This window comes from Pseudonaja textilis, chromosome 12, assembly GCF_049901715.1.
Source record: "Pseudonaja textilis isolate UNSWEBS1 chromosome 12, rPseTex1.2, whole genome shotgun sequence".
NCBI classification, from domain to species: domain Eukaryota; kingdom Metazoa; phylum Chordata; class Lepidosauria; order Squamata; family Elapidae; genus Pseudonaja; species Pseudonaja textilis.
Window position 1 is genome coordinate 20,253,444 of NC_142001.1, and position 141,478 is coordinate 20,394,921.

The 141,478-nt window shown below is 48.1% G+C and overlaps 2 protein-coding genes across 2 annotated transcripts in view; both read left to right on the plus strand.

The window, feature by feature from the left end:
- The first annotated feature begins 11,353 nt into the window (after window positions 1–11,353).
- On the plus strand, window positions 11,354–90,125 carry GPC3 (glypican 3). The gene is made up of 8 exons (XM_026716561.2): window positions 11,354–11,519; window positions 21,209–21,370; window positions 51,969–52,663; window positions 61,686–61,819; window positions 66,478–66,603; window positions 68,112–68,232; window positions 75,655–75,817; window positions 89,828–90,125. Exons 1-8 carry the CDS (start codon window positions 11,354–11,356, stop codon window positions 89,992–89,994), a joined length of 1,734 nt encoding a protein of 577 aa, XP_026572346.1. The 3' UTR covers window positions 89,995–90,125.
- A 12,873-nt stretch (window positions 90,126–102,998) lies between these two features.
- Window positions 102,999–141,478, plus strand: part of GPC4 (glypican 4) — a 41,382-nt gene continuing 2,902 nt past the window's right edge. The window contains exons 1-7 of the mRNA XM_026716600.2: window positions 102,999–103,394; window positions 124,721–124,879; window positions 132,164–132,555; window positions 136,453–136,618; window positions 138,801–138,931; window positions 139,385–139,531; window positions 140,990–141,126. Coding sequence (XP_026572385.2) covers window positions 103,193–103,394; window positions 124,721–124,879; window positions 132,164–132,555; window positions 136,453–136,618; window positions 138,801–138,931; window positions 139,385–139,531; window positions 140,990–141,126 — 1,334 coding nt within the window. The 5' untranslated portion in view covers window positions 102,999–103,192. The remainder of the gene's footprint in view (window positions 103,395–124,720; window positions 124,880–132,163; window positions 132,556–136,452; window positions 136,619–138,800; window positions 138,932–139,384; window positions 139,532–140,989; window positions 141,127–141,478) is intronic.

Here is a 141,478-nt window from a genome sequence, read left to right on the forward strand (position 1 = left end):
AGGGAAAGGCAGGGTCGCTTCGCTTTCCTCGCAGCAACTCGGGATAGGAAGCGCTTTTCGCCCAGGCGCAATTCGGAAGAGCAGCGCAAGTCAGGGACGGGATCCTGGGGACGGGGGGGAGCGCGTCCCTTTCCTGAGCGGGGCTGCTTAGGATCGGGGAGGGGGAGGGAGCTGGACCTGCGGGGAATTGGGGGTCCCTTCGGCGTCCTCCCACCCGGGCGCGCTGGGGGAGGCTGGAGTCCTAACCCCCACCATCATCATCATCATCATCATCCCCAGCCCGAGCGCTGCCCGCCCCCTCCAGGCATTTAAAGCGCCGGCCCAGAAGGCGCAGCCGGGGGCGGCAGCCGGGGGGGGGGGCGGAGAAACGCACGCGGCTCCTCCCGCCCTGCCATTGGCTGAGCCGGGCGGGGCCGGGGCGGCAGGAGACAATTAATTATGCTAATGAGCGAGGGGGAGCGGATGCGCCCCTCCCCTCGCGGGGGCCGCCCCCGCCCGGTCACGTGACCGGCTCTTCGCGCCACTTTCGTAAATCTGCCTTTTCCCCCGCTCGAGCCCAGCCAGCCTTTCGCTCCGGAGCTCCGAGGTAACGTCCGGCCCTCGCGGAGCGCCTCTGCCCTCGACGGCCCGGAGAACGGCGCCGCGCTGCCCCCGGGGGAACCGCCGCCGCCGCCGCCGGGCGTGAGGTGGGGGGCGAAGCACCTGTAGGAGGGCGCTTCACCCCGCGGCAGCCTTTCCGCGCCCCCGACGGCGCCGGGGAGACTGAGGCAGCGGAGCCCCCAGCCCGAGAGCCCTCCTGGGCCCGGGGGAGGCTCCCGGGGCATCCGCCGCCCGTCCAGGAAAAGTTTTGCAGCGCTACGGGCGGAAGGCGGCGGCGGCGGCGGCGGGGGTGGGTGGGAAGCGCGCTTGCACCCCTTTAGCGCGGAGGGAGGGGGGCGTTGCTGGCGGGGGGTCGGGCGCGTGCACGAGGCGTGCGGGCGGCGGCGGCGGCGGCGGTGCGGGGCCCGGGCCACGTCTCCATTGTTGCGCCCTGCATGCACATGGCGGGGCGGGGCGGGGAGCGGCGTTGCCTCGGCCCGTCTTGGCTCGCCCGGCGAAGGGCGCGCGGGAGGGAAGGAGGGGAGGAGGGGGCCGCGGGCGGGGCCAGTGCGCATGAGCGCGCCCGCGAGGCACGCCGGGGCTGGTAGTTCCCACGCGGGCACCACGCGCAGGAGGAGGAGGCGGAGGGGGCAGGAAGAGGCGCTGCTGGTGCCGCCGCCGCCCCGGGACCCCTCGGGCGCCGTCCGGCCCAGCCCACCCCTTGCTCAGCCCCGAAGCCGCTCAGGGACGCCGCGGCTCCGCCCGGGACCTCCTTCCAAGCGCCTCGGCAAACTTTTCGCGGGGGCCGCGTCGCCGGGCTGGGGGTCCCTCGTGGCGGCCAAGGGACAAAGGGCCCCTCGGAGGGGGAGGCCGGGGAGGGGCGCGCCCAGGACCCAGCCGCCTCCGCCGCGCCGGGCAGCGGAACGAGGGTGAGCGGGCGGGGTGGGAGCGGGGGCGCTTCCCGAGGGGGGGCGGCGGCGGCGGCGGCGCTGCCCGGCGGGCTTGGCGCGTTTTCGGCTCTTTGAATGGAGGACTCGCTTTCCCAGAATGCTCCGGCCGCCCCTTTCTCTTTAATCGCGGGCGGGAGCGCGCCTCCGCTCTGCGCGCCCCCGGGGGAGGCTCCCCTGCACGTGGTGCGCCGTGCAAAGAAGCGGGGCGCGGGGGGCGGGGAGAAGCGGGGGGTCCGCGCGGAAAAGTTGCCGCTTCCTCGCGGAGGCGCCCGCGGTCGCCCTGTTGCAAAGCCTCGCCTGCAAGCAACCCCCCCCCCCCCAATTCCTTGCCCAGCTGCCCTTTTGCAGCCCCGCGTGGAAGTTTCCGTTGCAAAAAGTTGCTGAGTTTTTCCGTCCTCCGGACGGGAGAGCGCAAAGTCGCCTTTTTCCCCTCCACTTTCAGCCCGAAAGTCGCCTTTGTGGTTCGGATCCCTTTTGCCCGAAGGTGGAGGGGGGCTGAGGTGGAGGGTCCTTCTGGGGAGGAGGGGGCTCTGGACCCTTTCCCCACGTGCCTTCAGCAGCAGCAGGTAGAAGGGGCTCTAAGAGTGTTGGTGGGGCTGGGGGTCCCAGAAGGTATTTGGGGTCCCAGACCCACCTTAATCTTTCCTGGTGTCTTCCTTCCCACCCACAGAGATGTCTGGGTCCTTGAACAGTCAGAGGAACGCCCAGCCTGTTCTCCAGAAGACCGAGGAGAAGGACGGAGCCTGGTTTCCACCACAAGAACCTGATGAGGTAGGTTGGCTGAGGTAGGAGATTGACCGCCCCGCAAAGCTTCCATGGGACGTGAAGATGGTCCTAACCCTGATCAGTTAGCTTGGTCCTGTTGTGCAGAAGAAGTGAAGGATCCCGTGATGTTCTCCATCCATCCATGTTCTCCTCTTTGAACTTCAATTGGCCCGGTAGAACCTCAAGCCCAGCTCCAGCGAAATCTTTTAAAAAACCGTTTCCAGACTGAATTCATATGGCACAAGGAGTATCTGGGGATGAGCTGGGGGTGGCCCTCTTCCATAAATAATGTTGCATTTGTCGTGCTTTTCCAAGAATGGGGGGCGGGCTTATCAACACATGGCTAATAAAGTCCCTTGTGTATTCCATACTCCTTGTTGATAGTTGCATCCTGGACGTGTTTTGCAGGGTGGAATTGAAAAGCTCTCACATTTTCCCCTAAGTTAAGAGGAGACCGAATTAACGCGTGCAACTTAATGGTTCGTTAATGACCATCTTAGTTGAAGTCCACTTTCTTGGAGCTTCTTGGTTCTCCTGATCTTCTTGAATGGGAATGGCTGCCTATCAGTTTATAGGGAACTTGGTGAATTACAGCAATTAGCAGCTAGAAACTCCCAAGATCCCATGGTTTCTCTCGAGGAGAACCATCTCAACCGTTTTGCGTTCTGTATGTTGACGTTGTGACTGGACTGAGCCCTCTGGAAGCTGAGTTAGGAATGAGCGAGGAACCTCAATAGAAATCGGTTGAATTCAACGAGCTGTCAATCGTGCAACCATTGAGGTGGCCAGGGTGGGTCCGTGTTCATTAACGTGTCGCATTTCTCTTTCTTCCTGTCCCCTTTTTGTGTCCCACAGCTACTTTTGTGACCCAGCTCCTCTCCTCAGAGGGGGGACCCCCCCTCCTTCGTTGGCTAAAGGAAGGTGGCCAAGAGCCTCTGGAAACAAGCCACTGGTGGTGCAAAAGTGCTTATAGTGCAAGTAGTCAAGCGGTCTCTACTGCAGTGTTAGCACTTCAGTGACACAATGGCACAGTGTGCAGGACGGTGGAGCTCCAGCAGTCGTGGTTGAGCTCCGGTCATATTCTCCACCCCAACCAGGAGGTCCATAGGTTCCTTGTGCTAAGGTGCATCTAGTGCAGTTAGTGGACTAGCTTATAATCTACTGCCCTGAGTGCTCCTTCTGGCACACGGAGCTGGCGCCTGGCCGGGCTTGGTTTGACGTTGCCCTCAGCGGGTAAAGAGAACGCCTGAGACTGACCCCCACAAGCTTCCGTGGGTGAAGGAAGATGTGACGATGGGACTCCCCTCCCTGGTCTAAACCCTGATCGGTTGGGTTGGTCCGTGTTGGACGGAAGAAGGGTCCCGTGATGTCGTCCTCCCAAGAGGACTTCTTCGAACTTCTCCCCCTCTCGGCTCCATGTTCTTCTGAAAAGCCTTGTGCTTTTCAGGAAATGGGCAGTAGGTGTGGCTGGAAGGAAGTTAGGGTGCCCCTTACGTCAGGTTGAGTTCCTGGTCCAGTTAAATCTGGCCATGTCCAGCTCGGCAACGTTTCCTGCAAAGTCTTGGCTTGGATCCTCCCAGCTCCTACAAAGCTGCTACAGTGGAAGCACAGGTGTCCAAACTGGGCCGCTTGTGGACTTCAACTCCCAGAATTCCCCAGTCCTGGGAGTTGAAATCCAGAAGTCTTAAGTGGAGTGGGCCAGGCTGGGCGATCCTGCTTTAAAAGATGCCTCCATTCAGGTGGGTTTGGACCAGAACAACCAACTTCTCCTTGTCTTATTGGGTGTTTTGGAGGTAGGGGATATTGCACGGGGTTGAGGGGGGAGGATGAAGCTCTCCCTTCACAGCACCTGTTTCTACCTGTCTTGTTGAGAACATGGGGGATGTTCTAGATCAGGGGTCTTCAAACTTGACTGCCTGAAGACTTGTGGACTTCAACTCCCAGAATTCCTCTCCCAGTCATGTTAGCTCAGGAATTCTGGGAGTTGAAGTCCACAAACCTTTAAGCTTGCCAAATTTGAAGACCCTTGTTCTAGATTAACCCAAGGGTTCAACATGGAAGAAGGGTAGCTCTCCATTTTATTGATAAACATTGACCTGCTATAATTGGTCGTAATATATAATCAAGCTATAATTGATGGGCCATATTCATATGCCCTGCACAAACAATATTGGCTGGGTAATTGAAGTCCACATGTCTTAACTACATGCTACTTGGGAAGTTTTTGGAGTTGAAGTCCATGCAGGGGACAATTTTGGGGGTGGGGTGGGGGAAGGAACCCGCTGCTTTATGGAAGAAGTTGAGCACTTTTGAGAGAGGCAAGTTCATCCCAGCAGGGCCAAAGTGCTCATAGTGCAGGTAGTTGTGGAGCCAAATTCTACTGTAATGTGGGCACTTCCAGTCCTGCTGGATGCTGAGCTCCTTGGTGCCCGTCCTCTGCTACCCCAACCCGAACTCCCGGGCTGCTGACCTACGGTGGGTTTTGCTGGTTTGCATCTCAGCTTGGCTTCCGTTGCTGTGCAAATCCATGCAAAACTGACCGTGGGGCAGGTTGTGTGCAGGGAAGGGGGCGGGGCGGGCTGTGTCTCTTCCACCCTCCCTTGCAGCGGCCGAAGCAGCAGCTCTTCCTCCCTGGGTTGGGATCAGTTGTATTACTCGGACGTTTCTGAACAGTATTGCACTTGTCCCGGCCTGTGGAGGGCGAGGGGAGGACCGGGCCCTGCGGAGGTGGCAGCTGGCACCAGCCAAGGGAGGGTGGGCGAGCGAGCGAGCTGGTTGCCCTGGCGGGAAGCTGTGTGTTGCTGTTGTCGGGTGGATCACGATGCAATTTTGATTAGATTAGCAGGAAGGAAATTGCACGGTATCCATCTGTAAACCGCAGGACTTTCCTGGCTCTGGCGAGTCCTTTTTTTGGGGGGGGGGCGCATAAGGGGAAAACCTGGGCCCTGGAGGAAGGGGTTCTCTCTGCAAAATAAACTGCCTTGGATACCCCAAAAAGCTGCTTCCTTGCTCTGTTCCCTGCTTCCGTCCAGAGAGTTCGATCTAGGAGCCTCCCCAAAGGAAAATGGAAATATAGATAATGTGACGGTTCACTTTCGTGATCCGTTTAGAGGTACGGCCATTCAGGTACAAAATTCTGGCTACCACCTGTGACCTGTGGTCACATGACTACATTTTGGGTGATGTGTGGAGGTGCCGGTTGGCCAAAGGGGCCAGCTTCGTGCTAGGTGTGTGGTCACCCTCCGCTCTTGATCCAGGATAGGGTGGGTCTCGGATGCCAGAGCTACTTTGCAGCTGAAAAGGAGCAAACACACTTTAAGGGGAACGATCCCAACTAAATCTAGGGCTTAAAGCAGACTTGGCGACTTTTAAGACTTCAACTCCCAGAATTCCTCAGCCGGCTGTGTGTGTCTTACCCACCAAAGTGGAGAGATTGCAGAGGAAGGGATCACAAGAGAGTGAGCTCTGCTGGCTGGAGAATTCTGGGAGTTGAAGTCCACAAGTCTTAAAGTTGCCAAGTTTGGGGACCCCTGGCTTAAGGCAGGAAGAGCGTTGGAGCCTGCACACTAATTGGGGTCTGCTGGCTTCATGGGAGCCTGGATGGAGAGGTCTGGGGTGGCTTTGAATTGGAGGCCAAAGCATCATTGTTAATGTTGGTTTTGAGCAACTCTTCCCATCTCGTTCTGGAATGGAAGAAAAGGGAATTTCGATCAGATTTAGGTTTGGGATTTGTAAAGGAAGTAGCTGCCATTTGGGGGGTGGTGGTGGTGGTGCCCCATAAATGCGTTGGGATGTGCTGGAATTGAGACCCGTTGAAAAATACAATATTTGAGTATGAATGAAGGTTTAAGGGGGCACCTGAGGGTTTAGCTCAAACACGTTAAACTATAGCTAATGCAATTTGGACAGCTCCATAAAGTGATAGGCTTGGAATAACTTCGTTGTCAGTTTGAGTGTACACTAATCGGCACACATTAAAATGAAATTTCATTGCATGCAGCTCTCAAAGGTTTTCCACTTCCAATATACGCTACATAAACACAACATGGAGTAACTAGTTCATCTTACATTCTGAGCAGTTACAACGGTACTCACTGTTAATTGGTTCTGTGAGGCAGGATGAGTACCAAACACATTTTTCGTATAAGGAATAAGTCACAAGGCAGCCAACACAAATTCTAGTTTGTGCGTTGACTACCAAACAATACCTGGACAAAATTTTCCCATCAAAAGTACTGAGTTTTAAAGCACTTGAGTATCGAGATACCAATGTAGTCTGGATTTAATTTGGATGATCCTTTTATGGGATATATTTTATATGTTAAATATAACACACACCCCGGTCGGGCTGTCCTGGGCTAAAATGGGTGTCGGCATGTTGTGTGAACTCTGCCAGTCCCCAGCCAGCCCCTTCTTCAGCCTGGCAGGTGTGAACTGGCCAATTAATCAACCAATGACATTTTGGAGGCCTTTGTGGGAGTCGGCTGAGTTAACATAAAAATCTGTTCTCCTGACCATAATAATGAATATCTCTTCCTGTAACAGATGTTCGATGTTTCACTTGGGGGTCCAGAAATAAATGTCACATCATTTCTGTTTCAATTGCAACGTTTACTGTTTGCAAATAGACTTCATCTGCAAATGCAGGGTTTTTCCTTTCCTTTTTAGCCTCCCCGACTGGCCAGGATCATGCCGAGAGAAAAGAGTGGGATTCAGTCCGGTCTTTGTGTTCAGCTAATTATAATTCAGTGTGGTTAAACTAGCTAGCTTTGTTTTAGCAACTATGTTGTATAAACCATTTGTGTGCTTCTTAGGCTGTGAAAACGGGGTTAAACTGAACAAAGTGGCTCTGTTAACTATGGCTAACCATGTGGGAACCCAGCACTGAGGGTCTATTCAAGAATTTACAGAAGTATCCCAACTATTCATTTCACATAGTTCCATTTCCAAGATATAGTTGTGATGTGCAAACTCAACCAGTGTGCTCTTTGCAGAGATGCCAGCAGATCAGCCTTGTGCCAAAACAGCGAGGACACAAGACGAGGGTTTAGCAACTTGCGAATAAACAAACCATGGTTTGTGATTTTTCAAGACAGTGAGCCGGCTGAACATTGCACTTCCAGAAATGCAAGTTAGGATCATCGTGGTGGAAAAGAGATGTGTGTTTTTCTAGTGAGACAGGTCTGTCAGGGCAAGTAGCCCGGGTTTGAATCCCAGAAGGGCATGACTAGCTGGCTGATGAGAGCTAAATAGCTTGAAATAGATCTATACTAAGTCTCCCTTTATTTCTTGGTTGATAAATATAAATTCAGGGACATGGTGGCTAAGACGCTGAGCTTGTCAATCAGAAAGGTCAGCAGTTTGGCAGTTCGAATCCCTAGGAGTGAGCTCCGTTATTCGTCCCAGCTTCTGCCAACCTAGCAGTTCAAAAGCACGTAAAAATGCAAGTAGAAAAATAGGGACCACAGCGTTCTGTGCACCTTCGGCGTTTAGCCGGCCACTTGACCACGGAGACGTCTTCGGACAGCGCTGGCTCTTCAGCTTTGTAACGGAGGTGAGCACCGCCCCCTAGAGCCGGAATCTAGCATGTATGTGCCAGGGGAACCTTTACTTTTAAATATAAATTCAGCACATTTCTCTGCATAGTACCCTCTGCCCCATGGAAAGGCCTCCCTTGGAAAGTATTTAAAATTGTAGTAAATGGAGGGAAGGAAGGAGAAAAGGAAATACGAAGACGTGTAGAGAATGGGTGGAAGGAAATAGAATGGAGAGAAGGAAGGAAGGAAGAGAGAATCAAAGATGGGAAGGATGGAACATCAAATCAAGATCAAGAGGAATCCTAGATAGCTTAAGCACCAGGCAATGGGCGTTCAATAATAGTTTCACCTCCACAGCAAACTTCTTTTAAAGACCATGCAACCGCTTCTAAGATCTGGCAGCGTTAAGAGGCTTCCAAGTCTCAAACCCACACCTCTTAAAACGTTGCCATGCTTTAACTGCCCAGGAGGAAGGCCAGATGACCTCTGGCCCTCCCATCCCCTGCTAGCTCCGTTGCCTTATCTTTGTTTCTGTGGAGTCGATTCCAAAGGGTCATTCCTGTGTGAAAAAGCTTCCGATAAACTTCTAACCTTTTGACAGCAGTTCCTCCATCGGCGCGAAGCTACAAACCTGGCTTGCAAAATGACCACAAGATGGCAGTGTTGGCATGAGCCTTCTTTTCCCCTACTGGGTCGAATGAATTAACGTTGCAATTCAACAGTATGTAAACCCCAATAATTGGCTTCACTTCAGTTAACCGCGATTCAGTTAGCTTTCAGAAAGCTGGTGCAAACCAGTGAATGCAGGAAACCCAGGTTTGCTGCTGCATTGTATTTTTATTTTATTTTTTTGCACACTTTTGCGGAGTCGCAAAAGGGAGTCAACCCCCAAGTGCTTCCCTTCTCCGACCCAAAGTAGACACCTTGCCATTTTGCCCACGGCCACCTGTCAGCTGACGTTCCTGTAGTCTACATCCTTGCAAATTCCTTTTAATTGAGCAGCCCTTATTAACACGAAGACGGACATCTTCCTGGCTTTAAAATGTCAACGACAAAACCAGTTCGTTTCATCTTCATTGCATGCCTGGCAGCTTGAATGAATTATTGTTGGAAGGTAATACCTAGAAAATTGAAATATCCTGAGAAATATTAAAAAGGCAGAATATTTCCCCTAAAAAGAGTAGAAACTCAGAAGCAGAAACTCAGCCCCCCCAACCTTTGCTAATGGACCATTACTCTGACCTAGGCCAGCCTATTTTACATAACAAAGATCTCCAGGTAGAGCTATAAAAGGAATTGCCCAAAGCCCTTACATTACATCATCATCCAGCAAGGCTTAACCAAGCCTGGGACTCGGGACAGCCTACAGCCGTGATGGCAAACCTATGGCACACGTGCCACAGGTGGCATGCAGAGTTATTTGTGCCGGCACACATGCTGCAGGCAAACTTACCTCACTGCGCATGTGCGCACCTCACAACTGATTTTCTGCTGGTTTGAGGCCTTTTTCGGCCTCCCAAAGGCTTGAGGGAGGCTTCTGCAAGCTTTGCAGGTCGAAAACTAGCCCCGTTTCATCACTTCCGGTATTTCCGGAAATACCGGAAGTGACAAAACAGGGCTAGTTTTCGGCTTGCAGAAACCTTCCTCAAGCCTCTGGGAGGCCGAAAAAGGCCTCAAATCGGCTGAAAATCAGCTGTGAGGCACAGTGCTGGTAAGGGGGCAGCAGGGGTGGGTGGGTAGGATTGCGTGCACATGCATTGGGGGCGTGGGGGGCACGCATTGCCTTCTGGGTGCTGGCATGCAAGCATGAGCATGCAAGCAGGTGTACAATTTTTGCCCAAGAAGGTTAGCCACCACTGGCCTACAGAGTTGCCCCTGCAGGGCCGCATGGGAGTCTGACAACCAATCAGAATACAAGCTCAAATTCAAATCCCAAGAAAGGTTATAAAACCCAGGCGCTCTTCGCATCTCACCCCTTTTTCTCAAGCCATGCGGTCCTGTCCACCATTAAACCGTCTTCCCAAGCAGCCTCCATGTTTCCGGTGTCTTTCTTCCCCACTTGGTACCGAACCCAGGAGGAGAATTCTTCCAACACCGCCATGCGCTGCGCAGACAGACAAGCCAAAGAGAGATAGACGACATTGGGGAAATAGCAGGAAGATGCTAAAATCCCGGGGATTTGCAGCTAGAAAGAAAAGGGCAGGTTTGTTGAGCGGAATGAAGAAACAGCGTGCCGTTGCTATCGCTGACGGATGAACCGACAGTTCTCCTTTGAGCTGGATTCCCCCAGCAGCGCAAGACTGCGAGATGCTTCTGAGATGCCTCGCCTCGCAATCCACGGGCGCTGTTGTGCGAAGAGATTTAACTCCAGGGCTGCGAGCCGTGCGCTACGGCGGGGCGTTAATGCTGTCTGCGGGTGTGAAATCAGTTTATAAGTGAGGCTGCACGGATCATTTTCAAAAGGCCCTGGGAGCCAGGCTTGGCGAAGGAGGGAAGGCCCCAGGCAGGAGCCTTTGAGAGAGGATCCATCCGTCATCTTAAGCACTTTCGAAGTCGCTCAAGTCCCCTGTCCTCTAAACCATGGCTTTCCAACCTTGGCAACTTTAATCCTGGAGGACTGATGTGTTGGTCCTACTGGTTCCATGCTCCACAACAGTCCCAGTTTCTCACATGGCCCCTTGGGAAAAGAAGCTGCCCATCCTGACATACAGGGTTTCTCACTGCATCTACTCAACCAAGTCGTCGTGTTTGTTTTTTCTTATCCTCACAATGAAAGCTAGTCAGGGGACTGTTTGCTAGCTTGGCCAGAGAGGCTCCAATCAAGATTTAAAGCACCAAAATTCCTACCCAGAAGTGCGTTAATGGAGATTCTCGGCCACCCAAGCAAAGGTGTCCGAAGATTGAATTATGGAAACTGGACTAATGTTTTGTTTTTCTTCTCTTTAGTTTGCCAAGATTGGAGACCCCTACTCTAAATCACCCTTTTCTTCAACCTTGGCGATGTTGGAAGAAATAAATACCCTTCTGGGTTCAGTTCCAAGTAGGGAAGAAAGACTCTGGGAACATGGTGACTGCTTGGAAAGACGGTTTAATGCTGGACAGGATCACAAGCCTTGGAGCTCCTGGGTGAAAAAAGGGCAGATGTGCTGACTAGATGACCTCCAAGGTCCCTTCCAGCTCCAGTCTACTCTGAACTCGGAAACTACGAGGGTGGAGCGGGTAGGGGAGAGGCTCTTTTCGGAATGGGGAGCCGGCCAGGTGGAGCCGCCCGCCCCAGGGGCAGTCTACCGCAGAGGGAGCGGCGCGGGCAGAGACCCCCCCCTTCGCCCCGCGGAGCCAATGAAGAGCGAGGAAAGTTTGCGGGGAGCCAGTCAGGGCTGGGCGGGGGGCGGCCCGGGCCAATCCCGGCTCGGCTCGGCTCGGCTGCTCCGGCGGGGCCAGTCTTGCTGGCGGCTCCGGCGGCAGCGGCGGCGTCTCCTCCGCTCGGGCTCCCGCTTTGCGCCGCTCGGCTCGGGATGCGCGATGACCGACCGCGGAACCGCCGCGGCCCCCGCCTGGCGCCTCTGCGCCCTCCTGGCCGCCGCCCTCCTGCTCGGCGCCCGGGCGGAGCCCACCTGCACGCGCGTCCGCGCCGCCTTCCAGGCGCTGCAGCCCGGCGCCCGCGGGGTGCTCGAGAGCCCCGGCCCAGGTGAGCCCGCGCAGCCCCGGACGGCTCTGGCGGGGAGGAGGCGGCGGGGGGCGGGGGGGGGAGCAGCCCCGCTCGCCTGGCCGGAGAAAGCGGCGCAGCGGAGGATACGGCGCCGGGGATGCGCTCTCCCTCCCTCCCTCCCTCCCTATCTTCCTTCTTTCCTTTCCCTCTCCCTTCCTTCCCTCCCTCTCTCCCTCCTTCCTTCCTTCTCTCCATCTCTCCCTCCTTCCTTCCTCCCTCTCTCCCTCCTTCCTTCCATCCCTCCCTTTCTCCCACCCTCCTTCCTTCCTTCTCTCCTTCCTCCTCCCTCCTTCCTTCCTTCCTCCCTCCCCCTCTCTCCCTCCCTCCTTCCTTCCTTCTCTCCATCTCTCTCTCTCTCCTTCCCTCCCTCCCTCCTTCCCTCCCTCGGACTAGCGCCTTTATTCTTCAGCGCGCAGAGCGGGCGGGAGCTCGGGGATGGAGATGCGCCCGGGCTGACCGTAGTGGGACTGGCCGCTTTTCCCCTCCTCGGCCCGGCCGCTTAACCGAGCCGCCGGTTCTCCCTACGTGGCGGGGACGCTCGGCTTGCCGGCCGTTCCTTCTTCCCGGGCCTTCCTCGCGCGCGCGGCTGGGATCGAGCGGGGCAGGGACGGATGGAGGAGCCCCTCTCCCTCCTCCCCGGGAAAGGGCTGGGCAGCCTCTCGAGCTAGAAGGAGCCGCGGGTTAGTCGCGCGTCCCGGGTCGTGTGAACGCAGCCCAGGAGCCGCCGGAGTCCCTCTGCGGGCGCGGGCGCTCCTACCAGCGTCTGGGTTTGCAGGTAGGTTGCCCTGGGATGTGGAAGCGCTCCTTCAGGACCCTGGCAAAGGGAGATTTGGGAAGGGATTTACTTTTGCCTCCGGTTTAGGTTCCTGCTCCAATCCTGCACCGAAGTGTCCAGTGGGGGCTGGCCAAGCAGGCTTAACCCTGCGCTGGTAGACTCTGCCTAAAACTGGGGTCTCCAACCTGGGTAACTTTAAATCTTCAATTCCCAGAATTCCCCAGCCAGCCAGCCAGCCACAAACCTCCGTTTTGCCCAGGCTGCACCTGATGCAGGAACCGCCTGGCCTATGCCCCGAGGTGGCTCATTCCGGGGCTGCCAAAGTCTTATTTCTCCTATGTTCTGCTTATGTAGCTGGGAGCTTTCCTTGGAACGTAAAAGGCGAAGTGCTAAATTAGAAGTACATTTTTATTTCAAAGTTAAACAAAGGGTGAAGCTTGCGTAAATCCTCCACGAGGAAGGAAGGAAGGCTTTTGTAAAAGGGAAAGAAAAGAAAAAAATAAAGAGGATAAGTCATGAGTTATTCTTGCAAAAAAAAAAAACCCAAAACCCAGTATTTTCATTTTTTTTAATGGAAAAGCCTGCATGCCGCAGATAATCCAGTTGGGACATAAGAATCGGTTTGCCAGAGTTGAAGGTCCTTTTGAAGTCGGCTTAAGCAGACTCATTTTGAGAATTACAAAGTGTTCAAAGAGAACGAAAAACAGCAAAAGATGAGGAAAAAATTTGAGATGCCGGCTTGTCTCTTGCTACGTAGGGCCTTTGCATCTGCCTAACAACTTCACCGTAGCTAAACGCTAACATCTGAATCTCTCCAGGATAGGTTGGGGCTATCTTTCCCAAGATTGCCAGCTGAGAAGGAGAATGATAGCCTATCTATCCCATCTTGGGTGGGGTACCAATTTGGAGGGCCTGGGTTTGGAGACAGAGGTTGAAACCTGTCATTAAGGGGTGTTTACAAAGCTAGGATGTGATTTGGCATCTTAGCTAGACCAGGGGGCTCCAACCTTGTCAACTTAAGTAAGCCTGGAGGATTTCAACTCCCAGAAATTCCTAGCCAGCTTTCTGAGTCATTTAACCAACTATCTGAATTTTGATCACGTGACCTGCAATGGGGCCATTTGCTACAAAACTACAGAAACTATGTGGTCGGGCTTAGTTTTGGGGGAGGGAAATCTGCCTCTGCCTACCAGCATCCATCAGTATTCATCTGGTTAGCGTCCTGTCAGTATGTGAGAGAGTTGAGGGCTGTTTGAAAACTGAAAGAGTATTTGCTGTGTGAGCAAGAAGGAGACAGCAAGGAGCCTGGGCATGGCTTAGCTCAACTGTTCTGTACTAAAGCTGGTTTCTGCTCTGAAACTGAAACTCCTCTGCTTGTGTTTTGCCTTTGGAAGAGATTTCTTTTCAGATGAGGAGGGGGACTAGAACTCCTTAGCATCAGAGCATGTTAATAATAATAATACAGGAAATACTAATGATCTGATGGTCATTTGGAAAAATCCTTTCTTAGGGAGCCCCTAGAAGCCAAGAGGAACCTAGGTGCCAAATTTCAAGTTCGTAGACTTTACAGTTCTGGAGATTTTGTGATGATGCCTGAGTGGTATTTCACATTTTTATATAGAATAGAATAGAATTCTTTATTGGCCAAGTGTGATTGGATACACAAGGAATTTGTCTTGGTGCAAAGGCTCTCAGTGTACATAAAAGAAAAGATACATTCATCAAGAGTCAAGAATCATCCGGCACAACACTTAAGGATAGTCATCATATTAGGAAACAGTCAATATAAATCATTAGGATACAAGCAACAAGGTTACAGTCCTACAGTCATAAGTGGGAGGAGATGGGTGATAGGAACGATGAGAAGATTAATAGTAATAGCAATGCAGACTTACTAAATAGTTGGACAGTGTGGAGGGAATTATTTGTTTAGCAGAGTGATGGCATGTCTAGTTGTTCTGGTGTGCAGTGCTCCATAGTGTTGTTTTGAGGGAAGGAGTTGAAACAGTTTATGTCCAGGATGTGAGGGGTGTGTAGATATTTTCACAGCCCTCTTTTTGACTCGTGCAGGTCATCCATGGAAGGCAGGTTGGTAGCAATTTGAATTATCTGCAGTCGAAATTGTCCTCTGAAGTCTGTGTATACACACACACACACACACACAGCCCAAATCAGAAGAATGGCTGTATTTCTCTCTTCCAACTGCTCATTTCTGGAGATCTCAGTAGAGTAATTACACTTTGATGATCGTCTCCTTTCCAGAACGGGCTCCATAAATCCTCCCGTAATCAGGGCAGTGTCATGGTGACAGGGTGGCTTCCTGTTTATTGCTCTCTCGGTCTTCGCTGCTGCCACCCTGGCTCTGCCTGTCACCTCCAATTTTTTTCTCCGTCCCCCTCTTCCCTCGCTGGCCACTGACCTCAACTCAACTCGTAGGGAAGAGAAGGACCAAGGGAGGCAGGAGAGCAGCCTTCCAATACTTGAGGGGCTGCCACAGAGAGGAGGAAGGGGGGTCAAGCTATTCTCCAAGGCACCCGAGGGTAGGACAAGAAACAACTGATGGAAAGCAAACAAGGAGAGATTCCACCTGGAAATAGGGAGGAATTTCCTGACTGTGAGAACTACCAACCGATGGAACAGAAGTTGCCTTTGGAAGTTGTGGGAGCTTCATCAATGGAGGCTTTCAAGAAGAGATTGGACTCCCACCTGTCAGAAATGGTGTAGGGTCTCCTGCTTGGGCTAGACTAGATGACCTACAAGGTCCCTTCCAACTCTGTTTACCTCAGAGAGAGAGAGAGAGAGAGAGAGAAAGAAAGAAAGAAAGAAAGAAAGAAAGAAAGAAAGAAAGAAAGAAAGAAAGAAAGAAAGAAAGAAAGAAAAAGAAAGAAAGTAAGTTGTGGGAGTTTCATCCCTGGAGGCTTTCAAGACTGCCATTGGTCAGAAATGGTGTAGGGTCTCCTGCTTGGGCTAGACTAGATGACCTACAAGGTCCCTTCCAACTCTGTTTACCTAGAGAGAGAGAGAGAGAGAGAAAGAAAGAAAGAAAAAGAAAGAAAGAAAGAAAGAAAGAAAGAAAGAAAGAAAGAAAGAAAGAAAGAAAGAAAGAAAGAAAGAAAAAGAAAGAAAGTAAGTTGTGGGAGTTTCATCCCTGGAGGCTTTCAAGACTGCCATTGGTCAGAAATGGTGTAGGGTCTCCTGCTTGGGCAGGTGGGGGTTGGACTAGATGACCTACAAGGTCCCTTCCAACTCTGTTAATCTAATCTAATAGGCCCCACCCTTGCTCTCCAGAAACATCCTGCCTGTCCAGTTTTCTAGTGGAGATGAGACCTTCAGGATTTGTGCCTCTACAAGACAGTCGCCGGCTAACAAACTTTCATTTAAGGACAGTTCAAAAGTTACAATGGCCTTGGGGAAAAAATGATTTGCAGCCTGTGCTCAAAGTTATGACCATCACCCACCACCTCGGGGCCTCTTGGCTTGCATTCACAACCAGTTGTGGCACCCTACGGTTGCGTAATGGTGTTTGGCAACCTTTCCGGGAGGTTCGGCTGGTTGCAACGAGGGTATTCATCCAAGTGTGGCTTTCCAATCTCACTCAAAATTCCTCATTTCCCTCCCTTATTATGGAAGGATTTTTAGTGGCTTTTAACCGGGGTCATTTCTGCAGAGAGAATGTTTTTAATTTAGTGATGGCAGCAGAGTCGGACAGTGGGGAGGAACGTGGGCCAGTCCAGGCGTCTGGGGAGGACTCGCACGATGGTCCTGCGTCCAACACAGAGACGGGGCCAAGGACATCTGGGAGTTATGTGCTGATTCCGGAGCCTCTAGAATCTGACAGCAGCGAGGCAGAGGAACAAGGGGAGCCTGTTCCCAGTGTGTGCATGCACAGAGCTGCCAGAAGGCAAGAACAGTTAAGACAAAAGGAGCGACTTGGGAGTAAGGCTGGGAGGTGATTGGCCCCTCCCATAAGACATAAAGGAGGAGCAAAGGGACAGGAGCCTTTGCGGGAAGCAAGGTTGTTCGTTGTGGTCGGTTTGAAACCTGAAAACTCCGTGGTGCATTTGTGCTCTGTTTGGTTTTGAAAGAGTAATTGGTACTTTAGTCGTTGGCAGCACTTCAAGTCAGATAAAGGTGCCTGCTTATCAGACTTCTCCCGAAGGACTTTGGCAGGCTTCCATGGGACTATTTATAACTGGTTGAGACTCATTATGGGCTGTGAATGACGATCATTCACAGCTCTTGAGCTAAAAATATGTTTGTTGTTGTCTCAGGAAGCCTTGGCCAGAACAGAAAGCTCAAAAGCACCACTCTCTCTACGCATGCAATATTGGGAAAGGAAAGGTGGGGGAAAGGATCCAAAGACCACTTTCTGATTGTTTTCCAGCCCCCAAGAATATTGGAAGAAATTATTTAACCTTGGCTTCTGATGATTAGACTTGTTTATGATGCTAGAAGGACAGTTTAGGTTTATTGATGGTTTAATTGAAGCTCAAAGGGCCACTGATTTTTAGCTTTTTATCTGTATCGAAGAAAGTTCAGAATTTACTTTTTTTTGTCAGCTTTTGTCTTCTTTTGGTCTGTGCTGTCCAGTTTGACTTTGTCTGAGCCCCTCTTTCTTTAAATTCCTTTTCTTTTTTGGTATTCTAAACCTTTTTGAAACTTTGAAATAAAGTTTTGAAAAACAAAGGATATGGGAAGAAATTCTGCCTCCCACCCGGCTGTGGGACCCGGTGCAAAAAGCTGCTGAAAGGACCGGAAGACATGGCAGAAAACCACCTCCTTCTCCTCCTCCTTCTCCTTCTTCTTCTCCTTTTCCTCCTTTTCATTATTCTTCCACTCCTCCTCCTCCTCCTCCTCCTCCTTCTCATTATTCTTCCACTCCTCCTCCTCCTCCTTTTCCTCCTCCTTTCCTCCTCCTCCTCCTCTCCTTCTCCTTCTTCTCCTTCTCATTATTCTTCCACTCCTTCTCCTCCTCTTCCTTCTCCTCCTCCTCCTCCTTCTCATTCTTCTCTTTCTCTTTCTCCTTCTCTCCTTCTCCTTCTTTTTCCATATCTGTTATCAGATGTTGGCGATCATGTTGGTGATCCTATTTTTAAAAATCAACTTTATAAATCTTCTTGCCTTGTTGGATTTTGCTCTGGGTCATGAGACACAAAACGAGGCCACAACGCAGATGTTCGTGGGTGACTTTAATTTTTTTTAATGGAGGAACCACCAACAAGCAAAACAAGTGGTTTTAAAAAACTTCTCTTCTTATGGAGAGAGCACATCAAAAAACCCTTCACCCTGAAAGGTTTACCGTATTTCGTGACCATCTCCAAGCTGCCACGCCAAAGCTTTAATCTCTTCATATTGGGGGATTATGCAGGAGGACGGCCTTATCAATTTTGTGCCACAGGAGCCTAATGATTGCTCACTACCGGTTTCCAGCTTCCCAGATAATTTAATTAAAGTAGGCAAGATGGATGCCGCCGTAGTATTCTCTTCATTGTATTGATAAGACGATTAAATAAATGTCTTACAAGATTACCGTAAAGCCGTTTCATTTCCAATGGCCTGTCTCGCTTCTCTGCATAGCTGTAGTTAATTTGCTGGCGCAGTTTGTCCCAGGTGGCCTGGTTATCCTTACGGTGTGCGCTTCTTAAATAATATTTCTTTCTGGAGATTTGAGCTAACATTCCCCCCCCTACCCATAAATTCCAAAAATCTGTTTGGATCTGGTAGGATTCAGGCTGGGTTGAAAGCTGATGGCCATTGGATTTGTAACTCGGGGTGTCTCATCCTTGCCCACTTGAAGAGGGGCGGATTTCAGCTGCCCCAAATCCCCCCAACCATATTTCATTTCATTAAAAGTCAGTAAACGGAAAGACCTTGGCCAGTATAGTTTCCCTCTCGGCCCTTGGAAGGAAGCGATTCAGAGCAAACCATTTGAAACGTCTCACCAACTTACTGTATATGCAGCGCCTCATCCAGACGGTTCTCTGGAGTCAGCCCTGATGTCAGGTTTCCAAGTGGTGAATTCGGGCTTGACGCCTGACTTCAAGACGTATTCAATTTTAATCCTGGTTGTATCTACAGGTAGTTCTCGACCTACAATGTTTAGTGATTGTTTGAAGTCGCAGTGGTACAGAATAGAATAGAATAGAATAGAATAGAATAGAATAGAATAGAATAAGAAGTAGAATAGAATAAAAAATAGAACAGAATAAGAAATAGAATAGAACAGAATAGAATAGAATAAGAAATAGAGTAAGAAATAGAATAGAATAAGAAATAGAATCAGAAATAGAATAGAATCAGAAATAGAATAGAATAGAATCAGAAATAGAATAGAATAAAATAGGATAGAATCAGAAATAGAATAAAATAGAATAGAATCAGAAATAGAATAGAATAGAATCAGAAATAGAATAGAATAAAATAGAATAGAATAAGAAATAGAATAAAATAGAATAGAATCAGAAATAGAATAGAATAGAATCAGAAATAGAATAGAATAGAATCAGAAATAGAATAGGAATAGGAATAGAATAGAAGTAGAGTAGATAGGGACATGGTGGCTCAGTGGCTAAGATGCTGAGCTTGTCGATGAGAAAGGTCAGCAGTTCGGTGGTTCAAATCCCGAGCGCCGTGTCACGGAGTGAACTCCCGTTATTCGTCGCAGCTTCTGCCAACCTAGCAGTTCGAAAGCATGTAAAAAATGCAAGTAGAAAAATAGGGACCCCTTTGGTGGGAAGGGAACAGCGTTCCATGCACCTCCGGCGTTCAGTCATGACCACGGAGACGTCTTCGGATGGCACTGGCTCTTCGGTTTTGTAACAGAGATGAGCAGCGCCCACTAGAGCTGGAAACGACCGGCACAGATGTGCAAGGAGGGAACCTTAAAGAGTAGAGTAGAGTAGAATAGGAGGTGGAAGGGATCTTGAAGGTCTTCTAGTCCAACCCGGTGCTCAGGCAGGAAACGCTACCATTTCGGTGCCATGAAGTAAGGAATCCGAGGGCTCCGCGGGAAGCGTACGGAGGGCCTCTTCACACCAGATGCTCCTTCCGAAGTTAGCGCAAGCGGCGCTTTCTCCTCCTCCTGCTCAGCAGTTTCTGGGTCTTCTGCTTTGCTGGGTAATTGAGTTTGCGGCTTGCAATTATTTCAGGACCATAAGTTGCTCTCTTGATAGCAAAATAAATAAATAAAACGAAACGCCGCCCCGGCACTCTCCAAGCGGTAGGAACCTGCTCCAGGCAATTGCTTTCCTCTCGGTGACCCTTTGCGGTTCCTTTTCTCGGCCAAGGGATTAATTTGAACAACATTCCGAAAGTGCCATTTCTGCCATTTCCTTCTTCCCTCGCCCCCCTCGCCCCCTTTCCCTCCTTTGCTTTTCTCCTCGTGGCTTCAGGAAGTCTGTTTATGTATTTATGCACGTAATTAAAATAGAATGGGAGCTGTAGACCCTGGCAAATTAGAAAGCGCTCTGCTTTTACGGATGGATATTGGTAGGCGCTGCCTTGGCCGACTGCTTGGCCTCCTTTGCATATCTAGAGCAGTCAGAGAAACCCCCTCGCCCTCTGGATCATCCTGGGGAGGATCCAGCAGAAGATCCCTGCGGGGGGGTTGGGATCTGTCCAAAGGCAGTTGGCTCTCCTGGAGTTGGTTCTCCACTATTCTGCCCGAAGCAGGAATGGCGAGTCTGGAAGGTTTCTTTCTCTCTTTCTCAGCTTTAACATCATTCGGCTCAACAACTGTCGGTGCTTCACTTCACAATCACTATTAAAACCTTCCTTCCTTCCTTCCTTCCTTCCTTCCTTCCTTCCTTCCTTCCTTCCTTCCTTCCTTCCTTCCTTCCTTCCTTCCCACTTCCTTCCTTCCTTCCTTCCTTCCTTCCTTCCTTCTTCCTTCCTTCCTTCCTTCCTTCCTTCCATTGATCCATCCATTGATCTATTCTTTTTCTCTATTCTCCCTCCTATTTCCTTCCTTCCTTCCTCTCATCCATCCTTTTCTCTTCTCCCTCCTGTTTCCTCCCTCTCTCCCATCCATCCATCCATCCATCCATCTTTTTCTCTATTCTGCCTCCAATTTCTTTCTTTCTTTCCTTCTTTCTTTCCTTCCTTCCCTCCTTCCTTCCATCCATCCATCCATCTCTTTCTCTAACCTTCCTTCCTTCTCATCTTCTTTGCTCCTTCCTTCCTTCTTTCCTCCCTCCTTCTCTCCCCATCCATCTATCCATCCACTCATCTTTTTCTCTATTCTGCCTCCATTTCCTTCCTTCCTTCCTTCCTTCCTTCCTTCCTTCCTTCCTTCCTTCCTTCCTTCCCTTCTTCTTTGCTCCTTCTCCCTCCCTGCCTCCCTCCCTCTCGCTGTTTCATGTCCCCGAGGTATCTCAGAAGGCCCTACTTGATGAATGAGTCCCGGGCTTCGTGGCCACGTGCCGCAGCCCCCGCTCCCTTCTCCCCGATGGGACCGGAAAGGCAGAGCAATTTTAAGAAGGACCATTAAACAAAGGAATTACCTTGGCGGTTGAGACAAGGAAAATAGTTCTCTCCGGAGACTTTCTGAGTTAGATAAAACGCTGAAGAGGGAAAAGTATGTGGGTTTTGGCTGGCTTCCTGGCGCCCCCAGCCTCTTTCCTTCTCTTGGCCCCGCGCTGGCAGTGTACTACCCTGCATGTAGCACGATTTGCAAGCAGGACCAACGTCCTTGCTCGGCCCTGGGACTTCAGAAGGGAGCTTGTCTGAAGCTGCAGGGCAGGGGGGAGATCCAAGCTGACCCGGAGCAAGAACTTTACCCTTGCTAGAAGTTTCCATTCTCTCGCTCTCCCACAAAAGGTGACCCAACAGAGCTAGCCCCTCCCTACCCCAAAGCTACAGGCTAACCCCTCTCCCCCCATGTCTGTCTTGACAGGGTCAGATTTGCAAATATGCATCCCCAAAGCTCTCACCTGTTGCTCCCGCAAGATGGAGGAGAGATACCAAGGCCTGGCTCGGTCCAACATGGAGCAGATCCTCCAGACGGCCAGCATGGATTTGAAATTCCTCATCATGCAGAACGTGGCCATTTTCCAAGGTAGGTGTGGGCAGGGGCTTGGTGCCCTCTGGGGTGGGTGGGGAATAGAAATAGAATCCTTTATTGGCCAAGTGTGATTGGACACACGAGGAATTTGTCTTGGTGCAAATGCTCTCAGTATATATAAAATAAAAGACACATTCATCAAGAGTCAAGATTCATAAGGTACAACACTTAATGAACATCATCGGGTACAATAAGCAATCAAATCATACTAGGAAACAGTCAATCTAAATCGTAAGGATACAAGTGACAAAGTTATAGTCATACAGTCACAAGTGGGAGGGGGGGTGATAAGGAGGGATGAGAAGGTTAATAGTAAAAGTAGTACAGACTTAGTAAATAATTGGACAGTGTTGAGGGAATTATTTGTTGAGCAGAGGGATGGCGTTTGGGAAAAAACTCTCCTTGTGTTGTCTAGTTGTTCTGGTGTGCAGGGCTCTATAGCGTCGTTTTGAGGGAAGGAGGTGAAACAGTTTATGTCCAGGATGTGAGGGATGTTAGCTATAATACGAGGCAGAAATGGACATTTGGCTTTTACGGTTGACAATCCGTCCAGAAGCTGGTTTGGGGAACGTTTCCCCTGGGCCTTTAAATATGGGTGGTGGGTTCAGAATTGATCTGAATACTCCTGAAATAAAGGCATGTTTTCCAATATGAATATATGAGGTGGGGGGAATCCTTGGTGGTAGACGGAGAACCAAACCCAGCTCTTATTTTTGCGGCATTTTCCTGCTGCAATCATGGAAATGCCACAGGGCCTGGAAATAAAAATATCTAATAATCTAATAAAGTTTGCTAAGTGAACACGGTAATTGACACGCCTGGACGGCATCTCACCAAATGCCAAGCGTCTCTCCCCAATCTTCCATCAGCAGAAAGTCTGCTGCAGCTTCAGCAGGAGGGGAATTCAATTTAGCGCAAGGGGAGCATCGGCTGGAGTTGGCCCTGTCACTCAAGCAGCCCCTGCGCGGGGCTGATGGAAACGTCCCGAAATGAGTTGCGAAGGGCTGGCGCCGCGTGCGTGCGCGTCTTGCGAATGGATTGGCTGACATTTCCATACATGGCATCAAACGAAGGAGATGTGTGTCTGTGTGTGTCGTGGGGGAGAGGTGGCCAGGCGGCAAGGACTGTTTTTCAGCAGGTGAGTGGAGACCTTTCCAATTTCCCGGTGCGGATAAAACAGCTGCCAGTTGAGATGACGCAGAAGTGGGGAGGACTGGGCCGTGGTTCCCCCCAGTGGTGGTATTCTACCGGTTCGGCTGAGCTGGTAGCGGCTATGAGCAGCGGAGACCCAACACACCCTGGTTTCCCCACCCTCCCAGGAAGGATTCGTGGAAGATCTTGCTCTTCTATCTGTTTTGTCTCCAAGATGACAGGTTGGGAGCTTCTCCTGTTAAGCCGGGTTCTCAACCTTGGCAGTTGGAAGATGAACAGACCTCAACTTCCAGAATTCCCCGTCTATCTTCAAGTTGGGCCGGGTGAACTCTGGAGCTGGCCTGACTGAGGCCATCTTGGGGGCTTCACTGGAGATGAGGGTTAGGAAGGGGGGAATGGAGAGAGCTGGGGTTTTGTAGCCAAAACAAAACACTTTCTCCTGGGAACCAAGGACATTCCAACACAGGTGGCTGAAGAGAGGAGGAATGATGTTACCAAGCAACCAGAGAGCATCTTGATTGGACCATCTGACTGTTTAGGAAAGGGGGAAAAAAACTTTTACTTTTAATTAGGTGAAAAGCACGGGTACCTCTAGAGTAATCGGTTTTCACCAGTCTGTGCCAATATGATATACCCAATAAACTTGTTCTTTGAGGAATCTACCTGCCTAGGAGTTCCGTTCGCTATGGGTAGATTTCTTGGAATCCTGACAGTGGACTTGTTTGAAATGCTTCCAGGATGGTGGTAGATCTCCATATCATGTGTCGTCATCACCCTCTTCCTAGGGACATTTCGTTCCTTAACAGGAATGTTTCTCAAGTTTGGCTAGGTGGGTGGACTTTAACCACCTGTCAGTTAAATGTAGCCAATGGTGACCCTGCACACTTTTAATGATGTTATCTTGAATCTCTTTGGTGGCCCTTAAAGCCAGACCTTAAAGTCTCTGCATTTGGTAAAAGCCGGGCTGGATTATTTATTTTGTTATAACAAAAACCCATATGAATTTGTATTGGCTTTTTTTTTGTGTGTGTGTGGAGCAGGCTTAAAATTTGCACGCTAACGAAAGGGTCAGCCTTCCTATCTCAGACTTGTCCTTTTAGAGGCAGCGGAGGGGAAGGCATTTCCGTTTTTCAATCCAGGCCACTGCCAAAAGAATGTTCACATCAAGGGGGAAATGCCTAAATTCCAAAAAAAAAGGAAAGGAAATAAAAAAGAAATAGCAAGATCTTCTCTGTTGATATCTTGCTTTGTGCCTTAATCTGCTTAAACTCTTTTCATCTATAAATTGGAATTGATCGGGTTTGTATGATACGCTGTGTCAGCATGCATAAACCCATAGTGGTTTCTGGGGCTAGTTAATTCCTCTTCCTCCTCCTCCTCCTTCCTCCTCCACCCTTCCTCCCTCCCTCCCGCTCCTCCTCCTCTTCCTCCCTGCTAGCTAATTCTTTTTTTCCCCACAGGGTCTTTTCAGTGGAATGGTGGTTTAGCTGCTCTCCCACACTCAGTTTTCTGTGTACGGTGAGACATCCAACAAACAAACAGAACTGGGGAGCAGAGAGGCCAAAACTATATCTTTCTTTTCCTTGTTCTGTGTAACACAAGGGTGGAAGGGTTTCTTACCCCCAAGAGGAACCATATTTTGAGGTTAGATGCGAATGGAAAGTTGTCGTTGTTTTGCTCTCTCTCCTTGGTTGGCTGGAAAAAAAAATGGCTCTGTTGTGTTTCCAAGTGAAAAAAGAGAACGGAAGCAGAGATGACTTCAGGTGAGCTGCAGACTGGTTTGGAAAGATTAGGGTGAAGAAACGGCGGCGCGGCTGAAGTGCCATCTGTTGGTTTGAGGAGAGCTTAACGCGAGTTGGGCAATTCCCATCCAGTCAAATTGCATCTTCCTGCAATGTATTTACTACTCCGGCAGCAACCTCCTGTTTTCTGTAATTACTTCTCTAGGCAAGAATGATCTTCTGCAGTTTAAGTCTGAATACATTCCAAGGGCTCTGGAAACGCTATAAAAAAAAAAACACGCCATCAAGCGATTCTTCAGGATTTCGCTCCGCAGCTGCAAACCTCGCCGCAACCTCCCGAAGCCGAGCCGATGTGGCCGTCCTTTTTTTGTGGCTGCTCCGCTTGTCTTCTTTCCTTCCCTGCCACCCCCCTTGCCCCCAAACGTTTCCCCCTGCAAATGTGTTTGCTGTCTGGGCTGAAAGGGGATTAAATGAGGAAATAAATTCTCTTTTGTCTGTGCCGGAGTATTTAAAATGCAGAGAAGAAACAGTTGGTAAACACGGGGAAAAGCACAGCAAACAGACCAAGGCAAGGACAAGACGGGGTTGATATAAAACAAACATTTTTTCCCCCTCCTCTTGGGCTGTTGCGATGGGCTTGGTTTTCAAAGCCCCCCTGAGATAAAACCATAAAGCAGCCAAGGCTGGGGGGGGGGGGCAGGGGGGGGCTAGGGAGAAAGAGAAAGAGAGAGACAGATGAGCTTTTCCTGAGCCCATTAAGCTGTCAATACACTGGTTTCCTGACAAAACCCCGAGGCCGTTCTTCACCCTATTGACACTTGCCAATGATGCAAGCTCCATCCAGCCATCTATAGTGGTGCCAGGTCCTCTGGATGAGTTACATTAATCCGTGCTCAGAAGAAAAGGGTGAGGGAGCCAAGGATCTGCTGCATCCTGGCCACGTGCAAGTTGAACATTGGCTTCGGCCCCAAGGGCCGGATTCCCATCGAGCTGGTAAAATGGGCTTTGCGTGCCTTGGCTGATGGCTGAAGACAGAGCTTTGATGTGCTCTCCGGTGTGTAAAATCCAGCACTCCTGTTCATGCCTGATGCTCAAAAGCCTCCCTGGGTGGAAATATGGGGGTTTCTCCTTTCTTCCTGCTTCTCTTTTGCTGAAGGATGCCACAGACTAAGGAGAAACTTCCTGTCTTGCCCCCCGTTGGAGTCTGACTCCGAGGGAGAGGAGGAACAGCCGACAGGGAGTGAGAGTGTGGCTCCAGAGATTGTGGAGGAAACTGGGGAAGGGCAGAGGCCAGCTGGGCATTCAGAGGAAGACCCAGGCCCATCCCCTCTTCATCCTAGGGCAACATAAGGAGGAACGGAGAAGGGAGCAATGTGAATGGCGTGGCCAACGGGGGAGGAAGGGGCCCTGATCCCCTTCATGGGCTGCAGCTGTGAGGACTGTTTAAAAAGGACAAACTGCGCATGGCCCAGTGCTGGAAGCAAAGCATGAAATAATGCTAGTCTTTCAGTTCTTATCTGAGTTCTGGCGTCCTTCCCAGTGTGTATATTTCGATATCTGTGGACGTCTTCGAGCCCTGATCCTGTCTTGTCTCATGAATTGCTTCAGTGCGGTTTGTGTTCTTTTTTTTTTCTATTTATAATTTCTATGAGTCTGAACGGAATTTCTTCCTTTTCACAACCGTTTGTGGGGGAGTTTTTTCTCCAGTCAACGATAATTGGACCTTTGAAGCCAAGTTGAAGGAATTAAAGGGACTTCACCTGTTTTTTGCGACTTTGTGGCTTTTGTATCCCACCCTGGGTCATCATACTTCCTAACAGCCAGGACAGTTTTTTGGGGGGCGGGGGGGAGGGAAGGGAGATTTCGCAGTAACTTTCTCCCGGGAGTTGGAGGGGGAATGGAGATTTCGCAGTATATCCTTCCCCTGCAACGCCCACCAAGCCAAGCCGTGCCCATAGAACCAGTAGTAAACTTTTTCGAACCCCACCACTGCCCCCGGCCCACCCCCCAGGGACGAGTCAGCCCGAGGCCCCGCCATTTCTGCAAAGCTCTGGAGAGTCTTGGGACCAGCCTCTGCCTTCCACAACCCCCCCTGTGTGAAAACACACAGGCCCTCAGGCTGGGCAGGGTGTACGTGTGTATGTCTGTCTCTTTCTCTCTGTCTCTCTGCGTGTGCATGTTTATCTAAGGTGGAGCCTGGAAGAGATGTGCGGAGGTCAGAGGTCAGCCGAGCTGATGACCGGCCGCTGATCTTCCGTCTGGCTCTCTAAGCAAATCTCTTGAGGGATTCCTGAAGTGCCGGAAAGGAGAGCATGGATCGTTTGGGGGGCGGGCTGGATAATCTCAGCCTGCCGGAGAGGAGGGGGAACGGATGGGAAGGCCGGGGGGGGGGGGAAGCCACCTTCCTCTGCCAGGGTTATGAGCTCAACAAGCCACTCATTTCTGCCGTTATATCGCATTATTTCCCCACCCGCCCCTCTTGACGTGCCAGAACCATTTCTGCTCTTTGCACTTTTAGTGTGCGGCTCATCCCGGCGGATTTCCGGGGGGGGCTCTTTGGTTAGGGGGCTGTTCATCCCCTTTTCCCTCCTCCATCAAGCAGCCCCCCCCCTGGATAAGCGGCTCCCGGAGGGGAAATGGACTCTGTTGCTCTTGGAGAACATTTGCCACCGTGGGTGGTTCTTCAAGAAGGCAGATGCCGCTGCAAACCGGATCCTAAACTCCTCAGCGACAGACTTGGGGGTGGCCCACTAGAAGTGGCGGTAACACAGTGGTGGGATTCATTTTGGTTTTTACTACCGGCTTGGTGGGCGTGGCAGGGGGAAGGTTACCGCAAAATCCCCCTTCCCTCCCTCCCTCCCTCCCCACCCCACTAACCTGCTTTCCAGCTCCGTTCTCCTGTGCAGGGCAACCAAAGGAGACCCAGCTGATCAGCTCTGGACTCGATGGGAGGCAGAGAAGAGATGGGGTTGGCGGGGCCAGTCAGAGGTGGGATTGGCTGGTTGTCCGAACGACTCAACATTTCCACTACCGGTTCTTTAGAACTGGTTTGAACCGGATGAATCCCACCTGTGGGGTAACAGTGGCAGGTGAGACAGAGGGTGTTCCCAGATAGGTGCTACCACTAGATGGCAATCAAGAGCCAATCTTTTTTTATTTTTATTTTATTTTATTGGCCTCAGTTTAAAAATATGAACCTTCCCAAAACCATTTGCACTTAGATTTAAACCTGGGATGCTAAATTCTACCCATTTCCCTTTTTGGAAAAGGCAGTGAAATGGGCCAGAATGGCTGCCTCCTTCCTCATTTTCTGTAAAAACGCACCAACATCCAGCATAGCCCTCCTGAAAGATGCTTCCAGAATAAATTCGCAAAAAGGTTGGAGGGAAGAGACCAGAAACGCAACAAGATGCATTCAATCCTTAACCTGGTTTTCTAAACTGATGTGTCAAATGTGCTGAATCTGCAGGTTTCTGGTTGAGATTGGGATCCGGATACATTATTTGGGGGTGCCCCGTTTGACTTACGGCCCCTCCCATCTGGCCGTAGACTTCTTCGCCTGTGATGGTTTTTTTGAATTAAATTCCAAGTTCCTTGACCGCTGCTCCATTTCTAAACGAAGGGTGGGGTTTTTTTAAATTGCTTTCTTCAGACTAGCTTTTCTTCCTTTGTCGGAAATCACTCATTAAGTTTTATTCAGCATCAAACTGAAACCGAGGAGAGGGGGGGAAACTGGTTGTAAGATTAGAGCAAATCCCCACTTTTAAAGTATATTTTCTAAAGCCTGGATTATGATAAACGGTTTTCCTCCTATGGCTGTAGTGGCTCAATTTATTGCAGCAATTTTGTTACCCGTATGCAGTCAGATCTGCAAGAGAGGAATGTGGAAAATACGAGCTTTCCTCCCCGTCTTTTTCCAATTCTGTTCTTTTTTCTGTTTTGAAGTTGCTTGCAAAAATTTTGGCTTAGCAGCTCCCTGAGAGCAGGCAGCCCTTGGCCTCCAAATCTAGGGATCAACTTTTCCATCTCTGGCTGAAAAGGTTCCAGTTTAAATAAAATAATCCAGAAGGAAGGAAGGAAGGAAGGAAGGAAGGAAGGAAGGAAGGAAGGAAGGAAGGAAGGAAGGAAGGAAGGAAGGAAATAGGAAGGAGAATAAAGAAAAGGATGGGATGGATGGGAGGGAGGGAGGGAGGAAAGGAAGGGAGGAAGGAAGGGCTGTGGTGGCACAATGGTTAGAGTGCAGTATTGCCAGCTAATTCTGCCCACTGCCATCAGTTCGATCCTGACCGGCTCAAGGTTGACTCAGCCTTCCCTCCTTCCGAGGTCGAAAAAAATGAGGACCAAGATTGTCGGGGAGGCAAGAGGCTGATTCTGTAAGCCGCTGGCACTGTGAAACAGCGTGCAAGTCTAAACGCTGGTGCTTTTTGCGAACGCATTTTAATGGCAGCGGCTCCATTAAAGGTCCCAGGGTTCTGCTGCTTTGCCACAGGGTCCATTTTTTGGTGTGATAACGTGGCATTTCCTTTGTCTTCAACGCCAAACCGCTTTTCCCGAGAGCCTTTGACGAGAGAGAAGAATATTATTAGTTACTGTTAAGCACACGAAATATGTACCTAATCGACACACGATTGAAATGGAGTGGATTTATTGTATGTTAAAAATAAAGAAAAAATTAATTAAAGAAGAAGAGGAGGAGGAGGAGGAGGAGGAAGACGATCTGTGGCTCTTTAGAGGTCGTCCTCAGAGGTCAAGAGGTGCTTTGATCGGAGAGCTGTGGGCAGAAACATTTCAGCCCTTATCACCCCCTCCTTTAATCCAGCAGCCACGTGGTCCTTCTCTTCTCAGGAGCTGATAGTGGGCTGCCAATAATCTCCCACCCCTCCCTGGGAAGTCCCCCCCTCCTTTGCAAGGGCCACTCAAGGCTTCAAGGCTAGGAATTGCGATCTGCGGCTTAAAAATTCCAATATAAATTCCTGCACACTGATTTTCTTCCTTTTGGGGCTGAGGGTTTGCAAAGAGGATCTTCCTGTTAGCCAGGCCCAAGTTCACCAGGGATGGGCGCCCAGCCGTGGGGTTGCTTCCCCCAAACTGTGGTTAAAATGAAACCACGGCTTAAGGCAGAGTCTTTAACCCTTCGCTCTTTTTGGAGAGCAGGTTCTGTAGCCATTAGTTACGGCTTTCATTTAGGGACGGGTGTTTGGCATTTGAATTTCTGTATTGCTTGTTTTTGTTTTTTTAACACATTAGCAGCCTCGATTTGAGAGGAAAGGAAGCATGTAAATGGAGGGAATACATTTGAATAAATGCATATCAATATGCAAGCTTTGGCTGTTTGGCAATTTGTGGCAGTCCCAGTTCTGTTGGTTCAAAAGCTTTGCTCTCCGGGTTGGACTTTTAGAGATGATGTGTTTGGGACTATCCCTCCCGGTAGAGAGCTCTCCTGTCCCTGCTGGCTTTTGAAATAGTGCTAAAAATTGGGGTTTTTTTCCCCTTGGCCCAGAGAGTTTTCAGGTAATAATATCTGCAGGTACTCATCTGACAGCCAGATGAGTATTATGCAAAGTTTTCACAGTTTCCAGGCGGTCCTTGATCCACTTAATGTCCGTTCAAAGTTGACAAGCGCTGTCCTGACCTAAGGTTCCTTAGAAAGAATAAGACACAATCTCAGTCCTGGCAAAACCTCTTTTATTTCCATGGCTGTGAATTATGTTCATTCACAGCCTGCAAGGCTTGGCAAACAGTCTTTCAGGGGAATGTTTATAAACACCCACCCTTATCGCACTTGGAATGCGGCCAGAGAATGAATTGACAAACGCAGGGCAAGGCCGAACTCGACACAGAGTCAAACAGGACTTTTCAGCGCTTGAACCGACCAGACAAACTTATTGCTTCCTGCAAAGGCTCACGTCCCGTTTGCTCCTCTTTTGTGGCCTATCTCTCACACACTGACAGGACACTAGCCAGATGAATACCGATGGATGCTGGTAGGCAGAGGCAGAATTTATTTCCCCCTTATATTCCTCTCCAAAAGCTAAGGCCAACCACATAGTTTTGTAGTAGCGAAGCACGGGTATAGAGCTAGTAATAAAATATTAGCCTGCGTGATTTTTGTTCCTTACTTTGTAAACAGGAGAAGGAAAGAAGGAAGGAAGAAAAGAAGGAAGGCTGAGCCCTGCTAGGTTTTAAGTTCTACCATGAACAAAGCAGCAAATAACATAACTTGGAACCCCCCCTACTCAAGGGTCTGCACGCCCACAACTAATAGCCAGCTCTTTTCTGAGCACGCCTTTCCGAATTCCTTGTTTTATCATCAGAAATGTCTGTAGGAGCCATGTCCCTAAAAAAAGTCAAGATGGCAGCAACCATCAAAGCCCCACCCCCTTTTCCATTGCAGACAAAAAGGGGTGGGGCTTTGGTTGCATAACTGTGGTGGCCATCTTGACTTATTTGACCACCTTCCCTATAGACATCGTACCTTCTCGACAAAAATACAGGTTTTTTTCCCCCTCCCATCATGCGGGAGATGGGAACGGGCCGACTCCTGGGCCTTTTTTGTCTTTACGGCTACTAATGGAGTCGCCTCCAGTCACCCTCCCATCTGCGCCTGCCGCTTCCCTGCAATTCCTCCGGTTTCTTCTTCTTCTTGCTCAGCTCCATTTTTTTAATCCCACTGAGAAGGCCGTCCATTTCGTATTTCCTCAGCTCCCGCTGTAAATCTATTATACCTGGCTACTTGTTAAACTGTCATTAACTGATGAAAAAGACAACAACCGCTTGCTTTCCGGGCACCGGATCAAAGATGTAGTAAATTGCTTTTTCAAATTATTGAGCCCTGGGAATCGTATTATACACACCCCACTTTGACTCATTCTCTCCCAGCCTCTCATTAGCTTGGGGTCAGCGAGACTTTCTACAATGCCCGACACATATTTTGTTTAGACATCGCATCCGTGGTGGGGTGGGAAAATAAACAAGGATGCAGCTTGTTACCTTCTCCGACGTGGCCTGGGTGTCAAGATACACCGTCCTTGGGTATGGATGCTCTACTACTTAGCGCAAACGCTTTCAAGCCAGAAGGGGAGAAAATAAACCCCTGTTCGGTGTGATTAAAGAAAAGATGAATCTAGGGTACAAATGAAACTCTGAAAGTTTTTTTTTTTAAAAAAAGAGAGAGAGAGAGAGAGAGGCTTGCAAGAATAATTGAAAAAGATGCATTCTTTTTTAGCGAGCAGAAATGAATTCGTTTTTCTTTGGACTGCCAGGCAGATAATCAATCCCTAATTAGTTCCTGTTATCCCAATGCAAACCTCGTTAAAGCTCCTGTCACCTATTCTTCTTTTTCGCCCTTTTTTTTTCCTCAAAAGGAGCTTGTCCTGGAATCAAAGGCAGGAATGGTGGTGGTGGGGGAAATCACAATGGGGAAAGAGAAGGTGCCAACATAATTGATTTTTCTCCCTCCCCCCCCAGCAAAAGCCAAGTTTCTGTTTTTCTTTCGAAATATCACTCACTTCGGGAAATGTCAGAAGGCAGAAGTGGAGGAAACTCAGAGACCCTCCTGTCTCCCTATTAATGCCGGCGTGACCCTTTTGGATTGCTTCTCCTTCAGAGGGAATAAAAAAAAGAAAGAAAAAAAGAAATATTTCAGAGAGCAGAATCTCGGTTGCAAAGAGAAAAAGTCGGTCTCAAAACACGGCCAAAATCAGCCCCGCCCCCCGTGGATCCCCCCCCCCCCAATGGGTGGGGTCAGTGACCCACCAAGGTTGCTCTGCAAAGGGTACCAGGGAGGAGAAATAGGAGCCGAGTCAACGGGGTGAACCCCTATTAGACTTGCTTAAGAAGAGATTGGGCAACCTGGAATGGTCTGGAATGGTGCAAGGTTTCCTGTTTGTTGTGCTTAGCCGGCAGCAGGTCCGGACGGCTGAGGAGAGCGAGAACTCAGGTGAGGGGCCAGGACCCTCAGGGAGTGGGCTGCTGCCTTCAGAGATTGTGAGGTGGGGGGGCTGGCAGCAGCGATGAGGAGGTTCCCGAGGAGCCTGTGCCAAGTGCGTGCGCACGCAGGATTGCTCGTAGGAAAGAGCAGCTGGAACAGCATGGGCGACTCGGGAGTAAGGCTGCAAAGTAGTGGCCCCTCCTTCAAGAAGATAAAAGCCAGCTGTGAAACGAACGTTCTTTGCAGGAAGCAAAGACGTTTTGAAACTCCAGCCTCGTGGACATTCCAGTATCCTGAGTTTGTCTTTGAAGATTCTTGTATTGCAAATTATTTCTCGCCTGTTATTTTGTTTTGGGGGGGCAAGTTTGCCAAGTCTTGTGCTTATCACAGCTCATTATTTTGCAGAAGCATTAAACAGGTTTCTGTTCCCTTTGGATTGTGTTTGATTTGTTGGAAAAGGGTTCGGGTCAGAACACTGCTTGAGCAGGGGGTTTGGACTAGAAGACCTCCAAAGTCCACCCAAAGACTCTGCGGTTCTGTTATTCTGTGCGAAACAGGTCGACGGGCGTCTCCTGCTGAACTGCCTTCAAATTTCACTACACCACGATTAAAGGAAACATGGTTTAAGGTCCTGTTCTTTATAAACAGTGCTGGCTCAGCTTTCTTTAGAGGCCTTAGGAATTTCAATGGATTTTGCTTGCATAAATTCTTTTTTTTTTTTTTTTGGCATGTCAATAACATTCTTTCAAAATGGCCCCCAAACCTCAAATCCCTGGGGTACCAGTGCATTTCCAAGACGCGAGCGTGGTGTGTGTGTGTGTGTGTGTGTGTGTGTGTGTGTGTGAGTGTGGTTGCAGCTACTTTCATCTGTAGCTGGATTCATGGGGGGGCAGAATATATTTTGTCCCCCCTTGCCCCAGTCTTGTCATTGGGGGGTGGGGGGTGTCTCCCCAGCCCAGAGGGTGACAGAAACGAAACCATTAGCCCGGTGTTGAAATGGTGTTAAATGCCGAAGGGCCTCAGTTTCCTTAATGACCCCTTTGGCGCTGATGGGGGGCACAGTGGTGGTGGGGAGGGATGTTGAGTGCTTTGCAAAGGGAATCCCAGCTCTTGATAACATCTTTCTTGGCCTGTTTGGTCTCCAGGCTGATCAAGTCTCCCCTGGAATTAAAATGTTAAAAGCCAGGCTGAGATTTCTATCTTGCTGGGAGAAGGGAAGGAGGGAGAGGGAGGGGGGAGGAGGGGGGGGGGCTTGTCTGGGGGTCTTTAACTCTTGGAGCCTTGCAAAGTATTTAATAGGCATTGGCTGAGTGCTCCTCATCCAGAGGTCTCTGCTGATATGCCTTCAGGGGTCGCGGGGTGTTTGGAGTGTGAAGGGAGCCTGGGTAGTGTTGGGCCCAAAATGGAGGGTGTGTGTGTGTGTGTAAAGTTACCCAAACACAACGTTGGCATGCTTTTCTCCTGGGAAAAGGGGCCCTTTGAAGTCATCTCTGGGACCATTGGGGATTTCGGACTGGAGAAGGAGGCCGGCTGGAGGACTGACGAGAGCATTTGGAGCTCAGGGTTGAAGCTGAGGGGTTTTCTTGCAGGCATTTCATGACCCAGCTAGGGGACATCATCAGTGCTAGAAGGGGAGTGGGGGTTTTGGAGAGGAGGAGGAGGACTGTGGAGTCCTTGGTGCTCTCTGAGCTTGGTTGCTTTCTTGCAGACGTTGCATCGCCCAGCTAGGCAACATCATCAGCTCTCAAGAGAGCAAATCCCACTCCCTTCTAGCATTGATAAGGTTACCTAGTTGGGTAATTGGAAGTCTGCAAGAAAACAACCAAGCTCAGAGAGCACCAGGGACCTCAGTGTTTCAGAATTTGCAAAGGGAACAAACCTTTGCTGGAGAGGTTGGGGTGTGTGTGTTAATCCTGCCCCTTTGGGGTACGGAGGAAAGCCTTTTAGGGTGCTTTCTCTCTTAGCATCTCTGCAACATCTCAAATATAAGCTGGAAAGGGTGGAATATCTAGGCTGGTATTTCTGAATTCGGTGACTTGTAGTCCTATAGACTCCTATCCCCAGAATAGGAAAGTGTTGTGCGGACCTATCCTGTTACTGCTTATTTGGTAAACCACGACTGAGTTAAACCAGGTCAATCCTATTCAGAGGTGGTGAATTCAGCCGGTTCTGACCGGTTCTGGAGAACCGGTAGCAGAAATTTTGAGCAGTTCGGAAAATCAGCCAATACCACCTCTGACTGGCCCCACCAACCCCGTCTCTTCTCTGCCTCCCATTGAGTCCCAGCTGATCGGCTGGGTCTCCTTTGGTTGCCCTGCACAGGAGAACGGAGCTGGAAAGCAGGTTAGTGGGGTGGGGGAGGGAATGGGGATTTTGCAGGATCCTTCCCCTGCCACGCCCACCAAGCCACACCCCCCAAAGAACCAGTAGTAAAAAAATTTTGATTCCCACCACTGATCCTGTTGTATGTACCGTATAAGGCAATATAATGTTGAACAATAGCGCTTTAATTTGTTGGAAGCAACTTTAGTTCTTCTAAGAGAAAAAAAGAAGAAAAAAAAAGACATATATTTTGGGATGTTCTGAGGCCTGCCTCATAAACTCTCTCCAGAGCTTTTCATTCTGTCCGTGTGTGTGTCTGTGTGTGTGTGTGTGTGTGTGTGTGTGTGTGTTAAATGGACCGGATTTTAAGTGTTTTCTCCCTCCCGGCCTCTTTGCAATTGGAACGTGATGGGAGGCCCGTCCCTAAATAATGAGAAGCCGGCGTTTCCTTCCGTGCGGCTTTCCATTAAATTGGGCAGAGAGAGGATGAGCCGCTGTGAACTCCCTGACGGAGTTTCCATCTGGGCCCAGGGCTGAAACGACACTTCGAACAGAAACGTTCGTTTTTCAGAGCGTTCCTTCGGTCTGGTCTCCCCCGGAGAGGAGAAGTAAAGTAAACCTTGGCAGGAGAAAGAGGCGACGTTGCAAACCCATCGTGGTCCGATCTTGGCTTCTTCTCAGAACCAAGATCGGGCCCAAAGTCAGGGGTCTCTCCAACCTTGGCAACTTTTAAGACTTGTGGACGTCCAGAATTCCCCAGCTGGGAAATTATGGGAGTTGAAGTCCGCAGGCCTTAAAATTGCCACGGTTGGAGAAACCAAATTGCTGTCAACCTTCCGCCTGTCAACTCGTGAAATATTTCTATGGTCTTTTTAGAGTTGCCACAGAAAAGGAGAGGGGGGAAAAGAGCAGTGCAGCAGCTTGCAAACTGAAACTGCATTCCACAAATGTTTTCAAAGATAGGAACTAAGTGACTGAAGTTTCTGCCGTGCAAAATTCTAACTGGAGAGCATGATTGATGACTCTGGGCTATGGCTGTGTCCCATTGGAGAATATGAATTTGGATACACCCAGGGGGTGGGGGAAAACCAGAGTCAAGGGTAACAATGAATGATGTGTCTCAGAGTCGGTTACATCCAGGCAGTGCTGGATAGTTTAACTCCCAATAAATCCTCTTTAAGTTTTGGAAGTTTGGCTCAAGACTCCTAACTGTGAGGTGTAAAAGAATCCTAACACTACCATTGAGCTAAGCTAGGATTTATATTAACTGTGATTTGTTGAATGGCTGGGGCTCTTTACGGCCTGTTTTCGAGGCTTCCATTCTCAAGCTGTTTGTGGAAGGGCTTTTAATGAGCAGGTGGATGTCTTAATGGACTGTGTGAATCCGCTCCCCATGCAGGTAGTCCTCCACTTATGACCATAATGGAGCCTGAAAATTGTAGTCACAAGATGAGGACTCCTTGTACTCTGCCTGGGCATTCCATAACCAGATGATAGATACCTTAACCCTTTTAATATTTGGGCAGATTTCCTGCTGGTACACAACTATTGCTTTTAGTGTGGCTATCACAGTCTCTTAAGTCGGAATTTCTCAACTTTGGCCGTTTGAAGACACGTGGCCTTCAGCTCCCAGAATTCCCCTGCCAGCTTAGCTGTCTGAGGAATTCTGGGAGTTGAAGTCCACACCTTTTCAAGTGGCCAAGATGGAGAAACCGTGAGGTGTAAAAGAGAGAATTGTGTAAAAATCTCCCATCTCAGCCCCTTAGAAATCCAGCATTCCAGAGAGAAGCTGAGTTCTAATGGCCCCTGGATTTTTGAGGCAATTACCTCTCAGAGCCATTAGTGATGACAGCTCTTCCCAGAGAACCGTTTCTTGTAAATGCAGGTTCCGGCAAAGCAATTTATTAAGCCCACCCCTTCCATTAACCAGGGCACCTGCCCAAAGGGCCAGGGGAGGTCTCCTCCCCAGGCGGCTTTTCCATAAAATATTTGTCCTTGAAGGAACTTGGAAGGCAGAGAAGACGCCCAGCGCTTGAGCCAAGCTCAGCATTTCAACTAAGAATGGATCTAAAGCCACCCTGGTGCAATTCATCAGGGATTTCCCCCTTGGTGCACTAGTCTAGGGAAGAGAAGGACCAGGGGAGACAGGAGAGCAGCCTTCCAATATTTGAGGGGCTGCCCCAGAGAGGAGGAGGAGGGGGTCAAGCTATTCTCCAAACCCCCGAAGGCCAGACGAGAAACAATGGATGGAAACTGAACAAGGAGAGATTCAACATGGAAATAAGGAGAAACTTTCTAGATGATAGGAACGATGAGAATATTAATAGTAATAGTAGTGCAGACCTTGCAAATAGTTGGACAATGTGGAGGGAATTATTTGTTGAGCAGAGGGATGGCGTTGGGGAAAAAAACTTTCCTTGTGTTGTCTGGTTGTTCTGGTGTGCAAAATGCTCCATAAAGTCATTTTGAGGGTAGGAGTTGAAACAGTTTGTGTCCGGGATTTGAGGGGTGTGTAGATATTTTCACAGCCCTCTTTTTGACTCCTGCAGTATCCAGGTCCTCCGTGGAAGGCAGGTTGGTAGCCATTGTTTTTTTTTCTGCAGTCCTAATTATCCTCTGAAGTCTGTGTCTGTCTTGTCGGGTTGCAGAACCAAATGCTTGGATTCACGAATTCCAGACATGTAAGACCACCGTTCCCATCATCCCCTGCCTGCCCCCCTTGGAGCATTGCATTCCAACGCACGTCTGCAGAAGCGCTGCCCTAATTGTTCCCCGTGCTGTGTAGCAATGCCCACAGGCAGCTTCCCAATTTTTTTTGTGGCGCTGATGAAATTTGCAATTACTTTAACTTCATCAATTTGCTTTTGCGATGCCCCTGGACGTTTGATGCAGCCGCATTCCCCCCCCGCCCCCCCAAGAGGAATATAAAACCAATGAGCCTCACTGTGCTCAGCCTCCTACCGGCGGCCCTGGCAGAGATGGGAAGCGATGCAGGACGCGGCGCCGAAAACGTTCTTCCTAATTGTGCGAGAATGACTGAGGCCGAGATAGCCGGCGCTTCTTCCCTTGTGATCTTCCTCGGCTGCGGGCGGGCAAGCTTGCTTTTTTGCACTTTCTTCGCAAAGGGGTATGTGTGTGTGTGTGTGTGTGCGTGTGCGTGTGTGTGAGGATGGCTTGGCAGGAGCTCGCTGAGGTTGTTGGAAGGTTGTCTTGGTGAACATGGCAGCACTGGGTGTTTGTCCTGACCAGGGCTTCCCAAGACTGTAATTAAGCACACGCTTAATCCAAACAACTCTCGTTTTATTTCAACATTGGGAATTATGTTCATTCCCAGCCCGCAATGAGTCCCAAACAGTTCCTCAAGTTAAGCACCCACCTTTCTCTCCTTTGAATGGCTGCCAATAACTGAAGTGCCAAATGAACTATGAAAAACCAACCGAAGTACAAAGTCCACATAGAACTTCAAGGTTTAATCCGAACAGAGTGAACGACTTTGCTTCCTGCAAAGGTTTCTTCACCTTTGCACCTCCTTTATCCCTTATGGGAGGGACAATCATCTCCCAGCCTTACTCTCGAGTTGCCCCTTTTGTCTCAGCTGTTCTTACTTTCTGGCACCTCTAAGCCTACGCACAGTGGGAACAGGCTGCCCTTGTTCCTCTGCCTCGCTGCTGTCAGATTCTGGAGGCTCCAGAGTCAGCACATAACTCCAGATGGCCCTGGCCCCATCCCATTGGATGCAAGACCCTCGTCCGAGTCCTCACCAGACTCCTGGACTGGTCCCCGTTCTTCCCCACTCTCCAATTCCACTGCTGTCTGCACAGGCTGCCAGCAAACCACAACAGGTATCTGGATGTGCCTCCTGGGCATCGGGGCTTCCTGTTCCTTCAACTAGTGTCACTCAGGTGAGATGGCGGTGTAGAAATTTAATAAATAGGAATACATAAGAATATGCCAATAGAAATAGAATGACTGGGGCAGAAGAAAGCAGAAGTAGTACCAATATACTAGACACCTTGTATCACATCTGGAGCACCCCTTGAACACCACTGGCATTGACAACATTTCCATCAGTCAATAGCACAAGGCAACTTTACTTACATCCTGTGAGGATACTTTTCACCCCATCGAACATCCACTTCTACCTATCCCAGTTTTTTGGGAAGGGCTCCTTAGGTCAGGGGTCATACCAAGCATCTCTCACCCGAAGTCCTGCTGGCTGGGACTGCTGGGTATTGGAGTTCAGGAACTCATTCTCCCGCCCCCCCGACTTAAAACAACAACCTCCCCCCCGTGGAGTTCCTGGCAGGTGTGAGGAACTTCACCCGACAGAAGACGGTGCTGGGGATTCTGGTGGGTTGGAGCCAGACTTCTGGGTTTGGAGGAGGAACATGGGAAAGACTTGATGGGCCTGTTGCTTTCCCTTCCAGCCACTTCGCTTTCCCTGGATCTGGGATCCCGTGTTCCTTCACCCCACTGGATCTGAGATGGAAGCTTGGTGGCAAGGGGATTGTAGACGTCAAACGTCAGCTACTCATCGAAAGACAAAGGAAGAATTATTTGTAGGCAAGAAAAGAAAACACTGGTTTTGTTCCAGGAGAGCAAAAATCCTGTTTTCTTTTGCCGGATGGTCCATTTTCTTTGCACCCCGATGGCGAGATTGTGCCTTTGGTTAATTTCCTGTTGAAACCAGCCTCTCTAAGAAGTGAGCCAAACGCCGCAGATAAAATGCACCCCTTTTGTTTTGACTGGCGCTGCGCAGTCCAGAAAATTCTGGGCTTGTCATAATGGTTTTCCCAAGCAATCTTTCTAAATGTCAAGCTAATGTAGTTAGGAAGCTGTGAAAATTGCAACCACCCAGTGTGCGATGCGTACAAAGATGCTCGGAGTGGGGCTGGACTTAGTGGTGGAGAAATTCGACTTTAAACACTTCCCCCCCCCCTTTTTTTTTAATAAAAGAAAGAAAATTACATTTATCATCCACTAGCTCGATACCCGTGCTTCATTAAGAAATTATGTGGCTGGGCTTAGTTTTGGGGGAGGATACCAGCATCCATTGGTATTCACCTGGCCAGTGCCCTGTCAGTGTGTGAGAGAGTTGAGGGCTGTTTGGAAAGTGAAACAATATTTGCTGTGTGAGAAAGGAGACGACAAGGAGCCTGGGTGTGGCTTAGCTCAACTGGTCTGTACTAAAGCTGCTTGCGGCTGTGAAATTGAAACCGAAACTCCTCTGCTTGTGTTTTGCATTTGGAAGAGATTTCTTTTCAGGTGGGGAGGGAGAGCAGAGCATCAGAGTGTAATAATAATAATAATAATAATAATAATAATAATAATAATAATAATAATAATAATAATAATGATGATGATGATGATGTTGCACTCAATGGGCCCCAGTCTCAACCACCTCTCTCTCTGTCCCATAGGAGCTACCAGCACTTCTTAGTTCTCTTCTGAAATGGATCAATGCCCAGAATTGCAAAGCTACTTTCCAAACTTCTCCACGGTGTCAATTTTGGGCATTCTAGGGAAAGAATTAACCGGCTTGCAATTCCAGGACTCTTTCATAATGAGCTTTTCTTTCGATGTTGCATTCATCGCCGTCCCCCCAATCACAGGGTGGGTGATTGGGCAAATTTTTAATCTGTCTGGATTGGACCTGATGCCGTCCTTATCTGAGCTTTCACATCATTAAGGAGCAAAAAAAAAGAAAAAAAAAGGGACATTGATCTACTTGTTTGATTCTACCATCAGGATCGGTTTGCAATTTTTCTTCTAGGGGTCAGAATATAAATCGATAGAAAAACAGATGCTTCTAAATTTGAGCCCTGGCTCGTCCTGTCATTTCTCTATTGCAAATCCAGGGATGATGGATCAGATCGGCACTTCTGCTGTTTCAAGCAGACATGATTGAATTGTTGATAAAAAGAAGTACGCAGTCATTGCAAGAGAGCTGCCAGCACAATTCCAAAAATCCAACCAATAAGTTAAAATATTGGGATACCTGTGGATTTTTTTTCTCTCCAAATCCGAGAGGGAAAAAAATAAACAAACTAGAAAATCTGTGAGCTGCAAGGCCTTATAAATATGCAGGTGGTTTATTTGAAAGGTGGATGTTTAGTAGCTGTGGGTTGCTTTCAGTGACAAATGGCTAGATAAATATTGATGAGGCATAGCAGGGCAAGGAAATGTAACAAAAGCAGTTTTTTTTTTCTTTTTCCCTCCCTTGTTCGGAGCTTAAAAGTTTCCTAATGGTTTGACAGTCAGTGAGTAGCTTAGATCTTGCGTCTTTCAATCTTAGCAACTTTCAGATGGGTGGATTTCAATTCCCAGAATTCCCCAGCCGGCTTTGAAGTCCCCCCCATCTTAAAAAATTGCTGAGATTGGAAAATATTAGTTAGATGGTGGATTTCATTGTGCATTCTTCAAAATCCTGGAGATCAGCTAAAAGTTTCTGCAATTGAGATCAGGTCATCTGGTCCAACCCCCACCCCACACCCGGCCCAAGTGGGAGACCCTATACTATTTCTGACGAATGGCAGTCCAATCTCTTCTTGAAAGTCTCAAGCGATGACAACTTCCAAAGTCAACTTCTGTTCAATTGGTTGGTTGTTCCCACTGTCAGAAAATTCCTCCTTATTTCCAGGTTGAATCTCTCTTTGTTCAGTTTCCATCCATTATTCCTTGTCTGGCCTTCAGGTGCTTTGGAAAATAGCTTGACCCCCTTCCTCCTCCCTGTGGCAGCCCCTCAAGTATTGGAAGACTGCTATCCTGTCTCCCCTGGTCCTTCTCTTCCCTAGACTAGCCAGGCCCGGTTCCTGCAACCATTCATCGTATGTTTTAGCCTCCAGTCCCCTCATCATCCTGGTTGCTCTTCTCCACACTCTTTCTAGAGTCTCAGCATCTTAGCTAGACTAACTTTAGGCCAAATCAGGATGAGGCTGGGATCAGTGAGTAAGTGGGGGGTGGCCTGTTGATTTCCACCCCTGCCAGACTGCTCCATTGGGGAAATTTTGTGCCCGGATCCCTGTTTATTTAATGCAGAACAAAACACTTCATTTCACACGATGCTCTTAAGATCTCAGATCTTGCTATTTTCCCCTTTTATGACCCCGTCTCATCAGAAAATACTGCTAAGGCCTAACACACCCCGGGAATTGCACTGCTGTCATTTGCAAGTCCCCTCTCTCCTCTCTCCTCCTCCCAACCTTTCCTGCCTGCTTGGTGCAGCTTTAATGGCACTTGGAGGCACCAAAAGTGTTTTTGTGGTTTTTGTTTTTTTTCCACAGCTCAGAGTGGATGAAGAGGATAATGGAGGTTGGAGAAATTATTATTTTTTTTTATTTTTTTTTCCCTACAGGATTCAAATCTATCTTGGTGCAGAAGCGCAGAGAGAGGCTTTAATTGCAAAATGGGAAATGCCTCTGTTTGAGAGCAAGCGACTCTCACTGCCCCCGACTAGGCAAAACTTGCAGTTTTAGCTGCACTTTTAATTTTCTTTCATGGGTGGTAGGGCGGACCTTTGGACCTAAAAAGAAAGGCTTCCCAAGTTTATAGCAAAGTATTGCCACTCCTAGGAACACAACCCTCCCCCTGGGATTTTCTTCCCTTTAAGAAAAGTGGTCACACGATGTCCCGAACCCTGGAGCCTTCGTAAATACAGGAACTCCTCAACTTGCAACAGTTCATTTAGGGTCAGTTCAAAGTTCACTTAACAAACTTAGCAGCAGAAATTCTGGGCCCAATTGTGGTCCTAAGCTGAGGAATACCAGTACATGCCAGCTGACAAACACTCCAATTTTCTTCACGTGACCCCAAAGGTGCTATGAACGTCATAAGCGTGAGAACTGGCTACAAGTCATTTCTTTCAGTGCCATTGAACAGTCAAGGACTACCTGGGTATATGAACTACTCAAAGTGTCCTTGCTGCCTTTTTGTCTTAAAGCTCCCTTCCTTTGCCGTTTACGGCTGCGTCATTCTGCGGAGAACTGGTCTTCCTTCTGCCCGCAAGGCCATAAATTTAAAGCCTCATGAAACCAACCTTTGGAGTTGTATAAGGAGAAATTTTGATGTTGAAAGAGTTGGAGAATAACTCTCGCTGCCTCTTTTGCTGCAAATGTTAGATAACAGATAATCAGAGTTGGAAGGGACCTTGTAGGTCATCTACTCCAACACTCCTACATCATTTCTGACAGTTGGCAGTCCAATCTCTTCTTGAAAGTCTCAAGTGATGAAGCTCCCACAACTTCCGAAGGCAGCTTTTGTTCCATTGGTTGATTGTTCTCACTGTCAGAAAGTTTCTCCTTATTTCCAAGATGAATCTCTCCTTGTTCAGTTTCCATCCATTATTCCTTGTCTGGCCTTCGGGGCCCTTGGAAAATAGCTTGACCCCCTCCTCCTTCCTGTGGCAGCCCCTCAGATATCGGATCACTGCTATCTTATCTCCCCTGGTCCTTCTCTTCCCTAGACTAGCCAGGCCCAATTCCATTCTTCATATGTTATGACTTTGTTTCTGCAGGGTTTTACTGCTTGAGTAGAATTTCTGTCTGGCTGATGGATAAAGTGTTCGTTTTAGCCTCTTTCTCAATTTCCCTCTCCAGGGGGAATCCCAGTTCACTCTGATCCATATCACGAGAAGCTAATAGCTCCCTTGAGTTTTCCTGCTTTTTAAAAACCATCCTTTTTCCCCCCATCCCCAGTTTTGCATCTTAAAGGGAAGAGGTTTCCATTTTGTTTCCCCCAAAATAAAAATAAAAAAGTATTGATTGATAGCACAGTCCTGAATTCATGTTCAAAATCTCATTGTTGGACAGTTTTAGACAATGCCAAAGAACACAATAGAAACATTAAAATACACAACCAATGTTAAAGCTCATAGAAGTTCATTTGATAATTGGATACTCTGCCTAAACCAATTATCTTTAAATTTCCAATTACTACCTAATTCCTGTATTTGTCATTCTGAATATTAATTCTTTTCTTTGGATGCTCAGCTGTTTTGATCGTATTAACAGGAGCCTGAAAGCAATTTAATAAGGTATTAATGGGATATGAGCGAAATCAGAGAGTGACCTCATCTTCTTCCCTAATTCCTTCCTTCCCTGCTTAAAAAAGGAGACTAATTCACATGTGGTACTCCTGATGCCTGAACCAGTAAAATCGTACCCCCCTGTTTATTTAAAAAAAAATATGTGTATAGTGTTGCTATTTGTTGTGAGTGTTGGAGAATAGCAAAACAATCTCTGCTTGGAATGAGTGGCTCAGATAACATTTTGACAAAAGGTGAGAAATTAAATAACAGTTTTGGAAGTTCAGAGAAATGCTTGGAAATAATTCCCTAGAATAGCAGTCTCCAACCTTGGCAACTTGAAGACTTGTGGACTTCAACTCCCAGAATTCCTTTGCTGGCTGAGGAATTCTGGGAGTTGAAGTCCACAAGTCTTCAAGTTGCCAAGGTTGGAGACCCCTGCCCTAGAATTTACAGGTTGAGTTAAAGAGAGACTTTGAAAGGGAACAGTTGTTCAGAACGAAGCAAGTTCTGATTATTTTCTTTAATTATTTTTTTAAAGGAATCATTTTCTTCTATCCGTAGCTGTGAATGGGTTAGCCTTCAACTGGAAATGGAAATGTTTCCCAGAGATCAAAATCCAGCTGCAAATAAAATTGTTTTCTCCCCCGTTCTCTTTCTCCCCTTTGAAGAAAATTGAAAGGCGGCTCTGCCTAGCCTGGAATGGAATTTGACAGCCAGACAGTCGACTATCCAAGACAGAAGCAAAAGAACGAGGGAGTTTTGGACAGTGCTGAGCTGGCTTTAAACTATGGTTTAAATGGGGTTGCAGGCTCCTTACAACGAGGCAGCACAATGCGGATCTGGGCACCTCATTTTGCAAATGCAAAATTCGTGAGCCTGAACGTTTCCATTTCTGGGGATGAATATTTAACCGCATTGAAAAATGTATTCTCTGTTGGTTCTTGTATGCATCTGTTATAAAATATGCATTCTTGGTGTTGGGAAGATTTGAGTCTCAAGACAATGTCTTTGGTCTGCTTTTCCTGCTCCAAACCATCTCCTGATTATTTATTGATTGATCGACCAACCACGTGTCTCTCCGTCTTTTCCAAAGCTGCCATTTGCAAACTTTTACAAGTTCGTTAAAAAATAGCTAATGTGAAACCATCCCAGTACGGAATTCTGAAAAAAATCAAAGGATGTTGTTTGTACCTGGATTTGGATAGGACCTCTCTCTTTCTTTTTAATCAGATTTGTCCTGGACTTGTTCTGTGTTAGTAGCAATTTTTAAAGGAATTTGTGCTGCAGTTGAATATTTGCAGGAATCCCGTGCTGTCCATTTCAAATGCAGCTACAGTAGATCTGCTTTAGAAAAAAATAATGGCTGTTATTAAATCTTGAGGCTTTCTGTAGCTTCTGCCCTAGATAGACAGACAGACAGACAGACAGATAGATAGATAGATAGATACCGTAGATAAATGGGTGGGTGAGTGGATGGATGGATGGATGGAGATAGATAGATAATGAGATGACCCAGGGTGGGATACAAAACAAACACAGTCGTAAAAACAAGTGAAGCCTCTTTTATTCCTTTAGTTTGCTTCCAAGCTCCGAATATCTTTGACAGAAAACCAAAAAACCTCCCACACAGTTACACGAAGAACGAAAAAACCAACACAAACCAGGCAAGATAAGGGCTGGAGGACGTCCACAGATAACACACACTGGGAAGGATGCCAAACTCAGAGAGGAACTATAAACTAGAGATATTTACACGCTTTGTTTCTAGCGTTTGCCAGTACGCAGGTCCAAACCCTTATTCAGTTGTCACAGCTGCAGCCCATGAAGAGAATCATGGCCTTCTCCTCCTGAGTAGACCACGTCTCTCCCTTATCCTCTCCTCCCTGCGTGCCCTAGGATGGAGAGGGGATGGGCCTGGGTCCTCCTCTGACTTCCCAGCTGGCCTCTGCCCTTCCCCAGCCTCCTCCACAACCTCTGGAGCCCCACTTCCACTCCCTGTTGGCTGTTCCTCCTCTCCCTCGGAGTCCGTTTCCACCAGGGGCATGACAGATAGATAGGTGGAGAAAGATGGATGGAGATAGATAGATAGATAAGGTAGGTAGGTAGGTAGGTAGGTAGGTAGCTGGATAGACAGACAGAAATAGGTAGCTAGGTAAATAGGTAAATAGATATGATAGACAGACACAGATAGGCAAAGTAGGTAGGTAAGTAGACAGGCAGGCAGGCAGGCAGGCACATCTAATCCACCACTTCCCTTCTCCCAAAGAAACTTCTGTCAAGTCAGTAGATTCAGAACTAATTAAGATTTCTGCATCTTCTTGAGTTGTCCATAGGAGGGAAGGTTTCAGCACACGCACAACATTGCTCACCAGCACTGAGTCTACGTGGACGACGTCCCTTCCACTCACCCCCGTGTTTTGGCAGCTTGTTTACTCCAAGGGGCCTTCCTGGATCTGCCCTCCACCCTGGAGAAGGAGGCCAGGGGAAGGCTCACCCTCTGGGTGGTCTCCAGCACCTTGGGGATTTATGGGGACAACCCCAGCAATTGGACAATCTTGCCTTCTGCGGGGAAGGGTTCATCAATTCCTGAGTCTGAAATAAATGAAGGCGCGGCCCTCGCGATAGACGGATGCTAATTTTAAAATACGGTCGAACTGCCTTTGGACTTAAATCATCCCTTTCTGTAAATGTTCTAGATGCAGCGGATCTGCTCGCTGTGGGTTGATGAAAAATGCATGACTTGGAGGAAAGCAGGCAGATGCATTTAATTTTAAAGGCCTCTTTAGGCAGAAGACGCTGGACGCTGGCCCCAAACGAAGCTATCGTGCTTGCATTTATTAAATCTATTAGTAGGTAATTGGTAGAATACGTCTGTTGGCTCTCGGTCTGGTTCCAAAGTCAAGAAAGGAATTAACTTCTCAACTCTTCACGATATGTCCGGTGACATCACTGCTTTTTGTGAAATACGAAGAAACTCAGAGTGGGCCTACACTTAGGCAAGAAAAACCAAAAGGACACATACAGACTGGGTGAAACCAGGCTCAATAGCAGGAACTGGGAGAAGAGGGATCTTGGAGTCTTAGTGAACAACCACCTAAATAGGAGCTAGCAGTGTGTGGCAGCAGCCAAAAAGCCAATGCAACCCTAAGTTGCATTAACAGAGGGATTCGATCAAGATTGAGGTGCTAATACCACCCTATAAAGCCTTAGTAAGGCCACACCTAGAGTACTGTATCCAGTTTTGGACACCACAATATAAAAAAGATGTTGAGACTCTAGAAAGAGGGCAGAGAAGAGCAACCAGGAGGATGAGGGGACTGGAGGCTAAAACATACAAGGAACGGTTGCAGGAACTGGGCTTGGCTAGTCTAGTAAAGAGAAGGACCAGGGGAGACAGGAGAGCACCTTCCAATATTTGAGGGGCTGCCCCAGAGAGGAGAAGGGGGTCAAGTTGTTTTCCAAAGCCCCCGAAGGCCAGACAAGGAATAATGGATGGAAACTGAACAAGGAGAGATTCAACCTGGAAATAAGGAGAAACTTTCTGACGGTGAGAACAATCGACCAATGGAACAGACGTTGCCTCCAGAAGTTGTGGGAGCCTCATCCCTGGAGACTTTCAAGAAGAGATTGGACTGCCGTCTGTCAAAAATGGTGTAGGGTCTCCTGCTTGGGTGGGGGGTTGGACTAGATGACCTACAAGGTCCCTTCCAACTCAGATTATCTGCTAGTTGTCTTTTGGTTGCTTTGCTGCCTAGTTTATAAAAGTCTACTCTACAACTTCATGGTGTGTGTGTGTGTGTGTGTGTGTGTGAGACTCTCTTTTCAGAATGGGGGTTGAACTAGAAGACCTTTCAGCTCTATAATTCAAGTTTCCTGCAGTTCCACCAGCCCTCTCTTGCCAAGATTGAAGCATTTGCCGAGGAAATACAAATTTAGGGAGCATTGGATAATTCTGGAAGCTGACTTTATCAGGATAGATCAATAAATTCAGCCTGGCATCTCATTTTCCAAGAGCTGTGTCCTGGTATTATATTTGTTAGCATAGGTGCAGTGTTGACAATATTAAATTGTTAATATATCAAGTGCCTGTCGTTATATTTCCCAAATATTTTTCTCACTTTCTTTTCAGCTGCAAAGAAGAAGAAATCTCTTCGAAGTGACATCTCTGTTAAAAAAGCAGGGATGGCTTTTTTCATTAAAAAAAAAAAATCTATTACACCAGTCAAAGGTTACAGGGTTTTCTGATGATATGTAATAAAAAAGAAAGAAAAACCCAATAAAAACAGTGGAATGCACTTAAAAAAAAAAAGTTGCAGGAAACTAGAAAAACCCCGAGTTTTTTTTAAAAAAAGGAAGAGATATTTGATCAGTCTTTCATAAAAGATGAATCATGCCTTAAACGTTTTTCTTTTCCTGCAGGGACGGTGAATGGTCCCAGCCAGCCAAGATGCTGGCGTTGCCCACAGACCCTAATTTTATCTTTCAATCTGGTAGTTCAGTCCTGAAGGAGCAAGGGAATCCCCACTGCACCCATTTCATTGACTTAAATATTGGTAGACTGAGGCACAATGAGATTGGTATCCGTTGTCTTGATTTTTATCAGAATTGATTCCGGGGTGGCCCTTTTGCAGTGGGTTTTTTTGGGGGTGGGTGAGGTGGGAGGAGATTTTTCAGATTTTAACTCTAGATCCACTGCTTTGGACTGTGTGTGTTGTATTCCACTACGAGTTCCTCTGTTTCCCCCATCCTGGAAATTGTCAAAATTAATCACGAATCTTCCGCCTACCCTTCCCCATCCTCCTTGCTCTTAGTTGCAAAGTATGATAATTAGACATCCGAAAAGCTACATAAAGTTTAATGCGGCAGTGCAGTATGATGTTGAATTATCTCAGACTGCATCCATTAATTAAAGAAAAGTTCTACCAGAAATGGAGTCGTCCCCCCGTTCCCCCCCCGGCTCCTAATCTTTAAAAAGTGTATTGCTCTGTTCCAAACGGACCCTCCAGGAATAGAGAAAGGAAAGCTGATGGATTGAATTGCGATGGTTAGCGGCTAGAACAGCCTTTAACCTGGATAACGATCTGAGTTTGATGTTGGGGTGGCTGAGCCACCCAGATAGAAGTGAGGTCAGGGAGAGAAGAGAAGGTGGCCTGAGCACAGTGGGTGGTAGTTGGATGGCTAGTTCATGGTTCAAGGCCTCCGTCACAGGTGTGGGTGCAGATCAAAGGTGAGGGGTCTTTGACAGTTCACCTGGATAAGATAAAGGTGTTGACGTACGGTGGTTTGATGAGAGAATGTGTCAAGTCCAAAATTGACATATGAGTAGCCATTTTATTTAGCCTCATTATTATATATTCCTTTTCTTTCTTTCGTTCTTTCTCTATGTGGGGTAATTCCAGGTTGTGTCAGATCTGGAATTACAACAGACTTTGCCAATTGGATGCTTTCCTAACTAAAAGAAATTGTTTTGGAAGATGGACTTTGCTTTTTTTCCTTGTTAAATGGATTCCATCACTTGGAAACCTGGCAGAATGGTGGTGACTAGGCCAGAAAGCAAAGTGTGATGAGGTCTGCAGCACCATGGACAACTCCAAAGAAGCTCTAGTTGGGTTGGGAACCAGAGAGGAAGGGAAGCCTTCCCAGGCCATGGCTTGTTGGGTTGGTGCAACACTATAAGTTGTAAACCAAGGTTTCCAGAACATAGCACAATGTCTGGATTCACAGAGTCGGCTCAACTAAGACTGAAGAAAACCAATTCATGCTGGATGAATTGTGTGACGTCTTACCCTCCACTTTCTGTTTTTGAGAAGGTGACGGAGCGAACGTCTTCTGTAGATCCCTTTCCTTCATTTCCCCTTACGTGTCTTCTCCACTATTGTGTAAGTGCTAGGCGTAATCCATGTCCCTGGGAGATTTGGAATGCTAAGTTACGACATCTCAGGTCCTTGGGAAGAACTCAATGAGTATCAAGCCAATAACAGCTAAAGAACTGGCTGTGTATATAATAATAAATCATCATCATTACCTCGATGGAAGAAACAGCATAAAGTTTAAAGTTCCAAAAGAAGAGAATATTGTAGCCCAGGGTTGAACTGTGGAGTCCTTGAAGCACTCTAAGCTTAGTTGTTGACTTGTAGACATTTCAATACCCAACTAGGTAACGTCATCAGTGTGAGGGAGTGTGGGGTTTCCTCCCTTTTTATATGCAGTCGCTTAACCTGCTGATGTGGGTAGAAGCATGGTTTTCTTTTTGGTGGTTTCTTCGTTTGGTTTTCTTCTTGGTTGTTTGTCTGGTGTTAATCCCCGCTTATTTGGGTACCGGTTGCTGGATATTTGTTTTTATAGGAGTTTAGCCAGCCTGATAATTTGGAATCGGACAGAAATATGAGTTTTCAGGAGTGCTGACTGATGACAATGTTATCTGGTCAGGTAATGAAACCTCTGCTGAGAATAACCAAGCTCGGAGAGCACCAAGGACTCCACAACCTTTAAAGTGCCCGATGCATAATCAACTTTATTTTAATGTGCGATCTGCTTCGCTTTAATGACAACCTTCACTGAAAGGTGCTGTGAACACCAGGCACTGGGCTTTTAATCTTGCTAAGTGGCTTAATTTTCAGCTCTGTCTTCCTGCCGGGACTTCCACAATAGAGACAATCTGTGATTCAGTTTGGATCTAACGTGAGCTGGGAACAACACGACGGGGAAGAATCCAAACAAACTTCCATTTTTTCATGGGAATCATTTTTAGGGGCTCCCCTCCTCCCCTTTTCTGTCTACCATTCCGCTGAGAGCCGCTCTGCCAGGAAAGGTGAGCGACCTGCCAACTGCCAAAGTGCTTGTTAAGTTTCCATTCCTTTATTAAGGCTGCCCTGGAGGTTTGGAAGCCAAAGATGGTGCGGGACTGTTTAGCATTGAAAAAGAAAATCTATTGCCTCTTGCCCGTCACAATCCTCTACACACACAACGCCCCCCCATCTCATTTTTCCCCTTTTGCTGTGCTAATTCACAGGCTGGTGGGATTTTTTTGGGGGGGGCAGACATTCTTTGATCACCTGAGCAGCAGCAAAGGGCTTTGGGTGCTGGGGACCAATTAGTGGGGGCAAATGGCCTGCAGGCGGCTTCAGAGAGACAAAGGGGATTTAGGCACTTTGGCACTTGACAGCCTTACAGAATAGCCAGAGTTGGAAGGGGCCTGGGAGGTCTTTCAGTCCAGGGGTCACTAACCTTTTGGACCTCAGGGACCACCAAACTCATACTTTTAAATCCCGCCGACCAGAGGGACCCTGGGAAAATCCCCCCAAAAGTCTGCAGGAAAATTCCCCACCCCGTTTTCCTACCGGTCGATCGTTCTTTATTTGGGATCGCAGGATACTGTCTCCAGCTCCGTTCTCAGGGGGAGAGAGGGAGAGACTTTGGGCTTCATGCAAGGAAAGCAGCAGAAGCCGCAGAAGTCTTTCTTTCTCTCCCCCAAACTCCGCCAGAAATGGCTCTTTGTGAGACTTGTCATGTCAACGCATTTGGGGGAGAGAAAGAAAGACTTCTGCTGCTTTCCTTGTGTTCAGCCAAAAGCAGAAGAAGAAAGAAGCGGGAAGAAGCAGCCCGGTGGCCAGGCGAGGCATGTGGGGTGAGAGGGGCAAGTTTCCCCCCTCCGCCCTTTTCCCCCTCCCCTCACTACCTCGTGCTGTTCACAATGCAAGCGATGCAAGCCTTGTGTTCCCGTGGGCCACGTGGGCGGCACAGCCTTGTGTTCCCGCATAGCCTGGATTAATTGCTTTGGGGGTGACATTTCTCTGCAGACCACCAAAATTTTCTTGTGGCCCCTACCAGTGGTCCCTGGCCCACCGGTTGGAGACCCCTGGACTAGTCCAATCTCCTTCTCAGGCAGGAAACCCTAGGCCATTCCAGGCAGATGGTTCTCCGGTCTCTTCTTGCAAACCTCCAGTGATGGAGCTCCTAGAGGCAAGTGGTTCCACTGGTTAATTTTTCTCACAGTCAGGAAATTTCTCCTTAGTTCTAGATTGGATCTTTCCTTGAGAAGTTTCCATCCGTTGTTTCCTGTCCTGCCTTCAGGTGCTTGGAGAATAAGTTAGCTTCCTAGTCTTTGCAGCAGCTCTTCAAATATTAGAACACTGCCGCCATATTTCTCTTAGTCCCTTCTTTGAAGAGACACACACAATTACTGCAAACATTCAGCATATGTTTTAGCCTCCAGGTCCCCAATCGTTGTCGTACACTTTTTCTAGACAATATCTTTTTTTTTTTTTGTATTGTGATGTCCAAAACAGGACACAGTCCCTTTTCCTCCTGAATTTCTCCGGCTCTTTAATATCTTTCTCCCAGAAAATCCTTAACAAGATTGTGGTTGTGATTGTCTTGCTTGCTGACTCACTACCCACCTCCTCTCTCCCATTTTTCTAGAAGCCTTTGAAATGGTCGTGCACCACGCCAGGAACTACACCAACTCCATGTTCAGGAACTACTACCGCCACGTGGCTGCCAGGACTTCTAAACTGGTGGGGGAATTCTTCACCGACATTTCCCTCTACATCTTGGGCTCAGAGATCAACATCAACGACATGGTCAACGAGCTCTTTGATGGCTTGTTCCCCTTGATCTACCCCCACCTGATCCATCCGGGGGCCCCCGACCCTCCTGTGGAGACCCTGGAGTGCCTGCGGCTAGCCCGGCGAGACTTGAAGGCATTTGGCCCCTTCCCCAAAATCATGATGACCCAGGTGGCCAAGTCCCTGCAAGTCACCCGCCTCTTCCTCCAGGCGCTCAACCTCGGCATCGAAGTGGTGAACACCACCGACCACTTGAGGTTCAGCAAGGAGTGTGGGCGGGCGCTGCTGAAGATGTGGTACTGCCCGCAGTGCCAGGATCTGCTCCTGGCCAAGCCGTGCGCGGGGTTCTGCCGTGGGATGTTGCAAGGGTGCCTGGCCAGCGTGGTGGAAATCGACGGTCCCTGGCGGGAATATCTCCGCTCCCTGGAAGGGATGGTGAAGGGCATGAAGGGCCCCTACGACATAGAACATGTGCTCCTCAACCTCTTCTCTTTGGCTCAGGACTCCATTGGTCACGTGCAGAAGAACGCTGGGAAGTTGGTCCCAACCGTAAGTTCTTCTTTTACTGGGGGCATTTGTTAGTTCGTGAGGTACCGAAGTTGCAGGATGCATCTGTCTATCTGTCTGTCTGTGTGTCTCTCTATCTCATATCTCTGTACCAATATCTACATCTTTCTCTCTCTCATATCTATCTATCTATCTCATATCTCTGTATCTATCTATCTATCTATCTATCTATCTATCTATCTATCTATCTATCTATCTATCTATCTATCTAATATCTCTGTATCTATATCTACATCTCTCTCTCTTCTACCTCTCTCTCTCTGTCTCTCTGTCTCTCTCTCTCTCTCTCCATCCATCTCATATCTTTGTATCTGTATCTACATCTCTCTTTCATCTATCTATCTATCTATCTATCTATCTATCTATCTATCTATCTATCTATCTATCTATCTATCTATCATCTATCTACACAGCGCTGCTGGGTGGGGAAGTCTGGGAGTTGAAGTCCACACATCTTAAAAGGGATATTGTTTAGCTTGCAACTCTGGTGGTCTTTCATCCTAGTATCAGCCAGCTTTCTGGAGATCTGCTCAGGTTCTCAATATTGCTTTGCTAAGAAACAGGACAAAGAAACAAAAAAAAAAAAATACACGTAAGCTCTTGACTTACAACTGCAATCAGGACTGGAACTTCTGTGGTTAAACAAACTGGTTATTCAGTGAGTTGCACCAATTTTACGGCCTTTTTCGCTACAGTCATTAAAGCGACTCCAAGTTCTCCCGTTGGCTTTGCTTGTCAGAAGCCCCCTCCCTTTCCTCCCCCAGCAAGTTTGCAAATGGTGACACACACACACAGACACCGTGACCCCCATCCTGGCTGGGGAATGCTGGGGGTTGCAATCCACCTGCCTTAAAGTTTGGAGACACTACTGTCACCTGAATGAAGCCATGAAGGGGGTTGATGGAGGATTTCTCCAGCTCTCTAATTGCAAGGCATTAGCTGCTTTTTGGGGGGGTGGGGTGGTGGTGGGAGGGGGCGGAGGGAAGGCAGGTGATTTTAAGCAAATGGCTTTTCTCTTCTGGGCGTTAATAACTCGTGAACAATTTACTGGTACATTAAAGGTAAACAAAGATTCAAACGAATAACCAGGGGAGACACTTGATTAGGACACCTCCGGTAAAGGAAAACATCAGAAGCTTCTCCATTGTTCCTGGCAACACAAGGTGTTGCAAAAACCCGCAAGGAAGAAATGCAACTTCCCGCAGCCCGTAAAGGCGAGTGAGGAAGGCAGAGCTAACTCCCTTTCCCGAAGAAGAAGCTCAGATCTATTTCGGTCGAAATGGCTCCCAGGCAAAAGTGTCGTTAGGAGTTGCTTGCGGTGGGAAGCCTAATAAATAATGATTGCATGCAATGAAATCAATTCAGTTTGAACAGGAAGAGAAGCAAACCTGGGTTATTAGGACATTTCTCTATTAACCTCCTGAGGGAGACGAAGGCAGGGGAGAAGGAGGTGCCAGGGGCTTCACTCACACCCGGGTCATCCTTGCAGGAATAACGCCAATTGTATCGTGTGTAAAAATGTGTTTTGGGGTGCGTTCACTCAACGTGAGTGTGAACCTGGGCACAGACCCAAGACTGGTTGGGGGTGGAAACACCCAAATGGATAAAAAGCTGTTTCCAGGTGTTATTTATGCCTTATTTTTGTCCTGTTGCATCGTGTCCGGGAGCATTCTCCTGTAGGCTTCCGATCTGTAATCATTTTTATACTTTCATTATCTCTCAGGCTCAGCTGTTTAGGGCAAAGGTGTGGCAAGGGAAGAAGGTTTGGCATAGATGGCTGCCTCGGGTTCAGTGGCCCTTTTAAATCTATGCTTCTCGGAGCACAGCATGATTTAAAGGAAGGAGGGGCAGAACCTGGAGGTGGAGTCAAAAGAGGAATCAACCTAGAATCTCTACGTAGCCACAAACTGACCAAGTCCAACCTCTCTTGGATTCCGCTGTGCCTTACCTAATGCCAAGAGAGTGCCAACTAGTTAGTCTAGATTCCTGCGCACAGGTGTGTTTAGTAGTAAATCAATTTATTATTAATTTGGGTCCTGGTCTTTTGCAGCTGATGCACGATGCCTCTCCAAATTTGAGAAATGCCTGCTGTCACGTCCCCTGGACTGACTGAGGGAGAGGAGGAACAGCCGACAGGGAGTGGAAGTGGGGCTCCGGAGGTTGTGGAGGAGGCTGGGGAAGGGCAGAGGCCGGCTGGGCAGTCAGAGGAGGACCCAGGCCCATCCCCTCTCCATCCTAGGGCACGCAGGGAGGAGAGGATAAGGGAGACACGTGGTCTACTCAGGAGGAGGGGGCCTTGATCCTCTTCATGGGCTGCAGCTGTGACAACTGAATAAGAGTTTGGACCTGCGTACTGGCAAACGCTGGAAACAAATCATGGCAATATCTCTAGTTTATGGTTCCTCTCTGAGTTTGGCGTCCTTCCCAGTGTGTGTTCTGTTATCTGTGGGCGTCCTCCAGCCGTTATCTTGTCTGGTTTGTGCTTTTTTTTACTCTTTCTAATTTAAACGGCATTTCCTCCTTCTTGTAACTGGGAGTTTTTTGCCTCCAGTCAAGGATTGCTAACAAGGATTTGGAGCTTGGAAGCAAAGTGAAGGAATAAAAAGGGCTTCACTTGTTTTTTGTGTGTGTTTATTTTATATCCCACCCTAGGTCATCACACTTGCAGTTAGAAAACAGCTGTTCATTTTCCTGTTTTTTCCCCCTTTCTTTTCTGCTTTTCCTTTGATTTTCAGTGCTGTGTTTCCACCCTTTGACTTCAGAATTTTTTGAACCGCATTTTTATTGCTTGTATTTACATTTCCGATTTATGGCTACGCTGCCCAGGGAACGTGAATTACTTAGATATATAAAAGCATAATAAAAGAGGCAGATGAAAGCTGCCTTTTTAAGAACCCAGTCCCCATTAGGAGGCATCCTCCAAGCCACGAACCGCAGAAAAGCGTTCCCATTACGGAAAGAGATCTCGTGAAGGGCAATAAAAGTGATTTAGAGAAAAGGTCGTGTCCAATCATAACAATTCTCCGCAATTAGGCATTTCTTCCAGTCTGCAGAACTTACTCATCCACCGCTGATTGGGTTAACCGGGACAGAGAAGCAATTGGTAAGGCTCAGGTACGTCCAGCTATATATATGCAGTTCCATTTCTGATCCAATGTCACTGTAACCTACGCCGTGAGACGGTCTGCATAAAAAGTCTCGTTTCCGGGAAGAATCGAAAGCCGAGGGAGGGCAGGAAAGGAGAAAGAGAAATGAGACTGCAACCTGCCAGCTTCTAACCCCGCAGCGCATCTCTTTTCTTCCGGACCTCTGGGAGAAGATTTGCCCAACAGAAAAGAACCTTTTGCCCTGCCAGCAAAATCTTTCAGGCCCCCCCACCTCCCGCTCCCTGCCCAGAGTGGATATTTTTCAAGGTGAAAAATTTTCCGCTCCTTTTCAAGTCTTCCCCGCCGAGCCCCTCCGCCTGCCTGCCTTGAACAGACAGGTGACATTTTGCAGAAGACGAAATCGCCTGCAAGCGATGGGAGAACCCGGCAACGTTGAAGGAGAAGCTTTTCAAAAAAACCCCACTTCTTCAAATTCCTAAAACAGTCTTTGGAAAAAAAAGAAAGAAAGAAAAGCAAAAGTCAAAACTCACCGGCCCATTTTCTTTGCTTCCCCAATACAGCTCGTCCGAAGCAATTTCTGGGTCCTTAGCAATTTTGAGATGCGTGACCGGGGAATTCTGGGAGTTGAAGTCCACCCTCACGGCTTTGGGGAATTCTGGGAGTTGGAAGCCCACATCTCTTTGGAAGTTGCTGAGGTTGAGAAACGCTGCTTTAGAAGACAAAAAAAGAAAAAAATTAGGGGGTTAATGGACCCCGAAAGGCGCTTGTGTTTGCTGTTTTAGATTGGCTGAAAATACATTTAGGGGAGATTTAATCTGACCGTGCCGCCTTCGGAGGAGGCTTCAAAAGAGCTGAAAAATGAGGCCACGGAAAAAAATCACGCACGGCTTTCCTATGCTGGAATTTGGAAGGGGGCACAGGCAGTTCTTGACTTGTGACCATTTAGTGACCGTTCCAAGTTACATTGCTACCGGAAGAAGTGACTCACGACCATTGTTTACACTTAATGACATTGGTAGAAGCATGGCTTTCTTTCTGGTGGTTTCTAAATTTGGTTTTCTGCTTGATTGTTTGTCTGGTGTTAATCCACGCTTATCTGGGTACTGGTTGCTGGATAATTGTTTTGGTAACTGTCTTGTATTTATGACAGTTGCAAGGGGCCAGGGTTAAGTGATCCCCTTTTGTGACCTTCGGATAAGCAAAGTCAGTGGGTAAGCCAGATCCACTTAACGACCGTGTTACTAAGTGAGCAGCCGCAGCAACGAACCGCTGGTAGGGATGGCAGGCGCTGATTTTTGTGCCCACGTCCCCGTTGGCCCTCCAAGAGAAATGCAAGCCAGTGGGAATCTTTTTAACAAGCCAGATCCTTGTCATCTAATGGATCTCTCACCTGCTGCCTGGCCTGGCTCCAGAGAGGCTCTTGACGGGGGAATGCAAATCTAAGCCCTCTGGGAGCCTTTGCAAAGATGCTCTAATCTTTTCGAAAAACACGATTACCTTCTTCCGACTCTTAATTAAACGGCTGGCCATTCTCGTTATGCCGAATTGCTGCCTTGTATAAATATGTGCAGTTGCTGTGAAGATGCTAATCGAGAGGAAAGGAAGGAGAGAAAAAAAGAGGCTTAATTAAGCAGCTCGGGCATCCTTGGCCCTGTCCTCCGTCATCCTCCACTCAGGTTTTTACGAGAAGCCATTTGTTTGGGGTCTTATTAAAGTCGCGGCCGGACAAATTAATGTGCTGTTTCCTGAGAAGGCTGCTCTTGACTCCCGTGACGGGGATCAAAAGCCAAGCAACGGTTGCTAATTGTGGGAGTCACCTTAGAAAAAGCAGATCTCGCGACCTGCTCATCCCTGGATGGCTCTGTGAATTATTATTAGTATTATTTTATTCTCGCAAAAGACCTCTGCGCATCGTGAAGCAATGTGCTAGGAATAAGGCTGCCCATTCTCTGCAGCTGAATGATGGTTACTCCCCAAAATTCTGGCCCCAATTGTTGTTATAAGTAGAGGACTCCCTGCACTTCAAGGGGATGCGGTGACTCAGCGGCTAAGACGCTGAGCTTGTCGATCAGAAAGGTTGGCAGTTCGGCGAATCCCTAGCGCCGCATCACGGACTGAGCTCCCATTACTGGTCCCAGGTTCTGCCAACCTAGCAGCTCAAAAGCATGTTAAAAATGCAAGTAGAAAAACAAGGACCCCTTTGGTGGGAAGGTAACAGCGTTTCATGCACCTTTGGTGTTTAGTCATGCTGGCCACATGACCGCAGAAACGTCTTCGGACAGCGCTGGCTCTTCTTTGGCTTTGTAACGGAGATGGTTGGATCAACACTGAGGTTCCTACCTTGTGAACCCCCAGACCCCATGGTCATAGGAGGCCAAACCCATTATGAAGTGCAGCAAATCCTCAGGTCGAGGTGGCACAGGAGACAACTCCAATATTTATTCAAGTGGAAGGGCTACCCCTTATCAGAGGCGTCATGGTTAAAGAGGAGGAACGTCCAAGCTAATCGCCTTGTAGCATGGTTCCATGCCGAAAATCCAATGAAGACTAGGCGGGATTTGTGAGCATAAGTTTCTATATCAATTTATTTTTGTGTGTGTGTGTGTGTCATACAGATCACCTTCAAGAAGTGAGGGGAGCCGAATGTCAACTCATAAAACATTTTCTATACATATTTTATAGTTGTCAACAGAGCTAGAAACGACTAGCACATGTGCGCGAGGGGAATCTTTACCTTTACCTGCACTTCAGCTTTCTTACTATTAATCCATCACACACCCATGCGCTGCCCCACTTCTTGCTGTCATATGTATAGTCTAAGAAATGTGTTTGGGGCAGACACAATCTAGAGATTAAAAATTAGGTGCGGCGTCAAGCAGTTGCTTTGCTTTGCAAGCTGCGCCTGAGAAAACACCTTTATTCTAGCAAAGGTGTGTGTTTTTCTTCTTTTTTCTTCTTCCTCAAAAACTCTGTCCAGTTGCCTTTAAAAAAAAAAATACAAAATACTTTTGAGACAATCATGACTTAGATGACTAAGAATCTTCATAGACCTTTATTCTGGCAGCTTCCACACTTTGGGGTTTATGCTAAAGGCACTTCTGTTTTTTGTTGTTTATTTCGTTAGTGGTCTTTTCAAATGTAACGCAGTCTTTAAAATCAACTCAATAAGTTTCTTTATTTAATAAAGTGTCTGCCTCACTTGACGAGAACTTTTGTAGACTTTCTAAGCGTGGAAACTCCTCTCTCTCTCTCTCTCTCTCTTTCCACCAAATAATAGTTTTTTTTTAAAAAAACAAAAATCTAGATCTGATGTGATGGTTGTCACTCAACTTTGCTTTGTATCTGTCACTGGGCTCCTTATCATTGTTCAAGGCCTGCTTTCCAAGAAACAGCTGTGAATCAGTGTGATGGAAACCGTTTTTCTTGGTGTTCTTTAAAATGTTCGTATTTTGTTGGCTTCTCGCATTTTGCCGGTGAATTATTTAAAGCTCCTGCAATATTGAAGCACCCTCAGGGCATGAAATATGTCTTCTTTGTGAGGTCATGTCAAGAAGGTTTACATTAAAACCAGCATCTTTGTATAATTTTTCTTATTTGTTATTTTTAATGCACCTCACAGATTTATTTAAAAAAAAAATAACCATGCTGAAAATTACTTTTTAAAAAGCCTTTGCATCTCCGTACGCATTTGGACCCAAGGTTTTCTAGCTTTTTTTTACAAGTCCACCCTGTGTGATAAAATGACCCTTTATTCCGTCATAAATTTGAAGGACCTTTACATTCTAGATAACTTTTCATGGTGCTGGATACTAAAGGTGCCTTCTTTTGCAAAAGTTCCCTTTTAAGTTATAGCATCATATAAAAATTTAGTTCCTTTCCACCAAGTCTTCGCCTTTTGTTCCATCTGTACATTATAACCCACGGCTGGTTTTATCACACACTCTTTCCTTTGTTCTTCCATTTCAAAGTTCAATAAAAAGATACATATTTTAGCAGTCCCACGCTCTTATTTTCTCTTATCCTTTGGAAACCAAGAGGGCCACGGAGGCTTTAAAACAGCATTTCAAAACTTTGGGGAGTTTTGATGTGCGGACTTCAACTCCAGGAACGCTGGCTGGGGAATTCTGGGAATTGAAATCCACACATCTTAAATTTACTTCAGTTGAAAAACACGGCTTTAAAAAGAGCGTGCAACAAAAATGTGTGTGGAAACATGGCCTTTATCCCACGTTGCTGGGCCCTGTTTTATCTTTCTCTTGTTAAAATTGCACTCATGTTTTCCCATTTCGAAAGAGGAGAAGGCAGGATCCTTGAGAGCAGCTGAGTCGCGTGACTACATCCCTCCAAGAATAACCAATGAAGGCTTCTTAATTTTCTTTCCTTTTCTATTGGGCTCGTTTTGGAAAAAAATACATTTTCTTAATCAGTATTCCCCAGAGAGATGCACCTTCCCAAAAGAGGCCAATCCAAGTGAGGAACCTGGCAGATTTAAATCTGTACTAAAAGCCAAGACAAAACATGAACCACAGACTAAACATTAACATATATTAGCATTTTGATTACACCTGTAGAAAGGGGAAATGGGCCCTGGCTAATACTATTAAAAAGTTTATGTGGTTTCAGAAATCTTCAGATTTAAAGATTTCCTTGTGGAAAGAAAAAAAGAAAGAAAGAAAGAAAGAAAGAAAGAAAGAAAGAAAGAAAGAAAGAAAGAAAGAAAGAAAGAAAGAAAGAAGGTAGAATTCTATTAGGGGAATCTATAGCAGACCGTGGCTGGTTCTTGACTTACAACAATTCATTTAGTGAGTGTTCGAAGTTACAATGGCACCGAAAAAACTGACTTATGGTGAACCATTTTTCACACTTAACGACCGTGATGGCCACGTAATCAAAAGGCTTAGACTAGAAGACTTCTGACATCCTTCCCAATTCTGTAATTCCTGCTGGAAGCGTTGGCATTTGGAGCAGGGAAGATGTCGGTGGGGCATCAAGTGAGTTTCTCAACAACCAGGTTTTTGCCTGTGGCACTGCAGTGTGCTTGTGTGTGTGTGTGTGTGTGTGTGTGTGTGTGTGTGTTGGAGGGTGGGGGGGGAAATGCAGAAAAAGAAAGAGAGGGAATGTACTCCCCACTCCCCGAAAGGTTGAAACTCAAGGGAGGAAGGGAACAGTGTGCGTCAGGTCCCAGGGCTGGCTAGCAAGATCTCAACCCATCATTAAAGAGGAGATTGCAAAACACAACAGCCTATGCCTTGCTATTTCATGGTGTATTCTGGAATAATTTTTTTGGCTGAAACACACAATTGGGGGTACTTGGTGGGATCGCAAGATCTTTGAATGGTGGGGAAAGAGGAGAACTTACAGGGCAACAGAAGGGAGGCAGAAGAGACGGTGCCTACTCCCTGTGTAAGCAGTGTAAATCTGTAATTTCTTCCCAAACCAGGAATCAGTGATTTTCCCTCCTGCGCCATGGACCCTCCTTGGCTGCTTGCTGCACTTAGAGCCTCGGACTTGGTGTCAGCTGGAAGCTGTGACTTGGCCGTTGAGTTAACATAGAGTGGTGGTTCTTCAAAGTTGGGAATGTTTAAGATGGGTGGACTTCCAACTCCCAGAATTCCCCAGCCAGCCTTGCTAGAGTATTTTTATTTTATTTTTAAAATTTGCTGTCATCCATCTCACTGCAAGGCAAGTACTGCAAAGCTCCACATTTCCAAAGACGAGGCGAATCTTTTAATCGCCCCAGAGCGATTCACAATCTCCAAATCAAGCAGGGAAATGTAAATCTGACTTCAAATTAACTACAAATCTGATTCAGTTTGCAGTTTCGAGACGTGCCAGGAAGTGGGTTTGAAAAGTTCTGGGATTCCTGATTTCAGGTTTTTTTTTTCTCTCTCTTGCAGATCAACAAGCTGTGTGGTCCTTCCCAGCAGAGGCAGCACCGATCAGCGTGGAATCCCGAAGACCATGTTGCTGAGCAGGGGATGAAGGGTACGACTCTGGTGGAACCCCAAGAAACCTTATCCGGTCGAAAGAGGTGAGTTCACAGTTTGGACTTCGTGGTGGTGAGCACAACCCACACAGGTAGTTCTTGACTTACAACCCACCAACAGCACTGATTTAAACAACCAGATCAAAATTGGTGGGCTTGGCAACCGGCATATAAATCTCGAGGGTCCCATGATCACCAGTGGGGTCTTTCTCAGCCAGCTTCTGCACAAGCAAAGTCAACCAGGAGCCTGGATTCACTTAATGTCCATGCTGATTTGCTCAACGATTGTGTCATGTCCTTTGTAGAGTTGGACTCTGAGGGAAAGGAGGAACAACCGACAGGGAGCTTAGGTGTGGCTCCGGAGGTTGTGGAGGAGGCTGGGGAAGGGCAGAGGTTGACTGGGAAGTCAGAGGAGGACCCAGGCCCATCCCTTCTTCATCCTAGGACACGCAGCGAGGAACGGAGAAGGAAACAACTTGGCTTATGAGAGAGGAAGCGGCCATGATCCCCCTCATTGGTTGCAGCTGGGGAGAATAGTATATAAGAAAGGCGGTTACAACACAGCATTGCTAGAAGCAAAGCGTGTTTTATTTTGGGCTGAGATTATCTTGCCTGGCATCCTTCCAACAGATTATGCCTTGTTATCTCCTTGAAATTGGTGATTACTTATCCTGGTCCGTTGTGGAAATTTCTTCATTGTATTTTGTTTGGTTTTTTATTTCACCTCTATCTCATTATCATTAAGTTCGGACTGTATTCCTTTCTTTTGAAGACTATTTTTGAGTACGTTTTACCTCCAACTGAGATTAACCAGTGGGGCCAAGTTGGAGGCATTAAAGGGCAAAAAAAAAGTCATAAAATCCGCCACGACTCACTTAACAACTCTGCTCCCAATGGTTGTCTTAAGTCAAAGACTCCCTGCATCTGATTTTTATGCATGAGTCCTTCAGGAGAATCGATACTTGGTGTGATGTTGACAGTTGAGGCCCTGACCGCTCGGTGGCCTGGCCGAGCAGGTTGTCCCTCTCCAAAATCATCTGAAAATAAATGAAGAAATTTAATTACAGGCTGTATCTGCCCGCTGGTGCAATGGCCCAGAAGGAGCTCTCGCCTCTCAATCAGGAGTCTGTGAGTTCGATCCTGGGTAGAAGCTGACATTTCTCTCTCTGAGCACGACGAGAATGTATCTGCTGAACAAAACTCCTCATTGGAGATAAGAAAGGCATCCGGCCAGTAAACACTCAGATCCATTCAGTTGCCCAGTTTCCACCCCGCAAGGGATTATGGGGTCATTAAACGAAGATGATGATCTGCCCTCTGGTGACATAACAGTGGACTTTCTTGCGCACTTGCACACCCAAAGTCAGGCCATCTGGGGCTCCTGACTCTGGGATGAACGGCGTCGTTCCTGTTTGGACGGGAAGAGGGTTTTTTCCCCCCTGTGTCACCTGGTTTGTTGCTAGGCCAGAAACAGACAGACATGCCAAAGTAGGCATTGTGCAGCCTGGGTCTGTAATTAAAGCAGCGTTTTTGCGGCCTTCCAGCTTGGAACAAATATAGCAGGAGAGGCATTTAAACGGTCAGAGAATGTGATCATTAGTGTCAGAAGTTCTTGGGGGAAACAAAAGCTGCAATTTTCAGCTCAGAAACCCACCCTGCCTTCCTCTCCTCTCCGTCCCTCCTCCCCAAGTTTCGGTGGGTAAGATGCTTATTTCGCTTGCTTTCTTTCTTTTTTTCCTGGAAAAGATCCTGACTAATAGCAGAGCAGCAGATTCTGTGATTTGATTGATGATGTGGGATGCATCTTCCCAGCCCATCTGTGTTTTAAGTGGCAGTTTGAAAGAGAAGTTTTTTTCCAGCCCATCACGGCTTGAGGGAGGTGCCTCCAGAAGGGCTCCATCTGGTTAATGCTGCTAGGAATTTTTTTAAAAAAAACCCTCAACAGAAATTCTGCTGGAAAATAGGATTGTGCGTTATCAGAAAATACACATTTGAGTTGTAGTTTTCAGCAGCAAAGGGGTGTGTGTGTGTGTGTATCCAGATTTGAAATAGCAGAACCCCCCTGGGCATTGGAGTGACTTGTCTTGAAGATAAAACTTTAAGCAGAGGTGTCCAACCTTGGCAACTTTGAAGACTTCTGGATTTCACAACTCCCAGAATTCCCCAGTTTGGCCCCAAAGGTTATAAAATCGGACACGTCCATGTGGCGACTTGCTTACTGGCCACAAGAAGTTACGGCCCTAATTCTGGGTTCAACTACAGTCTTAAGTGAGGAAAACCTGTATGACGATAAGGAGAAACCTACACAGTTTATTGAAAGAGAGAGAGAGAGAGAGAGAGAGAGGAGAAGGAAAAAAGCGTTGCAAAGGCTGGTGGTTATTTTTCCCGGTTCTTGTACGACGCACAACTAATCTGTATAATAGTTTACTTCGTAGGGAAGGAGGTTTACTACCTTGGATTAGTCTGTTGGAATAAACAACAGAAGCACAGAGCAGGCAGGGGAGGCAGTTGTGGCAAAAATCCTGTGGGTGAAGAAAGGAGTGGAATGTCTATTTGTGCATGCGTGTGTTTGCACGCACCATTTCTATGCTTGCACAAAAAAAAAAAATCTGTAAAAATGGTCCTTGCAGCCCTTTTAACCAGAATGAATGAAGTTGCTTTGCTAGAAGATTTCCCCCCCTCTTTGCATCCTAAAGACATCCCGACTTCGAGGCGCAATGTTGGTTTCATGTTTCTACGAAAAGTGGCTGTCCTTATCTGGCCCCCCATTTGCATGCTGGCTTGATTAGATCCCGGTTAGTTGCTGGCTTCGTCCTGAGCACCCTCTCCTGGCTGCCAATGTGCACCTGAGGATGCATTTGCAAATGCACAGAGCCTGCTGCGGCGGCGGCGGCGGCTGCGGCTGCTTCCCACGAGGCCAAGACCTTCTTTTATTTATTTCTGAGATTTATGGGTTCCCTGATAGCTAATCGTTGTCAGGAGGTTGTGCTACATAAGCATAAAAATTCGGTCTCCCAGGAATAAAATGCAACGAAGCTATCAGGTTGGTTTTTCCCCTTCTGTAAAAAGGCAGCCCAAGCTGAAGGGCTAAAAGGAAACACAACACAACACACACACACACACACTGTCATCAATGTCATCACAGTGAAAATGAGAAATGGCGCAGCGTTGCCAAAATGTAAGAGGTCAAAGGTTACTAAAGGGAAGATTAAAAAACACGCTTTCTTGGATGGGCGATTCTGCAATTTGTATAACTGTTTACTTTCCTTTGGTGGATGATTCCACAATTTAGATTGTAGTAGTTAACCATCTTGGGTAGGAATATGCAGAGCAGGATGGCTGCTTTCTTGGACTCATTATGTAGAGTAGTCCTTGACTTAGAACCATTTAGTGGCTGTTTCAAGTTACGGTGGCCCTGAAAAAACGGGACTTAGAACCAGTCATACGGTACTTAATGGCCATTGTACCATCTCCAGAGTCCCGTGAATAAAATCCAGGTGTTTGACAACCTGAGTACATTTACAATAGTTGCATTGTCCTGGGATCAGTGAATTGGTACCCCAAAGAAATGAGTGCCCCACATTTGCAAGATTTCTCCTGGATAAAATTTGCATAATTGAGATTTTTTTAGCCGGGTGGAAATGGCGTCACTTATCTTTGGCAAATTCTCGCATGCTTTTTCTGCAAAATGCAGCATCCAGAGAGGTAGAAAGTTCAGGAATTGCATTGATAAGCCACTAAGAAAAGTGCCTGGGGTGTATGGAATCCAGTATCCTTGTAGATTCTGGGTTCCACTTTCAGGCTGTCCGCCAAAAACCCCACAGGTTGAGCGACCTGTGGAAATCCAGTGCTGTTATGTGTCTGCATGGAATCTTTCTCACTCGTTTTACTCTGCTTATTGCATTTTTTTTATGATGCATTTTTAATTTCCTGTTGCCTTCTTTATCTGACCAGATTCCGAGTAAAATAAAAATCACATAAACTGTAGGCTAAATGGATCAGTAGAGTTTATAAAGTAGCTTGTTTCATATATATATATGCCTGGAAGACTATATCACCCAGAAGAGTTATTGTTTAAGATATTGGTTGCATTGGGACAGATTAAACCCAGTTGCCTTTTGGGGGGAAGATCTGGATAAACAAGTTGCTTTCAAACTCCGGGCAGAGTTCTTCATTTCCAACAGTGCTTTAGTACCATCTAGCGGCAGAGAGCGGCATTATAACACATCATTTGAACATGGTGTCTAGCACTCTAACTACCCTCCTTCGGTGGCTGAATTTTCCTTGAAATTGATTGATAAGAATTGATAAACCTAAATTACTAATGATAGTGGGAAAAGTATCTTGAGCTCTTCCTTGATTGTAGAAGATTCCTGCCTTCTATTTTGTGGGCACTGAGCTTGGCATTGATTTCTCAACTTTAGCCGACTTTTAAGATGGCTGAACTTCGACTCCCAGAATTCCCCAGCCAGCATGATTGGCTGGGGAATTCTGGGAGTCGAAGTCCACCCATCTCAAAAGCTTGAAAAACACAGATCTACTGTTTTCAGTTGGATGAAATGAGCTGTTATTTGAACTCACCCTCCTGTAATGCGGGATTTGGGAAGACCTACTACGAGGTCCTATGCTTTTGAGCAAAGATAAAGCAATTGTGTAGCTTTGCTTACAAGTCCCACTTTTGTGCTCTTTTTTTTTCCTTGCAGGGAACTGGTCACCAAGCTGCGGGCCCACAGTGGCTTCTACAGCAGCTTGCCGGAATATATCTGCAGCCACAGTTCCACGGTGCACAACAACACTTTCTGCTGGAACGGACACGAAGTGGTGGACAGGTATCTCCCTTCTCCTCTCCTTCCCCTTCCTTGAATTCCTACACTTGGCCAAACTCTCGTTTCTCTTGTGTTCCACCAACCCTTTCTCAAGTGTGCTAAGCAGGATGATCTCAGAAACGGGCACAAGCCCACCAAATGCCCAGGGGGGACAATTGTTGATGGACGTGGCAATGTTCTGAAGACAAAAGGTTCGACTTTCTGCATCTTGGGAGTGTTGGAGAAGACATTGGGCAGCTCTCTGGGACATCCAGGAAGAGCTAACAGGAGATGGAATTGAATTGGGGGGTCCTTTCTTTCTCTCCCCAGAGCTGTATGTTTCTTCCCTACGTCGGAGGTTCAAGGGGAAGTTACGGTCCGTCTGGCCTGCTGGCTGGGGAATTCTGGGAGTTGAAATCCACCGAGGGCATCAACCGAATCTCAATCAGGGCTGTTAGATCTGGTCTGCCAACCTCTGGATCACAACCAACTGGCAGCAAATAGACATAAAACATCCACCTCTGGAGAGGCTCATCATTGGATAGTTTATTAGGCCTTTGTAAATAAAACATTGTAAGAACACTTAAGTTCTGAAAAATTATTTTAGATTAAAAAATAATGAAGGATTAAACCATCCAGCCTTTGGTCATTGTTGGATGCTTGAGAAGCAAATTGATTAAAGTTACAATTAGCAAATTACCAAGTAGCTTTTTTCCCCCCCAAACTTTCTTCCTCCTAAGGTCTGTGGAATCCTGCAACTTCAGCAAAGGGAAGTTTTAAGTTAGTGCAAAAGGAAGAAAATTTGCACCCACTGTTTTTCCTCTGCTGCCTGGTTGCTGTTGTTGTTGTTTTGGTAGTTAGCTTGGGGGTGTGCACAAGTGTGATTGTAGCAGGACACTAAAACGTGCCTTTTGCCATGCAACAAGGCAGTGATTCCAGCAGAGGGCACCCAAAGAACAGCTGCCCGGCCTCAAGACCTTAGCTGAGTTCAAAGCTTGCACCCTCCTTCACCCCCATCCCTGTCCCTCCCCCTCCAGGTTTCACCAACACCTTTTCTAGATTCTCCAGGCCTTTTCAAGACTTCGCTGCATTCCTTTCCCCCACCCCATTTCCACCCCCTTCTCTGGTTTCTCCTGCCCTGCCACCCAAGGTCTTCCTTCTCCAAGGTCTGCAGAACCTCACAGCTTCCTCTTGGTCCACCCACGGCTGGGCAGATTGGAGGGACAGGCGGGGAGGCTACGGAGGATGGATTGTGGAGTCCAGCACTGACTTCAGAAGACCGTCCTGGAGTCGAAATACTTTCAGCTCCGCCTAAGGGACACCAAACCTTCCCAGAGTCCCAAGAATCCAGAAAGGATCCAGCGTCAAATCTCAGGAAAGAATCCGGATCGAAGCTGGCAATTTGGCTCCGCTTCAAGCACTCACCTGGGCAGTCCCCGCGGCACCAGGTTCAGGCGAACGCAGAGCGAAATGCGGGGATTGTCTTTGTGCCCTGATTTTTTTTTTTGGGGGGGGTGTTCTTCCCTCTGCAGATACAGCCACCCACCCACAAGGAATGGAGGCCGATCTCAGTCGGGGCAGCATGAAGCGAAGGCCAGGGGTCCCGAGCCGGTCATCAGCCAGATCATTGACAAGCTGAAGCACATAAACCAGGTGTGTGTGGGGTGTGTGGGTGGGTGGGGTTGCTGCCTTCTCCTGGGGGTTGGAGGCGGGGGGTGGGACAGGGGGTTGAGTTGGGGTTACCAAGGCCAGGGAGGAGGGGCTGGGTCGGGCTGGCACATGGGGCTAAGCAGTTATGGGGTGTCCCATGCCGACTGCAGATTAACATGCAATTGAGGTTTGAAACCACTGTTCGTGGTTTAGCATTCTGTAGGTTCGTTTTCCTCCCTCCCTCCCTCAATTTTCTTTCCTTTCCTTCCTCCCTTGTTCCCTCCCTTTTTTCCTCCCCCCCTCCCTCTCTCAATTTCCTTCCCTCCTTCAATTTCCTTCCCTTCCTCCCTCCCTGTATTCCTCTCTCCCTTCCTCCCTCACTTTTCCTCCCTTCCTTCCTTCTTCCCTCCCTCCCTCCCTTCCTTCCTCAATTTCCTTCCCTCCCTTCTTTCCTTCCTTCCCTCCTTCCTTGCCTCTTTCCTTCCTTCCCTCCTTCTCTCCTTTCTTCCTTCCCTCCTTCCTTCCCTCCTTTCCTTCTTCCCTCCCTCCCTCCCTTCCTTCCTCAATTTCCTTCCCTCCTTCCCTCCCTTCTTTCCTTCCCTCCTTCCTTCCTTCCTTCCTCCCTCCTTTCCTTCTTCCCTCCCTCCCTCCCTTCCTCAATTTCCTTCCCTCCCTCCTTTCCTCAATTTCCTTCCCTCCTTCCCTCCCTTCTTTTCTTCCCTCCCTCCTTCCTTCCTTCCCTCCCTCCTTTCCTTCTTCCCTCCCTCCCTCCCTTCCTCAATTTCCTTCCCTCCCTCCCTTCCTCAATTTCCTTCCCTCCCTCCTTCCTCCTTCTTTCCTTCCCTCCTTCCTTCCTTCCCCCCTTTCCTTCTTCCCTCCCTCCTCAATTTCCTTCCCTCCCTCCTCCCTTCCCCCATTAATTCACGGAGGAGATCCCAGTGAAAAAGTCAAAACTAAAACATGTGGGGACCTGGAGAAGACTAGAAGAGATCGAAAGCCACCCGGTTTGACCTGGAATTCGGGGCTTTTTCTGCTGATCTAACCTCTAAATGGTTTTATTAACGATTATGTCCAGCGTAACTCCTGCCTATGAAGGACGAAGCTCTCCAGCTCCAGACCCGCTTGATAATAAGGGGCCGTTGCATGTCTTCCCAAATTCAGAGGGGGAAAAAAAAAACCCTCCCTAATTACCCGCCTTGGAGAAAGCCATTATAATAACCCTGAAAAAGCGATTTGGGGGGAGGGGCGAGGTTTTATTCCTTTATTTCTAAGCGTGAAGAGAGATAAATGGGGCCGGAGAGCGGAGAGGGGGAGATGAGGAGAAGGAGGGGGGCTTAAAGGAGGGAGATCAAACACCCACCCCCCTAATTTGCAATTCATAAGTCATTTCCAGGGGGGGCTTTGCAGAAAAGGCGGAATTGAGAGGAGGGGGCTAGAGGTGAGCTGCTGGGTGGGAAATGCTTCCCCCGCCCCACCCCAGAGGTTACACACAAATTAAACTTGGGAAATATTTCAAGCCCTCCACATTAGGACAGATCTTGGGGCCGGGGGGGGGGCAGCCAAACCCACCCACGTCCTTATTTGCAACCCAGGTCCTTTCCCTTTCCTGGCCTCTTCCGAGGTGCTAGCCTGCCCCTCTTGAATTGCCCCACACTGGAAGCGGAGGATGGGGAAAGCAACCGTGTGAAGAAAAGGAGGGATCTAGCAGTCGTGGGAAGCTGATAAGATGCGGCTCTGCCCAAATTCCAGGTCTGCCTGTCACTTTAATTCATCGTGTGAACTGACGGGACTTTTGTAAGATCCCTTCTTCCAACAACAGCAGCAGCCAGAAAGGCCAATGCAATCCTACATTGCATTAACGGAGGGATTCAATCGAGATCCAGGGAGGTACTAATACCACTCTATAAAGCTTTAGTAAGGCCACACCTAAAGTACTGCGTCCAGTTTTGGTCACCACACTATAAAAAAGACTCTGAGACTCTAGAAAAAGTACAGAAAAGAACAACCAGGATGATGAGGAGACTGGAGGCTAAAATACATGAAGAACGGTTACAGGAACTGGACCTGGACCTGGATAGTCTCTCTCAGAGAAGGACCAGGGGAGACAGGAGAGCAGCCTTCCAATGTTTGAGGGGCTGCCCCAGAGAGGAGGAAGGGGTCGAACTATTTTCCAAGGCACCTTTGAAGGTCAAACAAGGAACAATGGATGGAAACTGAACAAGGAGAGATTCAACCAGGAAATAAGGAGAAACTTTCTGACAGGGTGAACAACCAACCGATGGAACGGAAGTTGCCTTCGGAAGTTGTGGGAGCTTCGTCCCTGGAGGCTTTCAAGAAGAGATTGGACTGCCATTTGTCAGAAATGGTGTAGGGTCTCCCGCTTGGGCGGGGGGGTTGGACTAGATGACCTACAAGGTCCCTTCCAATTCTGTAAATCTGTTATCTGTTAACTTCTGGAATCCTCTAGTCATCCTTGTGCCTTTTGAATGTCACAAACGTTGTATTGTTTTAAGGAGGAGTAAGAGAGGCTGTGAAGAATCGACAGGTTGATGGTGTGAAGGATGAAGGTTGTAACCCATAAGCCTGATCAAGTTTCTGGATTTGTGACCTGGTCCTGAAACGATTCTTCTGCTTACTTGTGTTCTTCTCCTGATGGGTGGAGAGCTGCCCTTCTCTCGAGTCCATACCCTGGCTCTAACCTTGTGGTTTTCAGGTGCTGTGTGCGAAATCTCCCCTTTGGGGTTGATTGTGGCTTGTTAATTACCTTACGGCTTCTCCACACTTTTAACACAAGGGGAATGTGTTGTGTTGGGGAGAGTGAAGATCCGTGAAGTGAGTGAAAAACCTTTGGTCTGAACCCACTCCAGAACCCAATGCAGGCCAAGCTGGATCTTAGGTTCCGATTTTGCATCCAAGGACCCTTTCGGGCCTAGAATGCGGGTGTCTCTCTCTAACTTATCATAGTTAACCTTATTCTGCTTTCCTTCATTCACATGTCAAGCAGCTTCCCTTCTTGCAGCCCAAAGGCTAGTCTCTCCCAAAACCTATCCAAATATCCGTTTATAGCAGACTTATATACCACTTCGTAGTGGTATATAGCCCTCTCTAAGTGGTTTACAAAGTCAGCCTCTTGCCCCCAACAATGTAGGTCCTCATTTTACCCACTCAAAAGGACAGAAGGCTGAGTCAACCTTGAGCTAATGGAAATCAAACTGCTGGCAGTGGGCAGAGTTATCCTGCAATACTGCATTCTAACCACTGGGAAGGAAGGAAGGAAGGAAGGAAGGAAGGAAGGAAGGAAGGAAGGAAGGAAGGAAGGAAGGAAGGAAGGAAGGGCAACAGCAGTAGCACTTATATACCACTTCACAGTGCTTTACAGCTCTCTCTAAGTGGTTTATAGAGTCAGCATGTTGCCCTCAACAATCTGGGTCCTCATTTTACCCACCTCGGAAGGACGAAAGGCTGAGTCCACCTCGAGCCTGGTGAGATCCGAACTGCCAAATTGCAGTCAGCCGGCAGTCAGCAGAAGTATAGCCTGCAGTACTGCGCTCTGACCACTGCACCACTGCAGCTATTAGGTTCCTTGGAAAGGGAAGATCAAGAAGAGAAGGTTGAGCTTCTCCCATCTCGACCGGGAATGAGCTGAGCTGAACTTGGTCTGCAGCTCCAAAATGTTGGGCGGGGGGCTCTGCTTGGTTAAATTTCTATTTCTCTGAGATGGGAAAGCCTGTGGCCTCTGTTGTCCTCCCCCCCCCCCCACAGCCCTCTTTTTGCCAGCTGTCCAGGCAGACTGGCATTTAATCAACACCTTGGCATCCCCTCTTGGATTTCAAAGGGAGCAGGCCTCTCTTTGAGGAGCCCACCACATGTGGGGGGCATTTATCAACCTAACAGGAGTGTGTCAAAAGTAAACAAGAAAAAAGGAAACGGGGGTTGTGCAACACACTGCAGCAATTAACCAAATTTGTTTATTGAGACATCGAGTCATCTCACAGACCGAGGGTTAACCCAGATGGCTTCCACATCACCGCCCTGCTGCCAGGGCTTGTGCAAAAGAGCACATGCCAGATATCCTAACTGGGAAACATGGTTTAAGGCTTTAAGGGTTGTGGGAGCTCAGCAATTACGGCTTGTCCCAGGGGTCTCCAAACTTGGCCACGTTAAGACTTTTGGACTTCAACTCCTGGACTTCCTCAGCCAGCTTGGCTGAGAGTTGAAGTCCACAAGTCTTAAAGTGGCCAAGTTTGGGGACCCCTGGTTTATCCGATCAGTCATGGTCCGAAAAAATACGACGCATGAACTGATCCAGCACGCAACCAAGCAGAGCCTTCCCACGTATGACTGTGTGGTCCCTTTCAGAAGAATTTTTTTTTTTTAAAAAAATCACAATCCCCATGTTCGTTTCCCAGCTCGGGAATTGTGGTAGATGGAGAGACATCCAGTTCTGGCAAATGAGCAAGAAGATGCTAGCCAGAGAAACAACCCTGACCCGTTGCTTTTTTCTCTCCCTCGAGGTCCTCAGACGGAAGGAGGTACACGAAAAAGGACAAGCAACTGAACGGAAGATGAGGGAGGACTCCCATCTTCTCTGGCTTGTTCTCTTCCACCTCTCAACCCTCCCTTCCATCCCTTCTTTTCCCATCCCCCCTTCGATTCTGGGTCTTGTTTCAGCTGGGAAGACCTTTATCAACTTTTCCCAACCTTCTAAGCTTGATTGATGTTCCAAAGTTCTGGAAAAGTATGTGAAGCATCTCCGTTGCAGACCTTGGAATGTCTCCGTTTATTAAATTCCTTTCCCTCATGCAGACTCAATTAAAGGAGACGGTTTCGTGGCTCAAAAGAACGGAAAATCCTAATTCAGAGCTATCTAGCTATCTCTGCCTTGTCTCTGACCAATTTCAACCCAAGTCCTTTTGAAATTCTCCTTCATCACTCAACCATTAAAGTCACCAATGGCTGGTTTTGTTTCATGATTCATGTTTGATGTATGTATGTATGTATGTATGTATGTATGTATGTAAGCAAAAACAACAGTTAATTACAGGTGGGAGGCGGTTGGAAGGGCCTATCACGCTTGCAAGGGCTAAATTGATTAATGATATATAAAGGCATAGATCTCTGTAATGGTAGCTTAATACTCTGACGATGTCAGCAGAGACTGACGAAAGGTTAGTAAGTATAATAAATATAATTTTAGTTCCGGAGATGCGCAAGATGTCTGTTTCTTCTCTTACAAGTATACCTGGAACTCGTGTTTTTAGAATAGTTTGTAATATTGCACTGAGCTGGAATCTTATTTGGGGTGTGGTTGGGTTTTTTTTTTTTTTTTTTTGATGGCTTGTAAACCATGGTGCTTGGATTTGCAACAAAGGTGAACCAGAGCATGTAAACATAGTTAAAAAGTAAGCATAGCAAGATATGTGGACTTTGTCTACGGTGCTCTGTAAGCCATGATTTGGGCTTTGTGTGATAGTGCCTGAGTTCAGCAACATCCAGCAAACCTTGGTTTAAGAAGCGATAGTTTCACAGTGCTGTAAGGGTAGCATGTCGGACATTTCCTGGCCAATTTCTGCCACCCACAATGCCCTCCCCTCAGAGGCCATCTGATAAATGTCACAAATCTGGCATCCCTAAACTCACCTGTCATCTCAGGTAAGCCCAACATCATCTAGATCAGGGGTCTCCAACCTTGGCCACTTTTAGCCTGGCTGGGGGATTCTGGGAGTTGAAGTCGGCCAGACTTAAAAGTGGCCAAGGTTGGAGACCCCCCATCTAGATGTTTGGAGTTGCCGTGTCTCGAAGTAGATTCGGAGAGCGGGAAAGACTTCCGTTCCACCTAAGAGGAGGTCTCCATGTTGATGCGGGGAAAGCTGCGTGTGTGTTCTGTGCGATGACACCCCCCCACACACACAAATCCTGCCGGGACTTGGCCAGTTTGCTTCTAGAGTTGTGTCATCTGCCTGTCCCTCCACCGTTTTGGGGGGGTTTGGCAACGGGAGGAGCGCTCACTTTGCCACTTAAACTCTTGCAGCTGCGTAAACGGTCATTAGGCTGGAACCTGCTTATTGAGCCCTTCGGCCTGCTGATTATGGCTTTCTCCGGGCCCCGCCTCGTCCCACAGAAGGACGCCCAGTCAAAACTGCAGCCAACGCCCCCCCCCCCATGGTCGCAGTTATTTAAAACCAGAGAAGCCATCAGAGGTGGGTCTGTGTGGGAAGAGAGGAATCCAGAGGGTTGTTTCAAAGGAGCTGGGTGTTGCTTGTGGGTCCAGCTCTTGTGTCTACGTAAAAACAGCCAGGGGTTAAAGCACCAAGGCAGAAAGCCGGAGGCGGTGAGTGCTAGTTCTGTCTTATCATGAAAGTCAGCTGGTTGATTTTGGGCCAGTCCTTCTCTCTCTCGGTCCACCCTACCAGTGGTGGGATTCAATTTTTTTTACTAGGGGTTCTGTGCGCGTGGCTTGGCTTGGTGGGTGTGGCAAGGAAAGGATACTGCTAAATCCCCCTTCCCACCCCACTCCACTAACCTGCTTTCCAGCTCCGTTCTCCTGTGCAGGGCAACCAAAGAAGAGCCAGCTGATCAGCTGGGACTTGATGGGAGGCAGAAAATAGATGGGGACAGAACCAGTCAGAGGTGGCCTTGGCTGGTTCTCCAAACTACTCAAAATTTCCACTACCGGTTCTCCAGAACCTGTGCGAACTGGCTGAATACCACCTCTGCATCCGACCTCACAGGGCTGTTGTTATGGGGAAAATAGGAGGAGGAAGTTGTGTGGGATATGTTTGCCGCGTTGAGTTAAAATAATAAAGGCGAGGTACCCAAAAAAATTAAAGAAAAAATAAAATTCTTTCCCTTGGTGCTCTGGGACCTTTTCAGAGAAACATAAATTTAGGAGCATCCTGAACTTCTGACTGGCCTCGGACTAGATAAGTTCTTCTCTGAAGCCATTCCTCCTCCTCCTCCTCCTCCTCCTCCTCCTCCTCCTCCTCCTCCTCCTCCTCCTCCTCCTCCTCCTCCTCTTCATTATTATTATTATATTATATTTTATTTTATTTATACAAACATTCCATCTCTCATTTGAACAGTCTGTCGTCTGAGTATACATACCTTGTGCAATAACCATGATAGTTGATGCATATTCATTGCTTTTACTTTAATGCTCTATTCTTACACATCGTACTAATCTACATCATATATCTAATTCTTCTAAGATTCCCCAACTTAACATTTTTAATTCTTACCTCGTGTTGACTATTTTAATGCTAGTCTTCTTTAGTTTCTAACTTGCCCGTTTATTTCCCAATCATTGATAAAAATGAACCCCGTATCGTATAATATTCAGGTTGTTCTTTCTCTTGGGTTGCTAATGTGAACCTATCCAGTCTAGTGTTTTTCTAAGCCATCCCCTCTTGACTTGTCTACTTCCAGCTGCTCAAAGGCATGTCTGCCTCACGCCGGAAAAACCTGGAGCGCCTTGACGATGAGGAGGGGGCCGAAAGTGGGGACTGTGATGATGAAGATGTCTGCAACGAGGCTGCGGCTTCTGGAGACGGGGAATTGAAAGGGAAGAACCAGTTAAGGTTTTTGGCGGGTAAGGTGGAATCGGAGTTAGGGGACGGGGAGGAGCGGGCGGAGAGCGGCGGGGACAGCCAGGGACACGATTTGCTGGTTCTCCAAACTGTGCAGCATCATAACAACCGGTTCTATAGAACCGGTCCAAACCGGTAGAATTCCACCCCTGGTTATGAGGTGACAGTCAAGATTGAATTGCAGGGAGTTCTGGACTTATGGCCGTGGTTGGGAACCGGAATCTCGACCGTTAAGTCCTCACAGTTGTAAGTTGAAGCACCGCATGACTGGACTTGATTTATAGCCGTTCTTTACGAGGGTCATGAAGCAAGTCACCAGGGTTGCTAAGAGAAACCTGTGGTTGTAAGTGTGACGCAAGGCCTCCGTGGGAAAGAGGGTGGAAGAAGCATGAGGTCAGGAGGCCAGGAAAGAGATAGAACCCAAGCATTTAAGATAAGAATTTGAATTTGTGCTCTTTCCAGCGTATCAGACACGTTTGCAGCTTCTGCGGTGTCAGGAATCTTGATTTTTTTTAAAAAGCCAGATTTTAGTGGCCTGTTTTGGGGGAAGTGTTGGAAAAACACAACTATTTACAATGTCCTGATCAAAAAAGCATAGCAAGAATTTCCAAGAACAGGGTCTGTTTTCCTTTCCTTACTTTCTTTTCCCTTCCCTTCCCTTCCCTCTCTCCTGAACTCTGTCTTTCCTTCCCTAACTTTCCCTTCCCTTTCCTTCTTTTCCCTTCCTTTTTTTCCTTTCCTTCCCTTCCCTCCTGTACTCTGTTTTTCCTTCCCTTTCCTTCCATTCACTCTTTCTTTCTTTCTTTCTTTCTTTCTTTCTTTCTTTCTTTCTTTCTTTCTTTCTTTCTTTCTTTCTTTCTTTCTTTCTTTCTTTCTTCCTTCCTTCCTTCCTTCCTTCCTTCCTTCCTTCCTTCCTTTCTTTCTTTCTTTCTTTCTTTCTCTTTCCTGGCTGGCCTCACACACGGTGAATGTTGGACTACACCTTCCCTTCAGGCTCCAAAGCTCCGGTTGCCCATTTCCCACGACCGAAAGCAACCGAACCTGGAAAGAATCAGTCCTGAGAGCTTTCACGTTGAAAGAGGGGGAAAGAAAAAAAAAGACAGAAAATGTTTCAAATGAGTCCAGATGCTTCCTTCCATCAATTCCCTCCCCTTGATCTGCTCCAATTACCTGGCACTTCATGAGATGGAAGCAGAGAAGGTGCTGCCTGTCAGATTCTTGTGTGCGTGTGCGTGTGTGTGTTGTGTGTGTATGCGCGCACGCACATGCACACTGGCAGTCCTGCACATCCTTATTCCGTAAATCAAACACTCCGATGATGAGGATGATGAAAGACCATGGGGAGAAGCCAGAGCGGGTGTTACCTTCCCTGGCCCGAGAAACCGGGTTCGAAGGAGGAGGCCCCGGTGGGTTTCCTAAGGCCGGTTCTCTACCCAGCCTCCCGAAGACCCAAACAACACAAACTGTGATTTGATCTCATGACAATTTTTTCCTTAATGAGCTGCAGCTGCAGGAAAAAGAGCCAGCCAGCTGGGGGGGGGGGGCAGGGGGGGCGTTGAGCCCCTTTCCGATCGACTTGGATTTCTCAAGCGAAAAGCTTCCCATCGTTCTTCTCTCCCGCAATCCCAGGCCGAGACAAGGGGGCTCCAAGGCCCCTTTGGGGTCCCCGGCGAGAATTTCGGAAAATCTCCTCCCGTCTCGGCTGCTCTGCTCTGAATTAGCAGCCTCCCCTACCTTCAGTTCATTAGCGGGGGGTGGGTGGGGGGAAGAGGGTGGCTGCTGGACTTCGGAGTGGGTTTGGCAGGTGGGCGGAACAACCGTTGCGGTGGCTCCCCCGGAGAACGTGGTTTGTGGAAGGACCCGGTTGGGGCAGAGGTTGGAGGCGCAAGGCTGTCCGCATTATTCTGTGGGTTGTGTAAGGAATCGACCCGAATCGATACAGGGGCCGCCCCACTGGTTAGTCAAGGGAGAGTTTAGAAAGTTCTGTGTGCGAATTTCCACGCTTTTCTTCAGGTGCCTTGGTTGGTTGGGATATTCAGTGGGAGGAAGGAAGGAAGGAAGGAGGGAAGGAAGGAAAGAGGGAGGGAAGGAAGGAAAGAAGGAAGGAGGGAGGGAAGGAAGGAAGGAAGGGAAGAAGGAAGGAAGAGGAAGGAAGGAAAGAAGGGAGGGGAGGGAGGACGAGGAGGGAGGGAGGGAGAAGGGTGAATGAGAGAATGGAAGGATTCTAGTCCTCATTGCTCTAAGCAAAAGGACTGATGCGGGAGAGAGAGAAGAAGAAGAGAAGAGAAGAGAAAACAAGGGGTTAAGGCACGTTCTCAGCACAGTTCAGCATTTGCAAGCTACCAATTTATATGTTGCAAATTTCAGGGCAGTGGACAACAAAACAAACACTCAACACCAATTAAAAATGGATTTACAGCTGGGTAGGCAGACCCAGAAGATGAGGCCAAAAATAAGACATTCCTGGGGCCTAATTAAAATCTAACCGAGCCTCCTTGGCCAGGCAATTCTACCCTGGAGGTGTCTTGGCCCCAGGTGCCTTTTTCCCAGCCGCCCCCTCCTGGCCTCCCTGGGTGGTGATGGGGAGAGGAACAGCCCCTCCGCTGCTAAGAAACAGAATGGAATGAATGAGCTGGAATGGGGCCTTGAAGGTCCTCTAGTCCAGCCCAAGACGAGGGGCTTCTGTTGGGGCGCGGGGACCAAACCACGGAACAGATGATCTTCAGTAGAGAAGAACCCTAAAACAGATACTTCTTGCAAGGAGCGAAATAAAGAAACGTGCAGGCCGCAGCCCTTAGTCGGTGCCTATTTGTTGAGGGGAGGGAAGGAATCAAGCCGGAAATCCTGAATTAACTCAATGACTGCAGCATTGTTTCCGTCCCTGCCTACCAGGGAGCAAATTTCCAGGCAGACTTTTTAGCCTGTCGGAAGGGACTGTGTTGTTTTTAGCCAATGCCGGTCCAGGGTGGTTCTTCAGTAGTAAGTTGGGTTGGGTCACTCGTCCCCGGTTGTGTGAATTAGGTTCGATGTCAAATCTGGAGGGGCTGTGTATGTGTGTGTGTGTGTGTGGCTGCTTACAATCAGGATACTCGTCCTGTTTTGGTCTGGAGACACAGCAGTGGCCTGAAAAGACAGGCAGGCGGTTTGTGGTGGGAGGGGGAGGAGGGGGAGGAGGAAGAACAAAAGGAAGAAGCAAGGAGGAGGAGACGGAAGAAGAGATGGAGGAGAGGAGCAGGAGGAGGAGAGGAGAAGAGGAGGAGAGGAGGAGGAGAAAGAAGAAGAGGAGAGGAAGAGAAAGAGGAGGAAGAAGAAGAGGAGGAGGAGGAAGGAAGAAGAAGAGATGGAGGAGACGAGCAGGAGGAGGAAAAGGAAGGAGAGGAGAAGGAGGAGAGGAGAAGGAAGGAGAGAGGAAGGAAGGAAGAGGAGGAGGAGGAGGAGAGGAAGAGGAGGAAGAAGAAGAGGAAGAGAAGGAAGAAGAGATGGAGGAGAGGAAGAAGAGAAGGAAAAAGGAGAAAGGGAACAGGAGGAGAGGGAGAAGGGAGAAGAGGAGGAGAAGGAGAAGAGGAGAAGGAAGAAGAGGACAGGAGGAAGAAGAGGAGGAGGAAGAGGCGGAGGAGAGGAGCAGGAGGAGAAAAAGGAGAAGGAAGAAGAGAAGGAGAAGGAGAGGAAGAAAAGAAGGAAAAAGGAGGAAGAGAACAGGAGGAGAGGGAGAAGGAAGAAGAGGAGGAGACCTTCCTTATTTCCAAAAGTTTTCAGTGCCGAGAGTTGTTGACTTCTGCTCAGTGGTCCATCTGCACAGGATGCCCGTCAGGTGGGTGGGTGGGAGGGTGGGTGAGAAGGGCCTCGCCTCTCCCCTTCCTCTTCTCAACTTCCCTGCCAGCAACTCCTGTTCCCACAGCTATACTTTCGCTCTGTCAAATGGAAAGCGGCGCCTCCTCCACCCCCCCGAAACACGTGTAGCTGGCTGGGTTCCACTTCCTGCTTTTACGCCCTCAAAGGAGAGGCTTCCCCATCCGGGACTCTCGCAAGGGAAGCTGCCGGGTTTCGCCCTCCCTGATGGCGAGTCGTGCTGACCGGGGGAGGGGGCACAGCCTCCCCCCACTGGGGCCGGGTCCAAGAGCATCTCATAAGCGGCGCCTCCATTTCCACCCTTAGTTAGAAGGAACGAAAAGGAGACGAGGCGGAAGAGAAATGCTGCACAGGCAGCCCTCAACTCGCCACCGCTTGCTCACCAACTGTTCCGACTTCCCAAAAGTTATTTACAGCCCACTTTCAATGTTCTGAGAGCTGTCACAGGATCCCCATTTGGAGTGTTGGCAACCCACAACTCACATTTGCAGCTGTTTTTACAGCTTCTTGCAGTCACATAGCCACGGTTTTGTGATGTTGTTGAGCAAAAACTGGCGTTTGTTTCTGGCTTTCGGCAAAAAAAACCCCACCCCCTATCCGTTGAGTACAGTGGATTCTCTTAGTGACCAAGGTGTCTGCGTAAGGAGCGCCACCAAAGTAAAATAACGTGGCGTGGCCCTGTGGTGACCTGCTTAACAACTGGCATGACTTACTGCCATAATTCTGGGCTCTGTTACTGTCCAAAGTTGAGGACGATGGCCTGTCCTATCAGACCCATAACTATCCTCCGTACGGTGATTTATTTTTTATTTTTTTAAGGATAGTTTTTAAAATTGCTTGTAAAGGTTTGATTCAAAACAATCCCTGGACAGACTTAAAGTGTTTGCTTGACTGGTTTTTGCTGCTGAATGCCTCTGCGTGGCTTGAGAGCTGTCATGCCCTTGTTGGAATCTGATTCGGAGGGGGAGGCTGAGCATCTGACAGGGAGTGGGAGTGGGGCTCTGGTGGCTGTGGAGGAAACTGGGGGAGTCATTGATTTATTGTGAGTGTTGGCTGGCTGTCATGGCTCCGACAATCCACTTCCATTTGAATCGCGCATCTCTCAGAGTTTAAAAACATCATTAGGAGGGAACATGTCGGCCTTACCTGGGTGCAGCCAACACCGAGGCACATCATTCCTTTCACTCTTGACTCTGGTCTTCCCCCAACCCCTGGATGTATATTCTCCAATGGGACACATCCATAGCCAAGAGTCCTCAATCATGCTCTCCGGTAATAATCTTGCGCGCCAGAAGCTTCGGCTGCCTTGCAATTATCTAAGGTATGCATTGTTCCCTCCGCTCCCTTTCTGCTGACAACTCCAGAAGACAAGAGGAATATTTTTGAGTCGACACAGGACTGTTTCCGGCTTCCAGAGGGCCTCCAGAGCCCAGGGAAGGCCGCTTTCGACCTCCCAGAGGCCCGAGGGAAGCCTCCGGACTCTGGGTAAGGCGAAAAATGGTCCTCCTGCAAGTTCCGGTACGCCACGCCCAGCATGGCCACGCCCACCCAGCAACTGGGCAGCGAACCGGTTGCTGGGTTTTTTGAATCCCGCTCCTGCCTCTGTCTCATCCGCTAGGAGAAACTCCTGTTTGTTTGTCTTACTCTCTTATTTATACATCCTCTTATGTAGATATATTGACAAATTCTGTTATTTCAACTCTTTATTTCTGCTCTGTTGCTTTTTGCCTTTTCCAAAATGTAAAAAATGGGGAAATGCTGCAAGAATAGCCCGCATTTTGAGGATTTTGAGCCTCGGCTCAGCTCTTCCCAACTCCTCCGGATAGGCTGAACTACAGTGACTATATTCCACTGCTGGCTTGGAATAATGGCAGCCTGAAGAGTTCCCCCTCCCTTGATTCTGCCCCCCCACCCACCTTCCTTGCTCCTGTGCCCTACCTGTGCCAATCCCCTCACTTGCGGCCTCCACCTGGTCCCTATTTCAGGACTGGGAGGGTCAGGCGTGAAGAAACTGCTCTGTCCAGCAGCTGTTCTTGAAGGATATTTTTTGGGACGAGGGGCAGGAGGTGTTTTTTTTCCTGTTTCTATTTGCAGTTCCCTCAAGCGGCCCGGTGGGACGTGAGCAGCAATTTTGGGGAAGTTAGTAATATCCTTCCCGCACCGTCATTTGGGGTTTCACTCTAAGCGGCTTCAGGTGCACTTGGTTTGCTTCTCCAGACAGTCCTGGATTTTAGTCCTGGGTGGCTGGTCAGAGGACGTTCAGGGGACCCTCAGCCCTGCTCAAAAGTCCACAGTTAAGCCATGGAAGATTTTGTCATGTTGCTCTCCTCCCGTTTTCATGTGTGTGTGTGTGTGTGTGTGTGTGTGTGTGTGTGTGTCAGACTTAGGAAGACAAAAATCCTTCCCACCTCACTGCTCTGAGCTAATTAGTCATTGCTGAAGCTGGTCATACTATTACTGCTTCTCTGTGGATTTTCATTCTCATTACCCCCAAAAGGGTTTTTTTTTAAAAAAAAAACCACTATTGCTTTCATTCTGATTTAAGATTCTCACTCCCAGAAAACTTACTTTTTTGTTTTTACTTTTGCTTTTATCCTGATTAAAAGACTTATTACAGAAAAAAAAATCCCAAACTGCTTTATAATAATCGTAAAAACTTTCTAAAACGAATGCAGGCTAAAACACACTCTGCCTGCCTGCCTATCTCCTATCTAACTGTCTGTCTGTCTGTCTGTCTATTTCTATCTGTCTATTTATCTATCTCTATCCATCCATCCATCCCTCTATCTCTGTCTCCCTCCTTCTATCATTCAACTATCTGTCATCTATTTGTCTATCCTCTATCCATCCATCCATCCATTTTTCTCTCGGTCTCTCTATTATCTATCTATCTATCTATCTATCTATCTATCTATCTATCTATCTATCTATCTATCTATCTACCTACCTATCTATTATCCATCTATCTATCTATCATCTCTATCATCTCATCTGTCATCTATCCCATATCTATCTATCTATCTATCTATCTATCTATCTATCTATCTATCTATCTATCTATCTATCTTCATATAAACAGTATATTGAAATATATATTGCTATATTTTGATATAGTAAACCAGATGGTCTGCAAATCTGGCTTAGTGTCGCATCCCTTTGCGTTCTGGGGGTCTTGCATCTCTCACGGGGTTTGCGGTGGTTCCTGCTCACAAGTGCTAATGGCCGAACTCAAAGTTGGGGGCTCAGTCGAACTGCAAAGCTTCTTGCCTCTTCCACGCCGACAATCTCCGGCCTTCCTTCTTCCCAAATAAGAACACAATCAGGACATCACATCCTTTTTATGAAAAAGGAAATCTTGATCTGGAAGCTCTCCTGGGAGGAACAAGCACAGCTGCTTAAGGCTCGTCATCCCTGGCCAGGTGTTTCGGGAGAGAGAAATCCCAGCCTTTCATGCCAAGCGGGACTTCCTGGCGGAACAGAACAAAACCTGGCTTTCCTCCCAAAGGGCAAGTCTTGGCCTTGTTTCCTCCGTCTCCATTTATGGTCCTTTCTCTCCTGTCCTCCAGCTTTCAGGCTGAGACCTTCCCAGGTGTGGGAGCTTTGCTATGTCTGAAAATTCACCTTAACCACAGGTGGAGGCTCCAAGCCAAAGATTTACCTGAGGAATCCTCCTGCCGTTCCTCAAGACGACCCCTGTCCTTCTCACCCTCTTTCCCTGCCTTTCTGAAGACCCTCCCCAGGTGCAGATGGGGGAGAAGGGGAGAAAACTTCCTTTGCATCCTCCCCACCCCGCCCCTCCCAAAACGAGAAGAACAAGCATGGAAGATCTGGGTCTTTGGGCTTTCCTTCTCCTTGTGTCCTGTTTGGTCATCCTAGGCACCAGCAAGTCCCAACCTTGAAAGAAACCCATCTAGAAGTGGGTTCCTCTGCAAGCCCCATCTCTACAATCCGGCCTACGCGTGCAGGAAGTCCTCAACTTATGTCCACGGGACCCAAATTTCCATTGCTAAGCGAGACAGTCGTTAAGTGAGCCACGTCGGATTTTACAGATGGGTTTTTTTTGCCCAACTATTTCCTGGGGCCAAGCGTGACCTTGAACTTGGTCGTCCCTGGTCTAGCACCTGATTGTCTTTTGGATGCTTTTTGGCGGTACGGATGGGTTCCTAAGAAGGCGCGGAACAAGTGTCCCTACGGCGGCCGGTTCCCAAATGAGCATTTTGCGAGCGCCTTGTCCTTCACCGTGGCCGGGGAGCGGTATTTTTAAAGGAAGGGGCAGCATGTTAAACAGAATGAAATTCTGAAGCAAGATCATTGCTAAGACGAGAATACAACGCCACCGTTGCTTCCCTTTTCACGCACCGCATAACGGGTCCATTACGTGCCGCCTCTGCCTGTTGGAAGGGCCTTTTCACGCAGAGCCCAGGCGTGGCTGTGCTAGGCCTCTCCCTCTTCTTTGCCTCCTCGCTTGGGAGAAGAAGAAAAAAAAAACGCACCTTGTTATATTTGGGTTTTGAAATAACAGCCGCCGAGGAATGGCTAAGCCCCTTTCATCCAAGGAATCTCTATACGCGATTTCACTGGTCAAAGTTTGTGTTGGCTGCAGCAACATCTCCACGAAGGAGTTAGGTAAGAGTGAAAACCAAGATTGTGCCAGGCATCAAAAGGCTCTTTTTTTCTTTTTCTTCCTTTTTTTTTTTCTTTTTCCAAAGGCCATTAAGAAATTCCAGATGACGAAGGGCTTGGAATGGGGGACATTGAAATGAGCTGGGCTAATTTGGAGCATTCAAGGCGATGACAGTGAGAAAGGGAGCCTTCAAATGGACCCCCGAGAAATTCCCAGACTGAAAAACTGAAAGATTGCATTGGTTAAGGTGCATCTACTTTAAAAACAAACCAAACAAACAAACAAAAACCAAGGAAAGGAAGGAATATTATTTGGAGACGCACCAATGCGGCCTTGAAAGAAATTGTTTCATATACCGTAGTAAGTCCCAAACAGATTTAATGCCCAGAGTGATTTTCTTCCTTTTCACTGGGGGTTTTCAAACGAAAGCTGGCAATATCGAACATGGTAGAATGACTCCTGTAGGGGGTTGGACTTGATGGCCTCTTAGGTCCCTTCTTCCAACACTGTGATTCTAGGATGTGATCACAAGACACTCTCGACTTCCTGCCGTCAAAATGAAATCCTTGGAATTGTTATGCAGCTGTTCCTGGGTGTATTTCCCACCCCCCCACCCCCCCTTTCCAGTTCTTTGTTCTTTTGTGCATTGTTTAGCCCTTGTCCCACCTGGATTTTAAGATTCAAGATTCCTTTGCAGCTTTAAAAGCTATTATTTGTTAATATTAACCTTGTTTATAAGAGGCTGGTTTTGTTCCAAACAGCGTACGTAGAACAAAGGATTATAAGGTTTTCGGTCTTTAGCGTCATGTCCTTAAAAATAAGAAGAAAGGAAACGTGGTGTGCAATTATAATGTGCCTAAAATAATGTGGGAATTCAGTTGCACACCTTTTGCGCCATGCAATCTTTGTATTATGGAGTGATTTTAATCCTGTAACTCTCAGTTTAATTAGAAAGCGAGTCGTGCAGTTAAGTGGTGTCCTCCAGTCAGGCTGAGCCGCGCTTCCTAACTTCTAGCTCATGAGCCGGGAGCGATGGGAGGTGTGGTCCAAACACCTGGATGGCCCTTGTTGGAAAAGCTACCTTCCCTCTCTAAAACAGCGGTTAAGTTACACAGCACGCTCTCTTCAGGGTTAAACTCAAATTTAGATATCTGTAGGCTTTCGGGTGATTGGCTCTGAAGATCAAGGCGAAGTGAATTTGTCCTTTTTTTCCTCCCCTTTTCCATGGATTTTACTCCATCTTATCTTTGCTCTCCTTCTTCAGCTTTTTTAAAAAATTGCACAAGAACCAGGGCATCCTTTGGCCTCGCCAGTGCCCGGTTCCCACCCGCTGGAACCTACCTAAAGTCAACAAGCCCATCTGGCCACGCAGAGCTATGTTTGTACCAGTGGTTGGATTCAAACATTTTTACTACTGGTTCTGTGGGCTTGGCTTGGTGGGTGTGATATGGCTCGGTGGGACGTGGCAGGGGAAGGATACTGTAAAACAGAGGTCTCCAAATTTGCTAAGTTTAAGACTTGTGGACTTCAACTCCCAGAATTCTCCAGCCAGCTGTGCTTCTGGGAGAATTCTGGGAGTTGAAGTCCACAAGTCTTAAAAGTTGCCAAGTTTGGGGACCCCTGCTGTAAAATCCCCATTCATTCCCCACCTCCACCGACCTGCTTTCCAGCTCCGTTCTCCTGTGCAGGGCAACCAAAGAAGACCCAGCTGATCAGCTGGGACTCAGGAGGCAGAGAATAGATGGGGCGGGGCCAGTCAGAGGCGGTATTTGCCAGTTCTCCGAACGGCTCCAAATTTCTGCTACCGGTTCTCCAGAACTGGTCAGAACCGGCTGGATACCACCTCTGGTTTGCACCTGGGATTGTTTGCAAAAACAGCAGGGCCGAATTTTTTGCGGGGTGGGGGATGGAAAGGCCGAAATGCAGGCGGATCTCCTGGAAATAAGCAGGCGGCAGAACTTCAGGGTGGCTTTGCCAGGAAGCGGCAGTGAGGAAGGGAGCAGGAGTGGGCGCCCGATGCCTCCCTTCACCATGGCAATCTCTCTTGCGGCTGTTCCTTCTCAGCAGGGTCTTGGACACAGAGCGAGTTTGGGGGGAGGCGCCCAGCACAGCCTGTTCCCGCAGAAGAGAAGCGGAGTCTGTGTTGCAAAGAAAGCAGAATTCCTGTGGCCAAATGTTGGGGCCTGGCAGGGTTTCCCTGGTAGGCCACCAGCTTCTGAAGGCCAAGGAGGGATGTTCGAGATGAATAGATCGGTCTACTACTCAAAGGAAATTAATCCTCCTTATTGTGCATCTCCGGGGGCCCTTGCGAAACGGGAAGGGGGCCCCTTCCTGTTTTCTAGCACTGGCCAGTGGTGTGTTAACCAAGAGGCGGATTAAGCACTTGCTTAGGGCACCAGGCCCAAAGGGGGCACCACAAATACGGCTTCGTTGGTACAGTATGGACAAGGGAGGTGGGCACCAAGATTTGTCAGTGCTGAGGGCACAGTTGGCCTTAATCCGCCACTGCCGCCGGCCTCCTTCATTCTGGATGAAGTGGACTGTCCTGCCCCTGTCGGAGTCTGAATCCGAGGAGGAAGACACACGGTTGACAGAGAGTGGGAGTGTGGCTCCGCTGGCTGTAGGAGAAGCTGAGGAAGGGCAAAGTCCAGCTGGGCAGAGCAGGGGAGAGGTACAACAAGGGAGAGGGAATTCAGAGGAAGACCCTGCCCCACCCCCCTCTTCATCCTAGGGCATGCAGGGAAAAACAGAGAAGGGAGCAATATAGGTTGCATGGCCGAGGGTCTTGCATCCGATGCAGAGATGGGGCCAGGGCCATCCGTGAGTGGGGTGCCGACTCCGGAGCCTCCAGAATCTGACAGCAGCGAGGCAGAGGAACAAGGGGAGCCTGTTCCCAGTGCGTGTACGAGCAGAGCTGCTAGAAGGCAAGAGCAGCTGAGACAAAAGGGGCGACTCGGGAGGTGATTGCCCCTTCCCTAAGGTATAAAGGAAAGGCAAAGGTAGAGAAACCTTTGCAGGAAGCAAAGTCATTCACTCTCTTCAGATTAAACCTCGAAGCTCTGTGTGGATTTTGTACTTCGGTTGGTTTTTTAATAGTTCATTTGGCACTTTAGTTGCTGGCAGCCATTCAAAGGAGAGAAAGGTGGGTGCTTATCTCGAGGAACTGTTTGGGACTCATTACCGGCTGGGAATGAACATAATTCCTAGCGTTGAAATAAAAAAAGAGTTGTTTGGACTAAGCGTGGGCTTAATTACAGTCTCAGGAAGCCTTGGTCAGAACACCTCCTTTGGTTCAGATGAAGGACCTCTTGATCCAAAAGGGACTTTGAAAGGCAGTGAATGGTGGATCTTTGCCGGATTGGAGAATCCCTTGGAGGAAGCAACTGTGACAGTGGCATTTCCAACCTGGAAGTCTCATTCTCTGAATCTAAACCACCGGATCCCTGTTGGGTGCAGTTCCAATGGATGTTTGGCTCTCAAGCGTTGGACTTCCAGGAGCGTCCAGGAGCAAAGACAGCTCGGAAGGGCTTCTCTCTGACAAACATCTGTGGAGGCAGAACTCAAGCGGCCTTTTCACGGGGGAATGTGCTCCCCTCTTCGTTTGTTGACATGGAAATGGAAGAAACACATTTGCAGGTTTACAGCTTCAATAGCTCTCATTCCTCTTGCATGTCCGAGCAAGCACGCAAGACTTTGGGTGTGTGTCACGCTGCCGTACGAAAAAAGGGAAAGGAAAAAAACGCAGACGGGGTATCTCAGCAACTCAACACTCCCTGGTGGCTTTTTACCACCCGCCCCATCCCCCCAAAAAGAAAGGAAATCCCCCCCCCAAAAAAAATCTCCTTGAAGCCCCACCTTCCTCGTGCTTGGCAGGGGCAGAGGGAAGGGAAAACACCACCTGATCCGGGCCACCGAGGAGCAGAGCTAATGATTTACTCCTTGTGTCAGCCGATTCTCTAATCTGGGGCACAAAAGGCGGGTCTGGGAAGGGGAGGCTGGGAGCACGGATTTGCCCTCCCCCTCCTGCCCCGTCTTTGGAAAGAGGCTCTTTCTCTTGGGACTAGCCTGGTTGGGCTTCAGGGTCCACGTCGACGTTGCCAGCAAGAGCTACGGAGGAGATCTGGTGGGGTTGATGGGTTAATAGCAGGACAGATTCGTTGGCTTACTAGCAGGGAGGATTCCACCAGGCTCTGTAGCAGGGGCCTGCAAACAGCTTGAAGGCTTGTGGACTTCAACTCCCCGAATTCCTCCTCCAGTCATGTTAGCTCAGGAATTCGGGGAGCTGAATTCCACAAGTCTTAAACTTGCCAAGTTTGAAGACCTTTGCCCTGTAGCAATGGGGGGAAGCTGCTTGTCTCTTGAAAGGAGCTCCGTGCACACCTGAGCAAAGGTGTGCCCAGCAGAAAAGTTTGTCTTTTTCCATTCTTCTCTCTCCACCCTGACCTCATTGTCCACTGGAGCCTGTCTATAGAACCGAAGCCTGCACAGGTGTACAAAAAGGGATGCGGTGGCTCAGTGGCTGAGCTTGTCGATCAGAAAGGTCGGCAGTTCGGTGGTTCGAATCCCTAGCGCTGCGTAACGGAGTGAGCTCCCGTTCCTTGTCCCAGCTTCTGCCAACCTAGCAGTTCGAAAGCATGTAAAAAATGCGAGTAGAAAAACAGGGACCCCTTTGGTGGGAAGGGAACAGCGTTCCTCCGTGCTTAGAATGTTAACAACCGGTTCGAGCGAATAGGTGTGAATGGGTAGAATCCCACCCTGACCACGAGGAGAATTTTTGAACCTCCCCCCTGTACGCTGTTTCACTTCCACCTGTAACGAGACCCAATACGGTGGTATCACCTGTGAACGTAATGATCACAGTGGATGGGCCAGACGATACACAGTCCTGTCCATAAAGCAGAATTATCTCATCTGGTTGTGTTTCCTGAGGGGTCTATTGAGGAAGGCTTGGCTGGTGGTACTTTTCCAGACCAACCATTTTATTAAAAGGCCTCAAATGTTCCTAAGCTCTATCACAGTGGTGGCTAAACTTTTTGGGCTCCGGTGCCAAAAATTGTGCACGTGCTTGCACGCTCGTGCTCGTGTGCCAGTACCCAGAAGGCAATGTGCACCCCTATGCCCCTATGGATGTGTGCGCAATGCCCCCACCCCCTGCCGCCCCCTCACAGCTGATTTTCAGCCAGTTTGGGGCCTTTTTCGGCCTCCCAAAGGCTTGAGGAAAGCTTCCGCAGGGTCCTGCAAGCTTTGCAGGCTGAAAACTAGCCCCGTTTTGTCACTTCCTGTTTTTCCGAAAATATTGGAAGTGACGAAACGGGGCTAGTTTTCGGCCTACAAAACTTGCAGAAGTCTGCAGAAGCTTTCCTCAAACCTTTGGGAGCCCGAACAAGGCCTCAAATCAGCCAAAAATCAGCCGTGAGGCGCGTACATACGCAGTGAGGTAAGTTTGCCTGCAGCTCGCGTGCTGGCACAAATGCCATAGGTTCGCCATCACGCTTTCCTCCTTCGTTACCTTCTCTCTTTCTCCTTTCCTTCCTTCTAGAGCTTGCGTACGACCTGGACAGCGAAGGGACCCCTTCAAACAGGCAGTTCGTGAACCCACAGAGCAAAGAGGCAACAGGTCAAAACCTCAGCGCCAAGGACCCAGCGCTGAATTTTCCACTCGTGAGCGCCCTCCTAACATGGTGGCTTTTCCTGATGGCCAAATGACTTGAACTGACCCCTGGCCACGATCTGGCCATGATCCATGAAAATGCCCAGCTGAATCTTTCTGGCCCTTCAGAAGCACTCGGAAAGAACAACTTCAGAAAAGGGGCTTAATATTTTTCATTTTTAAAAATTAGAAAACAAAAAGAAAACATTTCTTAAAGCAATTCATTTGAGGTCTGGCCCCCAAGACCCCAGTGCTTGTATTTTGAAGAATTCTCATTCAGTTATTATGATGGGGTTAAAAAATAATACTCGGCTTGTATCACCTGTGAATTTTGTAAAAAAAACAAAAAAAAACCACGTTTTCTTCCCCGTCCCCCTTTTGTCATCCCCCAGAACGACAAAAGCGCACAGCATCCTCAGTGGGATGAGCCAAGTTACTGGATGAAAGGCCATCGGACAACTTTTTAAAATACACTTTGGTTTGAGATAACAGACAGATAACAGATAATCAGAGTTGGAAGGGACCTTGTAGGTCATCTAGTCCAACCCCCTGCCCAAGCTGGAGACCCTACACCATTTCTAACAGATGGTACTCCAGTCTCTTCTTGAAAGACTCAAGTGATGAAGATCACACAACTTCCAAGGGCAACTTCTGTTCCATGGGTTGATTGTTTCTCACTGTCAGAAAATTTCTCCTTATTTCTAGGTTGAATCTCTCCTTGTTCACTTTCCATCCATTATTCCTTGTCTGGCCTTCGGGGGCTTTGGAAAATAGCTTGACCCCCTCGTCTCTGGGGCAGCCCCTCAAATATTGGAAGACTGCTCTCCTGTCTCCCCTGGTCCTTCTCTTCACGAAGACTGGCCAGGCCCAGTTCCTGCAACTGTTCGTTGTATGTTTTAGCCTCCAGTCCCCTCATCATCCTGGTTGCTCTTCTCTGCACTTTTTCTAGAGTCTCAACCTCTTTTTTATAGTGTGGTGACCAAAACTGGATGCAGTACTCTAGGTGTGGCCTTACTAAGGCTTGATAGAGTGGTATTAGCACTTCCCTTGATCTTGATTGTATCCCTCTGTTAATGCAATTTAAATCAAAGCCCAACCCAAAATGGGACCAGGAGTTCCAGAACAGAAAACGGTTCTGCGGCTTGCAAATTTTTGCTCTGCGATCTGCATTTAGCCATTTCATTGGCGGCAAACTCGACTTGAAGGTGCCCGTTTGACTGGACTTAACACTGGATTCTTGTTCTGAATGAGCTGCATATTTATTTATTTTTAAAAGCCAGCCAATTTTAGACAGGCTCTCCATGGCAGAAGCGCCCATCGCTTTTTAAACAGGACTTAGGCGATTTCCCCCGGAGTGGCCGATGTGAACACGGCAGAGAATGTGCTGTTCCAGAGCGATCGTCCAGCTTCAGGAGATGCTCAGATGTTTTCCAGGAAGTCCACAGGATCAAGCATGCTTTTCTAATTTTTATTTTATTTTATTTTTTTAAAAAAGCGATCCTGTATCACTTTATCTGTTCATATGGATTGGGTTCTGAGCATGGAAAAACGGGGATCTTTCCTTTGGCTGCTCTGGAAATGTTTTCCGTTTCTTTTTTAGACCCTTAATTTGCATCAGAAATATGAAGAGCTGTTTTCTCTTCTTCTTTTAAAAATAAATAGGTTCTACCATCGTCGGTTGGAGGCTGTGGATCACGTGCTTGGCTGTCTTGCGTTTGTAAGTGTGTGTGTGTCTGTGTGTGTGTGTTTGCACATCTACCTCTGCCTATGAGAGGAAGAAATGGCTTTTTTTGAAATGTATGGAATAAGTGCAGCACTATCACCGTGAGTTTTCTTTTCTTTCTTTCTTTCTTTCTTTCTTTCTTTCTTTCTTTCTTTCTTTCTTTCTTTCTTTCTTTCTTTCTTTCTTTCTTTTTTCCTTCCTTCCTTTCCTTTCCAGATTACATTCTGCATTTTGCATCCTGTTTAGAAGTCTATCCACATTGGCTGATATTTGAGCTGATCCTGTAGATGTTTATTTTAGATTTTATTCCGGCTTTCCTATAAAGAAGAAGGAGAAGAAGAAGAAGAAAGAGGAGGAGGAGGAGGAAGAAAAATAAAAATAGAAAGAAAGAAAGAAAGAAAGAAAGAAAGAAAGAAAGAAAGAAAGAAAGAAAGAAAGAAAGAAAGAAAGAAAGAATTTCAAATGGGAACAAATGTCAGCAGAGGCAGACATCTTGGGGTGATGCCATCCAGCTAGTTGGAAGACATTCGGTGCAATTCTGTTTTTCCTTCCTTTATGTGTCTTTTTGGGGGTATTTGGTGGGAAGGCAGGAAAAGTCTCAGCTATTGAACTCAAAGGGCATTGAGGGACGAGGGAAAACTGGGCTTTCCAGACAGCAGACGTGGGGATGCAACAGTTTAGACAGTTTCAGAAGGGAACAACTCAAGGAAGATACAGGGAGTCCCCAACTTATGACCATAATGGAGCCCCAAATTTCAGTTGCTAAGTGAGATACTTATTGAGTGAGTTTCGCTCCATTTTGTGACTTTTCTTGCCACCGTTATTAGGTGAGTCACTGCAGGTTAAATTAGTAACATGGTTGTGAAGTAAATCCTCCTCCTCCTCCTCTTCTTCTTTTTCTCCTCTTTCTCCTCCTCCCCTTCTTCCCCCCTCCTCCTCCTGCCATATCCATCAACAGACGTTGGCCATCATGTTTGCTGTCCTATGTTGATCAACAGCCCCATGAAAGTGCTGTTGAATTGTGTCCAAACGAGTCCCTTAAATTTTGCAGCCATGGTGGATCTTCTTCTTCTTCTTCTTCTTCTGCCTGGACCTTCGTTTGCCTTCCATCTTTCCTTGGAGAGGATTAAGTGAAGGATGCGGCTTATCCCCTCCTCCTTTCTGATTTTGTCAACCCAGCTTATCCGTAACAGCCTCCGGTAAATCCACATTTCAAATGCTGCTTCTGGTCTCTTCAAGGGGCTTTCTGTCCAGAGACCAACTCTCCCCTCCGTAAAGCGGGATAGAAAACATCTGACAAGTCTGGTTTTTCAATCTCAGGCTTATATCACGACTGCAGAAGACCACCGTTCGACTGAAGAAACTCCCCCCGTTGCCTAGACTTCTCTTTCCTTGTAGCCTCTTCCACAGCTGGTTGGTTCCTCTCCCCGCTTTCTGGTTTCCCACCTTGGGCTGACATCTCCACCGCCTTCCTCAAAGCCACCAGACCCAAAATGCAAGCGATGAAGAGCAGCCCATCTGGGTGGGATCCAGGCTAGCAGCAAATGTGTCGCATCATCTGTTGGCCTTGATGCATGTCTACTTTTGATCGAGGGTGGGGGTGGGGGTGGGGGGGTGTCCTTGGGGAGTGGGGGGAGGAGGAGATGGGCCTTTGTGGCGACCCCCTGGGGCTGCTACAACAACTGGAGACAACTGGTGGCAATTCAAGGTAAGAATGGAACGGCATAGGCATGAGAATGAGAGCAGGACACAATACAGAGCTAAGAATTAGAATGAGAACTGAATAGGCCCCTTAAGCGGTGGAATAAGTAAGAATCTTTAAAGCAGTTATCCCCCTTTTAATAATTTTAAACCAAGCTTGACAGTTTTAAGACTTGTGGGCTTGAGAATCCTCCAGCCAGCATGGGAGTTGAAGTCCACAAGTCTTAAAGATGCCAAGTTTGGAGGCCTCTGATTTAAACAATACAGTCAAAAGAGATGGATGGAGATGGATGCAAGCATTTCCAACGGACTCATCAGTGCTTTCATTCTTCCATAAGTAAGAATCAGTCAGTCTGCTTCTCCCCTCCTCCTGCACCTTATAGAAAGCTGGCGGTGAATTAATATGGCTCAGTTAAACTCGGGATGCGATTGGGAGGCAACCTTTTTTTGAAGGCTACATCTCTGTTCCTGAAATTTAGGCCCAACTAAGTCAGATTGGAAACGGATCCAGGAGAGATTCAACCTGGAAATAAAGGAGAAATTTTCTGACAGGGAGAACCATCAACCAAGGAAACAGAAGTTGCCCTCGGAAGTTGTGGGAGCTTCATCCCTGGAGGCTTTCAAGAAGAGACTGGACTGCCCTCTGTCAGAAATGGTGTAGGGTCTCCTACTTGGGTGGAAGGGGGTTGGACTGGATGACCTACAAGGTCCCTTCCGACTCTGTGAATCTAATCTACTAGATAATCTAGAATGTACAGTCATAGGTCGGATTTTGGGCTTGGCCATCACTGTGGCTTGTAAATCGAATCAGCCTAGGGTGAAGACGTGGTTCAATCAACAAGCCGCGATTCAGAAAACCGTGGCTTGGTGCGGGGCCTGAATCCAGCCTAAGGAAAGAGCAAAGTTACACCCAGTTGTAACTTCCAGCAGCCTGCAACAAGACGGCTCCGCTCACCCGTCCTGATCTGCCAACATCTCATCCAAGTTAGCTTCCACTGACTTTTGCATGCGGGCACCAGCACACGAAGATGCGTGTGCGTGCGCGCACAAACACACACACACACACACACGTGCTCACACTTACTTACCATTGGTAATTCCTAATCCTCTTTGCAGGCAGCAGCAAAGCCATCGATTACTTTAGACAGAACAAGAAATGGGAGTCATTCCTTGTGAACCAGTTCCTAAACCAGCCAAAATCCTGAGCCTGCAAACAAAAGGCACTTTTGTCAGTGTCCAAGTATATTATTAAAAGGAAAAAAAGAAAATCTGTAGGTTGCTAAGTAGGACAAACCAAACCGTGAAGAGACCCCAGAAAAATATGGTTTAATTAGGGCCATTAGCCCAAGGCTCTTCAAACTTGGCAAGTTTAAGACTTGTGGACTTCCACTCCCAGAATTCCCGAGCTAACATGACTGGAGGAAGAGGAATTCTGGGAGTGGAAGCCCACAAGTCTTAAAGCCGTCAAGTTTGAAGAGCCTTGGTCTAATCTATCTAATCCAGGGGTCCCCAAATTTGGCAACCTTAAGACTTCTGGGAGTTGAAATCCACAAGCCCTAAAGTTTGCCAAGTTTGGAGACCCCTGCCCTGGAAGGACAGCGGTGTATCTTAACTGAGCAACCTTCCTTTGAGGGAGGGGCATCTTTGGGCAAGGAAGCCTGGCCAAGAGGGGGCGGGCGGGCTAAGTGCTCTCAAACCCTCAGTCCCCTCCCCAAAGAGGGAAGCCTCATCTGGACTGCATTTGGAAGCAGATGCCGAGCGTTCTTGGATTAATTTGAGCGCCCGGCCAAATGCCTTCCTTGGGGAAGAGCAGATGTGGAAAAGGCAGAAGAGGGAGATGGAGGAGTGCAGACATGCGGGGGGGTCTGTACCACGTGGAGGAAACGCTACTGAGGCAGTTGTGGAATTCCCACACACTTGGGTGGCTTTTCCCAGCGTTGATGGAAAAGCCGGTTTTGGAAGAGCAAAACTGGTGGAAGACCTTCAGTGACAGAGTTGGTCTCTCTCTCTCTCTCTCTTTTCTTTCTCTCTCTCTTCTTTCTCTCTCTCCCCTTTCTCCTTTCTCTCTCTCTCTCCTCTCTCTCTTTCTCTCTTTCCTTTCTCTCTCTCCTTTCTCTTTTCTTTCTCTTTCCTTTCTTCTTCTTTCTCTCCTTTCTCTTTCTCTTCTCTCTTCTCTTTCTTTCTTTCTCTCCCCTTTCTCCTTTTTCTCTCTCTCTCTTTTCTTTCTCTTTCTCTCACTCCTTTCTCATTTCTCTCTCTCTTTCTCTCTCTTTTCCTTTCTTCTTTCTCCTTTCTCCTTTCTCTCCTTTCTCTTTCTCTTCTCTCTCTTTTCTTTCTCTCTCTCTCCTTTCTCTCTCTCCCTTCTCCTTTCTCTCTCTCTCTCTCTTTTCCTTTCTTCTTTCTCCTTTCTCCTTTCTCTCCTTTATCTTTCTCTTCTCTCTCCTTTCTCTTTCTCTCTCTTTTCTTTCTCTTTCTCTCCGTTCTCCTGTGCAGGGCAACCAAAGGAGATCCAGCCAATCAGCTGGGACCCAATGGGAGGCGGAAAAGAGATGGGGGCGGGGCCAGTCAGAGGCGGTATTGGCCAGTTCTCCGAACTACTCAAAATTTCCGCTACCAGTTCTCCAGAACCGGTCCAAACCGGCTGAATACCACCTCTGCAAAGTCCCTTTTGCAGGATTTGCCTTAATGCCGAACAGTTGCTCAATGACTGAGTACAACTTTGAGGACGGCCTGTAGTCGCCTCGTGAAAGAAACCACGTTCTTTGCAGTGTCCCCTTTTGCGGTTGAGCAACTGGGAGCTGCTCCTGACGACGACGGAGCCGGGCCTGTATTTGTGCCATGTTTTCAGGTTCCTGCCCGTTCCCTGCCCCCTCCCCATCTTCCGTGCCTTTCCTCCCCCCCCCCTTTTCTCTCCTCTCAACCTCCTTCCTTTGATCTAGAGCTGTGTGAGGTGGATGAAAATTGATCTTGCCCAGCCGCTTGGAGAAGGAGATCAAAGCGGTGAGGCTGGGTGCCCTGGCGTCCATCCGCGGGGTTTTTAAAGGGCATTTTCTCTGGCGGGGTGAGGAGGAGGAGGAGGAGGAGGAGGAGGAAGAGGGCCAGAGAGGCCTGCCAGCTCCCTGCATTTGTCTGGCTGAGTGATGGGGGCTTGGAAGCGCTTCAGAGAATGCCGTTGTCCCAGCCGCGTTCCTAAGATTCTCCTCCGAGCAGCTGCAAGGGGACCTGGGAAGAGCCCCCCTGCCCTTGCATCAAGGGCACCAAAGGAGGTTGGCTTCAGAAACATGGGCAGGGGGACATGGGGGGGTGGGGGGGTGGGATGGCAGTCAACGCCAAGAAGATGGGATGGGATCCCATCCACGGCACCTCCTGATCCTCCATTGAGCGCTCAACGTTGGGATGAAAAATGGCTGCGTCCCCCTTGCCCAAGAAGCCGCACCAAGGAGGTAAGACGATCCAGACAACAGGAGGAAGGAATGTCTCTTTCTATAGATCTCCAAAGCTGCCCTTAATCTTCGGACCACAAAAGTTGGCCCGGGGAACAGCGTCGCTTTCCCAGCGCGACGCCTTTCACCGTGTTCCTCGCGGCTGTCATCTCCTTGGCCATCAGAACACGTGGCAGAGTGCTCATGTGCCTCCGCGACAGAAGCCCGTTGGGCTATGCGATGTGCACCGAGTTGATTTTGGCCCCTCTTGGGGTCTCCCATCTCAGGAGAGAGGAGAGAAAAGCTCTTGTGTGATGAGGGGAGGGCAAGGTTGGCTTGTCCTCTGCTTGGGTTCCAAAGCTGCTCCTCAGCCAAGATCCTTTCAGATGCGGGGTCTCCAAACTCGACAGCTTGAAGACTGGTGGACTTCCACTCCCAGAATTCCTCCTTCCAACCATCTTAGCTCAGGAATTCTGGGAACTAAAGTCCAGAAGTCTTCAAACTTGCCAAGTTTGAAGACGCTTGCTTTAGATCTTCTGCTGGGGCCTGGCCAGGACCACCGTTGGGAATAACAAGAGCTAATATGGAGTCCTATGGCCTATAGGCCGATTTGAAGGAAAGAGCAGCTGCAGCAGCACGGGCAACTCGGGAGTAAGGCTGCAAGGTGATGGCCCCTCCCTTAAGGGATAAAAGCCAGCCCTCAGAGTTGGGATTCTTTGCAGGAAGCAAAGAAGCTCTTGCCCTTCAAGTCTTGTGGAAGTTCGGACTATCCTGGTTTGTGTCTGGAGACTTTTGGTTTTGGATATTTCCTTGCAATTTAGTGTTCTTGGCAGCCTTGCGCAACCTTGGCAAGGCTTCTTCTTATCTGGGATAATTAGTTTTTAATAGCGTTTTACTGTGAATGAACGGAATTCACAGAGAAGCATTAAAAAGGTTTTGCTTTTATCTCTGTTTGTTGTTTGTTTGCTTGGAACGAGGCTTGGGTCAGAATAGGGAAGGATTATTGGTCACTGCAAGGTCAGGAGCCTGGTTCTTGTGGGCATTGTGGTGCCAGCTGGGTTCTTTCCTTCGTTCCCTCTGACTTTTACAAATTGCTTGAACAGACATTAAACAGGGGAGCTGCCCTGTGCTGAACTTAGCATCCCGTGTTTGCATCAACCATTTTTGGTTCTGGAAAAGTTCCCACCGGGATGCAGACATCCAGCCAAGGCAAGACAAGGTGTAGTGATGGGCCTCCGGACAGCCATTTTGAGCTTCTCCGATAGAATTCACAACGCATCTTAATTTATTCCCTCCCCTTCTCGGTGCTGCGGGAAGTAGGTCCCACCGTAGGCTAAAGCAGGGATCAGATTCTGGAAAGCTAGAGAGTTTGGGGATTTATGTTAGAGGTTGGTGCACTTATGGATGCCCTGGAAGATGGAGAAAATGGCAGGTTCTCTGGAGATCCCTTAGGACTGTGTTGGCGAACCTAAGACATGCAGAGCCATTTGTGCCAACACGCGAGCTGCAGGCAAACTTACTTCACTGCGCATGTGCGCACCTCACAGCTGATTTTCAGCAGGTTTGAGGCCTTTTTCAGCCTCTCAAAGGCTCGAGGAAGGCTTTCTGCAGGCTTTGCAGGCCGAAAAGTAGCCCCGTTTCATCCCTGTTTTTCTGAAAATACCGGAAGTGACAAAACAGGTCTAGTTTTGGGCCTGCAGAAGCCTGCAGAAGCCTTCCTCGAGCCTGAAAATCAGCTGTGAGGTGCAGTGCAGGTAAGGGTGGGGTGGGTGCGGATTGCACATGCATACATAGGGGGCGTGGGGAGGAGGCGCGCATTGCCTTCTGGGTGCTGGCACCCGATCGCGAGCATGCGAGTGCGCACACCATTTTTGGCACAGGAGCCCAGAAAGGTTAGCCACCATTGCCTGACTCTCGTGGTCCATAGCTGCAAAAAGATGCAGGTAACTAGGATCGAGCGACCACCCCGGAGGCCAGGAACCTCTCTCTGGCGATGCTGCCTTCTCCTTCCGTGGACCAGTTTGGTCTTGCTGTTATCCACAACTCACCCTGTTGAATTTCTCTCTTTTCGTTGACCTCTTGCTGGCTTTCTGATCATCCTGCATCTTCCTCGGGCTCCAACTGGCCGGCTGCTTTGCTCCTCTTCTCCCTTCCCACCCCTCCTCCTCCTCCTCCTCTGAAGCCCTCCCCCCTTCCTGTCTTTCCCTCTTTGGGAGAAGAATGCCCGACTCCCTGCGGGGCTACCCTTAAAATTTGCATTGTCCCGCCAAAGAAACTTCCGAGGAGGAGTTTGCTCTGCCAGGCACGGAGGCGTGGAAGGGCTCTGCTTTCCTTTCGGAGCCCAAAACTTCATGAGAACTTGGAGCTCCGGCGGTCCCCACAGGAAGAGTGGGGTGGAAGAGGCTGAGGGAGCTAGGCAGATGAGGTTTTTTACGAGAGCTTGGTATGGGTGCGTATGTGCCCCCACCCCACCTCCTTTTGAAGGACTGGCTAAAATCCCCAACATCCTTTTCCAGCATGTTGGAAAAGGACGTGCCATCGTGTTCCGCTGATTGGTCCGTCCTGGGCAGGGTGGACTAAAAAAACAGGCCAGGAAAGGTTTGAAAAATGTTGGACGAAATGGGCGAGGCAGGAAGGATGGCAAACCCTGGCATCCCACACAGAGAGCCAGGTTGGTCTAAGGTAGCAGGCTAGAAAGCGGGAGGCGGCGAGTTCAAGTCCTACCTCAGCCACGAAAGCCGACAGGGTGAATTTGGGTCAGTCATTCTCTCTCTCTCTCTCTCTCTCTCTCTCTCTCTCACACACACACACACACACACACACACACACACACAGACAGGAGTGGTGCGGTAGCCTAGAGGTGGAGCTCTCGCCTCACAATCATGAGGCTGTGAGTTCGATCCTAGGTAGAGGCAGATATTTCTCTCTCTGGGCACAATGAGAATATATCTACTGAATAGAACTCCGCTCTGACGACAAGAAAGGCATCCGGCCAGTAAAACAACTCTGCTAGCTCCATTCAGTTGCCCAAACTCCACCCTGGAAGGGATTACGGGGTCATTAAATGATAAAGAAGATTTTCTCTCTCTCTCTCTCAGCCCAACCCACCTCACAGGAGGAGGAAAATGTGCTGGATATATTGAGTCTTTTGTAAAAAATAATTTTAAAAGATGGGACGCAAATAAATCAGATCAGGCCATGGTGGTGCTGCATACTAACCTCAGGGGCTTGGTGGGTCGGCTTCCGTAGTGTGAACTCAATTGTGGTTATGGTTCAATGTGCTGTCTAACCCAACAATTGTGGTTTGAGTCTGTGAGGGTTGTAGCCGCCCTGAGCTCTTTTGGCTTCAGATGGGTGGCCCGATGAATGTTCCCAGCAAATAAAATAAACCACGACACAAAAGCAGTTGCAGACATTGTTGGTTTCCTTGAATTGCGGGGAGCCCACCCTAAACCGATTATCCCCTCCCTCCCTCTTTATAAGATTGCCAACCGATGTGAAACACAACCGTTCTGACATACGTCTTCTTGTGTCATGACTAACAACACAATCCTTTTGGTTTTTACAATTTATTTTTTTAATTTAACTATAAGAATACAACATGGTGCAGCCGATCTGGCATTACAGTTGTTAATACACATATACGTTTTACTTCATCATTTACCATCTCCTTGTTTGATATATTATTTACGAATTCTTCTAATCATCATAGCTACTTACGTTCCAACCTTGCTTCTTCTAGGCAACCACTGATAGAATTTATTCCAGGTTTCGTAGGACTCAGATTCCTTCCTCCTCGTTTTCTTAATTCTAGAATTAATGTATCCGATTCTGCACAGGCCATAATTTTTCTTATTATCTCTCTTTCTGGCGGTATGTTTTCCTTTTTCCAGTATTGTGCATATATTATTCTAGCCGCCGTCAATACAGGTACTCTTAGATAAGTTAAATCCTTCCTATATCTTTCTGATATTATTCCTAGGACTAACCACACAACCTTGATGGCTTGTCAATGAGAGTCCTGCACACACCCGCTCAGAATGGCCAAGAAGAACACAATTGCCCAGTTCACAACAGAGTTTAAAAAGGGAACAACATTTCCTTTGTGAAATGTGGTCATAATGACACCGTGCACAAACACCTTAGTTTCAAGAAAAGGTGCATTTACCTACCCTCCCCCCCATTTCTAAGGTCAGTTTAGGTGGGTTTTAAAGCATCCTTTTTAGGGTTTTTTTTTTAATCCGATGGTGGCTGCGTTTAAATTATCACTGTTTGCTGTGGCTGGGGGTTTGTTTAGCCTTCTTCTAATCGGTTTCAGATGATGTTTGACCCCGGGAAGTTTCTTCTAAGCATCTAGCCTGGCAAAATAGAAAGGTGGGAGGGGAACGGAATTGGATGGTTTAAAGCTATTGGGTCGATTCAGAAATCCACGTCGCAGCGGTGCAGGAGAGTAGCTGGGTCCTGTGAACTCCACAAGCCTTAAAGTTGCCAAGTTTGGAGACCTGTGAACCCATTGGCACATTTCTGGGTGGGTGGGTGGGTTAGGGCACTAATGTGGTGGGCGACTCTAAGCATTACTGGGGAGTTTGAAACTGGAGCCCCCCAGGAAACAAGAGGGAGAAGGTGGGGAATGAGAGGATTGTGGGGTGAAGAAAAATCCACTTTGGGGGAGTGATTAAATGGTTTGCTTGGGGTCTCCCGTCAGCAGAAACAGAGGGGAGAGAGTGGGCACGTGAACTTTGACATGGGAGTGGGCTTCCCCAGTGGATGAGAAGAAGGAAATGACCCCGCTCCCCAATTTTAAGGGTGGGGGGGGGGGAAATCCACTTTCATGAAAAAATTGCATCACCCGTCACCTGGAAGAAGGGAGAAATGGACCAGGAGTACATTTAGCCGGAGAGACTTTTCCTCCCCAAAACTCGAATAATAACGCACAGGACGTGTGTTGGTGTTTATCTTCAGGCTCATAATGGACACTGAAGACGGTATTTAATTTTGTCGTATGAGGTGCAATGACAAGAAAGTAAAGTAAAGTAAACTAATAGCGGCCAGGAAGTTGACATTCAACAGGCCGGGAGAGGTTGGGGTCCACTTGGGGGAAGTTGAGGCCAAGGAGGCGAATAAGGTTCCTTTCATTTATACGAAGAACTGGGGGGGCAAGCTGGAAGATTAATAAGAGTGGCTGTAGTCCCGGCTTCTGGGACTTTGGCAGCGGGGTTTGGGGGCAGGTGTGTGTGTGTGTGTGTGTGTGTGTGTTTCTATGACAATTCGCCATGGCCAACCCACCGTAGCAACTCCTAATGGCCAACTTGCCACAGCCAAGAAAGGATGGGCCAATCCTCCCTATCACCCATCCCCTCCCACTTGTGACTGTATGAGCTTAACTTTGTCGCCTGCATCCTAATTATTTATATTGACTGTTTCCTAGTATTATTTAATTGCTTATTGTACCCTATGACTATTATTAAGTGTTGTGCCTTATTATTCTCGACTCCTGACGAATGTATCTTTTCTTTTCTGTCCACTGAGAGCATTTGCACCAAAGACAAATTCCTGGTGTGTCCAATCACCCTTGGCCAAGAAAGATTATTCTATTCAACTCGCTGCAGGGCGAGAGTTACCTTATATCAAGAGAAATGATGGAATAGAATCGTTAAAGAAAAGATGCAAAAAGACGGGATGAAAAGACGGGAATGGCCAAAATTACAAAGAAATTTTTCTTTATTTTAAATATTTCAGGAGAATTGTTAAATTGACCAAGCAGCGAGTGGCCCCACGGTGGGTGTTGAGTTGGCCACGATAAGTTGATCGTGGCAAGTTGTCCCCATTGGCTCGGGACACGTGTCTTGCATCGGGAATCCGCTTCGGATTCCCACGATCCTTCTCTTCTTTCCTCGCTTTCTCCCCTCCGACGGCTTCCCGGGCAGCCGTCCTACCCTCCGTGGGTGAAGGGGATGTGTGTGTGGGGGGAGGAGCATCCGCAGGTGGGCGCGTTCACACGACACGCGTTCCCCGCTTGGGGCTGGGGGGTCGGGCTGTGCGGGCTCCTGCAGCGAGGAAGCGCTCCCCCGGAGACAAGGCGGGGAGGGTCCCGGGCGAAGCGTGCCCGTCCTTGGACCCTCCCCCGCTCCGGAGAGGCGGCCCTTCCCCGCTGGCTGGTTGGCGCGCCGGGAGGCGGGGAAGGAGGCGGCTCGCCCCCGCCGCGTCCCGCCCTCGCCCGGCCCTCCGCCGCTGCCTCCGCTCGCTCGCTCGCTCGCCACCCCGGGCGCCGCTCCAGCCTCGCCGCCCAACTTCGCGCCAGCCTCGTCGCGCAGCTCAGCGCCGCGCCGGGAAACCAGCCTCGCCGGGGCGGCCGCGGCGGGGGGAAGCCTCGCCCTGCCCAGCCGGCCTCGCCGCGCCTTCGCCGGCATGCCGGACAACGCCGCCCTGCCCGCCCGCCGGACGGCCCGGCTGCTCCTCCTGCTGCTCCTCCCGCTGCTGCTCCCGCTGCCGGCCGGGGCGGCCGAGGAGGCGGCGGCGGCGTCGCGCTCGCGAAGTTGCTCCGAAGTGAAGCGGCTCTACGTGGCCCGCGGCTTCAGCCACAGCGAGGCGCCCAGCCACGAGATCAACGGTGGGTCGCCGCCGCGGGGGGAGAGAAGGGGCCGGGGACGGGTCGGGGACCCCTCGAGGACAGCTTGCCCCCCCCCCCACCCGCTTTGCTCCCTCGGGGGCTTCCCCTGCCCCCTCCCTTACCTCCCGCGAGGGGCGGCTTGCAGGCCGTCGGAGGGGCCGAGGGGGAGGACCCCACCCTGCAAGAGCCGGTCCGGGGGTCCTGGGGCTGGAGGGCACCCCTCTCCCTCCCCCCAAGACAGGCATCCCGGGCCCATTTCCCACGTGCCGGGAGGAAGCGCGTCTGTCCGAGGCTTTGGCTGCCTGTTGCACGGACGGTCGTGGGGGGCGGCGGGGAATGGAAGAGCCCCCCGTGACTTTGGAAAAAACGGGAGGGGGCTTTCGGGGCAATGCCCGGCTGGGCAGGCGCGGGAGGGTCCCTTCCTTTCTTCCTTCTCTCTTCGGGACCCCCCCTTTTGGGGGAAAATGGGGGGGGGAAACAGTGGCCGGGAAGGTGGGGGGGACTTGTCGGCGCACCGATCTGGCCAGAAAAGAGCCCCCGCCGCCCCCTCCTCTCCCCCCGTCTCCTTTGCAGCGGCTGGATGCAGCCAAGCGAACCACGCAGGAATTTGCTGACGGAATTTGCAACCATGGACGCCTCCCCGCCGCCCCCCGCGCCATGTGGCTGCCCCCCACCCCCGTCCCTGTTCGCCCCCTCCCTTCCTCGCCTCGCCCCCGGGGTGGAGTTTCTGGCCGGCTCTTTGCTCGGGATTGGTGGGGAGGGGCGCCAAGGACCCGGGATGAATCTCTCTCGGGTGGTTTTCTTTCTTTCTTTTTCCCCCTTCCTCCCTCCCTTCTTCTTCTTTGAATTGAGGAAAGGCGAAGCGCGTGGGAAGCAGTGTTGCGCCCCCCGCAGCCCCCGGGAGAAGGGAAGGAAAGGGGGGGGGGGAGGCTCTCCAGGTTGGCAGTGGCTTTGAGGGGGGAGGGGGCTCTGGCCGAGATGCCCAGGGGCGCCCGGGCTTTTGCAAGGATTGCAAGGAAGACGGGGTGGGGGGTTGCATGGCTGCCCTGGGGGCTTCTCTGCTGCCCACCTGGGCCAGGACACAGCTGGCAGCCCCACAGCCTTGGCTTCCAGCAGACCTGGGTTTTGGCAAGGTTTGTGTGTATGTGTGTGTGTGTGTGATGAAAGTTTAGTCCAGGGGTCTCTCAACGCAAACTTGTGGTAGTGCTTTAACCTTGGCAAAAGGGACCACATTTGGAGACACCCCCTTCCTCCTTCTAGGGCAGAGCGCTTTTAACTTTGGCCACTTTGAAGACAGGGTGGGCTTCAAACTCCCAGAATCCCCAGCCAGCATGGGATTAATTGTGGGAGTTGAAGCCCACCTGTCTTCAAAGTGGCCAAGGTTAAAAGCGCTCTGTCCTAAACGCAGGGGTCTCCAACCTTGGCCACTTTAAGACTCGTGGACTTCAACTCCCAGAATTCCTGAGCCAGCTTTGCTGGCTGAGGGATTCTGGGAGTTGAAATCCACGAGTCTTAAAGTGGCCAAGGTTGGCTGAGGGATTCTGGGAGTTGAAGTCCACAAGTCTTAAAGTGGCCAAGGTTGGAAATCCCCCCCCCCCGCCCTAGAGCGCCAGGGATAGGGTGGGGTCTCCAAATTTGGCCTCTTTGAAGACTTGGCCACTTCAAAACAGCTGGATTTCTTCAGCCAGAGTGGGGATTCTGGGAGTTGAAGTCCACGAGTCTTGGAAGTTTCCCCCAAGTTGGGCACCCCTGGTATGCAACCCCCTCCCACAACACCGATTCCCCACCTCCTCTCCGTTTTGGTGGGCCGCCTTGAAAGGCGGCACCTGTGGAGCTCGCACACTGGTTGGCATGCTTACCTGGCACGTTAGGATCAATGGAGGCTTTGAGGCCCAGGGTGGGGCGAGCTTGGCAAGGTGCCAGCGTGCCCCAGGCGAAGAGAATGGTGCCCATTGAAGGCTGTGTTTGCTCCCAAATTTGGCCGGAGAAGTTTTTTTTCCCTTTCGCCAAATGAGATTGTTTGTCCTTCGAGAAGCCGTCCGTCCGACCTCGGGGAGGGGCAGCCAAACATTTTGGGCCAATCGATGCCAGCTAGGGAAGTGCCAGCGACAGCCTTTCAAAATGGACCCTCCCTCTTGGCAGGGATCCCACTCCCCATTTTAGAAGGGGGGGGTAGGGGAGAGATTGGAAGCCCGGATGAAACTCTTGGACGTCTTCTGGGCTGTGTCACAACCCCCCCACTCCCTCCCTCCAGGACTCTGGGCACTAAGTGAGACGTGCCCATCACGACGTTCCCTGCAATGAGCCCCACCCCCCCTTTGCCCCCGAAGTCATCCCAACACCCTCTCCTGGCTTGGGACTACGCTACCTGCCTGGATTTTCTATCGGGCGTAACGTGGCCCCTGAAAATAGGAGCTTTCTCGCTTAGCGCATTGTAGGAAGGTGGGTTCCGTCACGGGTGGGGTTTAAAGCAGGGGTCTCCAACCTCGGCTACTTTTAAGACGTGTGGACTTCAACTCCCAGAATTCCTCAGCCAGCTTTGCAGGGAGTTGAAGTCCCCAAATGGGCCAGGCTGGCTGAGGGATTCTGGGAGTTGAAGTCCACAAGTCTTAAGGTGGCCACGGTGGAGACCTCTGGTTTAAAGGAAACCACGGCTTAGCAGAACCCAGTTATCTGGGTCTATTCAGGACGTTTGGCCTTGAAGCCTCAGAAGACGGGGTGCAGCTTCCTGGCCATATGTAGGGCTGGAGGGGCCTCCCTGGCTGCATCCTTGATGGCCTTCGATGAACATAGAAGGGGGGGGGGCACTGCAGACCCACCGGCCTGCAAAATAGGCCAATTTCTGGGTCAGTTTCTCCCCTCCCAGCCTGGACTTCCCTTCCCCGCGAGTCTCGAAGATGGCTGGAGTTATTATTCCACTTGTCCTGCGCAAAGAAGGTTTTATTTTCCCTTTTTTTAGCTGCCTAATAACTTTTTATGCTGCCATAGCATTTTATCGCCGGCTATAGATTTCTGCCGCTTTGGAGGCAAAGGTGAGTGAGGGGGGGGTCCATCAGAGCCCCTGGACTTTTTTTCCTAGACTTTTTAAAATTTTTTTGCCATTTTAGGTTGGTGCCTGGTGTGTGTTTGTTTTTCTTTCTGGAGCATCCTTGGCTTCTTGCACGCGGCTTCTTCCAAAGGAGGAACCTGGTTTTTTGCAAATGGCTGTGAACTTTCAAATCCTAACTGATTCCTGGGAGCATTTTATCTCCTGGGCAGGGAGGGGTGTCTCGGGTTTTAGGGTGAGCCTTGTGCAGCTTTGACTGGTCCTTCCAGTTCCACCACTCCCATCTATCTCGTAGTTGTGTATCTGTGGTTGTGTGTAGCTGTGTCCTCATTCTCCCAGAATAGGGGGATTCTTAGAACGAGGAGCAGAGGGATGTGTCATCTCCAGCTTGCTTAGATTTTGTTGGGGTGTCCCCACTGGCATCTGGTCTGGGTATTCTGGGTCTTGTAGTCCAATATGGCTGCACGGCACAGCCAGGTATTCTGGGTTTTGTAGTCCAATATGGCTGCAAGGCACAACCAGGTATTCTGGGTCTCTTAGTCCAGTGTGGCTGCAAGGCACAACCAGGTATTCTGGGTCTTGTAGTCCAGTGTGGCTGCAAGGTACAACCAGGTATTCTGGGTTTTGTAGTCGAATATGGCTGCAAGGCACAACCAGGTATTCTGGTCTGGGTATTCTGGGTCTGGTAGTCCAGCCATGGCTGGGATCAGCCAAACCTCTGCTGGCAGGGGAGGGGACCAACCAGAGCCTGGCTTTGCCATAATTTGCCATAATTTGAGTGGTGGGCTAAATCTTATCCAGGCTTATAATCGAGAGGGCCACTTTTGCGCTTTCTCCTTTGTGTGTGTGTGTGTGTGTGTGATGTGGAGTTTTCCTGGCATGCAAAAACCGCCCTCCCTCCTATTTTTAAAACGGTGGGAGAGTCGCTCTTCCCAGAAAACCCCTCTCCTCTCCTCTCCTCTCCTCTCCCCCGCCCTGCTGGGGTTGTTTGTCTCACCCCCTCCCCCGGGCCAAGCCTTGGCCTGCCTGCTTTCTTTGCTGCCTTGAATGGCTAACCGGCCTGCATTCTCCCAGGGAACAAAAGGTTTTTTTTAAAGAGACCACCAAGGACCTGCCACCGCAGCCAGTGCCATTTCACACCACTTTCAACAATAACAAAAATGCATGACTGAGTGACTCAAAAATGTGAAGGGTCCCAGCCATTCATTCGGCGGGGGCAGCCGGGACAGGCCTTCCTCCCTTCCCCCCCCCTCCACCCACCCAAGGAAAAGAGGGTTCAGCGCTTTTGAGGGGGAGAGAGAGAGAGAGAGAGTGCAGAAAATTCAATACTTTTCCAGGTAGGGATTATCCCTCTCTTCTTTCACAGACACAAAATCCAGAGGAGCTGCTGGGCTCAGAAGCCTTTGCATTCCGTCTGCAAACAGGTACAATTCCGGAGTCAGTAATGCTGGGCCCAGATGGGTTATAATGCGGCTTTTGAGACTTTGTGCCGGCACGGTGAATGATTGGGCCTGGGTAAACTTAGCAATCCTGGGGTTTGAAGGCAGTTTCTGAACCTGAGCGAACTTTTATTTAAGAGGTGTGGACTACAACTCCCAGAATCCCCCAGACAGCGTCTCTGGAACCCATGTCTCTGGAAGTTGCATGAGGTTCAGGAACTGCTTGGAAGAGACGGGCAGCTTAAAACCCCGTGGCCTTCACATATGGACTGTTGAATCTGCGTTGATTGAGGCGACATGTTGGTTTACTTAACATCCAAGCCAGGTTGTGTTTAGTTTACAAACCTTGAACAAGGGAGTGTACCCAGCCAGTTCCTCCCCCTCAGAACCTGGAACCCTGGCTTACAAATTGGCTGCTATGATGATATCAGGTGTTGGGGCAGGAGAATTTGCAAGAAGTTCACCCCACCTTTAGCTTCTTTTCATGGGTTCTGCAAGCATTTCCATGTCTTAGCCAGAGTTTGGTGGCTGCTCCTTTCAACTCCTTGATTTTTTTCCTTCCTTCCTTCCTTCCTTCCTTCCTTCCTTCCTTCCTTCCTTCCTTCCTTCCTTCCTTCCTTCCTTCCCATCCATCCATCCATCCATCCATCCATCCATCCATCCATCCATCCATCATTATTTTGAAGTTTTCAGGGAGAGAAGATTCCTGTCAGTTCACTTGTATGGCCATCCATACAGCTGATGGATAGTCCTTCCTGGCTTTTGATCGTTGGCTTCTTCTCTGGTCCTCCGGGGTTGGATAAATCTTGGCTCCTTTGGCCTACAGCGGTAGCATGTGCCAACTTTGTTTACCTGTCCTCAGCGGCGTTTCAGGGTTGTTTGGCAGGTGTGGATGGCGTCCAGCCAGTCAAAAGATTTCAGAATATTTCCTGGAAGGAAATGAAACCAATGCAGGAGAATGTTGTGGCTGGCCAATCGAGGCTTGAATGCTCTGAATGCTTTTGATTCCTGGTCCTTCTGAATCGGGGTTCGCAATTTTGCTGATCACCGGGTCACGCTTGGCTACCAGCTGGGGATAACCTTCCTGGAGGAGAAGCCACCTGGAAATTTAAAGCTTGCCCAGATTTTGGGCGCATCATCCTTTCTCCTAAAGCTCTCCAAACTTGCCAACTTGAAGACCTGTGGACTTCAGCTCCCAGAATTGAGTTCTGCTTGATTGTTTGTCTGGTGCTAATCCCTGCTTCTCTGGGTGTTGACTGTGGTAGAGCAGGAATTGAAGTCTACAAGTCTTAAAGTTGCCAAGGTTGGAGACCCCTGCTGTAGAGGATGTCTTCTAATTACCTTCAAGAGACAACCCAACACTCTCTGACACTGAAGACGTTCACCTAGTTTGGTCTACAAGCAATCAACCAAGCTCAGAGAGTACCGAGGACTCCGGAATTCAACCCCGAGCACCAGGCTTCCTCTTTTACTAGGAAGGAAGGAGATAAGTGTGATTTCGATGTAGCACGGATGGGAAAGAGCTCCTGGTTGCATCAGGAACTGGGTTGGGTAACCAATTCTGGTACAAAATGGTGGAGAACCCCAGGAGGACCACAGCCAGTCCTTCCTGGATTTGAGACTGATCCTGAATCCTTGGCTAGGCCTGGTTGGCCACGTCTTCTGGGAAAGTTGTGTCTGGATCTCCCCAGGGTTGGTTTGGATCAGCTGGAGCCCAGTGAAGAGGAGAGGGGGGGGGCGCATTGGCCTTTACTGATGGAGTTTGGTGCGCCCGCCCGCGTGGGAGGATCCATGGCCTTGGCAGCCCCTTGGCCGGGCCAGAATAAACATGACTGCATTCCTTGTCATTTATAGTCAAATTATGATCGCTATTGTTTCGGAGGGCCTCAATTATCAGGTGTTTCCTCCCTAGTGCAACTTTGCCGGTCTTGTTGAAGCAGTGAGGTCAGGGAGAGAGTCACGGGGAGGGAGGGAGTGGGAAGTGGATAGCCGAGCGGTTTTTTTCCTCTTTTTTCTTTGGGTATTTTCTTCTTTGCCGCCTCTTGATTGCAAGGCAGGCCTCCTGTTTGGCCCTCCCTCCCATGCCAGGTGCAGATCACCAGGTGGGACTTGACTTTAACCTTATCTGGAGAGTGGTGCTTTTTTTTCTTTCTTCTTGGCAGTCGGATAAGAAAGTCTGCTTGGAAAGCCAAGGGTGACTTCGGAGGGAAATTTTTGAAGGCGGGGAGAAAAAAAACCCGGGTTCTAATCCCGCCAGAAGGGCACTGCTTCGACTTTCCAAATCTGGCCCCTTTAAGACTTGTGGGCTTCCAACTCCCAGAAGTCCCATGCGGGCTGAAGAATTCTGGCCGTGGAAGGGCCCAAGTCTTTAAAGGGGGCAGAGTTGGGGAGCCCTACTCTAGAGCAGAGTGTTTTTTTTAACTTCGGCAACTTTAGGTGGACTTCAACTCCCACAGTTCCATGCTGGCTGGGGGATTCTGGGAGTTGAAGTCCACCCGTTTTAAAAATGGCTGGTTCCAGCCCAAAGAAGGCCCAGAAACTTCACGACTCTGTGACTTGTTTCGCAACCATATGACTGTTGTGGTGAGCCAGCAGGTGCAGTTGGCTGAGGAGAGCGAGGACTCAATTGAGGGGCCGGGACCATCAGGGAGTGGATGGCTGCCTTCAGAGATTGTGCGGGCTGGCAGCAGCGATGAGGAGGTTCCCGAGGAGCCTGTGCCAAGTGCACGTGCACGAAGGATTGCTCGGAGGAAAGAACAATTACAACAGCACAGGCGACTCGGGAGTAAGGCTGCAAGGTAATGGCCCCTCCCTCAAGAGGATAAACTCCAGGTTTGAAAAAGCGTCCTCTGCAGAAAGCAAAGAAGCTCTAAAGCTCAACTGGTGGACATTTTAGTTCGTGTTTGGAGAATCTTGTTAAATTAGTTCTTATCTCTGTGTTTTTGGCGTCATTGACAAACAACTTGGCAAGGCTCTTTCTTGTCGGAGCTAATTAGTGGAAAGCAGCCTTTGATCTGTAAAGGAACAGAATTGGTTTTTAAACCTTAAAAAATGCGGGCTGCTGCCGTTGTTTGTGTTTGCTCTTTGGGAACCCGGTTGGGTCAGAACAATGACTTGGTTCACAACCTGTGGAAAAATTGGTCGCAAAATCAGGTATGGTCACACGGCGATTCGATTTAGGACCGACATTCCGATCCCGATTGTGGTTGTAAGTCGTGGAATGCCCTCGTCCCTCCTTTCTTGTCCCTTCGCCTCGAAGATCTCGTCCTTCTGGAGAGCGAAAAGCCCCTGCATTGTGAAAAGGGATTAAAACTGCCTTGCAAATTTGGGGGAAAAAAAATTCATTTGCACAAAACCCTGAAGTTGATGCGTTGGGGTTCTTCTCTTAAGCGGTTCGTTTGCAGCTTTAAAAACCATGAGGGCTACGACAGAAGAGAAAAGCGGAGGGATTTTAAAATTCAGAGCCAAGCTATTTTTTTTTTTCCTCACCTGCCCGCCAAATTCCCTCTTGCTGCCCAAATACAGGAACACACAAAAAAATGTAGGTATCTGCCGGGAAACAAATCCCACACACCCACAAGGGTCTTTTGTTCTCTCCAGTGTGTGCATGTTTTAATATCATGGTACGATGCTTCCTTTGGGTGCTCGTTAGTGGCACGATGAGAAAAAAAAATGTGGTTAATTACGGTGCAGGACGACGACAGAGAGACTGTCTCGGGTTTTGGGAACGGGGTGGGTTTGGCACGGGTGCCAAGGTTTCCACCTGAGGCTGGTGGCGCCCAGCGTTAGGCCTCTCGTTCTCGCTGGTGAAGCCAACCTAGCTAAGCGTTAGCTCTTTGAAAAGCAGGTTTCCAAGCCTGGGTGTTCTGGGCTTGGCATCCTGGCATGTTGCAAAAAGTAATAAAATTCCTGCGCTGGGGAGAAAATTGCACACGCTGCTGAATCTTTTTTCCCCAACAGACCAAGATAATTTTTAGTATTTCTCCAGAGGAGCATTTAAATCCATCTCCTCCTCGGATATCAGATAGAACCCACTGCGTTTTGCTCAGGGGTGGGCAATTGTTTTGGGCGGAACCGGGCCGTTTCGGTGGTTATGTTGCATTTTACTTCATCCGCTGTGAAAAGGGCCCAGGGAGTGCCACTCATTGTGGTTCGCGGCATCGAATGTGATGAAATTCTCCTGGTTTTAATCTGGGCATTCCCGAGAGCGCCAGTTCTCTTCATGGAAGCGCTGAGCTGTTGGTCTTGCGGCATTTCCAGGAATGGCCGAGCGAAGGAACTTTCCTGGGCTTCTTTTAGATCCGGCAAAGAGAAATTCCAGGAGAATTTTTGCTTCCTTACTCCACTTCCCGCTGGGCTTGGAGTAGCAGAAGCCAGATATGGCTTCTCTTCATGGGAGAATCGATAACACTATGCGACTTCAAGAGCGCAGGTAGTTCTTAACTTACGACACGATGAGGACCAGAATTTCCGTTGCTAAGCAAGGCGGTTTGGGGGGTTTTTTGGTTTCAAGTTTTTAAATTTTATTTTGCAATATATGCATATCAGTGCGTGAACAGCGTGGCACCTGGGTATCATACATTTTAGTACAAATAAAAATAGTGCTATTAATCGTATTTGTTACATTCCTCAAGCTTATGTAGTTCTAGTGTTGATACACATATTTGTGTTATAGACTTTCATTATTTAATTATTCAATGTTTCAATACCTTATTCCAATGCCAATCACAATATTATTTAAACATACATAATAATAACCATCATTCAATTTCTAATCTTCCCCTCTTATTGCTACTCTTGTCTTATTGTCTAAAAATGTGTATACTAATACTCCCCTTCTCTCTTATTTCTACCCCTATTCCGAGTTTTAATCATGCCACCGTTATATATAAAAACAAATCCGTTCTATCCGTCATCTCTTGATCACTTTAAAGCTTTAACTTGCATCCCATATTCCTTTCTTGGATTTTCATCCCTATCTGCATATACGTTTTGGCACAAATAAAAATAGTCATATTAATCATATTTATTATCTTCCTCAGGCTTATGTAGTCCTAGTGTTAATACACATCTTTGTAGTAAGCTACAGAGTTCCATTATTTTATTATTCAATGTTTCAATACGTTATTCAAGCGAGGCAGCTTGTTAAGTGAGTCCCACCTGATTGGCATGGTATCTTTGCTATGGTCGTAAAGTGAATCATTGCAGTTCTTAAGCGAATCTATATTCTCCCATTTGGCTTTGCATGGTAGTGGCCGGCTGGGAAAGTCCCTCATGATGATTGTGTGGCCCTTGGATACTACAACTGTCATAAAGGCATGTCAGTTTCCAAGCACTCGAGTTTTGATCACATGGCCGAGGTGATCCATGGTCATAAGTGCGAGGACAAGTCATGAAACTCAGTCCCACTGTACCTTTGGTCATTAAACAAACTGTCATAAGTCAAGGACTTTTTTGTAACTCTGGGATTTGCTGAGGATTCTCTTCGTGTCTTGTTCGATCCACAGACTTGCATTGCAGGCGAGATCGTTGGCCTCAGGGCAATTAAATATATATATATATATATTTTCCTGGGCGTATGATGTTGAAAGTGTGCACAGCCAGATTTTTAGACACCTGTTACTTGCCCGGGGCTAAACTTTGATCTTTGCTTTTCTGATAGAGTTAATGAGTTGGGGCCTGCCGAAATATTTACACAGAGCTGTAGCAATGGTGAACAACAAAAGACATTTGTCAAACTCCTTTTTCTGCTGCAGAGCAAGGCTTGTTTGATTAAAACAGATGCCTTGGCATTCTCAATCCCCTTTCAGAACTTATTTTGGTATTTCGCTGGGCAGGAACACAAGCCAAAGCAAATAGTTATTGCTAGCAGAAAATGACATTTACCTTCTTTTTGTTTTCCTTGGGACTCCACTGGGAAAACTCCTTCGCAAGGCCCAACCAATCCCGTTGAATGGTTGATACTCACTAGTCCAGGGATCTCCAGCCTTGGCTACTTAAAAGACTTTGTGGACTTCAACTCCCAGAGTTCCTCAGCCAGCAAAGCTCCACACGTCTTCAAGTAACCAAGGTAGGAGACCCCTGTCCTAGTCTAACGGTGGAGAACACCGAGACCAGAAGATGGGTTGTAATTTTCCACATGGGGTTGGGAAAAAAACACGTTTTGAGTGAGAAGATGCCAGAAAGGAAAGTGAGGTTGCCTTCATCCCATCAAGTCAGTGAATTGGTCAGTTTTGATGCTTGTTAAGAGACACAAACCCAAGACCATGTGATGAAGACCTGAGGGCCACGTTGTGCTGGTAAATGCAACATCTAAGTCTTTGGAATGCGAAGCTTTGTAGGGGAAGGAGAGATGTTTTCCTGGTGGACTGTGGTGGTCTTGCACTTCTCTACTGAAGAAGTGGCTGAAGATTTTCAGAATTATGGAGTTGGAAGGGGCCACCAACAAGGAACATCTAGCCCAATCTTCTTCAAGATGCACAACAACCAATTTGAGCATCCTTGAGATGTGGCTTTTCTTAAAAAACTTCCAGAAGAACCCCCAGCTTCCATTGTTAGATCATTCTAATATTGTGTAGATTTGACTTACATCTAAGTGAAGTCTAGGTAGCTACAGCTTGTAACCTACTTGTTTCTGTGGCAGTAGAAACTACCTCCTGAGGATCTTCCCTATGGCATTCTTGTACATACCTGGACACTAAATGTGCAAATCCCTGTCTAAACAAAAGGTAGTTTCTGTTTTCATGGGTTCACCCAGTTTTTATGACCTCAACTCCATGGTTGTTTGGTTTTTTTCCATTACTCTAAGCTCTTTTTGCTTGTTGGACTTGCTTTTAAGAAGACGTGTGAAGGATTTTATTCTATCTATCTTATGTTTTGGGACATTGACTATTTAGGACAGGGGTCCCCAAACTTGGCCACTTTAAGACTTGTGGACTTCAACTCCCAGAATTCCTCAGCCAGCTTTGTTGGGATTTGAAGTCCACAAGTCTTAAAGTGGCCAAGTTTGGAGACCTCTGATTTAGGAAATCTGTAAAAGATTGTCTGGTTGAAGGCAGCTCTTGGCAGCTTCAACTATCAGTTCATCCGTGCTGGTTTATCTGCACATTAAGCAGCTGGGCTGCCAGCCTTTGATCAAGAGGTTAATTAAAAGGGTTCTCAAGTGTTGTGGGCCTGCTAATGAACTGGGCTGAAATCTCCTTCAAATATTCTTACAGCAAGTGGCTACAGAAATGTCAGGCTACAGAAGCCACAGTCAAAGAACCAATTCAATCAACTGACTCGTTAATTCAGGTTTGTTTTAACTGCCTGATAACAAATGACTGTGTGTGGAGGAGAAAGGGCAGGGTGAAGAACGTAGGATGATCATTAAGAGATGAAAGTAAATGAGATTAAAAATTAAGAACCTTGAGTTTGGGATCCACAAAGACCCCTGTTCAAATCTCCTGGACTGCTCAATTGAACCCAATCCACAGGATTGTTGCGTAGGTCACAATGAAGAATTATGTATGCAATATAAAAATAAGCATCTTCCAAAGATGATTTTTTTTTTTTTTAGAATTTGATGAATTACTCGAAGAATTGATTTGGAAGGTTTGCACAGTGTATTCAGCCATAAAGGACCCAACCAGTTGGGTTCGTCCAGGGAGTCATTGGGGTTTAAAACCAACCCAAAGTACCAAGTTGTGTGAATGCAGCTAAGTAGGTCAGGGATTGACCTGGTAGAGCAAGGGTCTTCAAACTTGGCAAGTTTAAGACTTGTGGACTTCAACTCCCAGAATTCCTGAGCTAACAGGAGTGGAGGAGGAATTCTGGGAGTTGAAGTCCACAAGTCTTAAACCTGTCGAGTTGGAAGACCCCTGTGGTAGAGGGTCAACACAACTAAGGTAGTCAACCAAATTTTTGGTGCCCACCTGAGATGAGAGCCTGTTAATGCTGGTCTGATATTGAAGTTTCCAACCAGCTGCCGAGATCCCAGCGTGGGCCTCCTGAAGGCCCTTGGATGTCTTGACTGGACATATTTACAAAATCTGGAGCCACGCATGAAATTCCATCTGGCCCTCAGCCCACTCCGTCTGGTCTTCCCCCCTCTTCCCGTCCCCTGCTTGGTTAACTTTGCCGCTGAGTTAGGACCAGACACCATAGTTGTAGGGGAGTTTTAGAGATCTTCTGACAGAGGTTACATGATGTAGTTCGGAGGTCTCCAAACTTGACAACTTTAAGACTTGTGGACTTCAACTCCTGACTGAGGTGGTCCAAGAAATCGAGGTCCTTCAACCTTGGCAACTTTAAAGGCAGGTGGGCTTCAACTCCCAGAATTTCCCGGCCTGCTTGGCTGTCCAGCTCCTAAACCAGTAGATCTCAACTTTTAAGGTGGCTGGACCAGAATTTATGTTAACCAAGGTTGTGGTTAAAGAGAATTGTGGCTGATTTTGTTCTTTTTGTTGTTGTTGTTACTACGGTCGTTCAGCTAATCGCCGTGGTCCTTAAATGAACCCCCATGGTCGCTAAGCAGATCTGGCTTCCCCCATTGACTTCGCTTGCTGGAACCTGACCGGGAAGGCCACAGATATTTAAACAGACTTGCAAACTCTCCCAGGTGGATCCATGTAATTCATTCAAGCTGGAATTATTTAAAAAACACACAGATGCTTATGAACCAGGCCGTTCTGTGGGCAATGTGGCTTAGGAAAATTAAGTTATAGATACTTTGCTTTTCTGGCTGTGCTTGGACAAATGGCTGTTTATTGTTTTCTCTCTTGTTTTAATTCTTCCTCCTTTTCGCCGTAAACAAAAGGAGGACTTGAGTCTCAATTGCTAAGGAATCTCCAGGTGCAATCTAATTTAAATGTTAATTTGGCTGATTTTTATTTTATTTATTTTATGGTCAAAGAAATGGGCTAATGCCCCTTGATTGAAGTGCACTGCTTGTTTTCTGGGCCTTCAGGGAGAAAGCTTGAAGTTTTCTCTGTTCTCAAAGAGGGGAGGAAAGTGAAGCGTAACATTTTTTTCCTTGTCATAGCTAATAAAGTTTGCTTAGGTCTTAATTTTTCTACCTCGCTTCACAAAGTAATTGAAACTTCCCTTTTACTGCCTTCCCTTCTGATCCCCCCTCTCTCCCCACCCTCCAAATGCCGGAAAAAATCCATGATTTGGTCAGTGAATAAATGGAATTTCAGCAAGAAACTTAGCGACAGATTCATAGGGCCAAATTCTCTTGAGTTAGACTGGTCCCTCAAGAGGCAATGACCCTAAAAGAAAGAAAGAGAGAGGGGGGGAGGGAGTGGGAGAGAGAGAGAGAGAGAGGTAAAAACATTTTTACAGGAAGGAAGGCAAATAAAACATTTTAGGAGAATTGTTACGCTTCTAAATGTAAAATAATTCTAGGTGATATTTTTTGCTAGTTCTGGAGGACTTCGGCCGATGTTCCTTGTTTTTCGAATGCTAAAATAGCACGTGGATTTGGGCTATATATTAAATGTGCTCTCATGGTTGGAAGAAGGCCATCAGAAATTAATTCTATATGTAGCAATGCATCTATAATTGCGTATATGTGAATGAAAGGGAAGAGATCCATTGGCTGCTACAGATTTCTCATGGATAACTTGGATTTATGTTGCTTGCAAGGAAATTTTACTTTCTGTATGATGGACGCTAAGGCTAATTTTGTCTTTCCTTGAGAGATGGTATGGATGGAAAAAACGATGCAAGCTTTATAAGGAAAATAGAACTATTTTAAAACAGCGGATGGTCAGATACATAAGAGAACTATCTTGGAAGGTATGAGTGTGATCAACTCTCTGTTCTTGTTATGCTTGAAGAAGCAGAAGCCTCGAGGAAGAAAGTTCTTGCAAAGTGACCCCATGGTCCAAAACCACAAAAACGAAACAACTGTTTGTGTTTGTGAGTTGTCTCGTGCATGGAAGTGGCATTGGAGATGGGGCGAGATCAGGTTGGAACTAGAGCATAACCAGGCTCTAATAAAATGTTTACTGGTGTTAATCCAGTTGACATAAACATCCAAAACAGAGATGAGCAGGAAAAAGATGCATCAATATCCATCCATCCATCCATCCTGAATATTTCAGACAACCTGGAATGAAACCGGTGCAAAAGAGGGCAGTGAGGTGACCAGAAGATTGGAAATGGTCCTTCAAGAGAGAGTGTGTATCAACCATGGCAACTCTAGATGTATGGGCTTCAACTCCCAGGCCTCTGGGAAGTCCACACATCTTAAAGTTGCCAAGGTTGAGAAATAACTCTGTTGAAGGAACTGAGATGGTTGACTTGATAACATTGGGTGTCGTGTAGAAGAACCTTTCGTTATTGGTCATTCCTGGATCCAGGATGGCAAAGAACCCCCAGAAGTTCTAGAAAAGCACTTCCTCAATCCACGTTTGAGAACGTCCTAGCCATAAGGGAAGTTCAGCAGGAAACCAGGGACTGGTTCACGGTTGTGTCTGCATCTCTCGGTTGATGGTGTCTGAGCAAGGAGATAATTCAGACAGACTCTCCTCCTAACTGCCTGTGGCCTGTGACCTTTGCTGGAGAACCTGACCTGGAGGTTGGCTGGCTATCATTAGACACAGCAAAGCAATAAAACGGTGGACATCTCCCTGCTTTTATTAAGACTGCACTTCATAACAGTAAACGCAGACTAAGCTGTTTCACTCTGTGTGGGCTGAAAACTGGTTTTCCTCTTGCTTCAAAGAAGGCAGAGGCAGAAGGCTTAAAAATGCACATGGGAATGCTTTCTCCAGACCACCAGAGATGAGATCCCAACCCAGGACATGAGTTTTATCTCTTCTTGAGTCATATTTAGACCGTGCTAGAACTTTGAGCTAAAGATTGAGCAAGGTAGCAAAGCAGCAAACCCCCCCAGTATTTAGAGCAGGGAATATATCCTTAAGCCAGTAGACGTTGACGGTTGTGTCACAACATAGGTACAACATCAAAAGAACCAGTAAATGATGCAAACAGCAGAAAGATAGGAGGAAAATCTGTGTGTTTGCAACAGGAAAGAAACTGATCAACAGATAGGAAGCAAGACAGAGATGTGAAAATGTATGTCAGCAACCAGGTGAGAAATGGGAACCATGGATTTCTCATAACCTAGATTAGCAGGCCAGAGGAATAGGGTGGGGATGATGGTGGCTCCAAGTGAACGATTGGGGACCATTCTGTGGGTTGATGAGATCATGACACTAAAGGTGCAATTAAGGCGGGACAGATGTCAACTGGGGTTGCTTTCATTTGCATTCCTTTACACTTAGGAGGTTCTCCTTGATGGTGGATGATTCCAAGAGACCTTCTGGTTGGTTGGTGAAGAATCAGCGCCACTAAGGTGGTATTTTTGAGTACATCTTATAGTTGAGGAAGGTGGACCCCCCAAAAACTATGAGTTGAGCTCAATCACAGACCCAAGTTTCATTGAGTTCAGTATCGGATTTGATTGAAGAAGAAGCATGAGAAGAAGAAAAAGCTTATTGAGAAGGGGGTCTTCTGGATACACCGGGCTTTCTCCAGAACAAATAAGGATGCCAGTTACCTTTCTGGGTTATTAAAATGGGCACTTCTACTTGGAAGGAGGGAGGGACACCTTTGGCTTTATGGGTTTGTTGCGTTCTTAATTTGTGATGCTGGCTTCTTTGTGGTTGTCCAGTCTGAAACATTTGAACTTTCTCATTTCAGTAACGATCCGTTCATACGGGTTGGGGTGGGAGGAGAGGAGAGGGGGGTCGATCCCCCCAAATGGGAGGCACAGCCAGGGACCAGAGGTTAGAAGGCTACAGGCAAAGGAAGGTCATGACCTTGTTTTTCCAGCCAAGGAGACGGCCATAATGAGAGGTGATTTTCTCTCTGGAAAAAGGGCAGTTGTTTGCATGAAGGAATGTGGCAACGGGATTCAAAGGAAACAAGCCGACCTGATGAGGATTAAGCCTAATTATTTACCCTGCTTCTCTGAGAAGGAACAGGATGTAAGTTTCTGATAGGAAATGGTGCTGGAGGGAAGGGGAGGGTGGGGTGGGGGGAGAAAACCAGAGTGGGGCCCCCCCTTCCCCCAAATTAGGCATGGAATGTGGAATTTAAGAAGGCCATTGAAGGTCCCAACTCACCCCTAATCATCCTTATTAGAAGGCCTCCTAATCTCTCTGCTTGGGGACTTGCAAGCGATATTGGCAGTTGGTTCAAATTAATTAATGACCAACCCCCCCATAATGGACGTTTGTGGAGCGGGGAGGGGGTGTGTGTATGTGCTTTGTTTAACACACGGGCACACCGTGTTTAGAGAATTGCTTTTTTGCAACCGCCATGGTGATATCTCTTTTTCTGCATCCCGCTCTTAGGAGAAATTCCTTTTGGAGGCTTCCACAAACACTTGCGTGATGGGCATAAGCAAGGCCAGCCTGGGGAAAGGTGTTTTTTAGGCCTGTTGCAAGGGAGGGTTTTGGAAATGCAGAGGTGTGGGAGCGAGAGGGAAATTAATTGCAATTAGATCCTGGATGTCGAGAAGGACGTGTATGAATGGAGCACCCATGAATCACTTGAGAAGGAAATTGGGTGGATGGGGACTGTGTCTTTAAGGGTACCAGTCTCTAGTGTGGTGTTTCTCAACTATGGCCACTTGAAGATGGGTGGCCAATTTTCCAGAATGAGGTAGGTAGAGGAAAGCATTTGTGGACAGCAAAGGAATCGTTCCCTGCTGTTACCTTGATTGTACCAAGCAATGAAAATACGTTCTCCTGGGTTACTTCTGTTTGGACTCATGCACCTGAGGTGCCATAAATTTTGGCTCGATTCACCTGTGCGCGCTTCCAACCTGCAGTTGGCCTTGAGCAATCTACAGAACAACAGTTTTCTGTAAATACAGAACAGAGTTGGAAGGCACTTTGGAGGTCTTTTTAGTCCAACACCTTCCTCAGGCAGGAGATTCTGTACCTTTGTGGACTCCACGCTCTTTAAAATTTTTTTATTAGATATAAACATTAAAAGCAGTGAATGTGGTGTTTCTTCTTTGACACACATTTCTGTCTAATCTTTTAACAATCAGAAATAAAGGAAAGAAGTTAATACATTTATATCCATGTATACATTTGGGTGTATCGTTTTTCCAATTATCTTTATATTCCTTTTTATCACTTCTCTACTTATTTTAAATCTATGGACACCCTTTCATGTCCCTCCATTTATAAAATTAGTTCCATATCTTGTAATATTCTAGTTCGTCTCGCTCCTTCAGTTCAGGTGTTAGTCGTGTCCAATTCGGCGCAATGCAATGTAATATTTTCCCAATCAAGGCACCTTCACTTGGACTCTCTCGTGCCTCCCAGTTTTGGGCGAATGTTATTCTTGCTGCAGTAACTATGTGTATAATTAAATAAGTATCAACTTTGTTTACATTCCCCTCCATTATTCCTAATAGAAACATCTCTGGTGTGTACTGAATTTCAAGCCCTCTCATTTCTTTTAGCCATAACCAAATTTTGTGCCAAACAACCTGTGCTTTCCTACATTTCCAGCAATTGGGAGATTGGTTACCATACATTCTAGCTAGTCTCTCTCCGGGCTCTTCTTAAAAGCCTCCAGTGACAGAGCATCCACAGCTTCTGGAGGCCAGCAGTTCCACTGGTTAATTGTTCTCATTCTCGTGAAATTTCTTCTCAGTTCTCAGTTGGGTTTTGTTCTTGGTTGGTTTCCATCCTTTGCTTCTCTCGTTCAGAAGCTTTGGAGAAGAGGCTGACTCTGCAAGCATCCAGTGAACCTGGCCCATTGAGCTGGTTGGATATGTCAGGCAAGACCCCAAAACGAATTAATTCAGAGACCAGATTGAGGCCTTTCTGCAAACGAGTCTTGCACGGGGTTTAGGAAAGTGGCAAAGTTTACAATTAAGTTTCGAAAGGGGCTTCCTTATCCAGTCAACGTTTAGATTTTAGCTAAGCTTGTAGCTTTAGGATTAGTTTTGCATGATTTATAGAAGATTAGTGGTTCAGGCTGGCCTTTCATCAGATAAGTTTCACGTTTATCTTGATTTATTAATTAGTTCTATTCTTCCCCTTCTCCCTTTTCGGTTCCATTGTTGAAACCTAATGATTATTCTGCTTTGCGCCCTATTATGATCTATGATTACAGCCATAAATCTCAATGGACTTTTGTTTTGGCCTGCTCCATACAAGGAGAAGGAAGGAAAAAAACCCACGAGTTATTTATAGGCAGTTGTGTTTGGGAGGCTTCTTGGGGTTGTAAAAGTAGGATTTGGAAAGAGAAACGGAAGGAGGACGATGTAAAGAGGCAGACTGCTTTCTCTTATTTCTTTCTTTCTTTCGTTTCCAGAACAGAATTAAGTTTTCTTAATGTAACTTTTGGCTCTAGTGCGCAAGGCATAAATCTCTCCCGCTCCTTTTTCAGTGCTTTGCATTCTTTCCGTTGTAAATCCACAAGCCTCAATTTGTCAGTAAGTAAAATGGAGTTTGTGGGGGTGAGTGGGTGGGTGGAGAGGAGTGTTTAAAAAGTAAATAAAATCCCACCGATCTCGGGTTGTGCAAGGTATTTTTTTAGTTCTTACCACAGGAATAACTTAAAATGTCTGGGGAGTTTTGCGAGGAGCAAAAAAAGAAAGCAAGAAGGCCCAAAGTACTTAAGTTCCTCCAAGGAGCTTTTGGGGGTGTTAAATTGTTTTTGTGGCGTCATGAAATTTTATTGTCACAATCCTCTTTTCTTTGTGGGTGGAAGTGGAATCGTGCTATTGGGGGTGGGTGGGGAATGGAAGCAGGATTTGCTGTGCATCCTCCCCTCCAGCTGTGGGTTGAAAGGCAATTCCCCCCAAAAAAAATAAATAAATAAAATTGCGGTTGCACAATGAATAATGGAGAACGTCCTTTTTCTGTGCCATCTTCTCTTGTTTGAAGATGACGAGCGTGGTGGCTGGGGGCAATTGGTTTGGGTGGTCATTCCTAGCTGGATCGGACCACTGATAATTCCAGGTGACCAAAGAGAGGCTTTCCTTGTGTTGTGCCCATTTTTGTAAGCCAGGAAAAAAAAAAAAAACAACCCCTTTTGTGTTGTCTTCCGTTGTGTATTTCAGAGGCTTTTTTTGGTCTTTCTCTGTTCAGCAGGATCCTCCAGCAAGCATGTTAATTAGCAGTGATAAGAGGAAGCTTAATCTCTCTTGATAAGGGGACCAGGACAAGTTGAGTGTGAAATTGGATTAGCCTCGGATTCTTTTGATGGCTGATTTTCAGGGGAAGTCGTAAATCATTAGGAGAGGACAATGCACGCTGGTGTGTCCAGGAGCGAGGACGGCATTTAAGCCAGAAAAGCTGACCAAGTACTTCCGAAGAGGAAGGTTGATGGGAAGAACCAAGGCAGTAGGGTGGAGCATCTTGAGCTTGGCAGGATTTGGCCAACTTGTTGGCCCCTTCTGGTCTTACAGTTGATGACCGTTGGGCGTTGGAAGCTTCCCTGAACTCATGGAAGGTGAACAATGAAGGTGAATGATCCTACCTACCGATAACTTCTGAAAATTAAGACATTTTCTATCAAGGACTGTATGGGAGGAGGGTGGACTTTGGATCAAGGCTGTTCGTAAGACATCTTTGCCTGTGGTTTATTTTCTGACACCACACACACTGAACTGTGAGCCAAGTATCTGGGATGGGTTTCCAGAACATGTTTGGCTAATCAGGGATTGTAACTGAGGCTGTTCGTGACTTGTTGGGTTGTGCAGATAAGGCCGCAGTGCAAGCATCAGAAAATCTGAAAAGATGCAGCTGAATAGGCAGAGAAAGCTCAAAGGGCATTTCTAGGCTGGCCAGCTGATTCTAAACCGTTGACATGTTTAACTCCTCCATCCAGCTCAGCCTGTTCTTCTCCGACACTTCTGCTGTTCAATTTGATGGAATCTGGAGGTGGTGTTAGTGGAATGGGGGATGCTTTTTCAACACGAGCCCCGCGCAAACAAGGGGTACCCAAAAGATGACGCGTGCTACAGGCTGGTTCTTTGTCCTTGGCCCATAAAATTTCCAGGGTAGAAAACAGGAAAGCTGCGCCAAGCCAGGCATGACGCTCGTCTGTGACTCAGCCTGCAATTTTTGGTCTGAGACACGGATTCAAGGATGGATTTATTACTCGGCTTGAAAAGATGACTGATCGGAAAACATGTTGACATGGTTAGGGGCAGGATTCAAACAAAGATCACAAGAAGCTTGCATTTTTATGCCCGCGGGTCTGGGCTGGGTTTCCCCCTTGCAAGGGCCACAATTTGTACCTTGAAGTTGCGTGAAAGCTGTTTAGAGCCCCTGGCTGCCAACCAAGCCACGAATCCTGGTTTAGCGCCACGCAAAAGGCAGTCATCAGGTTTTGTTGGCTCCCCCAGGCTGTGGTGGTGAGCTTGCACATCTGTTCACCTTCCTCTGAGGTCACTTGAGTGCAAGGATGAAACAAAGGCCTTCTCCCCCACGTTTTGGAAGCTCCCTTGTGGTTCTTTTTAGACGATTGCTTGAGACAGATGTGTTTTATTGGGGCCCTTAACTCAGCCTCTGTCTGGTGGGCTGGTTGATTTATGATGACTCTTGGTTTTTGTTTTGATTTATTCCTAATCCTTACTTTTCGGAGGCTTACCTCGAGTAACCCACCCTGAGTGGAGTTTACAAGAGGTTGGGCAGGTTCTAAGAACCATGAGAAGAAGAAGAAGAAGAAGATGATGTCCTTACGAAACAGCCACCGGGTGGGGGAACTTGCTTTCTCTGGGTTGGCACAGTTGAGGAGGGCGTTGGCATGGACACCGGGCGCCTGTACCGAAGTTCTCCCTTTGATGTGTGTGTGTGTGTGTGTGTGTTTTTTAGGTGATCACCTGAAAGTTTGCCCTCAAGGCTACACCTGCTGTTCCCAGGCCATGGAGGAGAAGTACTGGCAGCAGAGCAGGCAAGATTTCAGCCACGCCGTGGTCGAGCTGAGCAACCACTTGCAAAGCACCTTCGGTTCGCGATACAAAAAGTTTGATGGTGAGTCTCTCCGCTCCCCTTGGCGGCTTCCAAATCGAAGGTTTCGCGTGTTGGAGGCTTGTTCAGACAGGGCTGGTTTGGGTCACCTCTTCCCCTCCCCCTCTCCTCTTTTGTCTCTCCCCCTTTTCCCCTCTCTCCTCTTTCCCCTCCTCTCTTCTCCTTTCCTCTTCTTCCTTCAGATGGTATCATCTCTGCTGGGCCCTTTTGACCAGGGCTGCAATGTGAGGCCCCCCCCCAGGTCAGGTCCCCTTTTAGGGTAACACCCAGAAACTTCAAACTGGCCACTTGCTCCCCTCGGTCTCCATGGACAAGCAAGGCCCGGAGGTCTGATCTCTTCCTTCTATAGTCTTCCGGAGGCAACTTCTGTTCCACTTGTCCTCCCTGGTAGGAAGGTTCTCCTTAATTCCAGTTTGGGTCCCTCCTTGGTTTGTTTCCATCCGTTGCTTCCTGTCCTGCCTTCAGGTGTTTTTGGAGAAGACGCCCGTCCCCTCTTCCTTCTCTTCTTTAGACTAGACGTACCCAGTTCCTGCAAACTATTCAGCGGATGTTTTGGCTTCCAATCGTTTCGTGTTTGGGGGGGGTGGGGGGGTTATGTGTGGGAGTCAATTCTGGGCAGGTAAAAAAAACCCCAAGAGTGGAAGGGAGGGAAGGACCTGTTTACTGGCGCTTGGGCAGCCGTCCAGCGAGGAACAATCCATCCAGGGTTGCCCCTGCTCTGGCCTGTCTCCCAGCTGCAAAGAAAGAAGAAGAAAAAAGGCCAGCAAATTGACATTTAGGGGGAGGATTTTTTTTGGCAAGGCGGACAGATGGCTCCCAAATTCCCTCCCCCGGGAAGCACATTTTCTTTGCCCCTCCCTCCCTAAAGCTGCTTTAATTACAAACGCAAACTCAGCTGGGCTTCCCTTCCCTCTCCTTCCTTCCCTTCCTTCTTCCTCTCTTTCTCTCCTTCTCTCTCTTTCCTATGCCGATAAGTGCTAACAGATGGTTTTCCAGACCAAACGGCTCTCTGGAATTCCTAGGAAGGCTCCTGCTCAGATCCTCTGATGCCGGGGAGGACACGAGAGAGGTGTCGGGAGATGGCTGGGGAATCAAATTGCAGGAGGCAGGAAGACGGTCGGTCCAGGGCAGAGAAAAACTTTTGTCCTCCCGGCTTTTGTTCAGCTATCCAGCAAATGTTTAGGGCAAGGAAGTCCACCCTCGGCAACTTTTTAAGAAAGGGGTCCTCAAACTTGGCCACTTTAAGACTTGCGGACTTCAACTCCCAGAATTCCTCAGCCAGCTGTGCCTGTTTCTTTACCTGCCAAAGTGGAGAGATTGCGGAGGAAGAGATCGCAAGAGAGTAAAGCTCTGCTGGCTGGAGAATTCTGGGAATTGAAGTCCACAAGTCTTTCTTGGCCAAGTGTGATTGGACACACAAGGAATTTGTCTGGGTGCAAATGCTCCCAGTGTACGTAAAAGAAAAGAGACATTCATCAAGAGTCAAGAACCATCAGGTTCAACACTTCATGATCGTCATCAGGTACAATAAGCCATCAAATCATACTAGGAAACGGACAATATAAATCGTAAGGATGTAAGGGACAAAGTTGCAGTCCTGCAGTCACAAGTGGGACAGGGTGGGTGATAAGGAGGGATGAGAAGATTAATGGGATGAATCGATCACTGAGCTCGATAAAAGCCAGGGGGACTTACGTTCCCATCTCCACCCAAGGATGGTTTTGAGGCCGTCCCTGTCTCCCAGCCCCATCGTTCTCTCCCGAAATGGTTTCCACTGAATCGCAGACCAACACCAACACACACACACACACACACACACACACACACATTTTTGAAGTCTGGAGAGGTGGGAGATTTAACAGGAAGAGCCCACCTGCTTTGATGTCCCCATCCAGGGGCTGCTGACACTTCGTTCCCGATTCTGGCACGTAGATGGTATACGCCTCGCCTTGCAGTTCTGGCCACAGGTCCACCAAAATCTCGGGGGACCGAACTTGTGAATGGACCCATTCTTGTTCTGCAGCATTTTGCCTGCCTTGGCCTCTTGCTATACGAACCCCATTTTCTGGCCCACGAAAGGCGAAATGACCTGAGTTATCATAGGAGAATTTGGAAAATCAGTGAAGGGCGATGCTAGGATAACCAGCAAGGGTCCTTCTTGATCTGAATTCGGGCCCTTGCAAGGAGAGAAATCAAAGTCCTTCTCTCCCCCCCCTCCCAAAAAGGGGTTCTATGGTTGTTTAGAATTTTTTTCTCCTGTGTGTGGCTGAGATGACAATCAATAAGCGTTGCGATAAGCCAAGCTGATTATTATTGAAGGGTTCATGCATTGTCATCCTTTCAATAATAACAACAGTAAAAATGCAGCAAAAGGGGCATTTTCTGCCTCAAACCCAGCAACACACACACACACACACTCACAACTCAAACACACACACACACACAATTCCCCACAGCCTTGTCCAAGGCCCGTCAGTATGATTCCATTCTAAGCCGAATGGAGCCACAGCTCTCTGGCTGTTCCTAGTCCAGGGTCTTCCTAAGAAAGACCCCCCCCACTTTCAGCCTCTGCAGTGGGCTTTGACGGGCTCACCCTCCCCATTGAGAATTTCAAGGCTCTGATTTGCAAGCCCCCCCCACCCCCCCAATCACACTGTAAACCACACACTTTTTTTTTTACAACGCTGTAAAAACAAGAACGTAATCTCTCAAACGTCCAGCTTGTGTTTGAGGACAAGCCTTGCTCCCAACACAAACAAAAGGCGTTAATTTATTTTGTCCTTCAAGCTGTCAAGATAGCAACCTGCCCACCCACCATTCTTTCCTCTCCACCCCCCCGGCCCCTTTTCTTCCCCCAAGGTTGGAGGGTTTATTCCTGGGCCACCTTGAGGCTCGTTAATCAGTATCGATCTGCCTTCTCCAAGGGGGAAAATTAATACTTAACCCAGAACAAACCTTCAGAGCAAATTCTCACCTGGGCTAGTAGGTATTTATCTACCTCCTGCCACTTGCCATGGGGGGTGAACTGCTGCCCTCTCAGATTGGGGGGTGGGGCTGGGAGAAGAACTGGAGCCGCTGCCCTCTTGGGACGATGGCTTATTCAACCTCAAATCTCAGGTCTGCTGCAGAAATTGAGGGGGGCGAGCTAGCTTGAGGTTACAGGGTGCCCAGCCAGGCTCTTGACTTACCCAGGGCCTTCCCAACCGGCCGGCAGTTTATATATATATAAAAGCGGAATGCCCCTCACGCATCATCACAAAATCTCCAGAACCGTAAAGCCTACAAACTTGAAATTTGGCACCAAGGTTCCTCTTGGCTTCTAGGGGCTCACTAAGAAAGGATTTTTCCAAATGACCATCAGAGCATTTAGAGTATTTCCTATATTATAACTATTATTATTATTATTATTATTATTATTAACACGCTCTGATGCTAAGGAGTTGTACTCCTCCTCCCCCCGAAAAGAAATCTCTTCCAAATGCAAAACACAAGCAGAGGAGAGGAATTTCAGTTTTAGTTTCACAGCACCAAGCAGCTTTAGTACAGAATAGTTGAGCTAAGCCACGCCCAGGCTCCTTGCTGCCTCCTTCTTGCTCCCACAGCAAATACTGTTTCAGTTTCCAAACAGCCCTCAACTCTCTCACACACTGACAGGACGCTAGCCGGATGAATACCAATGGATGCTGGTAGGCAGAGGCAGAATTTTTCCCCCTTATTTTCCTCCCCCAAAACTAAGCCCCAACCACACAGTTTTGTAGCGAAGCGCGGGTATCGAGCTAGTTAGCAATAAAGAGAATTTAGAACAATTCACCAGTGGGACAGCTTGCCCCCAGAAATTGTGGGTGTTCCATCACTGGAGTTTTTCAAGAAGAGACTGCACTGCTGTTTGTCCAAAATAGTGTACGGCAATTGGCGTGCGAACTTTCTATGATTTGTAGATTTCCAACTTTGGCTGTGAAATTCTGGCAGTTGGAAGTTCACAAGTCTTAAAAGTTGGGCACTCCTGGTATAGGGTCTCCTGCTTGAGCAGGGGGTTGGACTAGATGACCTCCCAAGCTCCCTTCCAACTCTTTGTTTATTCTGACCAGCCAAAAAAACAAAAACTGGCCACGCACCAAGACCTCTGTGCCTGGCCTTTGGTATTCAGGGTTATTTTCAGAGCCAACATGATCCCGAGTTTTTTTTATTCTCCAGGTAAGCGGTCCAAAGAGGAAAACTGATCCAGCCTTTCGATTCAAAGGTCAGGAAGGCAGAGGATTGGGGGTGGAGTGGGGGGAGAGAGAGGAAGTGAGCCTTCAAAATGATTAAGTGAATTTAGAAATTAATACCTCCCACCCTGTTCAGGTTTGGAACATGGAAGAAAGCAGGAGAGAATTGCAGGCAGGATGTGCCAGTCGTGGGAAAGAGGAGACACCTTGGTGCTAATCCTGGCCAAGGGGTACTTTATGATTGGGGTGGGGTGCGAAGTCACCAGGAGCTTTGTCTTGAGGGTCTGCTTCGCTCCTGCTCCTCAAGCTCTTCTTTCGTTGGCCACGTCCACAGGTCTCCAAACTTGACAACTTTAAGACTTGTGGACTTCAACTCCCAGAATTCCCCAGCCAAGTTTGGGGAGGAGGATGAGGCTGGGAGACAGGGAAGGTCTGAAAACCGTCCTTGGGGTGGAGGCAGGAACTTAAAGTCCCTCTGGTTTTCGTCTAACACAATGGTCAATGGTCATCCTGGTCAACTCTTTCTCTAAACCAGGAGTGTCCAACCTTGGCAACTTTTTTTAAGACCTGTGGACTTCGACTCCCAGAATTCCCTAGCCAGGCATGCTGGCTGGGGAATTCTGGGAGCTGAAGTCCACAAATACTTAAAACAGAGGTCTCCAAACTTGGCAACTTTAAGACTTGAGGACTTCAACTCCCAGAGTTCCTCAGCCAGCTTTGAAGTTGAAGTTTGCCAAGTTTGTGGGGAACCCTGGCCAAGAGCCTATGTCTATATTCAAAAGTACCCTCCTTCTTCTGGATATATTTTAAAAGTCACCTCCCCACCCAAATGTCCTGAGTCAAATTTTGTTTGTGCTGGAGCCCTTTGAAGGTTTAAAAAAAAAAATCCAAATTCCAACCCACTGCAGCCTTTCTTTAAACAAGGTTTAAATTCAAAGGGGGCCAACGTTATTTCTCCCCCGTCTGCCTCTCTCTCTTTCTCTCTCTGCTCCAGTTTCTAGCCGCTCTGGAGTCGAAAACACTTCCCCTTTTGAGGGTGAAGCACAGAGGCCTGTGTGATTCAAACAGAGTAGCCAGGCCCAGGTCTGGAGAAGAAGGACACCCAAGAGTTTTGGACTGAAGCCTCCGCCAACTTTGTCACCTGGCCAGGAAAAGGCTGGGCTTGATGCCCGGAGTCCAAATCCCAGCCCTTATGGATTCCCTCATCCCGTGAATTCGTCCTCCGCCTGATTCCTCCACTCTCCCTGTGCTGGTTAGACATTATGTAATTAGTTTAGGAATGAGAGCTGCCCCCTTAAGGGAATGCCTCATGGGAAATGTAGTTAATACTTCATGGGAGATGTAGTTCATGTCACGAAGTCACATCTGCAATCCTGATTGGTCCCTGATTTGATCTCTGGTTGGGCTGGGGGAGTTTTGGGGGGCATTCTTACCTGGACCCAGCATCAAACGGGAGAGCCAACTATTGAGGCAAAGATTGGACGTTAGATGGATCTCAACATAACTGTGAGTTGTACTTTGAGGATGCCTAATATATCCAGTAAACTAACTTTGCATGGAACCTTTGTAGTGTTTAACTGCTAGTCCCGAGCTGTCGGTGATGGACATTAAATCATAAAACCTGTTCCACGCAGGACGGGTGGGAGGTGGCCATCTTGCAAAGAAGCTCTTTGGGAAAAGGCCAACTGTTTTTGTGTTATAGACACCTGTCCCCTATTAGATATTTCTTAGGTGATTACATGGCGGTATTAAATATTTCTTGTTGGGCTTCCTTGACATTTCTTGGAGTAGCCCTTCCTGAACACAAATCCTTTATGGTACTTTCTGGCTGCAGACGGCCTCCCCACCTTTCAACAAGAGGTGGTATTCAGCAGGTTCTGACCAGTTCTGGAGAACCAGTAGCGTAAATTTTGAGTAGTTAAGAGAACTGGCAAATCCCACCTCTGGCTGGCCCCGCCCCCATCTATTCTCCGCCTCCCGAGTCCCAGCTTATTGGCTGGGTCTTCTTTGGTTGCCCTGCACAGGAGAATGGAGCTGAAAAGCAGGTTAGTGGGGTGGGGAGGGAATGGGGATTTTGCAGTATCCTTCCCCTGCCATGCCCACCAAGCCACCCACACAGAACCGGTAGTTAAAAAAATGTGAATCCCACCACTGCTTTCAACTCTCTTCTCTGAGGTCCCATTTTCCAGGCGTGGTGTGGAATATTCCCACAACCGACACTTGTATTGCTCCAAACCCGCCTGCCTGTGGCTGGTTGATTTTCTTTTTCCTTGGGTCCTCCAAGACCATTTTTGTGTCTACCTGGCCAACTCTGTGATAGTTCCCATCCTTGCTGAACTCCTGGAAGATGACCTCTGAAGTTGGACTCGACTTTGTGAAGACGTGGTAGCCATGTTCTACAGTATGTGTAGATTCAATCTTCTTTTCCTGGGTTTGGAGGATAATGTTGAGCCATGAACAGATCACATGACCTGGGTTTACAAAGCACAAAAAGGTAAAACCAAGTTGGAGCCAACTTTACCAATGTTGATTTGGCGAGGAACATGTCAGATAAGGATGTCTTCATTGTTTGGATGCTTATTTGGGGGTAAACTGATCTGGAACTCTAGATTTGACAAAATAGGAATATGTGTGAGAAGCATAAGTAAGAAATGGACTTATTGAGTTGGCTTTTTCTGTATCTTGTGTCAAGAAACTATTCAAAATATTCTCCCTTCTTGATTAACGCTTAAAACTTTTGCTTGTATTCCTATTTCTAATTGAACAATAGAGAAGTATCTGCATATTGTAGGTAATATTCCTGACATAGCATCTGCAGGAGAGTCAGAAGGTCAAGATGGGGGACAACCATCCTGTGTCCAAGGCCCCTGTCCTTTTTTTTTTTTTTTTGCATGTGCCGTATGTACAAAACAGGTATGGTCTTTTCAACCACACAATCACGGTTACCATCTTGGCTTTCCAACCCAACGTGTGGACACCGCCGGTTCCCTCCAAACAGTTTGGTGGAATGTCCTCCAGAACGTTACCTGAGATGGCGACCGGTTCCCTGCAGTCAAGTTTCTTCCTTCTCTCCCTCCAGAATTTTTCAGAGAGCTCCTGGACAACGCTGAGAAATCCTTGAACGACATGTTTGTACGGACTTATGGCCTCCTGTACATGCAGAACTCGGAGATGTTTAAGGACCTCTTTGTGGAGCTGAAGCGATACTACACGGGCGGCAGAGTCAACCTGGAAGAGATGCTGAATGACTTTTGGGCCCGTCTCCTGGAGCGCATGTTCCGCCTGGTCAACCCCCAGTATCACTTTTCGGACGAGTACCTGGAGTGCGTCAGCAAGTACACCGAGCAGCTGAAACCATTTGGAGACGTCCCACGAAAGCTGAAGCTGCAGGTGACGCGGGCTTTCGTGGCAGCTCGCACCTTTGCCCAAGGCCTGGCTGTGGCCAAGGATGTGGTGGGCAAAGTCTCTGCGGTGAGTGGGGGCTTTTGCTTCAGGGGGGGCTGGGCAGCTCGGAGACTGTCAGGATTCCAGCAATCGCCCTAATTAAATCATGATTCTGGAGCCAAACTTCAAAAAAACTTCAAAGGATTCATTAGAGGCGACATACTGGCACTGCCCTGTATGAAGCCAACTCTGGCATATGTAATTTACAGCCCCCTGTGACCCTGTTTCCCCCCCCTCCCTGCTGGATGTGTCATCAATCGCGTTCTCCAATTGAACATATTCATGGGCAAAAGCTCTGGTAGTTTAGTTACAATCTTTTAAAGAGAAGAGTTGGAATGTGCTTCCACATTTCGAACTGCTGCACTGCTCTTCCAGATTTCCTTCCTCCCTGCCATTTTTTTTTACGGCAACTACTAAAATAGGCATATGAATGTTTTATGCATTGACACCGAACCAATTTGAGGTTGGGGAGATCACCTTTTCATGGGGGGGGGTCCCAGATTGCATTACCCGCCCACATTTGAAAATAAATCCTAGGGAGAACCCCAAGAAGTCCAGATCTAGCGCCGGGGTGGCGGGGAGGACGACTTCAGTTGTGCAGTTGCTGTTGTCATTTTGTAGGAAAGAATAAACGATGTCAGAAAGTGCGTGTACAAGAGAGGTCAAGGATCCATCTATCGGGGCCATCGACCCTCCCATGGCTGGCTCCTCCATAGGTCCATCTTCACGGGAGGTTGAGATCTGTAGACAAAAGGTTCTAAACAAGGCAGCACATTTACTTGGCTTTAACTGAGCAAATTTCAGGGTTTTTTTTTTTCGATCGGTCCAAGCAGCGCCTCTGTTTTTCTTCTGTTCAATTTAAAAAAGAGAGAGAGAGAAAGGCGATGATAATGAAGACAGAGCTCTGGATGATTTTCTACATTTAGGTCTTCCTTGAGCAGCCAGCAGGCCCTTGCAAATCTTCTGCTCTTTAAGGGCAGCGTTTAAATTCACCCTAATTGATTTCAAGGGGCAGATCAACACAAGACACCCAACATTCCAGGCCCTGCTGCAAATTTGGGAGGCCGTTTTGTGTTCAGTTCCCTCCCACCGCCCTGCTCTCCGTCCATGGGAATTTATGCATCATGGGTTTTTTTTTTGGTGCCTTTCGAAGTCTTTGGGCTATGAGAACTTTTCCTTCCCTGTATCCTCTCATTTCCCCTTGGAAATAGCAAAAGTCGGCGCGGGGAATTGTAATATTATTGAACTCCTGACAGGCATTAAAATCAACAGCTTTAAATTGCTGGGCAACACAGAGATTTCCTGCCCAAACCTTGAGGCAATCTTATTATATATATTTAGAAGAAGAAGAAGAAGAAAAAGGGGGGGTGGGGGAGAAATATGTAAGCCAGACCCCACAGTGACTCATGCAAGAGAGAAACCTGATATTTTGCAACTCATAGACTAGAGAAATTTCTTGGTAATGGAGACCATATGGCTAAATGTCATTCAAATTATACTGGAGCCAAAAAAAGGAAAAAGTTGTTTTTTGTTTTTTGTTTTTGGCATGAATAGATTCTGGCAGCAGCGTGGGATCCACACCCCAATTAAGTGATTAATCGGGGTTGTTTTGAAAGGGGTCAGAAGTGGTCCTTAATAAGGCAGGTGCATTTAATGGCATGGTTGGGGTCTCAAAAGGTGAACCAGCTACCTAATGCCATGAGGTCCCAGTCGCTGCCTCTGAGATCGTGAGTCAACTGAGCGATGGGGAGATTTCCCCCTAAACGTTGGGCAGTCCGATTTACTTTTATTCATAGAGTTACCCAATCCGGTGGGGTGGTCTCATCCAGGTTGCTCTGCGCTTTCTGATTGGATGGGATCACCTAGGAAAGGGGTCTCCAACCTTGGGGACTTTTTGAAGACCTGTAGGACTTCTGACTCCCTGAATTCTGGCCGTCGAGTTCTGGGAATTGAAATCCACAGGTCTTAAAAGTCAACCGGTTTGGAAAGCCTGCTCTAAATTAAGAAGAAGGGTGGGAAACAAGACTTTGGAATTGGATGACTGGCTGGGGAATTCTGGGAGCTGAATTTCAGAAGTTTTAAAGTCACCAAAGTTGGACAATCACCCGGACTTGGTAATTAAATAAGAGAGGAAGAAGGCTGTAGGAAGGAAAACAGTGTGGATCTTTTTGGCCAAATCTAGTAATCCCTGCCTCTGTAACAAGGTGAAGCCTGTCATAATTTTGCAGAGCAGAGAAGGCCCTGTACTTTAAATGGTGGGATTCACCTTTGAGGCTAACCTCCTCCAAATTTGCCTTTGGGCCAGTTTTGTGTGCCCTTTTGTGTTTTTGATGATTGCTCTGTGTGATGTTTGTGCAAACTGCCCAAGTCATCGGGGCAGCGTAAAGACCGTCCAATTCGATCTTTGTCCTCACCATCTTGGAGAAACTTCACAGAATGAAGCTCACAGATTTCTTCCCCTTCTGTCTATAATTTTTGAAAATTAAAAACGGGAACTCGCCGTGCTACACTGCCTACGCACCGCACACACACGTGGGTGAAGCAGATTAAAATAACCTGTGAAGTGTGTTGTTGACGTCTTTTTTTGTGGCATGATTGAAATAATTGTACTGGGTCACTGGGACTGGGATCCCCATCTATCCGGGCTCCAGCAGAAGAAAGTGTGACATGTTGACAGTAAAAGTTTTTTATTTTTTTATAAGTACAAACAATTCATCTTCCATTTAACGGTGTGTCACCTGGGAACAGATCTCTTGTGCGACAATAATCAAAATGTCTATTCATTACATTGATATTAGTTCTCCGTTGTTATCTTGTTTAGATCTTCACTTATTATTGGTATTTATAATATATCTATCATTATAACAGTCCTCTTCTTATCATGTTTAATTCTATTAGGATATTTTCCTTATTTTACTACTCTATTAGATATTTCTAGCTTTCATGGTTTTTCTCTAACCATCGAGAAAATAGTTCCCATATCTTTACAATATTCAGATTGATTCTTGTCTTTAATTGCAAGTGTTAATCTGTTCATTTCTGCACATTCTAATATTTTCCTAATCACATTTTCTGGACCAAGGTAGTTTGGGTACAGCATGGACACCTTCACTGTACCTGTCAGCAGCTCCAGGAGTTCTTGACATATCTGGGAGGCATCCATACCTCCCTTTACTCCTAGTTATGGCCTTGTAAGTGGAGATGATGCCTGTTGTGGTCCACCGGCAGCCTGCGGAGCTGGCAGCAGAGTAGGACAGTGCGGAGGAATATGGGCCGGTCTGGGGAGGACTTGGACGAGGGTCCTGCGCCTGACACAGAGATGGGGCCAGGGCCATCTGAGAGTTATGTGCCGACTCCGGAGCCTCCAGAATCTGACATCAGCGAGGCAGAGGAACAAGGGGAGCCTTTTCCCAGTGCGCCTATGCGTAGAGCTGCCAGAAGGCAAGAACAGTTAAGACAAAAGGGGCGACTCAGGAGTAAGGCTTGGAGGTGATTGGCCCCTCTCATAAGGCATAAAGGAGGAGCAAAGGGACAGGAGCCTTTGCAGGAAGCAACTTTTGTTCATACTGGTCGGTTTGAAACCTGAAGCTCGGTGTTGAATTTGTGTTCCGTTTTGGCTTCGGATAACTAATTGGACATTTAGCCATTGGCAGCATTTCAAGGAAGATAAAGGTGGGTGCTTATCAGACTTATCCTGAAGGACTTTGGCAGACTTCCATGGAATTATTTACAAACTGTTTGGGAGGCTGTGAATGACTAAAATCCCCAGCCGTTGAAATAAAGAAAAAAGGGTTTGGGGACTAACGCCTTGGTCAGAACAACGGCGTCCCTCATCGCCTCCGACAAATTTATAAGTCGACGGTCAGCCCCGATAACACGGTGTCTCTTCCTCTCCCCATTGCCCCTCCCCGCTTCTCCCCAAAGGTCAACCCCACGCCCCAAGAGGTCCGCGCCCTGACCAAGATGATGTACTGCCCGTTCTGCCGCGGCTTCGTGGCCATCAAGCCCTGTTACAACTACTGCTTCAACGTCATGCGCGGATGCCTGGCCAACCAGGGGGAGCTGGAGACCGAGTGGAACAGCTTCATAGGTGAGCCAGGCTGGGTCTGCCCCCCCCCCCTTTCTTTTTTTTTTAAATGATGGAACAAAAGGGCTCTTTTATGAGAGCACAAAGGTGGCCATTCAGGCTCGGAGACAGGTCGGCGTTCACTTTTGCCCACTGCTAGAATCAACTCCTCGGTTTCTCTTGCAGGGACGGGTCGGTAGGGAAGAGCCGGAGAAAAAAAGGATAGAAGGTGCTGTGGGGGATGGGTTGGTTCTTCTTCTTCTTCTTCTTCTTTTTTCTTTCAAAAAAAAAAGGCACCTTGTCCCCTACAGAGAAGACACTGCAAAGGGGGGATTAGGAAGTCCTGGGAAATGAAGGACCGTTTGGTTAAAACGTAATAAATCCCCTTTGAGGGCAGTGATGAGTAAGAGGTCTGAAACAGGGAGAGTAGTAATTTCTGAAGGAGAAGAAAAGGTCCATGTGCATGTGTGAGGCCTCCCTTCCCTTTCCTCCCCTTCCCTTTTGTTGACCCTCCCTCCTTCCATTCTCCCTTTTCTCACCTCCTTCCCTTTCTGTCTTTTTCCTTCTTTCCCATTCTTCCACCTTTCTTTCTTTCCTTCCTTGCTTCCTTCCTTCCTTCCTTCCTTCCTTCCTTCCTTCCTTCCTTCCTTCCTTCCTTCCTTCCTCCCCTTCCCCTTTGTTGACCTTCCCTCCCTTCTCCCTTTCTCTCACCCTCCTTCCCTTTCTTTTTCCTTCCTTCCCATTCGTCCACCTTCCTTCTTTCCTTTCCTTCCTTCCTTTTCCCCTTCCTTCCCTTTCTGTCTTTTTCCTTGTTCTTCCATATCCCTCCCTCCTTCCTTCCTTCCTTCCTTCCTTCCTTCCTTCCACTTTTCATTCCTGCCCCTTCATTTCTGGACCACTGGGGTCCTGGCTTTGCACCGGGACAATGTATGTTGTTGGTGCAGGTGGCCGGCCGGCCTTCTGAATGGCTCCGCGATCGATCTCTTGGCGCTTCCCTGGCCGGAAAGGCGGCACCTCCCTTCTTGTCGTCTCCTAATTCCACCAGATCCCGGGTTTCCTTTGGGGAGTCCTGCCGCCTCCATCCTGGCCTGTGAGCCGGGAGCCCCGTGTCCTCCGTTCCTCCTCCGAGGGACTCAACCTCTGAATCGGCCGGGGAGTCCTGCGGAGCCTCTTTTCCCCGTCGGCCGATTCTTGACTTCTGCTTCTGCAAACAGGAAGGCCCGAACCCCACTTTGAGTAAACAGGGCAGGGAGGAAGGCAAGATGGTCTTGTTTATTTTAGATAATTCGTTCTGATTGCAACATTTCGGAGGAGACGGGTGCAATTTGAAGAGGCTGGAATCTCCCCTGGGGGGGAGAGAGACAGAATCAGAGGAGAAAGAGGCGGATCAGAAGTGCCGGGGTGGGGAGGCCCTGCGCTGTCTGCCTAACAAGCCCCCCTTCCTGTAGGTTCACCTCCCCTTTTCGGCAGCCCAAGTTGGGGGGCTGTTTCTCGCACTTAATAAAACTCGTCTTTCTGCTCTCAAAGGGTGAGATCAATGGAGAAGAGCAGCCAATCAGCCAGATACGTCATATTTTTGCAACAGCGGTCAGCAGAATTTAGCCAATGTTCAGCGTCCGAATGCCAAGGGCTGTTCAGGGCAGAAATCTGAGAGGGATTTGTATTTTGTGGTGGGGAGCAATTGAGGGGCAGCCCCTTTGCTGGTCTCAAGATCAGGCCTGGGTGAGAAGAACCAGATGGGGTTCCTTTAAAAGACCCCCACAACTGGCCAGACTGGGAAGTTAACATGTTCCAGAAGAAGACAGTTGGGAACCATTTTGTCTTGCCGTTCTCAAGAACCCAGTTGAATTGGGCTGTTCATGAAGGACCAGAGAGAAACTGGTCTGGAGATAAAGAAGAGAGGGGGATGGTTTGAAATTTTAAGTGGGTTTGGAGTCGCAGAAAACTGTTGTAACTGTTGTGGGTTATAATAATGGGCTTGTTTATCGATAGGACATGTATTTGGTGGACTGTGGAAGGAGCTGAGAAGGACGGGTTGACAGCAAGTAGTTTTGGTCTTGTCAAGTTCTGGGACCTTCTCCAGAACGTCCTGAAGGCATCAATTGTCGGTCTGCTCATCCCCTGGAATTACAGGTTTTTAAAGATTTCGAGACCAGTGTGAGCACTAATCGACCATGTCTGCTTGTCTCTGGGTTTTGTTGTCTAGATTCAATGCTAATGTTGGCCGAGAGGTTAGAAGGTCCCTTCAACATCGAGTCTGTCATGGACCCCATTGATGTGAAGATTTCAGATGCCATCATGAATATGCAAGAAAACAGCTTACAGGTGTCCCAAAAGGTACGTTGAGGGGGCTTTGTTTAAGAAGGGAGGGGGAGCAAGAAGGGGATTGGTTGACCTAGAAGGAGAACTTCAGGAAAGAAATGCCCAGTGCTGGAATAATCTCAGGCGGCTTCGTGATTTGTCATCTGTTGAATGTTTTGTGACAAAGTCCTCATCCTTACAAAAAGTTTCTAACTACTTGGTGCTCCAAAACAGAAACCGGTCAACTATTTTGGGCCATGAGATGTAAATATTAAATGTAAAAACTTGGCTAGCCACCATAGATGACCAAGAATCCCTCATAGGCAAGGAAGTGAGACGTCCAACACCTCTGGAGGTCATTTCGGTTATGGAAGACTGACCTCCAGCCTGCTGCTACCCTTGCTTTCATGGCCTTCTGGGTGGGCAGAACCAGTTTGTAGAGAAAGTTCACAAAACATGTGATGCTGTTTTGTGTCTTCGTTGGGCTAGGTTTTTCAAGGGTGCGGGCAACCCAAGATGCTGGCACAAAGCCGAACGTCTCGCTCAGCGTCCGACAGTGGCTTCAGTGCCCGCTTCAGGCCTTACAACCCAGAGGAACGTCCCACAACAGCTGCAGGGACGAGTTTGGATCGACTGGTGAGTACAGAGCTTATAATGGCTAATGGCCGTTACGGCTTGGAAGGGCCCCAATAGCGCAATCAAACCCAGCAGTCAAGTTTTGGGAGGATGTTATGCCATGTGTTCTGCTTCGACCTCCCAAAGAAGGAACAGGTCTCTTTTCCCCAATGATGAAGATTATTAAAATGATCTTGGTGTTGCTCTGTTTTAGATGGGTGGTCTCCAGTTCCAAGAATTCTTTTATTTATATACATATACATATACATATATATATTTCTTAAGTTTTCACGGGTACTTACATGTATGGTATTCAGCTTTGTTCGGGTATTTTCCCATGTCATTATAGTTGTGCTTTTAAAGTTGTAGCAACGTTTTGGCAGAATCTCATCTGCCATCATCAGGCTTCTGTATTGTGCAACAACTGTAAAAGTCTGACTCACAGACGAACACAATACCGAAGCCTGATGATGGCGGATGAGATTCTGCCGAAACGTTGCTACAATTTTAAAAGCACAACTATAATGACATGGGAAAATACCCGAATAAAGCTGAATAACACACAAACACACACATACACACAAAATTATATTCTTTTAGAATTCTTTTTATATACATACATACATATATGTGTATGCACACATACACATGCACAAATATATATCTGAAGAAACCGACATCCTGCAATCTCTGGAACTAAAAATTATATTTATTGTACTTACTAAGCTTTTGTCAGCCTCTGCTGACATCGTCAGAGTATTGAGCTACCATTACAGAGATCTCTGCCTTTATATATCATTAATCAATTTAGCCCTTGCACCTCCTAGAAACAAGCATTCCAGGCTGGGTCTGACAAGGGAGGAACCAACAACAAGAGACAAGCCTCCTTTGACTAACATGACTGAAGCAAAAAAGTGAATTAAAGGTGGGAGGGAGTTGGAAGAGCCTATTATGTGTGCAAAGGCCAAATTGATTAATGATATATAAAGGCCGGTATTTATTTATTTATTTTCTTCCCAACGATCAGCTGTTCTGCCCATCAGCTGTGCCGGGATTTCCCTCGCTGTCTTACTGCTTCGCCCAGGAGGCCAAAAAACTTGAGTGCAGGTGTGGGTGTGTGCTACACACATGCGCACACACACACACACACAAAGAAGCCATGCCCACCCAGTCACATGGCCACTCCCACCTAGCCACACCCACAGAACCGGTAGTAAAATATTTGCACCCTACCCCTGATCTAACCTCAGCAGATACGGCATTCCATGGGGAGCAGGCGCTACCACTCCAAAGGCTGCCCTGGGGGGTTCTGGGAGTTGAAGTCCACACATCATAAAAAGTCTAAAGTTGAGGTACTCTGCTCTGGAGAACCTCAACTCGCCAACCAACAGAGTCTGGGCAGTAAGATAAGGCAACCGCTGATAACGAAGGGGAACGTGGCACCCATTTGAGCTGGATTTTTCTCTTGTTCAACCAAAGGTGACCGACGTGAAGGAGAAATTGAAGCAGGCAAAGAAGTTCTGGTCTTCCCTTCCCAGCAACATCTGTAGCAATGAGAAGATGACCGCCAGCAACGTTCACGAAGAAGAATGCTGGAACGGAAAGAACAAGAGCAGGTGACGAAGCATTCGATGCTCAGCCTTTCGAGCTGGCTTGTTGGCATAAAGCCTGAAATGTTGACAAGCATGGCTTGGTTGATTAAGCCAGCATGGCAGAATTCGCCTACAGGGCTTGGGGTTTAGAGTGAGGGTGCTTTTAATAGGTTACCGCACTTTCTCAGCCATGTTTCCTGGTTTAATGTTCCTTGTGAACCAGGTGGCTTTCAGCCATGATTGAAAGTCACCGCTTACTTCATTCCTGTATCATGCATCCTGGTAAACCATGGCTTGTTCCATTGACAAATCTCAGCTGCTAAATTTGCACACAGGCTGAAAATGTTTGTAGACCAGAAAATCTGGAGACACAGGA

Coding starts and splice junctions, on each gene's coding strand:
- GPC3 (XM_026716561.2), top strand. CDS start 11,354: ATGACCGACCGCGGAACCGCCGCGGCCCCCGCCTGGCGCCTCTGCGCC. Junction 66,604..68,111: donor GGACACGAAGTGGTGGACAG/GTATCTCCCTTC, acceptor TTCCCTCTGCAG/ATACAGCCACCCACCCACAA. Junction 75,818..89,827: donor CCAGTTAAGGTTTTTGGCGG/GTAAGGTGGAAT, acceptor CCTTCCTTCTAG/AGCTTGCGTACGACCTGGAC.